General features: G+C 40.3%; 11 protein-coding genes across 20 annotated transcripts in view; 6 read left to right on the forward strand and 5 right to left on the reverse strand.

Annotated features, from left to right (window-relative positions):
* The window catches only part of nrd1a (nardilysin a (N-arginine dibasic convertase)), a 16,779-nt gene extending 5,538 nt beyond the window's left edge, over window positions 1-11,241 (forward strand). For all 5 annotated transcript variants that reach the window (XM_053233574.1, XM_053233575.1, XM_026936992.3 and 2 more), the window contains exons 7-31: window positions 1-50; window positions 1,002-1,124; window positions 1,502-1,559; window positions 1,929-2,002; window positions 2,124-2,193; window positions 2,470-2,547; window positions 2,629-2,749; window positions 3,478-3,536; window positions 3,660-3,714; window positions 4,040-4,144; window positions 4,315-4,438; window positions 4,996-5,082; window positions 5,171-5,290; window positions 5,763-5,814; window positions 5,922-6,072; window positions 6,515-6,642; window positions 6,790-6,952; window positions 7,896-7,927; window positions 8,020-8,158; window positions 8,342-8,389; window positions 8,608-8,660; window positions 8,739-8,822; window positions 9,063-9,270; window positions 9,363-9,452; window positions 10,301-11,241. The exon at window positions 1-50 is cut by the window's left edge and continues 46 nt beyond it. In XM_053233574.1, the coding sequence (XP_053089549.1) occupies window positions 1-50; window positions 1,002-1,124; window positions 1,502-1,559; window positions 1,929-2,002; window positions 2,124-2,193; window positions 2,470-2,547; window positions 2,629-2,749; window positions 3,478-3,536; window positions 3,660-3,714; window positions 4,040-4,144; window positions 4,315-4,438; window positions 4,996-5,082; window positions 5,171-5,290; window positions 5,763-5,814; window positions 5,922-6,072; window positions 6,515-6,642; window positions 6,790-6,952; window positions 7,896-7,927; window positions 8,020-8,158; window positions 8,342-8,389; window positions 8,608-8,660; window positions 8,739-8,822; window positions 9,063-9,270; window positions 9,363-9,452; window positions 10,301-10,492 (2,464 nt within the window). In that variant the 3' untranslated portion in view covers window positions 10,493-11,241. The remainder of the gene's footprint in view (window positions 51-1,001; window positions 1,125-1,501; window positions 1,560-1,928; window positions 2,003-2,123; window positions 2,194-2,469; window positions 2,548-2,628; window positions 2,750-3,477; window positions 3,537-3,659; window positions 3,715-4,039; window positions 4,145-4,314; window positions 4,439-4,995; window positions 5,083-5,170; window positions 5,291-5,762; window positions 5,815-5,921; window positions 6,073-6,514; window positions 6,643-6,789; window positions 6,953-7,895; window positions 7,928-8,019; window positions 8,159-8,341; window positions 8,390-8,607; window positions 8,661-8,738; window positions 8,823-9,062; window positions 9,271-9,362; window positions 9,453-10,300) is intronic.
* A 2,181-nt stretch (window positions 11,242-13,422) lies between these two features.
* Window positions 13,423-13,991, forward strand: fam163aa (family with sequence similarity 163 member Aa). Its single transcript, XM_026936198.3, has 2 exons — window positions 13,423-13,515; window positions 13,647-13,991. Exons 1-2 carry the CDS (start codon window positions 13,423-13,425, stop codon window positions 13,956-13,958), a joined length of 405 nt encoding a protein of 134 aa, XP_026791999.2. The 3' UTR covers window positions 13,959-13,991.
* A 726-nt stretch (window positions 13,992-14,717) lies between these two features.
* Window positions 14,718-39,973, forward strand: ifi44c2 (interferon induced protein 44c2). Its single transcript, XM_053233041.1, has 8 exons — window positions 14,718-14,768; window positions 31,767-32,256; window positions 32,342-32,393; window positions 34,308-34,503; window positions 35,083-35,229; window positions 38,008-38,179; window positions 38,918-39,018; window positions 39,174-39,973. Exons 2-8 carry the CDS (start codon window positions 31,776-31,778, stop codon window positions 39,348-39,350), a joined length of 1,326 nt encoding a protein of 441 aa, XP_053089016.1. The 5' UTR covers window positions 14,718-14,768; window positions 31,767-31,775; the 3' UTR covers window positions 39,351-39,973.
* A 2,427-nt stretch (window positions 39,974-42,400) lies between these two features.
* On the forward strand, window positions 42,401-45,628 carry apoda.1 (apolipoprotein Da, duplicate 1). Of its 2 annotated transcripts, none has more exons than XM_026937111.3 (5): window positions 42,401-42,509; window positions 43,214-43,362; window positions 43,464-43,585; window positions 43,727-43,812; window positions 44,230-45,628. In XM_026937111.3, the coding sequence occupies exons 2-5, from the start codon at window positions 43,240-43,242 to the stop codon at window positions 44,463-44,465; spliced, it is 567 nt and encodes a 188-aa protein (XP_026792912.1). In that variant the 5' UTR covers window positions 42,401-42,509; window positions 43,214-43,239; the 3' UTR covers window positions 44,466-45,628. The 2 variants fall into 2 exon arrangements, with proteins under 2 accessions (XP_026792912.1, XP_034159576.1); XM_034303685.2 differs by having other exon boundaries at window positions 42,405-42,509; window positions 43,224-43,362.
* Window positions 45,629-45,965: 337 nt separating this feature from the next.
* On the reverse strand, window positions 45,966-62,022 carry copa (COPI coat complex subunit alpha). The gene is made up of 29 exons (XM_034303683.2): window positions 61,808-62,022; window positions 60,375-60,488; window positions 60,227-60,300; window positions 60,018-60,098; window positions 59,232-59,308; window positions 59,014-59,123; window positions 55,836-55,945; window positions 55,193-55,292; window positions 54,739-54,957; window positions 54,396-54,546; window positions 53,726-53,792; window positions 53,560-53,635; window positions 53,363-53,445; window positions 52,929-53,154; window positions 52,622-52,760; window positions 51,870-52,032; window positions 51,591-51,737; window positions 51,307-51,496; window positions 51,091-51,186; window positions 50,804-50,892; window positions 50,028-50,151; window positions 49,840-49,929; window positions 49,589-49,695; window positions 49,278-49,427; window positions 48,829-49,173; window positions 48,365-48,475; window positions 48,003-48,164; window positions 47,651-47,845; window positions 45,966-46,265 (listed from the first exon to the last, which is right to left on the reverse strand). Exons 1-29 carry the CDS (start codon window positions 61,845-61,847, stop codon window positions 46,206-46,208), a joined length of 3,696 nt encoding a protein of 1,231 aa, XP_034159574.1. The 5' UTR covers window positions 61,848-62,022; the 3' UTR covers window positions 45,966-46,205.
* A 996-nt stretch (window positions 62,023-63,018) lies between these two features.
* On the reverse strand, window positions 63,019-66,881 carry pex19 (peroxisomal biogenesis factor 19). The gene is made up of 8 exons (XM_026935911.3): window positions 66,734-66,881; window positions 65,915-65,988; window positions 65,404-65,566; window positions 65,214-65,299; window positions 64,776-64,949; window positions 64,234-64,392; window positions 64,079-64,123; window positions 63,019-63,741 (listed from the first exon to the last, which is right to left on the reverse strand). The coding sequence occupies exons 1-8, from the start codon at window positions 66,792-66,794 to the stop codon at window positions 63,664-63,666; spliced, it is 840 nt and encodes a 279-aa protein (XP_026791712.1). The 5' UTR covers window positions 66,795-66,881; the 3' UTR covers window positions 63,019-63,663.
* A 1,098-nt stretch (window positions 66,882-67,979) lies between these two features.
* On the reverse strand, window positions 67,980-81,328 carry map1sb (microtubule-associated protein 1Sb). 2 transcript variants are annotated; one of them, XM_034304027.2, is made up of 7 exons: window positions 81,185-81,328; window positions 79,145-79,246; window positions 76,553-76,635; window positions 75,136-75,276; window positions 71,851-74,998; window positions 71,350-71,555; window positions 67,980-70,501 (listed from the first exon to the last, which is right to left on the reverse strand). In XM_034304027.2, the coding sequence occupies exons 1-7, from the start codon at window positions 81,306-81,308 to the stop codon at window positions 70,346-70,348; spliced, it is 3,960 nt and encodes a 1,319-aa protein (XP_034159918.2). In that variant the 5' UTR covers window positions 81,309-81,328; the 3' UTR covers window positions 67,980-70,345. The 2 variants fall into 2 exon arrangements, with proteins under 2 accessions (XP_034159918.2, XP_026792713.3); XM_026936912.3 differs by having other exon boundaries at window positions 71,350-71,558.
* A 2,809-nt stretch (window positions 81,329-84,137) lies between these two features.
* LOC113540659 (cocaine- and amphetamine-regulated transcript protein-like) lies at window positions 84,138-86,211 on the reverse strand. Its single transcript, XM_026937255.3, has 3 exons — window positions 86,031-86,211; window positions 85,387-85,470; window positions 84,138-84,734 (listed from the first exon to the last, which is right to left on the reverse strand). The coding sequence occupies exons 1-3, from the start codon at window positions 86,160-86,162 to the stop codon at window positions 84,627-84,629; spliced, it is 324 nt and encodes a 107-aa protein (XP_026793056.1). The 5' UTR covers window positions 86,163-86,211; the 3' UTR covers window positions 84,138-84,626.
* A 5,198-nt stretch (window positions 86,212-91,409) lies between these two features.
* gadd45bb (growth arrest and DNA-damage-inducible, beta b) lies at window positions 91,410-94,186 on the forward strand. The gene is made up of 4 exons (XM_026937081.3): window positions 91,410-91,516; window positions 92,259-92,360; window positions 92,594-92,819; window positions 93,483-94,186. Exons 1-4 carry the CDS (start codon window positions 91,473-91,475, stop codon window positions 93,585-93,587), a joined length of 477 nt encoding a protein of 158 aa, XP_026792882.2. The 5' UTR covers window positions 91,410-91,472; the 3' UTR covers window positions 93,588-94,186.
* A 4,742-nt stretch (window positions 94,187-98,928) lies between these two features.
* Window positions 98,929-106,824, forward strand: sec62 (SEC62 homolog, preprotein translocation factor). Its single transcript, XM_026936552.3, has 8 exons — window positions 98,929-99,077; window positions 100,459-100,567; window positions 100,676-100,781; window positions 101,340-101,535; window positions 101,657-101,752; window positions 101,887-101,947; window positions 103,586-103,705; window positions 103,792-106,824. The coding sequence occupies exons 1-8, from the start codon at window positions 99,042-99,044 to the stop codon at window positions 104,280-104,282; spliced, it is 1,215 nt and encodes a 404-aa protein (XP_026792353.2). The 5' UTR covers window positions 98,929-99,041; the 3' UTR covers window positions 104,283-106,824.
* A 4,134-nt stretch (window positions 106,825-110,958) lies between these two features.
* On the reverse strand, window positions 110,959-120,341 carry samd7 (sterile alpha motif domain containing 7). Of its 4 annotated transcripts, none has more exons than XM_053233027.1 (9): window positions 120,069-120,341; window positions 117,870-117,981; window positions 117,649-117,757; window positions 117,348-117,457; window positions 116,980-117,061; window positions 114,894-115,528; window positions 114,143-114,264; window positions 113,931-114,041; window positions 110,959-113,641 (listed from the first exon to the last, which is right to left on the reverse strand). In XM_053233027.1, exons 2-9 carry the CDS (start codon window positions 117,961-117,963, stop codon window positions 113,423-113,425), a joined length of 1,482 nt encoding a protein of 493 aa, XP_053089002.1. In that variant the 5' UTR covers window positions 117,964-117,981; window positions 120,069-120,341; the 3' UTR covers window positions 110,959-113,422. The 4 variants fall into 4 exon arrangements, with proteins under 4 accessions (XP_053089002.1, XP_053089003.1, XP_053089001.1 ...); XM_053233028.1 differs by lacking the exon at window positions 120,069-120,341 and adding an exon at window positions 119,097-119,258; XM_053233026.1 differs by lacking the exon at window positions 120,069-120,341 and adding an exon at window positions 118,401-118,508.
* Window positions 120,342-120,624: the final 283 nt, after the last annotated feature.

The raw sequence follows: 120,624 nt of genomic DNA on the forward strand, positions 1-120,624 counted from the left end.
GTTTGGCAGTCTGGCTAAACCTCATCACCCCATGGCCAAGTTCTGCTGGGGTAACTCTCCACACCTTACACAGCTGTTAACACGAGGAATATCAAGAACTTAACATATGCTACAGACTAATTCGTTATGTAAATTACATCATGTAGTTTAACTAAGCCACTAAGGGATTTATGCTAACAGTAATGTGTATGCTAACTGCTTTGATCTGTATGCTAGTTTCTCTTTCTTTCTTTCTTTCTTTGTTTTATTTATCAGGTCAGAAAAAAATTCATTCATTTACACACCAAAATTAGCAGTGCCATATTCATAACGAGATTTTAGTGTTATTGCAGTAAATACACTACGATTAAAAATAATTTTTTTTTAAATTTCTGCAACTGTTTGGTGTTTTGGTAAACAAACAAGGCTGACAAAAATGTCAATTTTGGGTTGAACAGGCAGCGTCACAAAACCAACACCAAGCCTTTGTCAAATAAAAAAGAGACAAAAAATCTTATTACTTCATTATTGTTAGGTTTTTTTGTGCAAAATATGTAAATTACCAGAAGAGGCAGATGCTGTAAGACTGTTGATTAATGTTTTCTTGTCAATGAGGTTAATGAGCATGCTAACATGCTAGCAGGTAGCCATTAAATCTTTGATAAATGACTGTGGAAACGAGGCAGAATCATCCGGAGCATCAAAATTTACCTCAGACATGCTTAATAAATTATTTTTTAAAAGCCTAAAGTGACACTGTAACTCCACTTAGCATCAAGTGCTAACTACAACTCCTGTGGGTTCTGCCATTTTGAGAAGCGTTACCATTGTGTCAAGGCTCATAAAAGTTTTTGCTGCTTGTTTTCTTTTTTCTTCGTTCCTTTTTTCCTTTATTAAATTTCTTTCTTTCTTTCTTTCTTTGCTAATCTGCACTTCATACATGCTAACAGACCTGTTCTGGGCTGTGTCCCAAATATTCTCTCAAACATTGTACCCTAACGAGGTGTACTTTATTGTATAAGGGAATGCACAGACTCTGAAGATGGAGCCGAAGAAAAACAAGATAAACGTGTACAAGCGTCTGAGAAAGTTCTGGAAGAGACACTACTCCGCTCACTACATGACGCTAGCCGTGCAGTCCAGAGGTAAGTATGTTAACACTACATCTTATTTCTGTTTTATACACTTCCCGTTGTTCACTTCCCCTTGGTTAAAGGTCTGTTCTGTTACACTATCAGCTCGAGTGAAGTGTCAAATTATATGCTTTATTAGCTAGCTATTTAGAATGCTAGCTAGTTAGCAAACCAGCTAGTTAGCATGCTATCTAATTGATAAACCAGGTAACTTGCATTCTGTCTACTTGGTTAGCTAACTATTTAGCAAATCAGTTATCACTCTTGCTAGCTAGTTAATGAGTTAGTGAGCCATTACAAGTGTGTGACGTAAGTGCACACTTTGTCCTAGGGTGCATGCAAAACTCTAACGGAATGCTGCTGTGTGTTTCTTGTCGTTTGTCCCTCAGAGACGCTGGACACTCTGGAGCAGTGGGTCAGAGAGATCTTCAGCAACATCCCTAACAAGTGAGTAGCAGAAGTGCACTGAGGGCTGTTAGGACATGATCGTGAGTGTAGTGCGTATAAAAAAAAACAAACTGATTACTGAATTAGGACGGAACCCAGCAAGTTTTCCCAGTGAAACACACTGACAGAATTCCAGACAATGATGTTTTTTTTTGTTCATTTCTTCCTTTCTTTTCCTTCTTTCTGCTTTTGCCATTTACTTCTTTCGGTCTCTTACTTTTTTTTACTTTCAACATGTTTATTTCATCTTTCTTTTTTTTTCTTTCTTTCCTTTCTGTTTGTTTGGTTGGTTCTCTCTTTCTCTCCTTTTTGTTCTTTCTTTCTTTAATAATAATAATTGTATTAATAATGAAGTGTTTGATGTTCCAGTGGTCTGCCCAGACCTGACTTCTCTCACCTGCTGGAGCCGTTTAACACTCCAGCCTTCAACAAACTGTACCGAGGTAAAGGAGTGTGGGCGTGTCCCAATCCACACACCCAAATCACAACCATTCACGCTGTCTTTTCACCACTTTTCATAAAAGCACCCATTTAAGAAATATTATTTTTGTGTGTGTGTTGCAGTTATACCTGTGAGAAAAGAACACTCCCTCACCATCACATGGGCATTGCCTCCTCAGGAGAAACACTACAGGTGAGTTCACTTGAGTAAAAGTTTTACCTGGGCTAACTATGCTAAGGTATATTATCTGGGATCATTAACTTGAGTTAACTTACCTGAACTCGTTTACATGCTTACCTGGCCTGCTTACCTGGCCTGCTGTTTCACAGTTTGGCCCAGGTTAATGACTTAGACTAATTCACCTGGGCTAAAATACTTGGGATAATGAAGATCAGCTGATGTACCTGGGCTGATGTATGTGTTCACACTACCTGTGTGTGCGTGTGTGTGTGTGTGTGTGTGTTGTAGGGTGAAGCCGTTACATTATCTCGCCTGGCTCATCGGTCATGAGGGAGTCGGCAGCATCCTGTCTCTTCTCCGGAAGAAGTATGTCTTTCTCACTCATACACTCTTTCATTCTTTACACCTTTGTTGTGTACATTAATGGATGTGTGTGTGGGTGTGTAGGTGCTGGGCGTTGGCTCTGTATGGTGGTAACAGTGAGACTGGGTTTGATCAGAACTCCACCTACTCCATCTTCAGCATCAGCATCACACTCACTGACCAAGGCTTCCAGAACTTCTACCAGGTCTGCACTACATAGGGTACACTGCATAGGGATATTACATAGGGTACAGTACATAGGTACATTACATGGGGTAGACTGCATTGGGACAGTACATAGGATACAGTACATAATTACAGCCTACACAAGGTGTAATTAAAGATGTATTTGGGGTAATTAAAGGTGTGTTTGGTGTAATTAAAGGCATAATTGGTGTAATTAAAAGTGTAATTGGTGTAATTAAAAGTGTAATTGGTGTAATTAGAGGTGTAATTAAAGGTGTGTTTGGTGTAATTAACAGTGTAGTTAAAGGTGTAATTGGTGTACAGGTGGCTGATCTGTAAAGGTGTAATTAGAAGTGTAATTAAAGGTGTAATTGGTGTAATTAAAAGTGTAATTGGTGTAATTAGAAGTGTAATTAAAGGTGTAATTGGTGTAATTAAAAGTGTAATTGGTGTAATTAGAAGTGTAATTAAAGGTGTGTTTGGTGTAATTAACAGTGTAATTAAAGGTGTAATTGGTGTACAGGTGGCTGATCTGTAAAGGTGTAATTAAAGGTGTAATTGGTGTAATTAGAAGTGTAATTAAAAGTGTGTTTGGTGTAATTAACAGTGTAATTAAAGGTGTAATTGGTGTACAGGTGGCTGATCTGTAAAGGTGTAATTAAAGGTGTAATTGGTGTAATTAGAAGTGTAATTAAAGGTGTGTTTGGTGTAATTAACAGTGTAATTAAAGGTGTAATTGGTGTACAGGTGGCTGATCTGGTGTTTCAGTATGTCAAGATGCTGCAGCGTCTCGGCCCTCAGCGCAGGTAAGAAACATCCTTTTATCACGTGTTCTTTTGTAGTCACGTGACAGACACGTACACGTACGTAATCAGTAACATCAAAATTCTGTTCTGTAATTCTTTAACACTAATCAAAATTTTATGCAGAATTTATGAGGAAATCCAGAAGATTGAAGCTAACGAGTTCCACTACCAGGAACAGGTATGCTAATGTATATATTAGCGTTAGTGTAATGATTTTGTTATTAACATTAGCAGTAACAATAACAGTGTGTGAATAATGTAAAATAGCGATTATTTTTTTGTATTAGCATTAAGGTGCTAATGAAATGTGAAAATTTCTTTTATTAATGCTAGCATTTATGTTAGCATTATCAGTGTGTAAAAAATGACAGATCTTTTTTCATTAGTGTTAACTTCAGCACTGTGTGTGGTGTTAGCTGGAAATGTTAGCTTTTAATATCATTATTACAAGCATCATCAGTGTAAATGATGTAATCGAGCATGTGCGTTGCGTGTGTGTATAGACGGATCCGATCGAGTATGTGGAGGACGTGTGTGAGAACATGCAGCTGTTTGCTAAAGAGGATTTCCTGACAGGAGATCAGCTGCTGTTCGAGTTTAATCCTGAGGTAAACACACACCGTTTAGCAAATTAGCAATCTAATGCTAACATAACAGTTTGTTAAAGCTGGGTAGCCTTCATTAGCTTGTTAATAACCAAGATGTATAGCTAAAAGTGCTAATAAATATCGCTAATTACCTAACGCTACACTGCATTTTGTTTCTCTTTGTGTATCAGGTGATCGGCTCTGTCCTAAATCTCCTCACTCCAGATAAAGTGAACTTGCTGCTGCTGTCTCCGGAACATGAGGGTCTCTGTCTTCTGCAGGAGAAGTGGTTCGGCACTCAGTACAGTGTTGAGGGTGGGTGTGTGTGTGTGTGTGTGTATAAAAGTTACTGTGGGGATTAACAGACTGCAGTAAAAGATAACATAGTGCTGCACTAATTTGTCACACTGTCTAATGCACTAGTGAACGGCTAGAAAGGAACCACAATATATTCGCTGAATGAGTGAACAGAAGATTCACTGACTCAGTTGATTCACCGAATGAGAAAGTAATGCACCTTGGTTGTGTTTAGAAAGTTTCACTGACTCATTCGTTTCACTGAACGTGAGGCAAGTGAATCCCAGGCATGATAAAAAGGTTTGTTGACTCAATTGATTCACTGAAAGAGAGAGGGGTTAATCTTGGCCAGGACCAAATGATTCACTGACACGTTTGATTCACTGAATGGGGAGCAATGAGTCTTGGTTGTGATCAGGAAGATTCACTGAGTCGATCGATTCAGAGAACCAGGGTGTGTTTAAGCGCGGGGTGTGTTTAAGCGCAGGGTGTGCTTAAGCGCAGGATGTGTTAGCATAGAGTGTGTTTTAGCGCAGGATGTGTTAGAATGGTGACATAGTGCTGTTGTGCTGCAGATATCCAGCAGCAGTGGAGAGATCGCTGGGCCTCAGACTTTGAACTAAACTCAGACTTCCACCTTCCTGCTGAAAACCAGTTCATTGGTGAGGTATACACACACACACACACACACACACACACACAGACACACAGCCTTTATGCTCACAATGCTGTGTGTTTTGTTCTCCTCAGCAACGGACTTTACGCTAAAACCCTCGGACAGTGAGGACACAGAGTTTCCTGTTAAAGTCGCCGACACTGACCGAGGGTGTGTGTGGTACAAGAAGGACAACAAATTTAAAATCCCTAAAGGTGTGTGTGTGGCTTTTAGAGAATCAAATGTGCCTTAAATACCCTTAAAACCATAGTAATTTGTAATAATTCTCTAAAAAAAAAAGAATAAACAGTCTGAACCAATCATGATCTGATATGCTATAATACGTTAATTACAGTAGAATAAAGATGTACTGACTGGAAATGTTTAGCTTCAGAACCTGCATGCTAAGATGTCTTGCTAGCTAGCTAGCTTAGCTAATGTTAGTGCTGAACAGACGGTGGTTGTCATGGTAGTTTAAGGTTGTATTCTAACAGGTTTAAATAAATCGGTGAGAAAATGAGAAGTTAAATCGAAACTCTGAGAATGTGAGCTAGTGTACTAGCAGCTAGCTAACCACTACACTAGCTAAGTTAGCTAATGTTCTAGAAAAGTACAGAACCCAGAGTCAATCTCTCTCTCTCTCTCTCTCTCTCTCTCTCTGTGTGTGTGTGTGTGTGTGTGTTTTAGCCTACGTGTGGTTCCATCTCATCTCCCCGCTGATTCAGAAGTCCCCTAAGAAGTAAGCATGGAGGTTTTCACAGCTTAAATGTTTTCATAATGAACATATGTTCAGGTCTTCACTGTCTCTCTCTCTCACTCCGTCTTGTCTTGCTCTCTGTTCTTCAGTCTGGTTCTGTTTGACGTGTTTGTGAACGTGCTGCTGTATAACGTGTCGGAGCCAGCGTACGAGGCTGACGTGGCTCAGCTCGAGTACAAACTCACAGCGGGGGAACACGGACTCGTCATCAAGGTCAAAGGGTTCAACCATAAACTACGGGTGAGACACACACACACACACACACACACACACACACACACACGGTCAGCTATTCTAGAACCTTCCAGTCGAATTCTACATCATTAAAGTGGAACAGTTCTAAATTGTAATCTCTTCTGTCTCCTCCTTCTTTCTCTTTTCCTTTTCACATTGATGATCATTTCCTTTCTGTTCTTCTTCATTTGTCTGTTCATCTTCTTCCTTATCGTCTTCCTCTGTATGTTATTCTTCTTTCTTTCTTCTGCACCTTTTTTTTCTTCCTCATAGTTGTCTTTAATCATCTTCAGGCTCATCATCTTCACGCTCTTCCCATTCATCTGCATTTTCTCTTTTCCTTTTGTTTCTCTACTTCTTCCACCTCCTATTGTTTTTCTTCGCATTGTAAACATTAATAAAGGAACTTGACTTTGACCTTGATTTGTATGTGATGTTTGCTGTGCAGCTGCTGTTTAACCTGATCGTGGATCATCTGGCTGATTTCTCAGCACCGCCGGATGTCTTCAGCATGTTCACAGAGCAGCTGAAGAAATCTTACTTTAACATCCTGATAAAGCCAGAGAAACTTGCCAAGTGAGTGTGTGTGTTCACTCTCTAACACACACACACACACACACACAAACTACAAGTCATGATTACAAGTCATGATGAGATCTGTAATGATCCGTGTGTGATGATGGTGCTGTGTGTGTGTGTGTATGTGTGTGTGTCTGTGTCCAGAGACGTGCGCTTGTTGATCCTGGAGGCCGAGCGGTGGTCAGTGATGCAGAAACACCAGGCCGTGGTGGAGGGGATCAGTGTGGACGAGCTTATGGAGTTTGTGCACAGCTTTAAGGAGGAGCTTTATGCTGAGGGACTGTTGCAGGGGAACCTCACTCGCACGGTATACACACCTATCACGATGCGTTCTGATTGGCTGAGAGTAGTAGGGGATGGCAAATAGGGTGTGGCCTAATAACAGGTTCCATATCATTGATGTTTTAGTCATTAAGAACTGATTATACATAATATACAGGTTAGACTTCACTGTTAGATAAGCAAAGACAGGGCAACTGATCCATCCCATAATATACACATATACATCAAGTGGTTATGAAGGCCGTCCTCCAAAATTCAGAGACAATTACTAAGAGAAACAACTGAGGTAAAAAGTAACTCTGTGATGCGTAACACTCTTCTCAGCATTGAGTAGGTTTGTCATTGTGTCGCTGTTCCAAATACCACATGAGTTGCACCATAACTAAGTGAGTGGAGCTAGAAACAGTGCAGGCTACTAATTGGATAGCAGAATTGTTCTGACTAGAGGACAGTATGGCAAAGTGATCTTCAGTAGGATAATAACTGATTATCTCTCTTTAAGCCTATTTTAAGGAGGATAAAAAAAATTAATTTTATCAGGAAGGTTAACTAATGTGTTTATTTACACTCACTGATGTTTTCTCGTTGCTTGGTTTTACATTTCTTATACCTGACCCATGTAAAAACCTGTAAAAATTTCAAATAGATTTTAGTTAAAATATACTATACTGTATACTGTACTATACATGTCTACTACATACTCTGGACCCTATCTAGTGCACTACACACATACTTAAATGCAGTTATTAGCATGCCAACACAATGTTTTTGTTATTTGCACTAAAACGTCTCTGCAGTTTGCCTGAACATGAAACTATTGGCACCCTCCACTAAATGTTTCTCCGTAGTTTTATCTTCATGATGTATACAGTTACAGTGTTGTGTGTATGTGAAGCTGATATTTTCTTTATAAAGTTCAGGTGTGTGTGTGTGTGTGTAAAAACCATGTGTGTTCATCTTATCTGCAGGAGGCCGTGGACTTTCTGAACTACCTCACACAGTGAGTAACATCTGTACATATTATATGTTTGTTATTAAAGTTAGACTGCTATGTTCAGTGTGTTCAGGTGGCAACGTGTGTTTGTGTTTCAGTAAACTACAGTACAGGAAGTTGTCAGCAGAAGTTCCTGTTCAGTTCAGGGTGGTGGAGCTGCCACAGACACACAGTGTGTGTAAAGTGAAATCACTCAATAAAGGAGACGCGAATTCAGAAGTCACTATTTATTACCAGGTACAAACTCTGTGTTATTATTATTATTATTATTATTATTATTATTATAAAATATTATTATTATTATATTAATATTATTAATATTATTATATAATTTACAAAAATTAAATGTGAAATGGTTATGTAGTTACAGTCATGCTGAAATTCAGTTTTTTTAATCTTTATTGTTATTGTGTTTTTCAGTCTGGAGCAAAGAACCTGCGAGAACACACACTGATGGAGCTGCTGGTGGTGAGTGTGTGTGTGTGTGTGTGTTTTTGTGATGATGTCATAATGCACGTTACAGCAGCCTCACACTTAGTGGTCTCTTTGCCTCAATAAGGGAGGTGTGGCCTATGTGACTCAGTCCTAGTCCAGAAGGAGGAGCCTTTGTGAGTCAGTGTTAATGAAGGTTGGGCCACTGTAATTCTCAGTATTAATCTGTGTGTGTGTGTTTGTGTGTGTTACAGATGCACATGGAGGAGCCATGCTTCGACTTCCTCAGGACAAAAGAGACTCTGGGGTGAGTCACAGGTCAGATCTTTCCCTCCTCCCTCATGTTCTCTTGTTCTTTTACACGTGCGTCTCGTTTGTCCTGCAGGTATCACGTCTACCCCACCTGTAGAAACACTTCCGGCATCCTCGGCTTCTCCATCACCGTGGAGACGCAGGCGACCAAGTTCAGGTGAGTCTCCTGTGTTGCTGGGTCAGCAAGGGCAGGGCTTAATCAGCCAATCAGCTATTCACAAACATTATCATGTGACATCGCCGTACTGATTAACAGAAGGTAATAACAGTATTAACTGATGTAGCATTTAGTGGCTTGCTGGTATCATTTTGTTGCCATGATCATGCCATGTATTTTGTTAAAATCACTGAAATGAGATTGTGTGTGTGTGTGTGTGTGTGTGTGTGTGTATTACAGTACGGAGCATGTGGAGATCAAGATGGAGGAGTTCCTGCAGAGCTTTGGTGAGACGCTGGCGGCGCTGACTGATGATGCATTCAGGAGTCATGTGACCGCGCTGGTGAAGCTGAAGCAGTGTGAGGACACACACTTAGGGGAGGAAGTGGAGCGACACTGGAACGAGGTCATCACCCAACAGTATGTCTACGACCGACTCCACCAGGAGGTCAGTGTCTCTCTCATACACACACACACACAAAATCCTGTATTACCTTACAGTTTGTATGTGTGTGATAACTGTGTGTTTGTGTGTGTCAGATCGAGGCTCTGAAGCTGATCAGTAAAGCTGAGCTGATCGACTGGTTTCTGCAGCACAGATCTCAGATTAGCAGAAGACTCAGTGTGCATGTAAGTGATGTTATAACACAGTTATAAATAAGTTATTCCCTAAAGTTGATTATTTTCCTGTAAAAGCATGTTTCCAACTTTTTATTCCTTTTACATAGCAATTAACCAATAATTACAAATTTTATTAACTAAAGAACATGTCATACTTTCTTTATCCATTTACAGTTACATTTAATGTTTGTGAAACAAGTTATAGCGGCTATAAACAGTCGTTCCCTCACCATCCTCTCTTTTTTCTTACTCTTGAAGTTAATAAGGCAAAAAAAAACACAGCTTGTCCGAGAAACCACACAGCGTAAACTCCTCTGTAAACTCCAGCGTAAACTCCTCTGTAAACTCCAGCGTAAACTCCTCTGTAAACTCCAGCGTAAACTCCTCTGTAAACTCTGTAATGTCAGAAAACGTGGTTACAGCTTTACTTCTGATTGTTACTAAGTACTGACACTGGAGACTCCTTCCATAAATGTCTCCAAACATGTTTTTAAATCTGTATATTATTAGTGGAGCATCTTGTACAAGTCCCTGTGAATGAGCTGTTATCATAGAAACGATAATGCAAGCTCCGCCCCCAACCAGTAGCAGATCTGGGAAGAGGCGGGTAACGTGACCCATTCATTAGACGGGGGTCCGTTTAAAGGAGTTCTGGAATAACGTCTGCTGTATTTCACTCAAAGAAGCATGTGCAATTTTATTGTAGATGTAAAAAATAAACACTGAGTCATTCAGGAGTGTAAACTGTAAATGGAAATGATCCTGAATGGACATGCCAATTACCTCTAGGTTCTGATGTGTATAACATGTTAATGAGATTTGATATGTTTTGATTGAATTTGCGATTGATTTGACAGGTGGTGGGATTTGGGTCACAGGAGAACGACCCCCCAGCTGAGGAGGAACTGGAGACGTCTCAGTACGGTGAAGTGTCCAAACTGGTGTTCCTCTCTCCGTCACATACACTCCCCTCCGACATCATCATCACCGACATCAGAGCTTTCACACACACACTCACACTGTATCCATACCACAAAGTCCTCCAGTAAACACTCGCAGTGTACATACATGAACCTCAGCTCTGAATGCACACACTTGGCTGTGAGGATGCTTGTCCTGACAAGGAAAAGTGCTACTTTACAACAAAGATTTTTACTTTAAACCATCTTTCTCTCTCTCTCTCTCTCTCTCTCTCCCTCCCAGTATATTTGCTTTGTGTTGCTGAGTGATGTGGTACATGCTGTCCACATGTGTTTATTCACATCATAATAGAAAGTTTTTAAAATGATTAGAAAATGTTAAGTAAAATCATGAACATGGTAAATTTAATCCTCATTGCTACATCTCATCTGATATGTGTAGATTGTGTAGTGTGTAATGAAGTCCAGGATTTTTTTGGTCTGACTTTTATTGGGTTTAATTTTAAACACAGATTAACAAATCACAAGTTAACACCTTGAGCTGGGATTTGTTCTGATTGTCCATGACGGATTTCTCTCTCTGATCAACTGAACAGCAGCCAGGTTGCTCTTGGGGTCAAACATTTTTCATAAAAAACACGGATAAAGTTTATAACGGTTGCTTTGCCTCCTGTCACTGAACCACTTATGTGAAATATTAGAGATGTTTGAGCTCCAGAGGAGACATGGCGCTGACGCTTGACGGAAATGAAGTCACTGGATTCCAGCTGAGAGACTCAGGAGTTAGAGAGAAGATCAGATGTCCTGATTTAATCTGAATAAGTGAATGATGCTTCTCCTGCTTTGCTGCTGTGTTCATTAAACTTTTACTAACACTACGCTACATGACTCTGATTTCTATCATCGACATGAAGATCTTCCTGTACTGGTTACTGTTCTCTCTGACCTGCCATGCCCATGCTCCTGTTCATCAGCTAGTTAGTTAAATGAGACACTTCAAGATTGAGAAACAAGAATGAGGTTGGTGATGTCAGGGAGTTTCCTGATAATCTGATGCTCTTTAACGCTCAGAAATGTAATTTTCTTCCTAATATTTTAGTCTTGGCCAGTTTCCACCCTCCCCCAGTCAACGCTCTCGTGTCATACGACAGGGTGAAGGCTAATGTGTGCTTCCACCCGAGACACGTGAAGGCAAACGAATCTATTCGCTATTCGCCCTCTTCCACATGAACTCACAGACACCCATGATTGGGAGGGAGTGTATGATAACACATTACTGTGGCCTTGTCTGTAAAAGTCCACTGTAAAATGTCTAAATTTTATGTCACAGAATGGATATGAATTATTTTAGGTGTTACACTGCATTGTCTCAGAGAACTAAGCTTATGTAGCATGACTAAACTTCAATAAATAAGAAAATAAAATAAATAAAGTGAAAAAAAAACTTCATTTGTGAAATTACTTTTTGAGTCACTTCAGAAAGATTTGTTCAAAAGGATTCGTCCACACCTCTGCTCCTCTCTCTCTCTCTCTCTCTCTCTCTCTCTCTCTCTCTCTCTCTCTCTCTCTCTCTCTCTCTCTCTCTCTCTCTCTCTCTCTCTCTCTCTCTCTCTCTCTCTCTCTCTCTCTCTCTGTGTGTGTGTGGGTGTGTGTGTGTCAGAGTGTGAGATTGTCCGTGTTCTTGCTACTGGTTCCTCTGAAACATCTTTCATCACAGTGGAGTAAGAGCAGCAGCTGGATTTAACACAACACATGATGATGATGATAATGATGATGATGGTGGTGTGATGGAGTTCCCTCCTGAGAAGACAAAAGCTGTTAGACAGGAGAGGATTTGGATTTACTGACACTAATAATCAGGTAAAATCAAAGGAAATGTTAATTTATGTAAATTAATTCATATAAATATAAGTTCATTTTATTTTGTTTTACGGTTTGATGATATTTACATTTAGTTTAATTCTAATGAACACATCTGCACACGCTAAATTTAATAACATACATTGTGGAAATGTTGGGGTGGCTGGGATCAGGAGTGTGTGTGTGTGTGTGTGTTAAATGCCTTTGCTGCAGAATGAATGTTGTATTTGTATGAAGTGTGTTTTCTTACACAGGAATTCCATATTAGAGTGAACATTTCCACCACACACACACACACACACACACACATAAACATGACAGGTGAGATGACGAGTTTTGAGTTTTTATGCAAGTTACTCCAGAAGTGAATATGTGAAATGTGCAGAAAAAAAAACATTTGGAAGTAAATCTGTGTAAATTTGTGTCACAAAAACATGGTCGTGTGTGTGTTTTCATGCTCACACACATCTTCCCCTGAGAACATATGTTAATGAGCTGATGATGTCACACAGGTGTGTAACACAATTGACTAAAAACAGAGGATAGATTATTTTTTTCTAAAACAGATCAGCAGGTCATTCTGCTCCTCCATCACACACATGCTGTGTGTGTGTGTGTGCTCACTGGTTACCTGCAGCTCTGTGATGGAAAAGTAATGTATTTTGGAATAGTGTGTGAATAATTGAGTGTCTCAGGCGGTGGTGTGTATAAATATTCATCTCGCAGCTTCAACATTCATTCACAATTCATTACAAAGTCTTTCTTGCTTGTCATACGCACACACACCTCAGAGGGCATTGGCCTCACATCACACACACTTCTCTTAAAAAACATATCAGTCACTCAGTAAACTATTTTGTAAAAAAAAAAAAAAAAAATCTAATTAAAACAAATATTAATATCAATGTTAGTGATCCACCCTGCCCTGAACATGCAGCATGTGTTTTAAGTTCCAGGAATCACATGAACTGAAGAACAACTGCATCGCTGTGTGTGTGTGTGTGTCATGATAAACATGTTTTGGTGTTCAGATCTCTGAAAGAATCTACATCAGGGTTCGACAGGATTCTAATAATAACAGGAGTGTGGAAAGTGTATCCTGCAAGGGGCTGAAAGTGATAGAGGGATGCATAAATTCTGGACATGTGAACATGTGAAAGCAGACTGTGTGTGTGTGTTCAGGTGTTGATGGAGGTCAGATGAGCGCTGGAACTGTGGTGATATCAGGAGGAATTATAGCTGCTGTGATTCTGCTGTGTATCATCACTGTGCTGTGTTACTGCAGACTGCAGGTACACACAAACGCGTTTCCCTACAGCACTAATTTAGAATAAAATAATCACACATTAAAGAAAATGATAAAAATTTTGTTTGTTATTTATTTTATGTAATGTATTTATTGTGTGTGGTTGTGTTTGTGTAGCGTTTTTGCTGTAAGTGTGATGTCTCAGAGTCAGTCGCTGCTCCGGTGTTGGACGCGCGTCCTCGTATTCGCTGTGACATGTGCAGTGTGGACGGAGTCACTGGGACTCTGCTGCCATTGACCTTTGACCCCAGTGCGACCCACAGTTACTGTCCCACCTGCTCATCATACTATCGCATTGACGACGTGCGTAATGGGAACATGTGGCTCGCAGTCACTCACCGAGAGCCGTGTGAGGGCGTTACTGCACTCGGCACGGCGGCCATGATGAACTTCTACACCAACACACACACCATCAGCACCGATGTCTGACCTCTGACCTTTTTTTAACTTTCACTTTCAAAGAGGGGCAGAGTTTATCGTTAATTCCATCAGCCAATTGCAAACATGATCATGTGACATCACTATAATAGTTTACCTGATATTTAATAGCTTGCTAGCAGACTTTACTAGCCACTTATCATCAGAGCTGACATCTGTGCTAGGTACCTATCAGCACATATTTTGTGTGTGTATATGTGTGTGTTGGTGTTACATATAATAATTTACACAACATATCCATAAACAGCTTTAATAAAACGAATATTGACAATAAATCATGATATTTATGGCACATCTCATCAACTCTCTGTAAGTTTTGTGTAAATTCACATTACACACTATGAGACACTCTCAGATCACACACATCATTCCACCTTCACGGTTAGCTTCAGGCTATCTGAAGTCAGCTAAAAGGAAACTGGTTCTCAGTTAAACTACTCTGCTCTCAGCTAACATAGTTTAACTTAGTTTAGGTTTAGTTTATTATTGATCAGACCCATTCCTTCAGTAATACCTGTATCCTGAATGACAGGTTACACACACACATGCATCAGATTTCAGATTAGTGTGTTAATGTCAGTAAATCACTCTTGTTGTTGTTGTTGTTTTTTTTTAAATTAGTTGATCTTGTTTTAGTTCTTGTTTAACAGGTCTCATGGTGGGTGTGGTCAGCTCACCTAAATATCTCCTCAAAATTTGTTTTGTTCCTCATTTTTGTTCTGTTGAAGTCAAACTGCCTGTTTTTTTTTTTTTTTTTTTTTCTCCATTTGTATATAGTGTGGAACTGCTCTGCTCTCTGAGGTAGGACAATCCTCTGTCACTAGTTCTGTTTAATATCTATCTGTCTACAGTAATTACAGCCTGCTGTTCATTACTGCCAAAGAAAAGAGATAAATCTACTGTTTTTGCAATTTAATAATCTGTTTCTTCATATTGTGAAGTGTTTATACCATAAGGTTTTTATCTAGTAATTATGGAACAATATGTAAGGAATAACATGATGGACCATGCGGTTATATGAAAATAATCCATGTTGGTGTGATACAGCTCCACTCATTGCAGAGTTACTGTTACCACCTTGAAGTGGACTATTTTCCTATAACAGCACATCGCCAAGTATTTTATTCCTTTTCTACTACAGCTTTTTATCCATTAATAGTTACATTTAACATTTAGCAGCTATAAACAGTGAATGAGCTGTTACTATAGAAACGATGATGTATTAGAACGAGTGCATTAATGTAAACCTCTGATTTGTAGCTGCACCATTGTGAGAGCTGCTGTTATAGAAAATAAATTGGCACCTTCTGATTTGAGAATTCATGCAGCAATACAAGCAACTATTACATTCTTAGCATAGGCCTGTTTCTAAAACCTAAATTATCAATGTAATTGGGATGACATTAATAACAGAAACTAATCAGACTTTTTGTGCTACATTTTCATTCTATTGTATGAGCAGTGTTGTGTGTCTGTATCTGTCACGTAATGCGATTTGAGACAGATGCCAATGCAATAAAAGCGTTTTATTAAAGAGAGACAGGCAGAAAAATCCAAAATGTGAATAGAAATTGTGAACAGTAAACAGGCAGTGGTCAGGCAATTTACAAACAACAGTGTAGGGGTAATCCAAAAGTGTAAACCAGGAAACAAAGCAAGATCGAGAGCACAAGAATCAAAACACGGAATAAAGGCTTGGTGTGCACAGGCGACAAAACACTGAACAATACTTTGCGTAGGACAAGGAAACATGGAAGGTTTAGATATACTAACTAATCAAAAGGGCACAGGACATGAAACAAAAACACATGTGGCAATGTAAACAAAGACATGACAACATGGCAGTGCGTGTCTCTCACTGTCTCCCTCTATAGATAGATAGATAGATAGATAGATAGAATCCAGGAAGTAACTGCAGTGTACTTCGGTAATAATGGTAGAGGTGGTAAAAATTTAGTATAATATGCAAAGTTTCCAGTGAAACAGAATGTTTCGGACAAAAGTCCTACATCAGCTGTGTAAGCTGTTTAGATAGATACATAGACAGAGAGATAGATAGACTACATTGCCAAAGGTTTGTGGACACCTGACCATCACACCCATATGTGCTTGCTGAAAATCACATTTCAAAACCATGAGCATTAATATGGAGTTGGTTCATCCTTTGATTCCAATCTTCCAGTTCATCCCAAAAGGTGTTCAGTGGGGTTGAGGTCAGTGCTTTGTGCAGGACACTTGAGTTCTTCCACTCCAACCTTGGCACACCATGTCTTCATGGAGCTTGTGTTGTGCGCAGGGGCATTGTTGTGCTGGAACAGGTTTTTGCGCCTCTTAGTTCCAGCGAATGGGAAGTTGTAATTCTACAGCATACAAAGACATTCTATACAAATGTGTGCTTCCAAATTTGGTGACACTTTGGGAAAGAAACACATATGGGTGTAATGGTCCAAGCAGCAGGAGAAGAAGTTGTGTTCTTTACTCGGTCACACTAAACTCAGTTTGCTGTTCAAGGCCAGTATACACAGCTTCAACAGTAAACAGAACCGGCCCCACTGTTACTGTAGCATATAATGACTCAGGCCATATTTTCGGAGCCTGTAAAGATTATGCTCAGATGGGTCAGAACATCGCAGAGGACAAAGCCTTCAGCAAGCGGAGACTCTGGCAAGTCTAGGGGGGGGGGCGACAGCATCCAAACATCCCTGTTCACAAAACACTCTATATCCATGAACCCTCCCCACTTTTACCTAAGAAAAAACTATTAACAAACAATTAACTAAACAAATATGTTTTCAGCATAGACTTAAACACCCCGAACACTAATTGAAAGGCTGTTCCATAACTGTGGGGCTTTGTAAGAGAAAGCTCTGCCACCTGCTGCAGCCTTCATTATTCAAGGTACCAACAAATAGCCTGCACCTTTTGATTGAAGGAGGCATGGTAGATCATAAAAGACTGAAATTTCAAACTTGTACTGCGGCATGAGACCATTCAGTGCTTTATAGGTTAATAGTAGTATTTTATAATCAATGCAAAATTTGATTGCGAGCCAGTGTAGTGTGGATAAGATAGGAGTGATGTGGTCTTATCTTCTGCTTCTAGTAAGGACTCTGGCTGTTGCATTCTGGACAAACAGGAGCTTGTTTATGCACCTACTGGAACATCCAGACAGCAAGGCATTACAATAATCCAACCTAGAAGTAACAAAAGCATGAACTAGTTTTTCTGCATCATGTAGTGACATTATAGCTCTTATCTTAGCAATATTTCTGAGTTCAAAGATGCCTATTATAGTAATATTATCTGTAAGAACTTCAAATGAAAGACTGGAGTCAATAATCACACCAAGGTCTTTAACTGCTGCACATGATGAAACAGAAAGGCCAGCCAGAGTTACTGTGTAATCAGAAAGCTTACTTCTAGCTGCATGTGGCCCTAGTACAAGTACTTCTGTCTTGTCAGAATTAAGAAGCAGAAAGTTACTAAGCATCCAGTGTCTAATGTCCTTTACAAATTCCACATTATTAAGCTGGTGTCTCTCATCTGGCTTTGCTGAAACATACAACTGTGTGTCATCAGCATAACAGTGAAAGTTAATACCATCTTTACGGATAATTGTACCCAGAGGTGGCGTATATAAAGAAAAAAGCATTGGGCCTAAAACAGAACCTTGGGGAACACAAAACTTTACCTTAGTATTCATAGAGAAGTCACCATTTACATCCACAAACTGGTAACAATCAGTCAAATAAGACCTGAGCCAGGAGAGGGTCATTCCCTTAACTCTTCCCTTACTATGATCAGTTTTGTCCAAAGCTGCACTAAGGTCAAGCAACACAAGCAAAGAGACATAACCCTGCTAAGAGGCCAGTAGTGGGTCATTTATTACTTTAACCAGTGCTGTCTCTGTGCTATGATGAGGCCTACATCCTGACTGATAGATTTCATGAATATTATTCCTATGTAGGTATGAGCATAATTGCTGTGCTACAACCTTTCCTAGGATCCTTAGCCTATAGTTGGACAATTGACTGGGGTTGAGGTCAGATTTTTATAATTGGGGTTTGATTACTGCTAGTTTATCCTCTCTTTTGGAGATATGGAGAAGGTTGTTCATGCCTTTGTGTCATCCCATTTGGATTATTGTAATGTGTTGTATCTGCCTGTGAGTCATGCCTTTCTCTCTCGTTTGCAGCTTGTTCAGAATTCAGCTGCCAGAATTTTAATGGGCACCAAGAAGAGAGAGCATATTACTCCTGTGTTAATGAAACTGCATTGGTTACCCATACGATACAGAATTCATACGATACAGTTTATAAGGCTCTGCATGGTCTTGTGCCAGAGTATGTTACTGATTTAATCAGTCCCTGTAAATCTAGTAGATCTCTGCGCTCAAATGACCAGTTGCTCCTTATGGTTCCACGTTCCCGTTTAAAATGTAAAGGTGATCGTGTATTCTCTGTTGCAGCTCCTAGGCTCTGGAATGACCTTCCGCTGTATGTAAAATCCTCTTCTACATTGGGTGTATTCCAGAGTGTGCTTAAAACTTATTTGTTTTCTTTAGCATTCGATAATGCTTTGTAAGTGGTGTATGTCTTATGTTTGTATTGATTTTATGTTTTTAGTTTGTCTTGTTTTATTTTATTTTGTCTTTTATCTTTTCTGTACAGCACTTTGGTTCCACTTGTGGTGTTGAAAGTGCTTTATAAATAAAGTTGAGTTGAGTTGAGTTTAAAGGATTTAGGTACATAGCCAGGGCTAAGGGAAGAATTGATTATCTTTAGAAGACGTTTGATTGCTGGTAGTATCTGTTGGAAGAAATGTGAAGGTAAGGGGTCTAGTACATAAATTGATTATTTTGATGAGGAAATTAATGAAATTAGTTCAGTCTCTTGAGGGGGAGTAAAATATTCTAATCACTGATCTGATGTGATTATATGATTATCTACATGGTTAGTTATCAAATTGTCCTTAAATTTATAGTCTGAATTTTTTGCCTGATATTTTCAATAAATTCATGAAGTCATCACTATTACATATTGATGGTGTGCATGCTTCTGTGGTGGTCTTATTCCCAGTTAACTTTGCTACAGTATTAAATAAGAACCTAGGATTATTTTTGTTATCTTCCATTATGGTGGAGTGGTATGCTGATCTAGCATACCACTAAGAGATTTTCTATAGCTCAGGAGGCTCTCCTTCCATGCTGTTTGAAATACTAGAAATTTAGTTTGATGCTGTTTACGTTCTAATTTTTGAGTAGTCTGTTTTAAGGTGTGTGTGTTTGTGATTACCAGGGTTATACCAGGGTGCTATTTTTTTTCTCCCTAATTATTTTTCTTTTAAGTGGATCTATGTTATCTAGAATATAGGGGAATGTGGACTCTAAGCATTCAGTCGCCTTGTCAAGTTCTGTGGGATCAGACGGTAATCCAGTCAAAATTGATATCTCTAGGAGATTATTGATAAAACTATGTGCAGTAGCTGACATGAATGCACACATTTTAAATGAGATGAGGTAATGATCTGAGATAGCTTCAGCCTTAATCCGAATGTCATTATTAGATCAAGAGTGTGACCACCATTATGAGCGGCTCAAATTACGTTCGGATTAACCCCTACTGAATCTAGAATCTAGTCCAAACAATTAATGCTTTGTCTAAAGAAACAACCAGATTTGAGATGAAATCCGCAAATTCACAAGGAATTCAGAATATGGCCCCAGGGGTCTGTAAATAATAATTAGTGGAATCAACTGGGTAGACTTAATTTTTTGTGGCTACATATGTTATATTAGTATAAAGAACGTGTTGAATTTATGTCCAGGTTTTTGTGTGATGCCTAGATTTATCATTATAAATAATTACAACACCTCCTCCTCTGCCAGTTAGACGCTGATGTATATAACTGTATCCAGGAGGATTAGCTTCATTTAATGCTACTTACTCATTTGGTTTAATCCATGTTTCTGTTACAGTACATTAAACACCTGATCAGTAATAGTTTCATTAACAATAAGGGATTTAGATGTAAGAGATCTAATATTTAACAGTCCTAGCTTCAGATCAAAGGTGCTGGCTGTGCATTCAGTATGATCTAATTTTATGTTAACTAGGTTACCATAACAAACGTTCTGAGTATTTCTACATTTTTGTTTAGCTCAGGGAACAGACACACTCTCAGTATGGTGGAACCCGAGTGACGGGGTAGCAGGCGGTCGGTTTAGCCTGTTTGTCTGCTCCCTGGCCTTGGCTCTGGATTAACTAGGCCTGTTCTGAGTCTAGATGTTCAGCAGTTTAGCGACCATAACCTGCTGTAAGCCTCTCTGTAAGTTGTGGAGAACCAGGATGTCTGCAGCCTGTAGAATGCAGAAAATACTGGATGCAGTAATGAAAAAAATGTTTACACTTTATTGTTTAAAATTTTATTGTTTAAACTTTATTGTTTAAAACTCATGAAAAGAGAGTCATAAACGTCTCGCCGGACACAAGTCCCCACCAACCAATCAGCATTCACCTGAAGCCTGAGCAGCGCAGATATGCATGCCGCACAGTTAGATTCTTGGACGACTGCATGAAAACTGCACAGAAACCAGCTGGGCTGGAACCAAGGAAGTGATGTCATTAGCTGTGGAGCTCAATTATGGGGAGCTTATGAAAACAACCCAATCACAGTCCTAGCAGTAAAACGTCTTTCATTGACATGTTGATTTATTTTCACTTTGGGTAACAGATTCCTACATTACCCACAATCCCTTACGATTACCTGCTGATAGTGGTGCAGTGGAATTTATGCCTGGTTTGAACATATGTATTTGTGTTGTGATGCAGAAAAGGTAAAACATATGGGTATGTTTTACACACAGAGACATGCTATCTTGCAGTCCTGTGAGCTAACTGCTCATTGTGAGTATCTGCAGTGCATTTCATCAACTGGTCTTGAGGTGAAACATGATTGATTGGCATGGAGGCGTGTCCAGTTGCATACCCAGAAACACTGTAATGAGATGTTATTTCTTATGCTAGTATAATCGTATTCAGAATATTATTTTTCATGGTATCCCTTTTATATAGATGCACTGGTGATCCCAAACCCATTTATAAAAATGTGGTCCATGAAAAATCTTGTACAAAACAGGTTGTGACATAAACAGGTGAAAAACACTTTGTAAAAACCTGTTTGTCTTCAGTCTTGATCTGCTGTGAGTGCATTTCCTGGGATATAATTTAGTCATCTTTAATAATAATAAAAATAAAATCTGAAGCCTCATCAAACCATGATTGGTAGAATTGTGGATTTAAACAGTAATTAAATTGAAATACTTCCAAAATGCTTTCATTGAGAACTGACTAGGTTTATATTTCAGCTAGTTTCTGTAACAGTTATTAACAGTTGTGGTGTAAGTTTCCTCCAAGTTTCCAACAAAATTTCAGTTCCTCCACACTATTTCTGAGGGAATAATACACACCTGGGCATGGAACAGCTGAGCAGCCAATTGTCCAATTATCAATTACTTTTGGTCCTTTTAAAAGAGGAGGGACCAGTGCTGTAATTCCTACACCATTCACCTGATTTGGATGTAAATATCCTCAAATTAATACTGAAAGTCTGCAATACAGCTAAAATAACAGTAACTTTGTTAGTGTTCAAACGTTTATTGCATATGGTTGTGTTCCCTAGCTTGCTATGAAGTAGAGATGTTTCCCCATCACAGTCTCACCAGAGTATTCTAGTACAATGTTCAGTTATGACTAAATTGATTACAGCATCAAGATAGATAACTTTCTTGGCTCCCTGATAATTTTTGAAAATTTAATTCAGCTACCTAAACACAGCGCTATGCTAACATTAGACAGCTAAACACTGAGCTTAGCTAATGTTAACCTTATCTCTTCAGCCGATATTAAGGACATTAATTAACTAGCTGAGTACTTTCACTTTCACTTTCAACGTAATTTCATGCTTTTCTATACACCAATGGTATTGTGATTTATATACACAGAATATTTTAATTCAGTTGAATTCAATTTTATTTGTATAGTATTGTTATCAGCATACATTCACAATGCAGCTTTTCAGAAATCCAGATGTAGATTTAGATCTCCAATAAACAAGCCAGAGGTAACAATGGCGAGGAAAAACTCCCTGAGAAAAAGGGAAGAAACCTCTAGAGGAACCAGACTCAAAAGGGAACCCATCCTCATCTCGGTAACATCAGATAGTGTGATTATAAATTGTTACAGTGTACAGGTGTAGAAGAGTAAAGACATACAGTATTGAGTGTTTTGAAAGTTGTTCAGAAAGATGTTCACTATGAGCAGATTGTGAATAAGAGTCCTGGCATGAGTACAGAACAGTCTATATGACTACAGCAGCAGCTCTTAGCTACAACTTAAGGGAATCCAGGTGACATCAAACACTGAAGAAAGGGTTTTGGGATTTGTAGTTCTATATTTCTGTCAGAGTTTTGGTCCTTTTTTGTGTTTTTGTTGTGTTACGTTTTCCCCACTAGATGTCGCTCAGCCTTAGTTCTTTGTTGTAATCGGATTCATTGCTTTCGCCTGTGTCTTGTTCCCGTTTGGTGTATTTAAGCCGTCCCTTTTGCCTTTGTTCCCCGCTTGGTTATTGTTCTTTCCTAAGCCCCTGTCATCGTTATAGTTGCGTCTCTCGAGTTAAATTTCTTCTGTGTTTTTCCCTAGCACTCTTGCCTTGTTTTTTGTCTTTTTTGCTCCTTTTTTTTCCTCTATTTTAGTTTTGGCTTTTTTTCGGTTTTCCTGCCCGTCTTCGTTTTTTGTTATTCATTGCCTTCTCGTTTTCCCGTTTTTTCCCTTGAGTCATTTCCTTGTTTTTTTTAACTTAATAAATAGATTCTTGTGCACTACTTCAGGATTTGCTTTGCGGGTTCACCGCCTCCCTGTCGCTCAACGGTATAACGTCCGTTTCTCATGCCGGAGACCCGGGTTTGATCCCTGATTGTGACAGAATAACCAAGCCACAATGAACCCAGAAATGCTGAACTCTCAGGAGCTCCGTGCCACTGTGGCCCAGCATGAGTCCTCCGTACAGTGCCCTGGCTCAGCAGGAGACCCTGATGGCCCAACACTCCCAGTTGCTGATGGATCTCTTGGCTGCAATCCGTCAGATCTCTGACTGGCTTGATGCACCATCTACCCCGGCACCTAGGGCAGCCTCTGTGCCCCTTCAGGAGTCTCGAGGCCCCACTCCTCCTTCCCGTCTGATCGGGCCAAGATCGCCTATATGATTACCCTTCTTTCTGGAAAGGCTCTCTCGTGGGCATCGGCCGTCTGGAAGGCGCAAGCCCCGTTCTGTGCAAGCTACTCTACTCTACTCATTGACCAGGCTATCCAGTTGGATAATTGCTGGACAGCGAGAGAGAGACCAGAGCCGTTCCCATGCCCCCACCCAGCTGGCCAGCCCTACTGCAGTTCAGGGGCGCTCTGATCCCCAAAATCCCTCTGAACCGATGCAGTTGGGCAGGGCCCGTCTCTCCCCTGCGGAGCGAAACCGTCGCATGCGGGAACACTGTTGCTTATACTGTGGTCGACCTGGCCATTTCCGTACCTCTTGCCCCGAGCTCTCAGGAAATGCTCAGTCCCGTACAGGCGAGGCAGGACTGTCGCGGGAGTAACTTGCACTGCCACTCCCTCTGACTCCGGGCTGGTCCTTCCCATCTCTCTCACCTGGGGCCACCAGCAACACCCACTCCAGGCCTTAATTGACTCCAGTGTTGCTGAGAACTTTATGGACATTTCCTTAGCCCAGAGACTCCAGATCTCCAAGAACTCTCTTCTTGCCCCCATGACCTCCACAGCATTGGATGGTAGCCCCTGGCGAAATCACCTATCTTACCTCGTCCCTTCGGCTGGCCGTCGGCCAGCACCAGGAGGAAATCTGTTTTTACCTTATCGAGTCTCCTGAGATTCCCATCATCCTTGGGTACCCCTGGCTCCTCCAGCACAACCCGCACGTTGACTGGTCCACGGGGGCAATTTTCAGTTGTGGTGCATCATGCCAGTCTGTGTGCTTGGGCCAGAGAGTCCCTGACCCTGCTCCCGAGTCTCTAGAAACCATAGATCTGTCCCGAATCCCCCCCCCAGTACCACTACCTCAAGACAGTTTTTAGTAAGAAGAAAGCCACCTCATTGCCGCCTCATTGTCCCTATGACTGCGCTATTGACCTCGTCCCTGACTCCAGTCCCCTTAGAGGCCGCATCATCTCATTGTCCCCTCCTGAAAGGGCAGCCATGAATGAGTACATTGAGGAGTCCCTTGCGGCTGGGATTATCTGTCCATCCACTTCCCCGGATGGGGCGGGGTTCTTTTTTGTCGGGAAGAAGGACGGGGCCTTTGGCCTTGTATCAATTACAGGGGGCTCAACAAGATCACTGTGCGCAACCGCTATCCCCTACCTCTCATGGTCACTGCTTTTGAGGTCCTTCAAGAGGCCTCGATTTTCACTAAACTGGACTTGCGTAACGCCTACCACCTTGTGCGTATCCGGCCGGGTGACGAATGGAAGACCGCCTTCAACACGCCTACGGGGCACTATGAGTACCTGGTCATGCCTTTTGGCCTCACTAATGCTCCTGCGGTTTTTAAAACCCTGGTCAACGACGTTCTTAGGGACATGCTTAACAAATTCGTCTTTGTCTATCTGGATGACATGCTCATTTTCTCGAGCTCGCTGCAGGAGCATGTTACCCATGTTAGCAAAGTCCTCAGATGCCTACTGGACAACCACCTGTATGTCAAGCTAGAGAAATGCGAGTTCCACGTGACCCGGGTCCAGTTCTTGGGGTTCATCGTCAAGCCCGGTCTAATCCGTATGGACCCAAAAAAGGTGCGTGCAGTCATGTATTGGCCTACCCCCTCATCAGTAAAAGAGGTCCAACGCTTCCTCGGGTTCGCTAATTTCTACCGCAAGTTTATCCAGAACTTCAGCTCCATTGCTGCCCCGCTATCGGCTCTCACCAAGGGCACCTCCGCCGGCTTTCGCTGGAGCCATGATGCTGAGTCAGCCTTCTGTGAGCTCAAGTCCCGCTTCTCCTCGGCCCCTATTCTGGCTCTCCCGGATCCGGAGATTCCCTTTGTTGTAGAGGTGGATGCCTCTGAAGTAGGAGTCGGAGCGGTGCTGTCTCAAAGGGGTAAGGACGGCAAGCTGCACCCCTGTGCTTTCTTTTCCCACCGTCTTACCCCGACAGAGAGAAATTACCATGTGGGTGATCGAGAACTTCTGGCTGTTAAGTCAGCGCTGGAGGAGTGGAGGCATTGGCTCGAGGGCACGAAACACCCGTTCCAGGTACTCACGGACCACAAAAATCTCTAGTACATCCAACAAGCCAAGCGGCTCAATCCCCTACAGGCGCGTTGGTCACTGTTCTTCAACAGATTTCACTTTTTCCTGTCTTACCGCCCTGGTTCCAAGAACCTCAAGCCTGATTCACTGTCCCGAGTCTACGGTAGCACGTCTCGAGAGGACAAGGTCCTCCCTATCATTCCCAGCTCGAAAATTGTAGCTCCGGTCAGGTGGCAACTTGAGGACACAGTGAGACAAGCCCAAGCCAGAGAACCCGACCCAGGAAGCAGCCCGACCAACCGCCTGTATGTACCCAATGCTGTTCGATCCCCGGTTCTCCAGTGGGGGCACTCCTCCCGTTTCTCTTGTCATCCGGGTCCCTCGCGTACTCTCGAGTTCCTCCAGAGGCGATTTTGGTGGCCTACCATCAAGGAGGATGTCATCACCTATGTCAGGGCCTATCCTGTGTGTAATCAGAGCAAAACCACGCACCAGTCTCCCCAGGGTCTCCTGCAGCCTCTTCCCATCCCTCATAGGCCCTGGTCCCACCTGTCCATGTACTTAATCACCGGGCTTCCACCGTCCCAAGGTAACACCTGCATCATGGTCATTGTTGACCGATTTTCCAAGGCCATCAATTTCATCCCCTTGCCCAAACTACCCACAGCCAAAGAAACGGCGGAGCTTATCATTACTCATGTTTTCCGCACCTTTGGCATACCACAGGACCCCAATTTTCCTCGCATTTCTGGCAGACCTTCTGTGAGTCTCTGGGGGCCTCCGTGAGCCTATCCTCCGGGTTCCATCCCGAGTCCAACGGTCAGACGGAGAGGATCAACCAGGATCTCGAGACCACCCTGAGGTGTATGGCTGCTAACAACCCATCCTCCTGGTCCACTTTCATCATGTGGGCGGAATACGCGCACAACACTCTCCGCTCCTCTGCCACAGGCATGTCCCCGTTCGAGTGCCAGTTTGGGTATGCCGATCAACTGTGTGATACTATGCGACTGGAGGAGGGAATTAATGCTGGATTGGATATCGACTTCACTAAGATTTTAAAGGATCACATTCATGACAGATACCAGGTAGAGCTGATATGATGTACACACACTATACATCTACTGTCTAGAGCAAATGTTTGCATCACCTGTAGATTCTAAATGAAGAAAAGTGAAATTTACCTCTATCTTACAATTTATCTACAAAAATAGAATTACAAGATGTTAGAAATTAATTGTGGGTATATCCTGTAACAAGACAACCATCTAAACTAAAACCAAAGGCAAAATCAACATAAATATATTTTTACTCCAAACTCACCACTAAGTTGGAGGAGCTGGGACTTAGCCTGTCCCAGTGAATCTCCAACTTTCTGACAGGCATACCACAAGAGGTACAAGTCCCTGGGTTCAAAGTGCCGGTTTCAGGGCCCTGGTAATTCAGTCCTGGAGAGCTGGAACTGGAAGTGGAGAAGGGAAAGAGTAGGGACAGAGAGAGTGATAAAAAAGAGAGCCACCTGGACCAGGACCTGCCACCAGCTGATCCTCTATCAGCTGAATGGCTTCATCCAGGAATGTGGGCCAGTGGCATTGGACCCGCCCTGCTGTTCCTGCCGGGATTCAAGGGATGAACGACTCCAGTACCACCAGCTGCTGCTCGTTGCACAAGTTGAGGAGGGCTTGGTGCTGGTTTGGTGGAGGCTGGCAAGGGTCTTAGTGGTTTCGCTGAGTGGGGAGGCCTCCATGGCAGAGAGTCCTCCTCTCAGGTTTCGGCACCATTGTGCAAGCTCTACATCCTTCTCTCAGGCTCACAGCATTCCCTGAAACCACAAAAAGCAAAGTAGGCTGGTGGTAATATGACATAGGTGAGAATAATTGTGTGTTACTTCCCTGTTCAACTCTCCTCTCCAGCCGCAGCTGAGGCTCAACCACGCCCCTTCTGCCACAGTTTGCTTCACCTGTCTCAGAGGAGGCATGTTTTATCCTTCACCCTCCCAAGCTGGTTGCTGTCATACATTGGAGAGATCTGACTGGTGGGTGGAAACTGGCCAAGAATAAATTGGGTTAAAAGTATTAAAAAAAGTGAAATTTTTATTTGTTTTCATTTATTATTTGTTCCTATTTATACTGGTCACACACAGTTAAGATTAGTATGTTTATCTCCGTAAATTACAATTTTTTTTAGTGGATTGATGATATCAATATAGTGGATGTTTATGATGGTCAGAGTTCATTTTGAATGTAATAAAATAGTGGATGTGAATTTCTGTTCTGCTGAAATCAACCCTTTTCTCTTCATCTGTGGATTTATGGTGAAAGTGTGCTTCTGTTCTATCCGAGGTATGACAATCCACTCTATTTCTATCTAATATGTGTTTTATATCTAGATGGATTGCTACATTAAATTTACAGCTGGCTGTTCTTCATTATTGACAAGCAAAAGAGAAAAAACTCTATCATCATTACAAGATGTTTGACATCAGATTTTGAATATGGAATAATATATCACTTTAATATAACTAACTACTCTGTCTTTACTGTGAAAACCCAGTTTAAGTCTAGATTTTAACAACAGAAGCTATATTAGCCTATTTATTAGTATCCTGCGTGCATTGTTCATGGTGTTCCTGTGCGCATTTAAGATGGTTTTGCAGAACTTAGCATGCAGGGTTTGTCCTATTTGTCAAAATTTGTAAGTGAACTGCACACTTCACTGCCACACAGGGCAAATGGCAGTTCACTCACAGCCAGGTTGATGTTTTCTGAGGAATCAATTACAGTAAGCAGAATCACTGGTATGCTCAATTTCATGTGTACCTAACATAAATGTGATTTTTGTTCCCTAAAAGCCTGATCTTATAATTTTATATTAAAATATATAAAATTATATATTTATATATATTTATGTATGGCTTAAGCAGCAGCCCTGTCACACTCCACACTCCTCAGAGATGAAATTTGTTTGTTTGTTGCCAATTCTTGTTCTGCACTTGTTTCCAGCGATTTAATGAGATCATATGTTTTACCCCCTAAACCCCTTTAAAAAATTATAAAATGATTCTTGATGCCAAAAGAAGTCAAAAGTCCATTTGAAGTAAAAAAAAAAACAAGGAAATATTTTGGATTTATTTTGTACAATGTATTTTTCAACAAGGGTGTGTAGGGAGTAAATATGATCAGTTACCAGTAACTTGGCAAAAATCCAATCTGACTTCTACTCAAACATTGTGCTCAATAAGGATGTTTAAATATCTCACTTTTATGATGCTACACGTTATATTCCTGAGGTTACTGTTCACACAATGGCCTCAGTAATAGAGGCAAATTTATGTCCAGTTTTGCAGAGTGAGGTCATTAAACTTCGAAACTTCGCCAATCGAAATTTAGAACTGGTGTATTTAATCATTTCATTCAGGATCCCATCAGATCCTGATGCTTTCCTTGGTTCAATTTTGTCTTTAATTCCTCCTCAGTAATTGAGACCTCTAAAGGGTTTTAATTGTCTTTAATGGCCAATTCCAGTTCCTCAATCTTTCTGTTTATGTGATCTTGCTCTGAATTTGTGTCAAATTCTACATTTCTAAGTTTGGAAATGGGTTGTCCAGATATCCCCATCTTGAATTACCAATATATGTCCAGAAAGGTGTAGGTGTCTAATAATTTCTTGACTGCTGATTGCTTTCTGGAACTCGTTGGTGCTGTTTTGGGCTCATCTGTAGGATTTGTGTATGTTGTACAGCGTACTGGGTTGTGTGTGTACAGTGGGGTTAGTTTCTGTCTTTTTAATGAACACAGTAATTTGGTTGTGATCAGACAGAGGGGTTAGTGGTTTGACAGTGAATGCACTGAGAGAGAAAGGGTCTAAATCTGTTATCATGTAAACTACTGTACTATTCCCAAGAGGTTAGCAGAAAATGTACCTTACTAAAGAGTCCCCTTGTATCTTACTCTTGATAAGGTACAGACCCAGAGTGTGACAGAGCTGCAGGAGGTCTTTTCCATTTTTGTTTACTATGTCATCACAGTTGATCCTATGGGTTGAAAGACAATGATTAGTGAGAATGTTATTGTATTTAAAAAATGGTGTCCTTGTGTTTTTTGTAGTGTCAGTTTCAAGAACAGGAAGTGGAGAGGGATGCAATTGCAGTTAAAGTGTTTATTAAAGAAAGGCAGGAGAAATTTTCAAACGTGAATCAGAATCAAAACAGGCAGAGATCAGGCGATCAGCAAACAATGATGTCAAGGATAATCCAAACACACAAACCAGGAAACAAAAACAAGATCAAGAACTGGAGTAACATGCCACGGAACAAAAACGGCTTGGTAAAGTACAGGCGGCAAAGTACTGAACATTACTTTGCGAAGTACAAGGACCCACGGGGTTTAAATATACTAACTAATCAAGGACAAACTGAACACATGTGAGAATGATCATGACACATACGGGAGACAAACAATGACAAGACAAGGGAGGAGACAGGACATGAATGAAAACAAAAAAGTACGTGGCAAAATAAACAAAGACATGACAGCATGGAAGCACATACCGTGCCACTGTTGGCTCTGTGCTCTGAGCGCTTCTGCAAGCAGTGCTAGGTGCAAGAGGGAAAGTCCTCAGAGATCCCCCCTAAGGGCACTTCTCCCGAAGTGTCTAAAAGTACTTCCACCTGGCAGTCCAGCCCCTCTGGGTAAAAAGTCCAAGCAGAACCCAAAGTCCTAGGGAAGGCATTGTCCAACATGTTGACTCATTGACTTCAGAGGAGTTGAGGAGCAGACATGGGACTGGGACAAACTCACCAGGGTCAGGTGGCGGGGCTTGAACAGGCTCGCCGAGATCAGGTGGCGGGGCTGTGACAGGCTCGCCAGGGTCATGAGGTGGGAACAAGGGTTGGGAGGCCGCACAATTAGCCTCAGGTCTTGGGTGGCCGTGCCGTTGGCCCAGGGCAGGAGCAGAACTTGGGAGGCTGCGCTGTCTACCTCAGTCAGGAGCATGGTGTGGGAGGCTGTGCCGTCTACCTCAGGCTTGAGCAGGACATAGGAGCCCGTGTTGTCAGCCTCAGGCAGGAACAGATCTTTGGAGGCCGTGTCGTCAGCCTCAGGCGTGAAAAGGACTTGGGAGGCCGCGCCGTCGGCCTCTGGAGAGAGCTCTGCAGGGGGAGACCCCCATGTTGGCCTTAGGCTGGAGCTTTGCTATGGATGCTGCCCTGTCAGCCTCTGGTGGGAGCTCAACAGGGGAGGCCGCCCCATCAGCCTCTGGCTGGAGCTCGGCTAGAGAGGCCACCCCATTGGCATCTGGGGTGTATGTATATGGCACTGAAGAATAGATCCTTCTGTGAAGACAGTATAGATATTCTTATTTTTAGCCAAACATGGCATTTTCTGATTTTAACTTGCCTATTACTCTGTGTAGGTGTGATTGTACCAGGTGGTAACACCCCCTGAGTTCAGTTTCTGAGAGGCTAATAGATTTTCTCTATAGTCTTAAGGATAGCGAGTGGCCATGTCAGCCTTGCACCATGTTCTTGCACCAAGTTCTGGCAAACTCCTCGATACTTTGTTCAGGTGCAAGCAGTCATACAGGTGATGGGGTTGTGACAAAGTTTGGGTTTTACTAAATAAACAGTGGGAATTAATTAGAAACGAACCTGTAAGAAGAGTCTTTTTTACTTTTATCAATGTTTTATTACTGTAACACTAGCTCAGCAAATCTCAGGATGTGTAACTTAATCTCAAGATGGGTAGATGTCATTCACACATCCTAATATTAAGATTACCAACAAATATTACATGTCAATATTGCAACTTATGCACTTAGAATATAGCTTCAGAAATACCAAAGGCCTCATATTAAAATCTGATACAATTTTCACAACCAGATGAACTTATGCACAGTAAATCATATTAAGGATTATATGATTAATTACAAAATGAATGAATACATAACCAATTACCCAATAACCAAATATTAGTTAAGTCAGCAAAAGCGTTGGTACTTCATTCAATAGATTTCTCTTTCACAAGATTTGAGTTGCTCATGGAGATGATTTGATTTGCTCATTGACAGGGTTTTCCATAATCCATTAACTAATCACAATTCTGCCATCTAGAGTCTAGTAGTATTCTGAATAAGTAATATAATGAAAATTACACTGAAAGCAATCATAGCATTCCCTCAACTTTAAGATGGAAAACCCACAAAGGACATAATGCAATGAAGCATTAGGATAGCCACATTCTCTAGTAACTTTTAGTGATACTAATAATTATATTCATTAATATAATTACAGACACAAAGTTAGAGTGGCATATCACTATCACATATCTGTCATACCTTTTGAAGCATTCTTTCTGTGTGTCTCTCTCTGTTACTCTCTCACTCTTGCTCTCTGTGTCTGTCTGTTTGTCTCTTTTAATATCTATCTATCTATCTATCTATCTATCTATCTATCTATCTATCCATCTATGTCCATACTGTTTCAGATCTTCACGATGAGTGCCATCACATCTAAATTGACCAGACATCAGGAGCTGAAGTTGTGTTCTTTACTTGGTCATGCTAAACTCAGTCTGCTGTTCAAGGCAAGTAAGCATGGCTTCACTGCTTCTGCCTTCCACCAGAAGTGTGATCGTCAGGGGCCCACTGTTACTGTAGCATATAATAACTCAGGCTACATTTTCGGAGCATACATCAGTAAAGATTACGCTCAGACAGGTCAGAACATAGCAGATGACAAAGCCTTCCTGTTCAGCTTCAATGATCATGAGGCTGATAAATCTCCTCTGCGTGTGGTGAGCACAGATGCCAATTGTTCATTTCAAGATGTGAACACAGGGCCTCATTACGTCTCCTTGGCTTTTCTTTATGATAACACCACCGTGCGCAGCAATCCAGGCACATATAATTTTGACCCAGTGGAGATGCACGGCAATGACCTCAAGCTGATCGAGTTGGAGGTGTACCGAGTGGAGGGTGAGTTTATTTAAGTTAAAAGTATTGAATTAAAGCAGAGATGGTTGTTATGAACACATTAACGTTAGTGTCCATTTCCCTGCAGGTTTTGGATCACTCATGGAGAAACCATGGAGAAACATCGACTGGCATTTGGAGTAAGAAAAATCAAACACACTATAAATGTTCCTTAGAATTAAATTCATTGTAGGTGATTTTTCCATCAGTTAAGTGGAACTGTTCTCTGGTCTTCCACCATGAAATAGTTTGTTCTTTCAAGTAAAATCAGTTTTATTTCACCCCTAACTGCTGGGGGTGGTGTCTAACACGTGGATATCCTCTTTTGATTATGAAGTGACAGTGACATGGTATTTGCTATTAATGCCTTCACACCACTTTACTTCTTCCTTTATCTATACTTGCTTTCTTGCACATGCTGGACTGCTTGTAGATTTTAGACCTATCCTGTCCAGCTTGTTACTATGGTCAGAGCAACCATAGCAACCAAAAAAAAGAAAAAGGAGACTTGAATCCTACACTACAACTGAGAGCTCCAGAAAGTTCCTGATAGTTGTCAACCCCACCCTACACTAATCAAAGCTCCTATTGTGGGATTGATGCTGGGACTGATTGTCTCAGTAAAAGGGACAAAGACCCTCCCCTGCTTGCTACTCAAAGCTTTTCTCATGAAAGGGGTACACCTAGGAGTGGGTCAACATCAGAGACAGACAGTTACCATAGAGGCCAGATGGGGAGCAGTGTGGTGTAACAGAGGCACAAGGGGTGTATGGACCCACAATGTGAGGTCAGAATGCATGATCCTACTAAAATTGAGTGTGGCCTGTCTGACCCTCTGGTTCAGAAATGCTATCACATTCTGATCTGATTAATCACCAAGTGGGCTCATGGAGGGCTAGCTTCACTGACAGGAGCTTGGCAGGTCAGAAGATTGGGACACTGGACAGGATATTGAGGCAGTGCATATCTCTAAGAGAGTGGTGTTTGCACTCATAGGTGGTGCAGCATATCTGGGAAAATTCAGCCAGGTGCAGGTGGACCTCTTTGTTAATTCTGAGTCAACTCATTGTCAAAAACACGCTAGCTCACAACTGGTTTTTCAGCCTACTGTATGTGTTCCCACCTTGCCTGCTGATTCTGCCCACATGATACAGAATTCAAGACCAAGACTGCATGCCTCAGTAATAAGCTTGGCTGGTCGAACCCAAGGTTCCTCTCTAAGGTTGTTTCACCCAAATTTGTGAACCAAGTGGTTAACCTAAGAGTGTCCTATTTTCTTATTATATTACCCCTAACTGAGTTTTTTTAGACTGATTCTTAGACTATGTATTCTTAGACTATGACCTAGTGACCCAGTATCAGGAAGTATTTATTGGTAGAGACTTCAAAGCATTTCTGTAAGTCACTCTGGATAAAGTCAACTCATTGTTAAACACACGCTAGCTCACAACTGGTTTTTCAGCCTACTGTATGTGGATAAAGGTGTCTGCCAAACACCATAATTATAAATCTAAATGTTCTATGAAGATCAATATGCAGCATGTTCCCTACTGGGTCTAGTGTATACCTCACGGTACTATTTGCAGATGTTCATTCACCTGACCACTTTTTCATCTGTCATAATACAAAGAAGTACTGGCAGGAGGTATCCAGGTGTTACACATTGTCCCTGGCAATTAGGAGGGGTGAAACAGAATGCTAGTTATGAATGTAACTGTGGTTCTATCAACTCCACTAAGGAACTGCCACTGAACCAGTAGGCACTCTATGTTCTATGCTAGTATGTTCCAGGAAAGGAATTACATGAAGTGAAGATATTTATAGCAAATACTATGTCACTGTCATTTCATGACTTTGTTGAAGGTCTTGGCATATCCAGGTGTTAGTCAGTGTTCACAGATCCCCAATTACATCAGTAACTAGTGTTATGTTCACCAAAAACCTGCTGGACTAAAGCTAAAGAAGTGATGTCATTATCTGTGGCGTAATTTTGGGGAGGTTATAAGAACAAGCCAAGGACAGGGGTCTTAAGAACAATGTGTACATTTGTGTAGGAAGAGGAAAGCTCTGAAGCATGAAATCTCACGCTGGACTCCGAGTGCAAGCATGGCACAGAAAGCTCGTGTGTTGCTCGTTGGTGCTGTGGGAGCGGGTAAATCCAGCTTCTTCAACTCTGTTAATTCCGTGTTTAAAGGCTATGTGAACTGCCAGGCCAACACGGGCATCGCTGGCACCAGCCTCACCACACAGGTACTTTGCTTAATTTTATGGAAAAAATCATAAAATCAATTGAATATAATTGTATGGAAAGGTGAAGAATCCAGGATTCCCTGGGAACGCTTTCAGAGTGGTCAAACTTAGCATTTAGCCAATCACAGTTGTCTATCACAATGAAGAGACATAGAGTTAAATATGAATCATATTAAGATATATGATCAATCAATAATCAATATTAAGATATGAATCATAATAAGGTAAGCACATCTAAAGTTTTTGTGCTTTACTGAAATAGCTAAATATCTATTAAGTGGCTGTTAGTTGCTGTCTTTTGGCAGCAAGCTAATATTAGCATATAGCACTATGTTCTAACTAGGTAATAAATAGTTACTATGAGCAGATTGTGAATAAGAGTCCTGGGATGATTTTATGACTACAGGACACAGGACCACAGGATTTTATGAGTACAGCAGCAGCTTTTAGACACAAATCCAGCTAAGATTTCACTAAAGAAAGGGTCTGAGCAATCATTTTTTATAATAATTTTTACAATTATGTCTATATATTTTAATTAAATGTCATGATGATGGTTTGTCTGTGTGTTTTGTGTAGTTCCGTGCATATTCCATTAAGGCAGATGGTAAGTTTTTGCCGATCACACTGTGCGACACTATGGGACTGGAGGAGGGAGTTAATGCTGGACTGGACATTGACGATTTCACCAACATTTTAAAGGGTCACATTCAGGACAGATACCAGGTAGAGCTGATGAGATATGATGTACACACACTATACATCTACTGTGTAGGGCAAAAATTTGTATCCTATATGGTTTCTAAATGAAAAAGTGAGATTTAACTCTATTAAATAATTTATTAAAAAAAATTAATTCCATGTAATTCCAATTAATTCCAAAAGAAATTACATGTTGGTACATCCTGTAAAAAGACATCTTAAACAATTAGACCTAAAACAAAATCAATATAAATATATTTTGAAAAAATATTTGGAGAGATGTCTACTGAGAAGATCCAAAATCTGTTCAGCGAGTTATTAAAATAGTGGTGCAATCTTTTAATTAATACAATTTTGGATTTTTTGAATAATTGTGTTAACAATAGAGCATGTTGTTACTTGTAATTAAGGGAAATATCTATGAAACCAAACACAAATTTCCTGTTGGTATAATTTGTCCAAAAGGTGTGTACATGGCTCTATTTTTATGCATAATCATCTGGTTTCACCTTCCTTTATATACTACAACCTTTATTCACAGTCTGAAAGTATTGGAACAGCAAGGCCAGTTCTTTTGTTTTTGCTATATACGGAATTTGGGTTTGAGATCAAAAGATGAATATGAGACGATAGATCAGAATTTCAGCTTTCATTTCCTGATATTTACATCTAGATGTGTAAACCACTTAGACATGGCACCTTTGGTGACAGACCACCCAATTTTTATGTGAGCAAAAGTACTGGAACAGATAGTCTTAAAATAAATTTAAATAAATAACACTTAATATTTGGTTGCATATCCCTTGCTTGCAATAACTGTCTCTTTTGGGGGGTTTCTCCCTTCAGTCTCCTCTTCAGGAGGTGAAATGCTGCTCAGTTGGGTTAAGGTCTGGTGATTTCTTGGTCAGTCTAAAACCTTCCATTTGTTTCCCTTGATGAAGTCCTTTGTTGTGTTGGTAGTGTGTTTTGGGTCATTGTCTTGCTGCATGATGAAGTTCTTCCCAATTAGATCAGATGCATTTCTCTGTAAATTGTCAGACAGAATGTTTCTGTAGACTTCTGAATTCAATCTGCTGCTACCATCACGAGTTACAATAAAGATTAGTGAGCCCATGCCACAAGCAGCCATGCAAGCCCAAGCCATGACACTACCTCCACCGTGCTTGACTGATGAGCTCATATGTTTTGGATCACGAGCAGATCCTTTCTTTCTCCACACTTTGGCCTTTCTATCACTCTGGTAGAAGTTAATCTTGCCACAAAACAACAAAACAACTTTTGTGACTCATCTCTGTATTTCTTTGCGAATTCCAACCTGGCGTTCCAATTCTTACTGCTGATGAGTGGTTTGCATCTTGTGGTATGGCCTCTATATTTCTGCTCTCAAAGTCTTCTTCAAACAGTGGATTGTGATATCTTCACCCCTGCCCTGTAGAGGTTTCAGGACATTCCAGATTGTTCCATTGGCTATTCCTAATGCTTGTAATTGCTTGTGATTGCTCCGATTGATTTTCCCTCTTTTCTTAGCTTCAGAATGGCTTGCTTTTCTCCCATAGACAGGTCTCTGGTCTTCATGTTGGTTTATCCTTTATAATTCAATTTGTTTCGATTCAATATTATTTGTACAGCACTTTTAACAAGCATTTGGACATTGTCACAAAGCAGCTTTACAGAAATATATAAATTCCAGATATGAATTTTAAATGTGTAAATTTAGCCCTAATGAGCAAGCCAGAGTCTCTGAGATGACATGAGGAAAAAACCTTGAGAGGAACCCGTCCTCATCTGGGTGACACCAGTGTGATTATAAATAATTTCTCTTCTATAACTGTATACTATATAATCAAAAAGTACAATTGTATAAACAGGAACTTATGAGCAACTTATAAGTATGAGCATAAGAGCAATTTCTGAATTCATTATAGTTTTAACTTAATTTCTATTGTATCGAATGAAGTTATTAACTGTTCAAAGATGGAGACTTGAAGGAGATGTGCAAATTGTTCTAGCAATTATAGTCCTAAGGCTATCCAAGGAAGAACATTGACAGCCATCTTTATGGTTTCTATGTGGTACCATCCACAGTAATCTCATGGTGAGCTTTAGGCTGCCATTTTGGGGCCATCCTCAGCAGGAGTGAGTGATTTTCGGTTGAGGAGAACTCCAAAAAGAAGGAGTCAGCATCACTGGTATCTCAGGAGTAGCGTGTGTAGCTCGACAGAGAGATAGAGGGGGAAGAGAGAGAGAAACATAGATTATTAGGTATGGTCTTGCCACATAACGGTTTAAGAAAATGTACATTGTGTGCAAGCAGGGAATCTAGCAGGACTATCTATGACAGCATAACTAAAAGGGACAGCCAGAAGGTAAAACAGACATGAGGACACCTTGGGACTTAAAGCGGCCAGCCACTCCACTGCCAAAACAACAAATGCAGTCTTTAAAGGTGAAACCCAGGGCTCAAACCAAGAGTAGACATTCAGAGCTATTAATTGTTTAAACAATCAATCTAACAGGGCACACCTGGGCAACAAGAAACACTTGTCAGTTACATGATCCAATATTTTTGATCACTTGAAAAATGGGTTGGTTCAAACAAAATGTCCTAAGTTGTTTAACAAATCTAGATGTAAATATCAGGAGATAAAAGCTGAAATTCTGATCATGTCATATGCATCTTTTGATCTCAAGCCCAAATGTCTTCAGTGTACAGCAAAAATAAAAGAATTGGCTTTGCTGTTCCAATACTTTTGGAGAGGACTGTAAATTAAACCACATTTTCCTCTTTCACTCTTGCTCCAGTTTAACCCATCAGTTCCTATCCAAGAGGATTCTCCTTATTTCTGTAAAACTCCGAATGTGAAGGAAAAGATCCACACTGTTGTGTATGTGTTGGACACCTGCAAGATCAAACTGATGTCTGAAAAGATGATTGAGAAGCTGGCTGCTTTCCGCAAAAAAGCCAACCACATGGGTAACACACACACACACGCACACGTCTCTTCCTTAACATTCATCCACTGGTACCATATTGGCCAACTGTAGGGTTTTCAGATGGGGGACCATTGATTTTTGACATTTCTCGTCTTATCCCAGTACATCTCCTAGTGGTGGAGCATGTCTTCCTGCCACCTCCTGCAGTTGGCCTTCAGACTATTCCCCAGCTCCTATCCCTTCTCCTGAGCCACAGCCAGAAGCTGACCTTCTCTTTTTTGGCTGAGGTGGTCCACACCACTATGTCTGGCTGGAGTGATGTTGACGACGTCTCATTTGGAGACTTTTTACTTCATTTTGTTTGGAGAATTTTTTAAATAAATAAAATGTAATCATTGCTGTAAGAGGAATAAAACACTTTCGACCATGTTGTTATAGGAAAAGAATCAACTACTGGGTGGTAAAATCTGCTTCATTACAAAATGTGTCAGTCACTGGAGATTGAAGAGACTGAAGAGTAGACTCTGTCAGTCACTGGAGATTTAATCCTTACGTGAAACATACAGTCATGGAACTGTGGATCCCAGTGGCAGATGACACTGGAATGTTCTGAAACACAACAGACTTTATCCAGTATCGAAAAAAAACTATAAAATTAATGCATTTATAATAATACACATAATTGATGCAACATAATCTTTAACCATGAACATAAAAGCTCCATAGTCCAGTGCAATATCACATAGAATCTGTGTGTGTGTGTGTGTGTGTACTCCAGGAATCCCACAGCTGGTTCTGTTGACTAAAGTGGATGAAGCGTGTCGTACCGTGGCAGAAGATCTGAAACACATCTATCAGAGCCATTACATCTACAAGATGGTGAGATTACTTTAATGTAGCAGAGAAAAATGACCAGCTAATGATTCTTAGAGTAACACTGGACGTTAAACAGACTCAGAGTTTAGGAGCCTACCTAAATACCTTGTACGTGTGTGTGTGTGTGTGTGTGTGTGCTTGTGTTTGTGTGTGTTTAGATGCAGGAAGTGAGTGTACGTCTGGGTATTTCTCTCTCCGCCATGGTTCCAGTGAAGAACTACAGCAGAGAGCTTGATCTTGACCCACATACCGACATCCTGCTGCTTAATGCCGTTCTGCAGATCATCAGAACCGCTGAGGCATACTTTGATGACTGCTCCTACCAGGAAGAGTAGAAGAGTAGACTCCAGAACACTAGATATCTTTGCTTTGCTTCAGGCTTGAACCTGCATGTTGCTGCTGTTTAAATCACATTTATGCACAAATTTGTCCTCCTCTGCTGAATATAACTGGCATAAGCAGATTGTGTTTTATTGTGCTTTAAAAGAAATCCCTCTTACCTTCCTGTACATTCACAGTTTTACTGATCTTAGAACACTTTTTGGAATGTAAACTTTTTTTTTTCTGGTCGCAGCAGAGTTTCTGAAAGCTTAAAAAAAAATATTCAGAAAAGAAGAGAGTGACGTCAAGCACCTTTATATCTCCTGAGCAATCAGATAACTGAAAAAAGTGAGGCATGTTAGTGAGTGAATACAAGGTGGTTAAAGATTCTGTATTAATTGAATGGGTTTATTCTAAACTCTGTTTTGGAACAGACTAGAGTCCTCCTTCACTGGGTTCTGCAGTTCTGGTTGTATGGCTGTTTGTACGGTTCTAGAATGATTAGATGTGCATTATATCACATATGTGCATACGGGATTGGAACAAGGGCTTATTTGCATATTGCGCTCATTTGCATATTGCGTTGTATTTCTCATGGTGTTGTTTTGCATTCCTTAATAAACACGGCCTTCGGCAATAGCAGACTCCACCTGCCCCCGCCCTCTCTTTTACAAAGAGCATAACAGCCCACTTACTGTATATCATGATAATGATGGAGTACACACAGAACTACAAAACACAAACCATCATCATCTTGACATTTTTTATAATATATAGACACAGTTTAATATATAGTTTATATACTTTATACATGACTGTGTATAAAATATAAAAGTGAAAATACTCAGGGTTAGTGGGCTAAACTTGGTAAAACGCTGTTTGTATTCAATTAGTTGATAATTTGTTGATTGTACTGTTGTGTTAAAGTGGGACACAGTTCATATCAGGTAATAAAATGGAGGGAGCAGTCAGGGAATTTAGTTCTTATACCAGAAAAAAGATACCAAATGAAAATAATGCAAATGTTGAATGTTAACAAAGAAAAAAGCCACAATTACTGATCAGAAGGTCGGGAGTTCAAGCCCCAGCACTGTTGAGCACAGGAAGAAGGGCCTTAACCACATCTGCTCCAGGGCTGCCGTGTCATGGCTGACACTGTGCCCTGACCCCAGCTTCCTACCAAGCTGGGATAAGCGAAAACTGCATTTCATTGGATCTGTTCTCGTACTCTGCACGATGACAATAAAGTTGAATCTAATCTAACTGACCCCTCCCACAGGAGGCAAGAGTGTGTACTCACTGTAGGCTTTACTGGGGTCATATTCCATATCAGGGGTCAGTACACATGTACATAACAGTAATAAAACATTCAAATGATCAGACCTGCATGACTTCACAAAGAGAAATGGAAACAACAAAGCATGAATAACCAAACTAATTAAGACCTGAACACAGAACAGGTGCACACAATAGGGGAACAAACCAGTGATAAGAGAGGGATGGAGACAGGACTGAAACAAAACAAATGCACATGGCCATAACATAAACAAAAATCGAGCAGCGCTCACTGTGCTGGGAACCATGACTTGCACTGAGTGGAGGAATTCATAACAGAACCCCCGTAAGTGATGGCTCCTGAAGTGCTTCATTTTGCCTTCGACTACAACATTGTGGTGAAATTGAGGAAACAATAAATATTAAAAACACAAAACTAAAAGACCTTTCTTGTCAAACTGATGTTTAATTCTTGCACTGCACTTCCACGTTAAACAATACCAACCAGCAAATTAAATTAAAATTATTAAAATGCTTTGTAACAATGTCCACTGTTAAAAGTGCAAATTGAATTGAATTGAAATTGAAATTATCACCATGTGACCATGTGCAAACCTGGAAATGGGGAGTCTCGGATCTCAGCTTTGGAGTGTGATAGGATGAAACTCAATGTGCTCCTGTTTATGCCTCTCTAACAGGGTGTGAATTTGGTGAAAATCAGAGAAAGTTGATTTTTTTTGCCTGAAAAACACATAAGCTAACCCCTTAGATTTTTTTTGTAAAAAATTCAACTTTCTCAGATTTTTACGAAATTCACATGGTGTGTTAAGGAGGACGAGACACAAACAGGAGTGCACTTAGCTTCATTTTAATCAACCAGTAAATGTTTCCAGCTTATTTAACTGACCGTAATAAATTTCCTCCTCTGATCAGAGTCTCAGATCTCAGCTTTGGAGTGTGATAGGATGAAAGGAAGTGCGCTCTTGTTTATGTCTCAACCTCCCAACACACAGTGTGAATTTGCTGAAAATGTGAGATAGTCTAATTTTTTTTTTTAAATTTGCCTTTGTTTTTTTTTTGGGGGGGCAAAAAATTAATCTTTCTTACTGTTTGTTAGGGAGGTTGAGTCATAAAGAGGAGTGCATTTAGTTTCATTCTATCACACTCCAAAGCTGAAATCTGAAACTCCCATTTTCAGGTTTTGTACAGTCACATGGTGACAATTTGCTGGTTAATATTGTTTAAGGCCGACGTGCAGTACAAGAAATAAACATCAGTTTGTCAAGAAAGACTTTTATCTTTGTGTTTTTCACTATTTATCGTGTATTGGTGAGTTAGCTAGCTTGCTCTGATCTCACCACAATATTGTTGTATTAAAGCTAAAATAAACCCTCAGACATACAGGGAAAAGGGTTGGAGCATGTTGGTTTGGGGGCGTCTTTAAATTACATATTCATAAAATCTTTTTAATTTTAAAAAGTTGTAAATGTAAACATGTTCATGTGTCTTTTTCTGATGACTGGTCATATTTTTGTAGAAACATTGCTTCAAACAACTTATTATTTAGTAAATAATATTCTTGAATTTTAAGAAAAGTTTTATTAAATGAATTATTAAAACTGGATATATTATCAAAAAGCTCTCAAAAAAAGCACAAAAATAAAAGTTTCATATTTTAGTTTTGAAATTGTGTTCATGTGTGTCGTAACCTCCTGACTTTAATTTGTGTAATTTTCTGCACAGTGTTGTTAATAAAGCACACACAGCCTCTCATTCATCACGAGTTTGTATTGAGCAGCGTGACTGAGGGACGGAAAGTTTCATCTCACAGTCCTGAAAAGAGAGAGAGAGAGAGAGAGAAAGAGAAAGAGAGAGAGTCTCCTACAGAGCAGCTGCAGGTAATCAACAACATTCCAACATTTTTATTAAAATGTTCGTTATAAACTGCTTTCTAATGAAATAGTGATTTCTAATGAAGTGTAAAAATGTACTGAAGTGAATGAGTCCTAAAGTACAGATATATAAATGTATTATGCTTACATTTATCTTTTATTCAAAGTGACATACTTCAGAGTTAGTACAAGTGAATTATGTTTAAACGTGGATTTTTCTTCTGCCTAAATCCACTCTGATATTATTATTATTATTATTATTATTATTATTAATAATAATAATAATAATAATAATAATAATAATAATGTAAACTGAGGCAGAATCTGAACACAGGGCTGAGCAGCTGGATTAAGTGCTTTAATAATAATAATAATAATAATAATAATAATAATAATACACTGTAAAAAAATATCTTAGTAAGTGAAAACATCTTAAATATGCCCAAATATATCTAATATTTTTTATTATGAATTTTTTCAAATTTCAAATCAAATGTAATATTATTTAGATAAATTTGACTATATTCAACTAAATTTCTGACTAAAATAAGACATTTTCACTTGGTAAGACTTCATCTTTTGCAGTAAAGTAATAACAATGGACATCATCACAAAGAAGCTTTACAGAAATCAGGATAAAATTTTAAATTGATAAATTTGTCCCTTTGAACTTTAACCCTGCGGGTACAGTGTGTTATATCTGATGGCAGGTGTGTGTAGTTGTGTTACAGGTGTGATGGACGTCATGGTGTGTTTTGCGCTCTTATTGGTCACTTTGCTGGCCGTTGTCGATGCTCAGGTGCCTCACTGGGGGGCGTGTCCCGAACCGAGCACTCAGCCTGCCTTCAACCTCAAACGGGTACCGAGTTCACTTTCACACCTTCACTACCACTGACCCCCACCCGCTCTAACACACCTCACTGTCTCTCTCTCTGTGTGTGTGTGTGTGCGTGTGTGTAGTTTATGGGACGCTGGTTCGAGGTGGCTAAGCTCCCAGCACAATTTGAGAGGGGGAGATGTATTGAGACGAACTTCACGCTGACGTCTGAAGGGTCGGCTCTCGTACAGAGCTCTGAGATCCTGTAAGTGTGTGTGTGTGTGTGTGTGTGTGTGTGTGTGTGTGTATATATTTCCTCTTTATATGTAATAAAAGTGTACTTGTGTAATTAATGAATTCTTTAACCAGACACTGAAATTCATTAATTCATATTTTACTGATGTAGAAAAGGTGAAGTGAGAAGCATTGAAGGAACAGCTGTTGTTGAAGACCAGAAGAACCCGGCTAAACTGGGCATCAGCTTTTCATACGGTATCTCTCTTTCTCTCTCTCTCTCTCTCTCACACACACACACACACACACACACACACACACACACACACACACACACAAATACTGAAGTCTTCCCATCTCAATCAGGCAGAGTTACATTCTAGAACAGACCAAAGATGCCACAATTAATGTACTTGAATCTTCACAATAAAGATGCTAGACGCTAGAACCTTTGCAGTGGATATGAGAGCCATGTCAGAGAACACAGAACCTTTGTAGTGATGACTCTACAACCACACTGAAGATCTGAGAATGTCTTCTGCACAAATGTTAACTAGCGGTAAGAAAGACAGACAGAGACAGACAGAGACAGACAGAGAGACAGAGACAGACAGAGAGACAGAGACAGGTTGCCAGATCCTCAGTAACTGTATGTGTGTGTATGTGGTGCTGCAGTTCTTCCCTACACTCCGTACTGGATTCTCTCCACGGATTACGTCAGCTCGGCTGTGGTGTACTCATGCACGGATGTTCTCAGGATCTTCCATGTGGACTTTGCGTGGATATTGGGACGCAGCCGCACTCTGCCTGAGTCCACCATCCAGCGCGCTAAAGAGATCTTCATGGAGAACCGCATCGACGTGAGCCGCATGATCACAAGCTCACAGGAGGACTGCAACAGAGCTGTGTAGAACCAGGCTGTGTTTCAATCCTTTGTGTAGTGCTCCCTCACACCCTCGCTCAAGTTGCCTTGGCCCTAATCATTAGAGCTGTTCTGTTTATTATGTATCTGTATCTGTAATGATGATTCTAGAACCACACTGATGATTTGATCATTACGTCTGAACAAATTCAACTAGTAGAGGAACCACACACACACACACACACACACACACACACACATACACACACACACACACACAAAATACTGGCACCTTCTCATCTCAATCATACATTTGTCAAGCAGAGGTTGGATTCTAGAACTTCCATGTTCTATTATCTATATTTCCAGCACTGTGCTATCTGAGGATGCTAGAACCTTTTGCAAAGAAAATTTTAGAATTCCCTGGAATTCACAATAAAGATTCTAGATCTTCCTTTACACTGCAAATTCTAGAATCCCCTAACTGCAATCTGAATTCTACAACTTTTGCTCTGAGAACTGTCAAATTGTAGAACTGAGGACGCTGGAATCAGATTCTCGAGGAGACTTTAGAATTCTGTAACTGCAAACTGAAGTGTAGAACTTTTGCACTGAGGACTGCAGAATTCTAAAACCGTGCTATCTGAGGATGCTAGAGCCAGACTCTCAGTAAGGATTTTAGAACCTCTTGCACTGAAAACTCTAGTTGTCGAGGGTCTAATTGTAATCTGAATTCTGGAAGTGTCGCTATGAGAATACTAGAATTCTAGAACTTTGCTCTCTGACGAAGCTAGAACCAGTAAAATATTACATAAGATACTTTACACTGAAGACTCCAGAGTTCTGTAATCGCCACCTGAATTCTAGTACCATTCTATCTCAGGACATTAGAGCCAGACTCGCAATAATGATTCTAGAACCTGTTCTAGAATTTGCACTGAGGTTCTAGAACTCTAGAACCAACATGCACAGGCCAGACACCATGCTGAGGAATTATACAACCTGCGCAGTGATGAATCTAGAACTACAATCGTGATACTAGAACCTACACAGTGAGAGTCAAATCTTCATCTATACTACAAGCTTTTAGAGGACATGCAGTGTGTGTATGCGTGTGTGTGTATGTTTATAGTTAATGGAATCACGTGATGCATGCAGTTTCTAACTCACTGATCATGTACGAAATGAAAAGCACAAAAATAAATTCCTCTAAACCACCACCATGTTCTGTATGTGTTTCTCCTCCTGTACTCCGCCCCGTGTGGCCTCTCAGAGAACTGCAGCTGATCAGAATCCAGAGATCCGAGTCTTTCAGCACCCAAACGGCTCATTCCTCTAAACCTTGAAAAGTTTGCAATATTATGACTCTTGTTCTTATTATTGTGCAGTTGTGGCTGAAATTCACATATTAGTGAAATCTCTACTTTCTAAATGAACAGCATAGTGTTACTTTCAGCTGTATTTTATAAAAAGTAATTTTAATCATAGTTAAATGCGGCTCTAATGTGAATCACTCAAAGGATCACAGACAGGAAAAAAGAACAGCACACAGCTTGGAGGATGTTTATTTCAGTTTTTCAGGGGTTAAACACAGAAGTGGTGTGTGTGTGAGTGAGAGAGAGAGATACATTAAGCAAGCAGAAACACAATACACACACGACAGTGAGAAGATCACAGCCTTTAAGTTACACTATATATTGTACGTTTTTATTATCTATATAGAGTTAGTTTTAATTCTTTATCTATAGATGTGTGTGTGTGTGTGTGTGTGTGTGTGTTGGGTGCTCCTTTAGCGGAACTGCAGAGGACTCACACGCAGCCCGATCACGTCCTTACCGATCTCAGTCACCTGAGTAAAGAGACAGAACACAGGAAGTGACATCACTGCAGACACTGATAAAATAACTAATCAGAACAAACCCACCTTCTTTAATAACTTTACATCAGACTCAAGAAAGAAAGAAAAAAAGAAAAGAAAGGAAAAACTAATCTAAAGAAGTAAGGAAAGAAAGAAACTGAAAAAAAGGAAAAGACGAACAGAAAAGGGATAGTGAAAATAATAAAATTGAGAAAAAAAGCTGGAAAAAGTAGCTTTAAAAAGGAAGGGAAAAAGAAAGAAAAAAGGAAGGAAAGAATGAAATAACGTAAGAAAGAAAAGAAAAAAAGAAAAAACAACAACAAAGGAAAGGAAAATTAACTGTGGCGGGGTGGCACGGTCGAGCGTCAGCTGTTGACGGACAGGCGGTGGGTTGAACTGGCAGGTAACACGTGATGATTCTCACCTGTATTTTATTACCGCCAGTCTACTTATTTGTGCCTCTCTGTGCTTCCAGTGACTCCCATAAATAGAGAGTTTGCACAATTGTACTTTTTGTCCATGTAGTACACAGTTATAGAAGGGAGTTATTTATAATCGCACTATCCGGTGTCACCCAGATGATGATGATGGAGTCTGGTTCCTCTCAAGGTTTTTTCTTCATATCGTCTCACAGAGTTTTTTCTTGCCACCGTCACCTCTGGCTTTCTCATTAGGGATAAACTCATACACTTAAAAATGATATCATGAGTTTCTATTTGTCTGTAAAGCTGCTTTGGAACAATGTCTATTGTTAAAAGTGCTATACAAATAAAACCTAACTGAATTGAAGAGTGATATAACTGGCAGAGCTCGCGAAACACGCGCACACACGCCAAGGAGCATGAACTTGAACTTGACGGAGTGAAAGCTACGAGTCTGTGACAGACCCCCTTTCTGTTGAGTTGTGCTGTTCTGTTGAGTTTTTGAAAGTGCCCTGAAAAGCGTGGACTGAATAAACACAAGCCTGGAGCTCGGCTAAAATTCTGCCTGCCTCCCGAGCCTTCCTCCACACCCTCACAGACCGGGGTTCTACAGTAACAAACTGAATAAGAAATAAAAAAAGATAACAAGAAAACAGCAGGGATAGATAAAATAAAACAATGAAATTAAGAACAAAAACATACAGAAAAGAAAACAAAGAAAAATAGAAAAAAAAATAAAAAAGGACAAAAAGAGGAAAAGAAAACCTAACAAAAGAAAGAAACAACCAGTGAAGGAACAGAAACTAAGATTTTGATTAAAAAAAGAAATAAAAATGAAAAAAGTGTGTCCAACAGTGTGTCAGTGTGTTTCAGTGAGACACTTTCACACTTTTACTTTATCACCGTCCATCTCGAGTTTGTGTGTTTGTGTATGTGGGTGTGTTAGTCACTGACCTGTGTGACCCTGCACACTTGCCCTTTGTAGGTGGGGCAGTAGCAGGCCCCGGAGAGAGGGCACTTCTCCACGGGGCGTCCTCGGTACAGCGGGGTGAAGGAGGCGGCGCACAGGTCGAAGGGGTTGTGGGGGTCGTAGTTGAGCTGGTGGGCATCAGTCAGGTTCTTCTCGCATGCTGCCAGGATCTTGCGCGTCTGAAAGAGAACCGGGTCACATGAGGCTGCGTCCCAAGTCGCACAAATCAGCAGTAGAGCGAGCTTCACAATGAACACACACTCTCTCTCTATCTACTTGTGGTGTTAAAGTGGGTGTAGGATGCAGTGGGTGATTGTCATGGCAACCAGAACTCACCTGCTGTGCCACCTCAGGTTTGGGTCCGAGCTCGAGCAGGCGGCGTGCGAACCCTGCGGCCGTCTTAAAGTTTTTCAGTTTGAAGAAGAGATTGAGCGCCGTGCGCAACACCAGCACCATGTGGACCGGCTGCAGGTTACAGTGTGTGAAGTATGCCGCCATCTACACACGCACACGCACACACGCACGCACACACACACACACACACACACACACACACACCAGTGCACCATCACTATATTTATTCTTCTGACATATTCATGACTTTTATAAAGCACACACTGAGATGCTCAGCTACAATGAGGAAAAAGGGGAGGAATGGGCAGGGCTTATTCATCCAATGGTTATGACATCATCAGTACCTCACACTGCCTCTTCTGTTGCTCCAGGGTCTCTTTAGGAAGCTTCTTCCTCTCCGTCTCCATGGTGAGACCCACAATGTACTCTTTACAGATAGTGATCAACTGCTGGGCCTGACACACACACACACACACACACACACACACACACACAGTGAGATAGGACTGTACACAGGAGTGTAAGGGTATAAGATAGAGGTTAGGGATTAAGTAGGAAATAAAGGGATATGGGTTTAGGGAGTAGGGATGTAGAAGTGTAACGGTTATGTATTCAGGGGGTAGAGGTCCAAGGGCATTAACCGGTGGAGTACGTGAATGTGTGTAGTGTTTATGGATTTTTAGGGTGTTAGAGGTGTAGAGTGCAGAGATTAAGCATATATGATTAAAAGGGTAAAGGTTAAGGGTGTAGGCTGCAGGAATGAAAAGTATATGGTTAAGGGGGGAGTGTGTAGGGGTTGGGGTGTTACCTCAGCGATCTCCTGTTTGTTATCGAGCACCAGCAGAGGGACGGACAGCAAGATGCTCCTGAACTTGTCGACGGCCTCGTCAAAGCGCCCTGCGGTGGTCATCTGGTAGCACTGCTGCAGGCGGGCGATGAGGTCACGCAGGTGCAGCCCCACTGCCGGGACGCCGCCCTTTTGCCCGTCTCGCTGTCTCCTGCCCTCGGTCGTGCCCCCATCCCTCAGAGGATGGGAGAAGAGACAGGGCAGAGATGGAAGCCCCACGTAGGACACGCGCCCCCGCGAGAACGCCTGCATGAAGAGGGGCTTCAATGGCTCGAAGCATACCACGCCCACCTGATCGTGCAGCAGCTGCAGGGGGGCGAGGTCAGAGAGGGAGAGAGAGAGTTCTCATTGGTGGTTTGGAAAAGGTGTGATAATAAGTAAGAAATATTTGCATTAAATAAAGCCTTTACCCTCATGGCTGTCTCGAAGGATCCGGCGAGGATGTGGTCAACCGGTAACTGTGAGTTGTTACACCACATCTGGGCAGGGCTAATACCTTTGGTGGGTGGGACAAAGAAGCCTTCTCCTTCAGCACCGCCTCCAGCACCAGATGGCACATCCTATTGGTCCAAATAGAAGCACAAAAAGATGTATCAATCAAATAAATTTGCAAATGATCAGTTAGATAAAAAAAAACACTACAAATTAATGGCTGATGAGTGTGAAGCAGTGTGTGTGTGTGTGTGTGTGTGTGTGTGTGTGAGAAGCAGAGTGTATTAACCAGTTCAGGTGGAAGGTCCAGATCCTCCTCGACCTCCCATCCTCCTCCTTCCTCCTTCCCCAGCGCTCCTTCCTCACCCAGACCCTCCTGAGCGTCCATAAACCCATCTGCAGCATGACGAGGACAAATCAACAAGAAAACTACACAACACCACAACATAACACTCGCTAAGAACAAAAAATGTGTGTGTATGTGTTTGTGTTTGTGTGTGTGTATGTGAGAGAGAGAGAAAGAGAGAGAAAGAGACTGACCTTCATCCAGGTGGAGCTCTGCATCTTCACCCCAACCTTCTCCTCCAGGAGCATCCATGTCCAGATCGGCCACCATCTGACCTGCTCTTCCTGCAACAGGAGCAATTACAGGAACGTACGCCAGCATTAGCATGTTGCTAACGGGACCCTGGGAAACTAGAACCACAGAAGAAGTGACCTGAGCTGACCTTTAGCAGCGATGGCTCCCTCGAAGAAGCCCTTAGAGACAGTGAGCAAGGGCCAGTTTGTGTCCAGAGGGTTGATGGGAGGAGGAGGCTGCAACAACTCAGCGTTTGGGTCTACCTCGGGGATCTACACACACACACACACACACACACACACACACACACACACAGCGTTAGGTAGCATTACCAAGTGTGCTTTCACACCTATTATCCTATTTACTGAGTCAAGAGTGAAACTGATTCTTTTGATTCGCTTGCTATTTGATTTGGTTGACTTTCACACTGCACATAATTAAACATCTGCGGTGTGTGTAGAGCTGAAAAAGTCGTTATAACACTCTTTCGTTCATCAGTCAGAAAACGGAAAAAAGTTAAACAAACCCTCACCAAGTGTATGTACAAATCACAAAAAATCACCAGGAGCCAACACTAAATAAATCACCCAATAATTATGTAAATAGCTTGTTTAAAATATTTTACGAGAATACACACCATTTTCTGCAGCGCTACAGCTCCATGCAGCACAGTTTAACATAAACAAAAACGCCACAACCCAGAAAAAACACACGACATGTTTGATTCACTGAGTCGATTCAGAGTCGATTCACTTTTTCAGGGTTCACTAGGGAGTGGATTGAGATCACCTCGCTCAGATGTTCTCAGACCAGAGTGTGTTCTCACGTGTCTAAAGAACCGCACTGAGGTGGAGAACACAGAGTTCTGTTCAACACTAAACACTGTGTGTGTGTGTGTGTGAGAGAGAGAAAAATAATGTTTACCATCTCCTTCTCCAGGTCGAAGGTCTCTTTGAGCGCCTCAGCCTCCTCATCCATGCCATGTGTCGCTGCAGTCAGGTACGCCAGAGACTCTACACACACGCGCACAAACACACACACACACACACAGTTACACCAGGATAGCATGAAATACAAAACCGCACCTGAGTAAATGAGTGTGTAAAGCATGTGCTGTATTGGAGTGTGTTAGCTTGTGTGTGTTAGCTTGTGTGTGTTAGCTTGTGCGTGTGTGTGTGTGTGTGTGTGTGTGTGTGTGTATGTGTACTTACTCTGTCCACAGTTCTTGAGGATGCGCACTCTCTCACTGACGTCTCCCAGATACAGAGCACCCTGATAATGTCCACTCATGTCCTTCCTGATCTCAGCTACACACACACACACACACACACACACACACACACACACACACACACACAGTGTTACAGATACGACGCACACTGCTGACGTCCATTCAGATCCTTCCCAGGCTTCCTAGACACACTCACCGATCTTCATCATCTTGCGGAGCTTGGCCAGGTTCCCTGTGATCAGGTAAAGGAAGGTAAGCTTATCAAAGTTCTTAGTTCTCTGGTAGCACATCTCCACGACCTGGTGATGACCCTGCAGCAGAGCCGCCTCGCCCAGACGTTCCCAGCAGCTCCGCTCGTCCAGAGCCTTCGCCGCCTCCAGCGCCACCTGCAGCACGAGGAAGGAACCGTCAGTGAGTGTGTTCACAGTGAGCTCACACGGCTTACAGAACGGTGACGTGACACGGCCACGCATTCCTCACCTCGATGTTTCCGCACTCCAGCGCCAGACTGAAGCGGGTTTTCTCATCCTTGACGAAGTGTAGCGCCACCTCCGGGTAGCCCTTCTTCTGCAGGTACGCAATGATGGACTGACCCACCAGCTTAGCGTTACGCACCATGTGCAGCACCTGAGGAATTATGGGTAACAGTTTATCTACAATCAGCACAGATAAAGATTTATCATTCATAAACTCCTCACTATAATTAGTACACCGTGAGCATGTCCCAAACCACATGCCCTATTCGCTATATAGACTTACCTCGTCATATTTGCGGTTAACAAGTGCAAGTTTGAAGCGGTACTCGGTCGGGTCAATGTTGAGGACACGGGGTCTGCACTCCCGATCCAGACAGTACACACTGTTCCCCCTCACACGGGTCACGTAAATGGGCAGGTCCAGGGTGCGAATTATACCATGATCACTTTGGAGTGGGGGGTGGGGATACACACATTACATTCAAATACACGGAGATTCCTTATTTTTAAACATAATTCTGATTGTTAATAGTATTAGTAGAGTTGCAGTACCCTGTGTGACCAGTTATTTATTCAACATTACATTATCATTAGTATTATATACACTCGTCATCCACTTTAATAGGAACACCTGGACACGTGCCCATTCATACAGCCAATCATGTAGGGGCAGCACAATGCATAAAATCATGCAGATACAGGTCAAGAGCTCAGGTAATGTTCACGTCAAACATCAGAATGGGGAAAAAGTGTGAACTCTCATCAACAAGGTGTTTCCACCCACAGAACTGTCACTTACTCAATATTTTTTGCTTTTTGCACCATTCTGTGTAAACTCTAGAAAGTACTGTGTGTGAAAATTCCCAGGAGATCAGGAGTTTCTGAAATACTCAGACCAGCCCAACAACAACAACTGCATGAATGTGCAGGTCTACAGGTGTTCCTATTAAAGTGGACATTAAGTGCAGTTGTTCTGTAAAGGTGAAGGTTTGTGTTAACATCAGGTGAGGTGAGAGAGTTAGGTGTGGGTGTTACCCTGAGGTGAGGGCGTATTTGATATGGTTGGAGGTGGTGTAAATAAACACGCCGCTCTCATCCCATGCGCCGCTCTTCACACGGATGTTCTCATGGATGTTACACAGACTCTCTAACTTCCTGTTGCAGATCATAATGGCTGTAGAGACAGGTGAGTGTTTTATTATTATTAATATATGATGTAAATGATATAAATATACAGATATACACAGTAAGAGCAGGAAGCACTAATCAGCTAACCAGCAGGGGTCATGAGTTATATTTTATATATGATCATAATCCCGACGTTATTATATTCGTGCAGTACCGTGTTTGGCCAGCAGGGCGACGTGGCTGGTGTCTGCGCTCCACACCACGTATTTGACTTTGGCAATTTTGACGGTAGCGAGTGAGCGTTTCTGCTGCACGTCGAACAGCGTGACTCCGTCTGCGTCCCTCAGCAGCAGAGAACCCGTCCCTGCGTAGAAGATCTCCTCACAGCTCGGCACCTGAACCTTCTTCACAATCTCATTCTTCAGGTTCTTTATCAGCAGCTGTGGACAGATTAAACACACACGTGAACAGGAAGCGCGTGACGCAGAGAGTGCGTAAACAGGAAGCGTGTAACGCTCGGAGGGCGTGAACAGGAAGCACGTGACGCAGAGAGGGCGTGAACAGGACGCGCGTGATGCCGAGAGGGCGTGAACAGGAAGCGTGTGATGCCGAGAGGGCGTGAACAGGAAGCGCGTGATGTGATCTCACCGAGTGCATGCGGTCCAACACAGCGAAGCGATTCCGGGCCACCCACACTGCCGTGAGTCCTGATGAGCGCTTTCCCTCTGGAGCTACACACACACACACACACACACACACACACACACACACACACACACACCTTAGAACCTGAATGTAATTGCAGTCAGTTAATAATGGAGTGTGTGTGTGTGATCAGCGCTCACCATCAGGGTTCTGCGAGTCGCTCTCTCGAGGGATGGAATACAGATCATACGTGCTGTTCTCCAGATTAGTGGCTCTCTGAAAACCACATGAGAGTGTGTGAGAGTGTGTGAGACATGAGAATGTTCAGAATGATAAAATAACCACTTCCTGTCTAAAGACTCTTACCGTACACAGCAGCACTGCGTTCTCCGCTGGATTGTACGACATGCTGAAGACAGGGAACTTAGAGCCGCTGCAAACAGAACCCAAACAAAAAAAAATTAAATGATTAAACTCTTTTTGGATGGAGATTTGGACGAAATTTGTTCCAGAGACTTTCTTAGTATTGATTTGAGGGCGGAGCTTCACATAAATCAGGCTTTATTCTGTCACTAAATCAATCGCATCTCAGAATGACGACGTGATACACAGAAAGTCTTAGAAAGCTACAAAACTGCATAATCAGCTAGCTACCTAATGTAGCTAATGTCCATGATGAACAATGGTTGTCATGGTAACAGTGAAATATATTGTGAAGTTAAATAAAGGAGTAAGAGAATAACACTGATAGCTAGTTTACTAGCAGCTAGCTGACCGCTAAGCTAGCTAAGTTTGTAAATAATTGTGACAATAGTGTAACAGCGATATCAGGCCAATGTGAGGGCATTCCCAAATTTGCATACTCATGAATATTTATAGATAGTGGTATTTTTAATGAGGGTGAAGGTGTAGAGATGTTAATCCTTTCTTCTACATCAAAAAGGAATTCTTGAAGGGCTACATTTCTGTTCATCTCTCTCTCTTTCATACACACACACACACACACACACACACACACACACACACACACACACACCTGCGTAGCTGCATGACAGCCGTGTCTTTGCTGCTGTTGAAGTCGAGCTGACGCAGGAAGCGGTCCTTGACGTAGTACAGCATGTTCCCGTACACAGCGTAGGCAGGACGCTCACGCTCCAACTTAAACACCAACATCCCGCTGTCATGACCTGAACACACACACACACACACACACACTTACTTTAATGCATCACAAGTACAAGAAATCCATTTTTAATTTACATAGTTAAGTTTCTGATAACATTCACGCTACACTAATGAACCAATCAGAGCGGGATGTGTGTAACATTTATAACAACACTGTGTGTGTGTGTGTGTGTGTGTGTGTGTGAGAGACACACCAGCAGCAAACAGGTTGAGATTGGGATGAGCTCCGAGCACCCAGAAGCGGTCGTGGTCCCTGCGGAAGGTCTGGACACCGGTCCTCTTGGACATGTCCCACACTCGGATGCTCTTATCCTCGGAGTTGGACAGGATGAGCTCCTGGCGTGGGTGGAAGACAGCGCAGGACACATTGTTGTAGTGCCCCCTACAGGTGTCCAGCTCCCACGCCTTCGACTCTAAACAACAAGAGCAGTGACACTCAGATACACACCACCACATTCAACACAAATATCAAATCATCCGGCTGTGCTCCAATCAGGAGGAGGCTGCCTACATAGGCCACATTTCTGCATGTGTATAGAGTCTCAAGGCTTCGTCCCAAACCCTAAAGATCACTACATTCATACAAATAAAGTTCTGTATGTACGTAACATAAACTGTAGGCATGGAATTCCACGCACATACACTTACCGTTCATCCTCCAGATCTTCACCTGACGGTCATCAGCTCCGCTCACAATCAGAGGCATGCTGGGATGGAACGCTGCCCAGTTCACCCCTCGATCATGACCCTGAGGGCAAAGGTCAAAATTCATCATGATGTCATCAGTGGGCAGGGCCTGACCATTCATTCATCTGTATAATTTACACATGCCACTGGTGTTTAAAAAGTATGTTAATGTAAAAAAGGTATTATTTACAGGAGATAATTTGTCACTTGCTGCACAAGAAGCCTTGTGTCATGTGGGAAAAAAATTTCACCACCCCTAACCCTCCCCCTCCTCCTACTCTTCCCACTTTCACAGGTACAGGCGAAAAGGTCATGAAGGACATTACTGGAGAGAGAGTCTCTGTCAAACTGGACCAATACATTACTGATCAGAATGGGGGTCCATTTATTTCATCAGATCTACTTAATATAATGCAGGAATAAACCATTACTTATCAGAGTGGGGGCCCGTTTATTTAAGGATCCAGGACCAAACCATTATTGACCGGAGGTAAGGGGGGTATTTACTCAAATGTACTCAGGAACTCTATGGTATGGATAGTTCTAGTTTCAACCCAACACCAACAGTTGATGCAATCGTTCATGATGGTGCAATCGTTCTGACCTCCAGCACGTGTTTAACCACAGCATCTGATGCTCCAAACAGATCCACCCCTGTGATGCCACGCACTTCTGTTTCCACAGCGCCCGGAGACAGGTTCTTCTTCCTCAAACCTGGAACCAACATTTACAGTCCGACGCACACGTGGAACCCGTTTACATGGTACACACACGGTAAAGAGGAGGAGAGAAAGGAACAATGTTATAACTGATATACAACTATATACACACATACACATACACACCATGTTTGTTGGGCTGCCACACACACACACAGAGGTACTGACATACACAAAGCACACAATCTGATTCTCAACCCATTTCTGACATCAGCACATTCTACAACATCTCAGAATGTAAACTAATAAAAATAATAAAATAATTACTACTACTAATAAAATTATTATTTTTAAAAAATCATTTTTACTTCCTCACTCTTAATTTCCTGTCTCTCGAGTTTTGATTTCTGTCATTAATAAACGAGGATGCTGCGTCAAACATGTTTCTCCAGATTTACTACGGATATGTATGTCATATGTAAATGAGGAGAAGACTCGGGATGTTGTGATTGGATAAGAGGAGCTCACACTCACATGATTGGCTAATGAGGAGAAAATCAACACTGGGAAAAAAATCTAAAAAACTTCAAATCAATCTCAAAATCACCAGCGAGAGAGAGAGAGAGAGAAAGAGAGAGAGGCCGTGTCCCAAACGCAGGCTTCATCACTACTTAGTGCACTTATTACAACTGACCTTGAACCTCTGGGGTTTGGGACAGAGCCCTAAAAAATCCTCATTTTCTAGTAAGAACCCTAACCAGTCATAAATTCAAGTGCAGTGCAGTTCTAATAGTACTAGTACTAGTGATAAACTCTGGCGTTTGGAACAGAACCATAAAATGGATGATGTCGTAGTAAAAACTTAATCTAGTGATTAATTTGAGCGTTTAGGACGGAGCCTTAAAGTAGATGGCATTCTTAAAACAGGGACGAAACCTTAGTCAGCGATGTTGTAATAAGAACACTAACTAGTGATCAGCTTTGGCATTTGGGACAGAGCCTTACAATACCTGATGTTCTACTACACTAAGTAGTGATGAAATGTGTGGATTGGGACAAAGCCTTACAACAGCCAACGCTGCAATAAGAACACTAACTAGTGATGAGCTTTGGTGTTTGGAGTGTTCAGGATGTTCTAGTACACTTAGTAGTGATAAAATGCGTGGATTGAAATGGAGCAATAAAGTGGCTGATGTTCTAGTACATTAAGTAGTGATAAAGCGCATGGATTGGTGACGAACTACTGATTTGTGTGGATTGAGACGGAGCTGATGTGTGTGGATTTAGACGGAGCTGATTTGTGTGGATTGAGACGGAGCTGATGTGTGTGGATTGAGACGGAGCTGATGTGTGTGGATTGAGACGGAGCTGATGTGTGTGGATTGAGACGGAGCTGATGTGTGTGGATTGAGACGGAGCTGATGTGCGGTGTGTTGCTCAGCACTCAGAAAGCTGCAGTGTGTGTGTGTGTGTGTGTGTGTGTGTGTGTGTGTGTGTGTGTGTGTGTGTGTGTGTGTGTAAAAGCCCAACAAAGTAGATGAGTGTGGAGCTGCAGTAGGAACCGTTGTGCAGGGGTGGATGTCTCCGTCAGGGGAGTGGGACAGCACTGAGATGGGGGAGGGGATGGGGTGGATGGATTTGGGTGGGGTGATGGGGAGGGGGTGTAGGGGGGAGAAATGTAAACTGTGCTCTGGTGGGGCAGTACAGATGTACAGAGTGAGCATTAGCGTGCACATGCAGTAAAGGACGTGTGAGTAAGCGTGGCCATGCGTTTAGTGCGATTAGCGTCAACATGAGATTTAATTTACTATCATTATTAATATTAATAATAAATGTTCTTACACATTAGACGCTAAATACCGTGTGACAGCGCTGATGCGTGATGTGTAGGTGATGTTTCACCTCTCAGTGCAACGCCACTTTATTTAACCTCCTATTTTATTTATTACATTTATAGAGCAGTAGCTAGTTGTTTAGTAATTAGTTAGTAATTAATAATTATTTATCCAAAATCACTGAACTGTACACATGCACATGAGCACTAAAGTCAAGTCCACTTCCTGTGTCTGCTCTCACATACATACATTTATAACATTACTGCTAACTGTTTGTATTTTAAACAGCGCTCACAATGCTAAAGCGCCATAGTGGAAAGGGACATGCTGTGTGTGTGTGTGTGTGTGTGTGTGTGTGTGTGTGTGTGTGTGTGTGTGTGTGTGTGTGTGGCAGCCAGTTAGACCAGGTTAAAAATCCAGGATTAATAATGAACAGATGAATATTATGAGTGAGGATTAGGTTATAAACATGCATAGAGACAGAAACACCTCTCACACACACACACACACACACACACACACACACACAGAGAGTTGAATGTCGGTGTTATTAATCCAGACCACACTGGTGTTATGATGCTGAATTCATGTCTCCACTTGATCAGATTAAATATACTCTACATGATATTGGATCAAACCATTACTGACTGGGGGCTGAGTATCTGAACCAAATCATTCATTATCAAAGGGGTGTGACCTGACTCTATATAACCTGCTCCATATGATGCAGGATCAAACCATTTCTGAACAGAAGTGGGTATCTGTCTATCATTATCTAATCTGTATCAGTTCATCTGTCAATGTGGAACAGACCATTCCTGAAGGGGGGGGGATTTGATACACCACTTCTGAACCTACACTGGTGTCTCCGAGATCGTTACACACCAGTACACACTTTAGAATAGAAAATGTTATGTGACAAGCTGATGACATCTCACACACACACACACACACACACACACCCCTGAAGGGGTCTAGAGTTTCAGTAGAGTTAATGGAGAACCTCAGAGAAGTGAAGGAACAAATTCAACATCGTAACACAGGACTGAGTTAATAATACTGGACCTTCACCGATACGTCAGCACCATGTACTGCGTGTGTGTGTGTGTGTGTGTGTGTGTGTGTGTGTGTAAGAGAGAGAGGTGTTTCAGAACAGAGCCCACAGAGATCTCACTTTTACATTCATCTACTCCCTTTCTCCTCCTCTCCATCCTTCCCTCCCTCTATCCCTCCCTCAACCCCACCCCCTCCACCCCCCCTTCTCAGTAGCGTTCACACTCCTCCTCACCGGAGATATCCCACACCCGCACGGTCTGATCCAGGCTGGCCGACACCACCAGGTCCTCCGAAGGGTGGAACTGAGCACACATCACGTAGTGGTTATGACCTGTCAGAACACTGAGGGGGGGAGAGAGAGAGAGAGAGAGAGAGAGAGAGAGAGAGACTATATTAACCTGTGGAACTGTTAATAAACATATAAACACACACATCCACAATCACACCCACCAGACACAGGTCCTGGACTGCCAGTTCCACAGACGGATGGTCTGATCATCTGAAGCGCTCAGGATCCATGGGTACTCCTGACCACACACAGAGAGAGAGAGAGAGAGCGAGAGAGAGCGAGAGAGAGAGAGAGAGAGAGAGAGAGAGAGAGAGAGGTTAGTCCATTCTCCATTACACCATCAATACAAAATCCTAAATCCAAAATCTGTTTGTCTGCAGTTTCTGTGTGAATAAATTATCTATCTGTCTATCTGCTGATCCGTTCACCCATCTGTCTGTCTGACTAGCACCCCGCCTGGTCTTTCTTTCCACCCATCTGTCTGTCTGTCCATCTGGTTATTCATCTATCTGACCATCCATCTGTCTGTCTGCCAACCGTCTAGCTGTCCACCTATCTGGTGAGCTATCAGTCTGTCTATCAATCCTTCTATCCGTCCATCCAGTCAACTGTTTATTTGGCCATCTCTCTGTCTGTCCACCAATCTCACCAATCTGTCCTTTTGGTCATCCATCTATCTTTCTAGCGGGCCATCTGGTCACCTGTCTGCCAATCTGTCTGTCTGTGTGTCTGTCTGTCTGGCCATCTGTCTGTCTGTGTGTCTATCTGTCTGGCCATCTGTCTGTCTGTGTATCAATGTATCTGTGGGTCAATGCCCATCCATCCACCTACCTGTCTATACCTCTATATACACCTACATCTCCATCTGTCTGTCTCTCTGCATCCGTGTGTGTTTGTGTGTGTGAGAGTGTGTGTGTGAGTGTGTGTGTGTGTGTGTGAGGACTCACATGGTGGAAGAAGGTGGTGCGGATGTAGTCCAGGTGTCCAAGCAGGGTGAAGAGACAGCGACGGAGCTTGTAGTTCCATACCTACACACACACACACACACACACACACACACACACACACACACACACACACACAGGTTTACTCTCTCTTGCTCTCTGATAAAGCCTGGCAGTTACACTGCATTAGAATCAGGACACTGATGTTCGACCTTGATTTTGTAATCGTCTCCACCCGAGACAAACAGAGGCTGCTGCTTGTGGAAGTCGATCCCTCTCACCGGACCTGTTCAACATACACACATTAGACTATAAACACACACACAGAGCATTGAGGAAAAAATGTTGGACGCGTCTAACCGTCATGCTCGTCGAACTTATCGATGAGGGTGCACATGCGATAATCCCACAGCTGGATGACGCCGTTGTGAAGACTGGCCAGGATCCACGGCCGCTTCGGGTGGAAACTCAGCCCTGATGACACACACACACACACACACACAGAGCTCTGGATTTATCTGGGCTGATCATTCATTCTCAAAGATTTTTTTTTTGACAAAATGGCTGCCACTTACATTTCACCGAATCTCATATTTCCATAAAATGTGTCATTATATAAGCTCCCTGTTAGCCTTAATAACAATACAATATTAATAACACGCTAAATTTAATCACAATACACTATCTGAGATAATGTGATATCCATTTATTAATTTAAAAAATACATTTTTAAACCATTATATACAGACAGTGTGATGGACTGTGACAATTTTTTTAAGATTATAAAATGTTCTTACAGATTTGTCTTTTTTCACCTCATTCTCAGCACTAATTTTTTTTATTAATTGATATATTCAAATTAATTCATTTGTGTGTCACAGAAATATCTTCAGGAATCGTGATTACGGTGAAATCTCTCACACTAGTGTCTGTCAGAAAAGGTAAAATATTGACAAAGTTTATTTTTGTGACATTTAATCTAAAGAGAAAATCAACTTTTTTAATCTCTGAAAGGGAAATTAAAGTGTAACAGCACCAGAGTTAATAAATAAATATTAAAAAGAAATCTTTCTTTGTCTTTATTTATTTGAGTTATGATGGAAGCCTGGCACTTCTCTTGCGCATGCTCAGTCGCATTTTTCCCTCAGACAGCTGCAGAAGTTCTTAAATGTAAACTCTTGATACAGATGTTTATGAAGTTTAAGTTTTCAGTACATAAAGGTCACATAATAAACCTTTTCCCGCACACAACACACTCTCAGTTACACACACAGACCCAGTGAATATGCATCAGTTGCTTTTTTCTTGTTGTTTTACAGCATTAATGTGATATTTATAATGCAGAAATGAGCAGGACTTTTATAAAGGACTGAGGAGGAGGAGGATGAAAATTTAATAATAATTAATTACATTTTTACTTATAATTACTTACAGCATTAATCTTAATATTAACTAATAACACAGTATACATAGTGCGTCCTTAATTTTTAATTCATTTTTAAACCTAAATGATCGCATTTAATTCAACAGCACACACATTAGCCGAGTTACTGCCGTTAAATCCTAATGACAGCTAGTTAGCCAGTTAGCTACATCTAACCAAACAGGCCACACTTTTTATTTTATAAATATTAAAGTGTGCTATTTTCAGCTTTTCAGATTCCTAATACACATCTATAAAACAAATCTAACATACAAAATAAAATAATATAAAATGAAATGAAAGAACACAATCTAAATGAGCTGCGGCTAGCATGCTAACTGCGGCTAGCTGTGTTTGCTAGCTGTGTTACCTTTCACTCGAGCTGATTTGGTCTCGAATTTGGTTAACATCTCCGCGTTTCTGCGTGTCTAATCCAACAATCCAATCTAAAGATAGCTGGTGTGCAGAAGTGATTTCTATAATTAATAATTCTTCTCTTTTCTCTCTCTCTCTCTCGCGGCTTCTGCACTTCCTCAGCTGACACGTCTACCGAAATAAAGTGTTTCCTGCGCGGAGTCAAATAAAGTTTTTTTTTTGTGTCCAAAACGTGACGGAGAAATCTCCACGTCGCTGTGAAGGAAGTGGTGCGCATGCGCAGAGACAAGAACCGTTCTGCTAGGAAAGATCCACATCCATAAAAGTGAATTTAGTGACTGCTTTATTTGTCTTTTTTTTCGTTTGGAACAACAGTAAAATTTTATAATAATACTCCTGACTCTTATTTTTATTAAAAATCTTTGTCTAAATGTTTTTAGATACATTTTAGAACGAGGTACTTTATGTTTTTCTGTAACTGTACACATATACACTCTTTATTTTTGTGTATTGTTGTGATTCACGATAAAGTAAGCTCATAAAATCATTCGTATGCTTTTCATTTTACAGAATTATTAGGCATATGGCCCACTGCAGAATTAGAAGCACCCTTTGAGAGAGTGACTATAAAACAAACATTCATTATGCACAAACACACATACACACCCATACAGTGTTTACTGTGTTTTTAGTGTTGTAGTTATTTCAGTACAAATATTATTATTATTTTCTTTTCTTCAATGATAAATGTGGCAGAAGTACTGACAACCTTTCTTCTGCAGGTGGAACTACCTCGATGGTCAGAGCAGTTCGAGCTGACAGGAAGGCCACTATAAAGTAAATAACCACTCTTATTCTCTTTCTTTGAGCAGAAAGGCATCTCAGAACACACAGCTTTGTGTTGCACCTTGAAGTGCACTGGCTACAACAGCAGAAGACCACATGCGGTTTCAGTCCTGTCAGCCAAGAACAGCAATCTGAGGCAACATCTCACTCACACACACTCATCCAATCCGGATGACTGGAGAAAGACCAGGTAACTTTTTTAAGTGTTAATGAGCTGAACATGAACTCAAACTGAACACAGTGTCAATCATACATGATGGAGCAGGTCAGGAGGATAAATAAACATACAGTGTGGTGTGTGAGCAGCTGGAGACAAGATGAGGAGCTTCGGGATCACAAACACACGACACAGGAGCGGGATTAAACACACACACCACTTTTAATCATTCTAAACATCAGGAGGAATAAACCACATTTTATTAACATTTAAAGGAATAGAATTTCTCTCTCTCTCACACACACACACACACACACACACACCTGCACTTAAAGGCTTCACCGTTAGTGTTGTAAAATCACACATTTTTCTGAAGAATGATGTATATAAAACCGTTAGATGGAATAACGATCAGATTTTTCTATCTATTATAGTACATTACTGACAGGTGTACCTGCATCAGCATGGGCGGAGCTTATAGTAAATTCCATCAGCCAATCAAATCACTTGGTCATGTGACATCACCACAAGGTGTTTATTCAGCTCCGTGTACTGATTAGCATAAAATAGCGAATTTTACCTGGATAAAATACTTGCATTTAATTACACAACAGTAGTTTACCTAAAGTTAGCAAACATGTTAGCAAACATCTAGTAACAGTAACCTTAGCTAAAATAAGTAACCGATTTTATTGTGTAAACTGACTAATGTGAGGTGAATTATTATTCTGTCTAATTAAAGGCAGTATTTCATGTTAATTAGTCTGTACACACACACACACACACACACACACACACTATCAACATTGTATCATCTTTATACTGCTAACATCTCCGCCTCACTGGGGTCACATGATCGAGCACTGCTCCGCCCCTGCTACTCCAGGAAGATGAAGAGACTCCGGGTCAAAGTTCAGACCAGGGGGCTGATGGGAAACACAGAGCATAAAGACATGAGCTGCATCTCAAAGTGTGTGTGTGTGTGTGTGTGTGTGTGTGTGTGTGTGTGTGTGTGAGAGTGTGAGAGTGTGTGAGTGTGTGTGTGTGTGTGTGTGTGTGTGTGTGTGTGTGTGTGAGAGTGTGAGTGTGAGTGTGAGAGTGAGGGAGAGTGAGAGAGAGAGAGAGAGAGAGAGAGAGAGAGAGAGAGGGAGATCAGAGAGATGTTCATTTTTTCTAGAATATAATGTTTAATTTCTAGAACTGTTCTAGAACAGCCAAGCAACAGATAGATAAAGAGAGAGACAGATATTTAAAGACACTCACCGCTTCTCCAGCCAATTCCTTCGGGGGGTGACCCAAATCCTGCAGCTGGGTGAAAACACACACATGGTTTATACACAGACACACACACACACACACACAGAGCGTTAACAGAGTCCTCTCTCAGCAGGACTGGGACACGGGGAACATCTCTGTACCTTCTGCATGAGCTCCAGAATGTTCTCAAAGCTGCTCTGTGCATCTCCGTCGCTCTCAAACTGGCTGCAGATTTCTCCCATGATCCTGTGCTGCTGCTCGTACCTCTGGACGTCCTCAGCCGAGAGCGACTGTCTGTTACTGTGCAACCACTCAGGGTACTGCCGGACACCGGAGACACCGGGGACAGAGATACAGTCAGACATTTTACAACAAATAAAGAATACAGAGGAAGAGAATAAACGGAGGAGGCATGTGCTGAGACTATCATCACCACATTTTAGCAAAGTTTAGAGATTAAGAAAGGGACAGAAAGGTTAGACTTTTGATGGAGATGGAGCCTGATGGGGCCTATGAGGCACGAGGAGAGAGAGGAGGAGCTTGAGACAATGTGGACAGAAATTCTCAGAATTTCTCTCTTCATAAGAAGCCAACTAGCCAAATTCTAATGCTGTTTCAGACTTTTCCATGATATACGATCACAATGATGCATCGCTCCACCCCTGACCCTGACTCCCTGATCTTGACCCAATGTGAAACTCACCTTCTCTGTGATCTCCTTGAGTGATGGATACAGCACGTCTTTGGACAGAAGGTTCTGCATGATGGACTGCATGATGGGGAGGATATTTCCATCTTCTCCACCCCCTTCACTATTCTCCTCCAATCCCAGCCCTTCTAATGTTTTAGCCAGATCCTCTCCGGCCAATCCGGTGGCCTGGTAGCACATACACACGCATGCACACACACACACAGATACGCACACAGTCAGGCATGCGTGTGCACACGTGCAAACGCGCGCACACACACACGCAAACACACACAAACACACACAGAGGGGAAATTTTTATTTTAAGCAGTGAGAAATAAGTGTTCTTAAAGCATAATGAATATAATGAGTTTTCAAAATTGAAGTCATTATTATTAATAATGAATTAATTACAGGGGAAATCATGGCTGTAGGAACTCTGTGTTTTATTACCTGCAGATTATCTGCGTTTTTGGCCAAACCGCTCAGCGTGTCTTTGAGGCAGGAAGCGAATTCTTGCTGAGAAGCTGCATCAGTACCTGCATGTCATCACGTTCATAACATTAAATCAAACGTGTGTGTGATAAAATATCTTCTAAACTATGATGAACCGTACTCATTCTTGTATGTTATGGTGACGTACCCACTTTCCCGGCAGCCTCGGACAGTTTGTGGAACTGCTCGATCAGCTCGGGTTCTTCCTGTGCAAGCTCAGCCATCGCTCTCTCCCACTCCTCCTTCGCCTGGTGAGCCATCTCTCCTTCAAACAGAGACTCGAAGAACTGACTGTCCTCCAGCAGAGGTGGCTACACACCCACCCACCCACACACACACACAGAGGAATATTAAGACACGAAGGTGCTGATCACAGTTTATGATTATTTGATCTGATTGTGATTTAGTGATCTCAGTTATTTGAAATAATCTCAATATTTTAACTGATGGGAATAGAGCTGCTTGATTATTTATGCTGACTGCTTTTTTTTTTGAGCTGAACCTGACTGTTTGCACTGATTGTGACAGAACTGATCACTGACACTTCAGCTGATCGCGATTATTTGAGCTGGTCATGACTGTTAATCACATTTATTTGTGCATGAACTAATCGTCAGCTATAAAAATGGTGAGAGGCTGAGAATCAGGCTGATGTTCACCTTCTGCCCCGTCTTCGCTTCTGCACTGGGGGCTTCAAGAGGAGCATTCGTCTTCTCAAAGTCATCCAGTGCACCTGAGAGAGACAGAGAGAGAGAGGGAAAGGGAGAGGGAGAGAGAGGAAGAGAGACAGACAGATAGGGAAAGGGAGAGGGGGAGAGAGAGAGAGAAAATACAGATCATGAAATGATGACAGAACCTAATGACAAATATCCAACTGAGAGGAAATGATAAAGGTTTTAAACACAACCTTATAGATTTCAAGAAACAATTCTATCAGTTGTTCCCTTCTCTTTATAAAGTAACATCTCAACAATACTGACACTGGTTAATAAACTTATAGGCAGCAGATAAATACAGTAGAAAAACTGACATGGGTTCTAATCGTTTTTTTCTTTTTGTTATTTGAAGATTCAGCTGCAATAAAATAAAGTCTGACTTCTAAGAAAAAGACAGAGAAGAGCTGCCTTTATCTGACATTTGTAAATGTATAATGAATTTAAGAAAAGTGGTGATTAAATGCTAACATCAAGGAATCGAAACAAAGCACAGTTATCTAGAATATTGTTAAGTACACTATGTTGAGCACAGTTTAGAGAAGTGTAAACTATCCTGTAAAAGGAGAACACTTCTTAATTCGCGATTGTAATGAAAATTTTGCAGTGATCAGTCTAAACCACTCTACACAAGTTCTACCCTCTCTCTACAGTTACTGTTGTGTTGTTGTGGGTTGATGTGGCTGTTTAGTTGTGGAAGTGTCAGCTGGCCGGGTTTATTTACTCTGAGCAGTAAAACACTTCAGGTGTAATCGCAAACCTTACTGTCCAATAATTCATCCAGTTCTGCGTCTGCTGCAGCCGTGTTTTCAGATTGCGACGCCATCTCGCACTGCAATGACAAGCTGCGGTGTCGCGGAGAGATGACGTAGGGGTCATGTGACTCGAGTCGACCCGTTGATCGTCTTGATCCGGGTATTTTTTTGCTAGCTGGTTGAGTAGCCAAAGACGGAGTGAAATATCAGCGTCTGTTTTTATTGTCGCCTCTTGTTCATAATATAATACAGAAATAAATCTAACATCTAAACGTGTCTGTGTAAAAGCAGGGAAAAACGAGCTTGATTAGCTATAATTATGCTCACGCGATTCTTTTTAGAGTCGTGAATCATTTAGTTCGATACATTAAAGTGATTCGAACCTTTTACTCTCGTGTTGTTGTGGCTGCTTCCGCTAGGGGTCGCCGCAGCGCATCACCTGCCACTGGCCGCCATCTTTTCCTCTCTCATTGTAGTAATTACAGAAAATTAATGATGTGGCTGATTTTCTTGTAATTAATTGATTGATTGATTGATTGATTCCAATGTGATGTTTTATTGCTTATAAAATACAGGTAAAATTAGGAAAATAAAGATAATATGAATATTCTTGAATGAAGTATTTACCGTTTCCACAGTTTAAAAATATACATTTAAAATTATTTTGTACACTTAATTGTAAAAATGTATATATTTACCATCTTTTTGTGGCCTTACTTTCATTAATGCCTTACAAGCACAAGAGATTTCTGACACTTTTCTGGGATTTAAACATAAACAGATATATGTTTATTTTTGGACACTGGATATATCACAGAAAAAACCATGCTGTAATAATTTTTAAAAAATATCCTTTTACCACACCACCATCATGTACTAATAAAAAAATAAATAAAAGAAAAGGAATACAAACAATAATAAAACAAAAAAGAAAGAAGAATAAAGAGAACTGCACGTTCGTATAACTCTGAGATAAAACTGAAAAGCAAACTAAGAGCCAATATTTTTATTAGCCACTAAATCTGTAGTAAATCTTTCAAATAATGTTGCTAACAGATTACTGTTCCTGATTAATTCTACATTCAGATGGATTTTTGACTTTCTGAGAAAAATGCAATTTTATTTTTAAAAAAAATCTAGCCAACAGCAATATTATTTAAAACAAACAAACAAAACATCTAGCGGACAGACATTTTTCATTTCCTCTAATAACTTAGACACATGAGGTGAGAACAGGAATTGACACCACACACAAGACCATTTTATATTTGTATTTTAATAACAAATCCATATCATACACTTTTCTGTTTTATATTACACACATTCTTCTAGTCTTGTGCCCATGTGGAGTTTCTTTCCGAATAAAATCATCAGGAGAAAGTTACAGCACATTAAACACACAGCAGCATTACGTCACAAACTCTCAGGACCCGAACACGCTCTGGAATTATACATCATTTATTCCTTTAAATATTTCAATATTTCTAAGTGCTTCATAAGTCCTGCTCTAACACACTGTTAAATGTTATTTATCCATGTATGACGTGTTATTTAGCTACACACTAAACATGGTTTCATAATTTTATCATGATACTGGTAATTTTAGTGTTAAAATGTCTCAATTTTGACCTTAAGTTAAAAGAACTAGCCGGCTAACCAGATCTAGCTAGCTAACAAACTGACTAGCAAGTTGCCAAATGTCCAAAATGTACCTCAGCTCAGATAGATGTTTCTATAATGTTACTATGGGTGTGGTCATAGGGCCGGGGTGTTGTTATGGAAACCAGGTAAACAATATGGGACTGTACTGTACATTTCTTTAGGGAGGTGAACAATCAGATCATCTGGTTAATGTTGAATACACATAGATAACATTAGCTCGCTCCATCTGACTAGCATGCTAACTAGTAATCTGGTGTTTTCTTTCAAATAATTCAAGATAACAACAAAACATGATGGGTTTAATCATATCGTATTGCATCATATGGTTTGAAGTTTAGAAGTAAAATTTAAAAGTCTTAGATAATTGTTCCTATTGTCTGATTGGCTAGACATAATGTGGCACACAGACTCATTTGCATAAGTTTTGCTCAGCTGAATATGAACATTGGGGACATAGTGTAAGTGTGAGTTAGCTAAATGTAATGTAATTAATATTAATGTTAGCTACAAAATGGTCAGCTAACTCCCAAAAAACAACCAGAATGACAATATTGCGTATTTTGCTATAAATTTTGTGATTTATTAAAGGTGGCCGAGTGTAAGAAAGTGTGTTAGAGCAGGAAATCTCTCTAAACTATGCAGAATGCTCACATAGAATGAGATGCAAAGGAAACATCAGGAGCAAGTAAAAAAGAAAAGGAAAGATTTTTGATGATGAACACAAATCTATTTAGAGGAATTAATTTTCCCATGGGGAAGTAATGAACTTTAACTCTGCACATCACACAGGTAATGGATCATTTATAAAGTCAGTTATCATTTGTTTCAGCACTCATGTATTAAAGGTCAGTTCTTTATAAAGCCTAATCGGGAAGTTTCTAAAATAAAGCAAATAAAGACAACCAGCTTCACTAATGTGTGCTTTATGCATTTTTGAAAAATCAGAGATGTAATTAGCTGTTTTTTATTATCTAAAAGGAGAAATGAAAACTTGTTATGTTCTTCCTGATTGGAGCTTTTTTTCAATGTGCATCCAAAAGATTTATTCATTATTTACTATATAATAATATGAATAATATTCTTCATCAGAATGTACCTATTTCTATATTTATATTGACACATTCTCACACATGCGTGTACTTCCAGCTATTTCTACACTTTGGCTTCTTAAACTGAATTATACTCGTGCGTTTTGGAAAGATTTATTTCACACCTGCTGTATTTTTTTCATCTCAAATAAACAAACCAGAACCACATGCAGGAAACACAGTGTGCACACACAGTTACACACACTGAAGGTGTTTATTACATCAGTTAAAGGGTTAAAATGTTGATTAAATGTGTAAATGTGAAACACACAGCAATGTGTAATAATGAAATGTCAAAAACCTCTTGTATTATCTCCTGTTTCCTGCTTCCTGTTTTCTACCTCCTGGTTCTATGTCAGGAATTAACTCTAAAATTAACTCTAAAATTCCTGATTCTATAATGTCCACATCCATGTTTTAAGGCTCCATCCCAAATCCTAGAACTCATCTCTAGTTAGTGTACTTAGTAAAACAACAGCTCTGTCCAAAATCCTAGAACTCATCATTATGTACTATACTTAATAAAACAACAGCTATTTTAAGGCTCTGTCCCAAACCCTAGAACTCATCCCTACTTAGCGTACTCACTAGAATGTCAGCTAAACCTAGAACCACCTAGAACCCACAGAATAAATTATAATAAGACTGGATAGTGGTTAGTGTGATAGTGTACATTAGTGTTTGTTAGAACCTGATCAGCTCATTAACACACCCTTAACGAGGTGTGTTATTATATGTGTTATTAAGTTTGTTAGTGTGTGTGTGTGTGTTAGTGTGTGTTATAGCATCAAACACTACACTATGATGAATATTTTCTGTTTTTTTAAGTTGTGTTTAGCCCCACCCACTCTCCCTGTTATTTCATCACCGTGTCAGAACTCCACTTTACAGGCGGGGAACGTCTCCTCCTGCATGGCCACTGTGCTGTTGCTACCCAGAACCGTGATGCCCAGCTGCTGCTGCTTCTCCTGGGTCTGATGGTACCACTCGTGCATCATCATCGACTCAAATGTGGGGATTAATGTCACCTGCAGACAGGTTGTCTCTCTTACTGGCTGGCTCTCTAACTGGTTTTCTCTCTTACTGGTTCTCTCTCCTATTGTTTGTCTCTCTTACTGGCTGGCTCTCTCACTGGTTGTCTCTCTTACTGGCTGGCTCTCTAACTGGTTGTCTTTCTTTTACTGGCTGGCTCTCTCACTGGTTGTCTTTCTTCCTGGTTGTCTCTCTTAGTGTCTGGATCTCTTATTGACTGTCCTTCTTATTGTCTGACTCTCCTTAAGGTAAGGAACCATAATCGTTGCTTAAATGCACTAAGTGTGAACTTACCAGCACATCTTCAGCCTGAACAGAGTTTCTGCTGTTTCTTTTACTGTTTGTCTTTCTTACTTCTTGTCCTTCTTACTGGCTGTCTCTCTTACTGGGTGTCCTTCTTATTGGCTGGTTCTCTTACTGGCCGTCTCTCTTAATGGTTGTCTCGCTTACTGGCTGGCTCTCTAAGTGGTTGTCTCTCTCACTGGCTGGCTCTCTAATTGGTTGTCTCTTACTGGTTATCTCTCTTACTGGCTGGCTCTATTACTGGTTATCTCTCTTACTGGCTGGCTCTCTAATTGGTTGTCTCTTACTGGCTGGCTCTCTTACTGGTTGTCTCTCTTACTGGCTGGCTCTCTTACTGGTTGTCTCTCTTACTGGCTGGCTCTCTTACTGGTTGCCTCTCTTACTGGCTGGCTCTCTAACTAGTTGTATCTCTTACTGGCTGGCTCTCTTAATGGTTGTCTCTCTTACTTGTTGTCTCTCTTATTGATTGTCCTTCTTATTGCCTGGCTCTCCTTAGGGTAAAGAACCATAATCAATGCTTAAATGCAAAGTCTGAACTTACCGGCACATCTTCAGGCCAAACAGACTTTCCATCTAGTAAAGCATCCAGAATGGGTCTCATCATGACTTCTTTCAGAGCGTCATCTCCACTTATAATGTAACAGGACGATCGCAAACGGCAGAAGAATTCGACATCAATAGTGGATGCTGCATTTCCAGACGGGAGGTACGCCAAGTCCAAATACACAGAGGTGATGCTCTTGATACCTGCTGGTGATTAAGGAGAAAACCGGTTAGACAAGATAATAAGCTTAAGAGCTAATTGATCCTTTTGTATTTGGATTTTACAGGAAACAGTGACTGACTGCAAACATTCTGTGGCAAGAATTAAATGTTACAATCTGACTTACTTCCACTGAGGGAACTACAGGATATTATCAAGATAATAGACGATATGAATTACTGCCATAATTCAGGCTTCCAGAAACATTCAAGTAATGTCTTGCGACAATTATCAATTAAAACTGCAGTCTTGGTATTTTGTTTATAAATCTTTTCCTACCTGTGGTGGTTAGTCTTTTTGCACCAGAATGGGAAGAACGTGATACTGGAGTGTCTACAGTAGAATTTGACCTCAGACTCCCAACCGATCCACTCTGACTTCCTGTTCTGGTCTTGCTAGCTTGCGTCGAAATGCTAGATGTACTTAGCCTCTGCGTAACCACATTTGTCTTCCTGTTCTTTACACCCATTTTCCCGAGTTTCCCAGGATCAGGCATGCAGGCCCCAGGCTGGGCAGGAAGAGGAGGGAAGTCTTTGAGAGGAACAGGAAGAGGATCCTGAAGTGGTGAATTATTCAGGTTCAAGTTCTCAGAGGAGCAGTGCGCACCCGTTTCCTCATCAGAATCTAACGCACCATCTGCAGTGATAGAAGGGCATTCCTCCAGACCGGGTTGGGGGTCAGAATCTGAAGCAGTGGGGAAGTAGTCGCTGGCAGAGGTGAGAGGAGTTTCCTGGGCTGGGTGAGTGGCCTTGTTGCTTAAAAATGGCTGGTACAAGGGCTTCACCACTTCCTGGGAGCGATCACTGTCATCTGAGAAGTCATGAGGGCTAGTAGCCATAAGTCCCGGTGAAAGGGTGTGCTGATCTTTCTCTAGAGGTTTAAAATGTTTAAATTCGCAGGGAGAAACCAAACAAAGGTCGACATCATGAGGAGCATCAAACATCAGACTCTGTGGTCCAGAGGGACGTCCATCTGAGGGATCGTTCATCACCCTCTTTGTATGTGCCATCTTTAAAGACAAGGACATGCCCACTTTGAAGTCAGGATCTGCGTAATGTCCGTTGGAGTAGGACATCTCATCCTCATTAGTGGATTCACTGACCGTAGGAAGCACCTGCTCAAAGGACATCGATAAAGATTCGTCAACCTCAGTGGACTGTGGTGAGCTAACTTCGGCAGGCATTGAGTGAGTGGTGGTGGTCACCGTGGGTGATATATCAGGCATAATGTCCTTGAAAGAGCTCAGTGATAGGAAACTGGAGTGTTTCTCTTTAGAAGAGCTGGAGTTGCTCTCTTGAGTACTTTTGGGACATCCAGACTCTGAAGTCTTACAAGATCCTCCTTGCTGGCTGTCTGATCCCAAGCACATCTTAGCTGCTAAGCTGCTGCGGTCTCTGGAGGCCCAAGTTTCCTCAGGGGAAAGGTGATATGGTGTGTGACCAGCACTGTTTGGACCAGATCTTGGCGAACTCAACTCCAAGGTCTTCTCATCAGGGCTAATGCACACTTCATCCTGGCCACTTTTAGGTGGATTGTCCTTAAAAGCTCCATCAAGCCAGCTAAACTCAGTGGGCGTAAGGTCTAGATTTACACTGCGCTCACTCTTTGGAGTCTTGACAATCCCAGAAGCCTCAGTGGATTTGACTGGATTCAGTATGTCATCTATAGACTTTTCTGGACTTGCATGGTTGTTTTCTGGATCTTCTTCACTTCCTGATTGTTTCCTCGACAGGATGTCAGGGATTTTAGTTTTAGCAGACAATTCATGTGACTGCTCTTGCTCCATTTCCAGAAACTCTGTTGTCATATCCTCGGGTGAAGATATCGCCAACTGTTTTGGATCCCCCACATCACCCGAGAGCTTCTGGTTTTGCTGTTCCTTGTTGGATTTATTAATTTTTACTCTGTCCTCTGTCCCTTTGTTTACTTTCATTTCATTTTTCTTTGTACTTGCAGATTTATTTGGGTCTGCAGGAGGAGATGCAGACCTTGGAGCCATTTTCTTGGCCTCTTTCCCCATCAAATAATTTTTACTCTCTTCAGTCTTTTCATCATTCTTCTGTTTGTTTAAAGGGGAATCTTTTTTACCTGACATTTTCCTCTGTCCAATGTCTGTTTTTTTTGACACTGACACACTACTTCTGTCATCTTTTTTGTTGGCTTTAAAAGACTCCTTCCTTGCAATGGTTTTGTTCAGTTTAGGCTTGACACCATTTTCAACAGATTTTGGTTTTTCTTGATCATTCATAGCCTTGACCTTGACCTGGTCTTTTGGGTCTGGATACCCACGGACTGATTTCTCCTTTGCTGTGGCACTGCTTGTTCTGGATTCTTTGGTGCCAGACTTGAGGCTGTCTTGGCTCTCAGCTCGCTTTGGGTTCTTTTCTGACTTTGTTTCGATATCTTTGGAGCACACTACAGGACATTTGAGAAACTCTAGGTGCTTCAGCTTTTCTAGACCTTCCAGTATCTTTGCTTGTGGCGTTGACCCAGGGAAAAGGACTCGTATGATCTTTTCATGTGGGCTGGCAGGATGCCACACGAGCAAAGTGCAAATAGACACCAGAGAACTTAGGGAAACTTCGGAACCTTTGGGATTGGTGCTGTTTTCAGGCCAGCGGTTCATGAAGTCCTCGAACTCTTTGCTGCCTTTAACCGGGTTAATGACATACAGCTCAAGACAACCAACTCCCATCTTCTGAAAGAGAATCACTGGTTCTATGGGACCACTTGAATTGCGAAGTAGTGGTTCTGCTGAGATCTTGAGTTTTTCCAAATGACGTAAAGTAAGACCTGCTTGATCACTACTTCGCAGCACATTAGGATCACCTTGAATTTTTTTCAGCCTTTTTGGTGCGTTAAAGAAAACAACACCCAACTCTGGAGAGATCAGATTTTTCAGCCACTGTTCTTTCTTCTCTGAGTCACAGGACTCATCTTCCTTGAGCTCAGCAACCTTCCTCGCAAAAAGACTATTAATCCCTGGAAGATTATCAGTCCCAGCATGAGTGAGAAGAACAGAATCCACACGGTCCAGATGCCTGACTAACTTCCAGAAGCAAGAGCGTGGATCCGATCCACCGTTGACCAGGACGTTGAATCCATTGACGGCAAAAAAGGCACAGTCCCCTCTCCCACCTGGAAATATATAGCAGCAAGGACGACAGAGTTTAAGGAACCCAACTGTGCTTGGGGGTTCTAGGAGATCAAATGGTGATGGTGCCTCAGTGTTCTCACAGAGATGATTGGTGAACTCATGGAGGCCATCCATTTTGGGCAGAACCATTAAAGGGTTCACCTTAATGTCTATTACATCTTGTAAATTGTGTTTCCCGAGTATGGAGTTCTTCCACGTTCCAGTCTTTGGGCAGCTAAGGGTCAGGTTTGCTTTTCCTGTTGCACTTGCAGAGTTCAGTTTGTGTTGAATCTGTTGTGTGCAAAAAATAATTACACAGTCAGTGTAGATGCATAATCTTTTGTCAGTTTGACTCATTTTTGTTAGTTTGCTGTTTCTTGCTAAAGGACAGAAAATCAGTAGTTAAAAACATTAAATTTTCCACAGACCTCCTCGTCTGTAAAGATCTGAATGAAGTGGTTTGGAGTGAAGTGTCCAGTGTGTAAGACAAGGTCCCCACTGTCCTCCAGGGAGCGTCCAGTCAGCACGAGCAACTTGTGCTGAGATGTGTCCGTTATCAGGCCGTGTATCTGCACATATTAGGACACTAATCGTGGACAAAGTCATAGTAATTACTATTTTCTAAACAAATGTGTAAATGTGTACTTTCCTACAAACAAAAATGAAGCTATTTATTAATGTACAAAATGTTTTTTTGGTGAATTGCTAAATGGTTTATTTAGTTATTGATATATTTGCAGATTTGTCATTTAAAAACATAATTTATCATTAAAAATGGTGATTTACGTGTGGAATCTGCTTCTTTAGTTACCCTTATATACAAAATTTGAAACAGCTGTTTTCTGATTGGTTAAAATTTGTCACATGACCATACTGTAAATACAGCTAAATACAGGAGGTTAATGCTGAAATTCATTTTACTTGGAACTCTGAGTGTTGATCTTCCCAATCTAAACTCATTCCTGCTTCTGCTGGGAAAAAACGTGGATGCACAGAGCAAGGTCATATTTGGATAAACATAAAGGAGATCTAAATAAATGATTTCTGTACAATTAACAAAGAGAAATGACATAATGAATTGTGTTGTTTGTCTTTGCTCATAAAAAGATCTGTGTTAATAAAACTGAGCTGCAATCAACAAAATTGAATTGCAAATATAAAGTTACAAAAAAATATAAACTGTTTTAACAAACAGTTGTTCAAATTTTCACAACACAAAAGTTAAAAATCAAGTTTTATCAAGTAGAGCATAGGGCAAAAGTAATTCTGTTTACTGTTAATTTTTGGGTGGGTTTATGTCAGAGAACTTGGGCAACTTTGATGATCCCAGAGTTCCTCACTTGGAATTCCGAGTTGAATGACTGTTCCTTCGCAATTTTCTGTGTTGTAGGTCTGGTTTTTACTCAGAGTTTGGAGTACAATAGATTGCAGCATAACCCTGAAATTGATAAGAAACCCTGCATCTGCACATTTTAAGTTGTAATAACAAAAACACATTAATGATGTGATTCCTGACACTTGCTACAGAAAATGACTGTTTTGCCCTTTATTCATGATCATATGACACAATTTAACCAATCAGAACACAGAAAGCTCAAATTAGAATTGAATAACCATTTTAAAAACATTTTTTTTAAAACAACAGATTTGTTCTGAGCCTGACAAGCTCTGGTTCGTCAGAACAGTCACTTAACACTTAACAGACACTAAATCTGCATCTCAATTTTAAAAAGGCACATGATGATGCAAACAGTAAACAGGGAAAATAGAAATTAAATCTGAATTTAATTCACATCTGAATCTGGAGTAAAATTCGGCTTGTTTAAAATCAGCGCCTGAACAAACCTGAGAGTAGAGAGTTTCCTCTGAGGGATTGAACACAACTCTGCAGCTGAACACACTCGTACTGAACTCCAGTATCCGCTGACCTACACACACACACACACACACACACACACACAGATCAGAAGACAGACAAGCAGGATTTCTTAATCAAACACTAATCTCATCTGATTTTAGAGACAGATTGGACACTGAAACAGAAAAAAATCAATAATGCAGGTCCACTTTATTACACGGTTTACAAGCCCAAGTGTGTTAAAGGTGCAATTGTCCATTTTTTTTTATTTCTTACATGTACAAATAACCTGGAAAAATAGGTAGAACATGATAAAAAAAATAATGGTTTAACCCATGACTTCAGCACAAGTGTATTCTGTGGCTGAGAAAACCTGTTTGAAAACTGAGTTACGGGCCTGAATGCTTGTTTGTATGAAATCAGTAAACCCCCAGCACAGCCAGATAATTTTCTTGAAAGCAAAAAGCATGGTGTGCTTTGAAAATTTAACAAGAAACGCAGAATAAACACTAGCACCCCTTTCCCAGACGGAGTGATTTATAACTGGTGAACTGGAGATGACGATAGATGCACAATTAGTGACGTTGCTCCTGCACACATATGTAAACACAATCTGTATAAAGCTTTGAACTGTCTGAATGATGGCTTTACATAACAAATTGAGTAGATACTTTTTTTCATTACAAAGAAAAACAGGACAGCAACTGCACATCAGAATTTTGCATGTTTATAGTGTTATAACTCTGTTTTCATGTAGCTGAATGTCCTATCTTTTACCTAACAGTGCTAACATGCTAATACCATAGCTGTAGAGCGCACAAGACCTCATAAGGACAGTGACTGCACTTGTGAAAATCCTCATAAATCATGATGAGCTGAATTTTGTGTGTTTGTAGTTTTATAGCTGTATGTCTAAGTGCACCTAAAAATTATGTCATGACAGTCCTTGCTAATGCTAACTCTTGTTAGCATGCTCACTGAAATCTGATTCCGCTCCACGTACTGTTAGAGACCTAATGTTTACAAATTTTTACAAATCTTACCTACTGCACCTTTACAGCTGCCTTACACTGTGAGATAATATGTTTACTGTGTGTCACTTTGTGTGAGATGATTCCAATAAAATCTAGCTCAAGATCTGCATCGGACTGTGTGATCAGATCAGATTATACGGTTGACATGATTTCACCAACAGCTTCAAAGAGACAAGGTGAGAGATGAAGAGGCATGAGATTTGAGATTTTGTTCAGTTTTCTTAAGCAGGAGGAGAGAAATGAAGTAATTATACACATATAGCTGGAGGAAACTGCACTCCTCAGATTAAGGCTGAATAATTCTTTGTAAAAAAAAAAAAAAAAAACATTTTAAAGAACAAAAAGTCTGAGTGAGTGTGAACTTCCTGAGATAACGCACACATAAAAAGAGTGTGCCAGGTTTTTTTTTTTTTTTTTTTTTTAGCATATTCTGGTTCTCAAACACACATTCTTCTGTCCTTTGTCCTGCAGCTCTCTGTACAATTTCTATTTCCTTTTTCACACCCACACTTCCTGTTAAACCTGGATCCACAGTCACGGGGTCAAAGGACAAAAATCAAGCATATGTGACAGGAGGTTTTTTTTGTTTTTGTTTTTGTTTTTTTTTTAGAGAAAATTCTCAGATTTTTGAGGAAAATAAATAACATGGACGCAGTGAAGAAAGTTCATGATCTGACGCTGAACAATCGGTCGTTAGCACTTCCTTCCTAAACTTCCACTCATTATAACACACACACAAAACCTTGCACACACACCCACACACACACACACACACACACTCACATCTCACAGTCAGATCTGTTCAGTTAACAACAGTGTCATTGTTATATGAATGTGAAACATTCCTGAACCCAACACACACACACACACACACACACAAAGCAGCTCTGTTGTTAGAAATCTAGCTTTTGTGGAGTAATAAACCACACAACCATCTTTCATGTCCTTATTTGTGTGATTAAATATAAAATGATTATAGTTATTTAATCACTTGTTTATTCTGTGATCATTCTCCATTATAGTGTTTATATTTCATTATTTATTTGCATGCTTTTTTATTTTATGTTGTTCTATATTTATATTTGTATATTTCCTCTTTTTATGCCATATTGTTATTTTTGTACCAATAAATTGCTCACAAATGTTTATACAGATTCTGTGTAGGATTACATAAAATATGACCATGACAACTTTGTTTTTTGTTTTTTAACACTGTCATTGTCATTACTTGATTTGGGATTTATTATTTATCCTTTAGTGGAAATCTACATCAGAATACGTGAGAACATATTTCAAGAATTTCATTGTACGAGCCTGTGCATATGACAGTAAAGTTCCTGAATTGTGATTTATGCAGCAGAGTTTTGATTAATGAAAAGTACATTTTTCATCTTTTTTTTTATGTGGGCGGAGCTTTCTCTTGGCTGCACACATGATGTCATTGCTGAAGTCACTGATCTGAAGCACAGGTAAACGGCAGAGACAAGGTGTGTGTGTGTGTGTGTATGTGTGTGTGTGTGTGTGTGTATATATGTGTGTGCTCACCTTTAACATCACTGCAGCTCTGAGAGGAGTGACGACTCACAAACACTTTGAGCTCTTCATCCAAATTACACACCGTCAGATCCACATCCCACACCCGCAAACCTGCACACACCCAAATACACACACACGAACACACACACACACACACACTCACTACTGAGTACATACACCACAACCACACTTAGTACATTATTTGATCATCATATTTACAGTTTAGAATCCTCAAAGAAAATAAATTCACCATAGCAATTCACCAGCGATCACAATTTTTGCTTTCTTAAAGAATGACACGTCATACTTTTTTAATCCATTTACAGTTATATTTAATTTTGGCAAGAAAGCTTAGTTCCTGTTGTCACTTATGTTACAGCAGCTATAAACAGTCGTTCCCTCACCAGTCTCTCTTTTTTCTCTCTCTCTTGAAGTTAATAAGACCAAAAACTCGGCTTGTCATGTTACCGCGAAACCAAAAAAGCGTAAACTCCTCTGTCCTGATGATATCGGAAAACTAAAATTACAGCTTTTACAAACCACTGACGCTGGAGAGTCCTTCTATAAATGTTAAATAAAAATCTCCTTACAGGAAACGTAACCATATCAACGATTCTGTAAAATCCGTTTACGTGGAGCATCTGCTGTCTGCTGACAAGTCCCTGTGAGCCGTTAGTACAGAAACGATACCATATTAGAAAGAGTGCATTAATATAAACCTGTGATTTGCAGCTGCACTACTGTCAGAGCTACTGCTATAGAAAATGAATCAACACCTTCTGATTGGACAATTAAAAACACGTTGTGGTGTCATAAGCAAAATTCATTCATCTAATGAATGTTTAAAATAAATGAATGATAAAAATAAAAAATTATTGTCCTTAAAAAAGACTCTCGGTCAAAATTCATAACTCAACCTTTTTGGACATAGACATCATTATCAAGTTTAGTGGAAAATGAGGCGTGAATACAAGGAACAGGGTCAGTGAAGCTTTGCAGTGAAGCCGTTTTGACAGATTGACATCATAACTCTGCTAAATAATAATTCTACTAAATATCAGGAGATTTTCACCCATAAACCCTGATTGCTTTTGCCAGGAGGTTACGATGTGGCCACAGACAGAGATTTTAACAAGAATGTCAGGTCAGATACATCACCTAATCAACCCTGAATAGAACCCTGATGAAAAGCAGTGGTGTGAGAGGTCTGAGAACTAGGAAATTAAAATATTGGGCATAAAGGAGGGTGCTAGAACCACAATTAGTGTCTTTAACCTTGTTGGATATTACAAACATCCTGTTATTCTATCTAAGGGAAAGGTAAAAAGTATTCATTTGTTAGGGGGTGCCAATAATTTTGAAACCTGCATTTCATTGGCCAGTTGCACTAGGCTATTTCAAGACAAAATATTCCCAAAAATGTTCACGTGATATTGCACTTATTCATTATTTTTGGTCACCCTTTGATGGGGTGCCAATACTTATGGGGTGGTTATTACGTCATAACGCCGTTTATTTATGTCGCTAACGCGTTTTTCTGATCAACACTGCAGGATTTTTGCACAAGCAGCTGATGTGTGTGGATCTAACGCCCGAGGGTGTGTGTTCATGCGGACAGGCTCTGGATTTACACAAAAGCATCACACACACACACGCACACACACAATATCGGAACATTTTTCACATTTACATTTATAGACCTTAATACGCGCGTGCACGCATATAAATATACAGAGTAAATGAAGCAGGAAGTGTAAATAAGGATGTGATGAGAAATAAACAGAGATGAAGACAATATTTCCAGGCACTGTGCGCGCGACGCACTGGCCGCAGAAATGCACCGATTAAGTGTAAATGTCAGTGTAAATGTAATGTGAATGTAAATGTGTAAATAAACCCGGGGTGGGTGTCTCCGCGCGCGCAGGGAGCAGGGAGCAGGGAGACGCGCTATTCCTCTCCTCCCGGTGTGACCGCATCCTCACATTCAAGCGCCATCAAAATATATCACTAAAACAGGAGTCCATTATTCCATGAAATATTATTATTTACCTCTGTGGATCTCTGAGGCGATAAAGTCCCGGATGTTCCGCTCCGGAGCCGCGCTGATGATGAGGAGCGCCGAGTAGCGCGCGGGGATAAAGCCGGGGTGCGACACGCGCTCCTCCTCCGCCATGATGGGAGGTTCTGCTGAGGATGATGGCATCACACACACACACACACAGAAAACAAAAACAGCAGCCTTATACAATCCAAGTTAGCTCACTGATTAACGACCGCCATAAGGGGGCGTCATTAAATAATAATAATAATAATAATAATAATACATGGTCAAAAAGTGCAATTGTGTGACCACGGAAGTTCTTTATAGTTTACGCAAAGTCTATTTTGTTGAAGTTATCAGCTGTTTACTGATGGAGACTTGAGTGCAAAACTGTTTGTGGGAATTGCAGTCCTAAAGCTATCATAGCAGTTGTAGTCCTAAACCATTGTAGCAAAACTGTTTATATGAATTGAGGTCCAAAGCCATCTTCATGGTTTTTAAGTGGTACCATCCTCAGTAATCTCAATGATTTTCTGGCTGTCCATGTGGGGCCATCCTCATCAGCAGCGAGTGATTTCCAAATGATGAGAAATCGAACAAGAAGAAAGGCATCAGGATGGATCAGGCAGGTCAGGAGAGCAGAAGGGGTCAGGATCACTGGAGTGGCAGGGAGTATCTCAGTCTATCTCAGGAGTAGCATGTGTAGCTCAACAGAGAGAGAGAGAGAGAGGGAGGGAGGGAGAGAGAGATGGTTAGGTATGCTAATTGTCACGTAATGGTTAAAGAATATGTATATTGTGTGCAGAGTGCAAGCAAGGACTCCAGCAAGACTAGCTGTGACAGCATAACTAAAAGGGAGAGCCAGAAGGTAACACAGACATGAGGGCACCCTGGAACATAAAGTGGCCAGCCACTCCACCGTCGACAAACCTGAGTGAATGCGTGAGAGTGGGGGGGCGACAGCATCCAAACATCCCAGTTCACCACAACTCTCTAAGCCCGTGAACCCCCCAGATCTGCTCTTTTTTCACAAAAGCCTTGACTAAACAAATATGTTTTCAGCCTAGACTTAAACACTGAGACTGTGTCTGAGCCCTGAACACTAATTGGTATGCTGCTCCATAACTGTGGGGCTTTGTAAGAGAAAGCTCTTCCCCTTGCTGTAGCCTTCACTATTCGAGGTACCAACAAATATCCTGCATCTTTTGATTGAAGTAGGTGTGGCAGATCATGAAAGACCAAAAGTTCACTCAGGTACTGTGACATAAGATCATTCAGTGCTTTATAGGTCAAGAGAAGTATTTTATAATCAATACAAAATTTGATTGGGCGCCAATGTAGTGTGGATAAGATAAGGGTGATGTGGTCATATCTTCTGGTTCTAGTAAGGATGCTTGCAGCTGCATTCTGCACTAACTTGTTTATGCATCTACTGGAACATCCAGATAGCAAGGCCTTACAATAATCCAACCTAGAGGTAACAAAAGCATGAACTAGTTTTTCTGCATTATGTAGTAACATTATATTTCTTATCTTAGCAATGTTTCTGAAATGAAAGAAGGATATCCTAGTTATATTATGTACATGAGTTTCAAATAAAAGACTGGAGTCAGTAATCACACCAAGGTCTTTTACTGCTGCACATCATGAAACAGAAATGCCATCCAGGGTTACTAATCAGAAAGCTTACTTCTAGCTGTATGTGGTCCTAATACAAGTACTTCTGTCTTGTCAGAATTAAGTAGAAGGAAGATAATTAAGCTGGTGTCTGTAATTTATTAAGCTGGTGTCTGTCATCTGGCTTTGCTGAAACTTGCAACTGTGTGTCATCAGCATAACAGTGGAAGAATAACATACTATGTTTATGAATAATTTTACCCAGAGATAGCATATATAAAGAAAAAAAGCAGTGGGCCTAAAACAGAACCTTGCGGAACACCAAACTTTACCTTAGTATGTGTAGAGAAATCACCATTTACATCTACAAACTGATAACCATCAGTCAAATAAGACCTGAGCCAGGAGAGGGCCGTTCTCTTAACGCCAACAACATTTTCTCGTCTATCAAGGAGAATAGTATAATCAATGGTATCAAAAGCTGCACTAAGGTCAAGCAACACAAGAAAAGAGACACAGAAGCCAGTAGTAGGTCATTTACCACTTTAACCAGTGCTGTCTCTGTGCTATGATGAGGCCTAAATCCTGACTGATACATTTCATGAATGTTATTCCTATGTAGGTATGAGCATAACTGTTGTGCTACAACCTTTTCTAGGATCTTGGAGATAAAGGGGAGGTTTGATATTGGCCTATATTTGGACAACTGACAGAGACTGAGGTCAGGTTTTTTTAATCAGGGGTTTGATAACTGCTAGTTTAAAAGATTTAGGTACATAATCAGGGCTAAGGGAAGAACTGATTATTTTTAGAAGAGGTTCTGGAATTATCTGTTTGAAGTCTCTCAAATGGAAGTAAAATATTCTAATAGCTGATACGGTTATATTATTATCTACAGAGTTAGTTATCAAATTTTTGGTTTTAAATTTATAGTCTAAATTTTTTGCCTGGTATTTTCAATTTTGTCATTAAAAACATTCATGGTCATGCTGCTGCATATTGATGGTGTGTATATTTCTGTGGTAGTCTTATTCCTAGTTAATAATGGCAGGTTTTAACTCCCTAAACTATACATCATATGTGAATCAGCTGTGAATAGTGCACTTCTCATTCCTTAAGCACACTTTACAGGATTTAATACTGAAATCACACACATCAGTACTCAGACCTCAAATGTAACTACTGACTTAAGAGCTATTCAGAGGTATATGCACACAGAGGCATCTCTCTCTCTCTCTCTCTCTCTCTCTCTAAGACACAGAAGTGAGTGTAGTGAGACAGTTTGTAGTAAACAGCAGCTTTCATTTATTGTTGATCATGAAGTGTACACTTTAAGGGGAAAATAGTACAGTAGTGTACACTTCACCTTCAAGGAAATAGTGCAGTAGAGTACAGGACACAGCAGGAGTGTACACTTCACTTTAAGGGAAACACAGCAGGATTGTACACTTCACTTTAAGGGAAACACAGCCAGAGTGTACACTTCACTTGCAGGGAAACAGTACAGAAGTGTACAATTTAAAGGAAACATAGCAGGTGTGTACACTTCACTGTAAGGGAAACACAGCAGGATTGTACACTTCACTTTAAGGGAAACACAGCAGGATTGTACACTTCACTTTAAGGGAAACACAGCAGGATTGTACACTTCACTATAAGGGAAACACAGCAGGAGTGTACACTTCACTTGCAGGGAAACAGTACAGAAGTGTACAATTTAAAGGAAACATAGCAGGTGTGTACACTTCACTGTAAGGGAAACACAGCAGGAGTGTACACTTCACATTAAGGGAAACTGTACAGAAGTACACTTGATGTGTAAGGCTTTCATCCTCAGAGGCACTTCATGATGAAGAAATCGCAGGTGGTCCCGAGGGGGCAGCCACACAGTTTGCCCACCCTTGCCCCCTTACGTGCTGCACACTGCTCACCCGCATCACACTGCAGGAAACAGGAAGAAAAAAACAGCCAGGAAGTGACAGAGTAAGATGATGCAGTGCATTCAGAGCTCTGCACCCTAATGAAGAACCCAATTATTAACAACAGAGATCAATCCACTGTTTAGGGACCAAGGGAACTAGGGAGAATGGAAACTAGGCAACAAGGAAACTAAGTAACAAGTACACTAGAGACACTGGAAACAACAAGGGAACTAGGGAGAATGGAAACTAGGCAACAAGGAAACTAAGTAACAAGTACACTAGAGACACTAGAAACAACAAGGGAACTAGGGAATACAAGGAAACTATGGATTATCTGAAAGCTAGTGGGCAAGAAAAGTATTTAAGACAACACACAACACAGTGTACAAAGGAACTAGGGAACATCCAAAAACAAGGGAAGAAGGACATTGTAAACCTGTAAACTATAGAGGAAGGGAACTATAAAACAAGGACACTTTGTTTTGATCAGGAGTGTCTTTTAAAAATCCAGCATTTATATGTGTGAGGTCATCGTCTGAAACATAATCACAACACAGTGTACTGCTCTCAGCCAATCAGGACACATTGTGCTGCTCTCAGCCAATCAGAGTACTCCGTACTGCAACACACTAAACACACTGTATCAGAAGACAGTATTTCTGTTCTCTTACAGAGGGAAGTTGGCCGAACTTCTTTGCGGTGTTTGGTAGTTGTTTGTTCTTTAATTTCTCAAGAACTGCCTGAAGAGCCTCGATCTGAAAAACACACAGAGAACCACAGAAACATTTAGTTTTTTTTTTTTTTTTATGTATTTATTTATACACATATTCATAGAAAATGTATTTATTTCAAATAAATTAATTTCTTTGTTTTACTTGTATATATATATATATATATATATATATATATATATATATATATATATATATATATATATATATAATTCTATTAAAATATGAATTCAAATCAATCAACCAACTAATTAACTGGTTTATTTTACAGTACTTTTTTTTAACTGATCTAGCTTTTTAAATATATTTTTATTCAGCTTGATTAATCATTCAATTAATTAATCATTGAATTATTTACATTGTTGTCTACATGTATATGTATATGGTATCCTCCTTTTGTTGATATTTACCTTATTATAAACAAACAAACAAACAAACAAACAAATAAAATTAAGAACAATTTCCAAATCCCAGAAAACAAAGCTCATGAATCAGATTTGTACAATCGTGTGAGTAAAGTGTGTGAGTGTAATGTTAGATTGTTCTCAGTGAATGTGAGTGTGTGTGTGCGTGTGTGTTCTCACCAGGTCTTTCTCCTGTTGGGTTTTGATGATGGCCGTGTGTACAGAGCGGCGCTCGAGCGACTCGTCACAGCATGAGAGAACAGCTGATAGACAGAAGGTGGCGCTGATGAGGACGAGGCAGACGCTGGTCATGGTGATGAAGATCACCTTAATGCTTCGTGTGTGTGTGTGTGTGTGTGTGTGTCTGTGTGGTGAAACTGCTGCTCAAACTGCAGCGCTGCGACTCTTTATACCAGCCCTGACTCCAGATTATAAAATATTCATTCTGACACTCATCAATGACGAACTGACCCATCACCTGTCATTCAGAAATTCCACTCAGGCCATGACCCAATTACAGTTTAGGGGTTAGGAGAGTGGGCGAAGAAAAATCACTAGAAATGAGAATGCTCTAGCCAGTTAGTGAATAATACATACTGCAGCACTGTGAATGAGCTGTTACTCTGATAATGTATTAGAATGAGCTCATTAATATAAACCTTTGATTTGAGCAATACATAGAAATATATAGAAAATCAATCAACACCTTCTGACCAATCAGAATCCAAAATTCAGCAGTGCTGTGGAATAAACTAAATTATGACCATATAATGACATCAACATCATCATCGGTTATCTCAGTACAGATGCGTAGACAGGAATTAATTTCAACCATCAAACAATCTCACAATATTAATAAAATATCTGTCAGATCCATTGAACATCATTCACATACTAAACCCTGATTGGTTGATCCTGTTTCTCAGCATAGCAGCTGGTAGGCAGTAAAATATTAATAAAACAAACTAAAGGATCTACTTTAGACTTTAGTTAAATTTAATACTAGAGGAATCATAATGATGACTTTGTTAACCCTTTATAAACATCATTACAGCACCAAACATGTTATTAGACGTATTGTATAGAATCATCTGTGCTGTATGTGTGTTAAGTATACACACCTATACTTCTGTCTGATTAACACCACATGTATATAGCAGTTTCAGAAAAATAGCAGATTATGTTTGTATTAATTAAATTACAAATCACAGAACATGATCTACAGTTTAAAAAAAAGGGACATGAGGTAGATTTGACATTTAGCCAAACTGCACAGTATTTCTTACAGGAAGTGAATATTTCTTAAAGAACATGCAGTAATTATAGTGTATATCACAGTGACATCAGAGCATAAAGCTTTCTTTAGCTTAAAGTGTAATGTTTTAAAGAGAGACAGGAGGCATTAACCTGAGCATGACACTTTTCCTGTTCAATATTGACAGTGGTGTGATTGGGGACAGGGGCAGATGATGAAGGTTAGAGGTGTTCGGTGATGCTTTGGTGACTCAGACTTCAGGATGTGGACACGTCTGGAGGTGAAAATGGGGGGTTCTATGGCCCTATAAACACACACCGTTTCCTAATTTTCAGTGATGCGTTACATCTGATCTCACAGCAGTATGCTCCAGGAACCTCTGCATTTTCATATATATTGATTATATTAATAACATTATATTAATATTTTATATTACTTAATTCAGTTCAATTTTATTTATTTATGTACACTGTCACAGAGCAACTTTACAGAAATCCAGATTTAGAATTAGTTGAGGAAAAACCTCCTGATACAATATGAGGAAGAAACTTTGAGAGGAACCAAACTCAAAAGTGGCCATATCTTCATCATCCTCACCTCACACTGAATAGTGCGATTATAAATCTTTTCAATCACTGTACTGTATAATCAAATACTGATAATTGTGCTATAGCATGATTAGAGTTTTAACTTTAAGTTTATTGTATCAAACTGAAGTTATCAACTGTTCACTGATTGAGACTTGAGTGTAAACTGTTCTTAACAATTGCACTCTTTAGGCTATCTAAGAAAGAAGCACTGAAAAATGATTGTAAGCTGTTTTTGATGAGTATTTGATGAGTGCAATCTTTAGGGTATCCATGTGGCATGATCCACAGCAGCAGCAGCAGCAGCGAGTGATCCTCAAATGATTCTTAAGTCAATTTTTAACAAATTGGTGCCATGACCCGGATGGCACCCTAACACCTCTCTGAAGAGTTATGCCGTTATTGCTACGTCATTATTTACAAACCAAGAGAAAAGTTGGCTGTGTTCTTTTCCTTATAAGATAGAAGAGGCTCTAGAGTACCAGAGGGACAGTGATGTTGGACTGTTATGGCCTTAAGAAGCACAAAAATGTAATACACAATGATGAAAAAGCAACAAAAAGTTAAATACAATACAACACTATGAAACTTTATAATAATAAATTCATCTCTAACACAATTATAATGTGTGTGCATAACCAGTGATGCAATATATCACATTACATCGATTTTGTAATCAGAAGAGATGTGGAGGAAACACACTTAAAGGCAGATCAGCAGCTGCTTTTGTGATTTCTAATTCTGTAATTAATTCTGTAATTCTTGACTCTATTCATATCATGTTTCCTTCAAATATCAGAACAACATAAAAGTTGTAACCCTTTAACCAAAAAACCTATTAAACCTGCAATTCTCTTGTCTGCCCTTTTCTGTAACTTGTACTTTTCTCCCCAAGGAGAAAAGTTATTTAGCTGTATAAAATAAAGTATGAAATAAAATATAATAGTGTATAACATACACTGAGATGCTTTACAGGACATTACTGTCTATATCTGTATAAAAAATTTACAGCTATGATAATTAGCAGGCTAGCTTGCAAGCTAGCAGGCACTGAGGTACATATATTAGTGGCAGGAAATCAAAATACCAAAAATTAGCATCATTACCATTAATAATTTCACACATATTTTAACAAACTACTCTACTTAATCACTTGACAATATTAGCTACCTAGTAAGAGTAATGCTAATCCTGTTTCCATCTTGCTAACATTAGCTAGCACTCTAGCAGCCCTGTGGTTTAGATAAACAAAAGAAGAGACAGTTAACTGAGCTTTAGAAATAATCCTTGTCTATAATTTTATTTTTTAGATCATTTTTATATTTGTATTTGTTCTGGTGAAAGTTTAAAAGAAAGTCGTCGAAACTGACTGTTAGTTCAGAGCTTTGTTTATCAGATTAACATCAGAGCAGTGAGGTGAGAACAATTCATCACTAATTCAACTTAATCCTGTAATTAATGATCAATACAGCATTGTTCTGCTCAAAGCTTCATCTGGAGAAAAATAACTGCTTTCAGATAAAATATTTTATATAAAAAAAAGACAGGTTGAAATTAAAATGAAAATAAACTCACTGTTTCTTTACAAAGCATCAAAAGTCAGTTTATTTTCAGTGATATGTTACGTCTGATCTCACTGTTGCATTTTTTATCAGTAACTGATAAGATTTTTATCAGCAACTGTGTTAAAATCTCACTAGATAATTTAGAATTTCTTAAACTATAAATAAATCCATCCATCCATCCATCCATCCATACATACATAAAAGTGCTCATGAGGGGGTTCACAGTGATTTTTTTTATTTACGCAGGCTACATATCATACATATTATACCCCTGCTGTAATGATGATGATGATGATGTAAGCAGGCTGTAATGAATAATAAACATTAATTACTACATTAATATAAAAGATTATATAAAATATACAAGAAAAGATGAAGAGCATGGAGATGATGATGATGATGATGATGATGAAGAGGATGGAGATGATGATGATGAAGAGAATGGAGATGATGATGATGGTGAAGAGGATGGACATGATGATGAAGAGGATGGAGATTATGATGAAGAGGATGGAGATTATGATGAAGAGGATGGGGAGGATGATGATGATGATGAAGAGGATGGAGATGATGATGATGAACAGAATGGAGATGATAATGAAGAGCATGAAGATGATGATAAAGAGGATGGAAATGATGATAAAGTGGATGGAGATGATGATGAAGAGCATGGACATGATGATAAATTGGATGGAGATGATGATGATGAAGAGGATGGAGATGATGATGAAGAGAATAGAGATGCTGATGAAGAGGATGGAGATGATGATGATGAAGAGGATGGAGATGATGATGAAGAGAATAGAGATGCTGATGAAGAGGATGGAGATGATGATGATGATGAAGAGGATGGAGATGCTGATGAAGAGAATGGAGAAGATGATGATGAAGAGGATGTTTGAACTAAGAGAATGTGAGTCAGTAAAGATTTATGCAAAAACTTTGAGAATTAAAATGCAGAGATGCAACACTTATTCATGCAGCTCAAAGTAACAAATATTTACTAATATTTATTGTTCATTATTGTGTAGTTCATAAACCACACAAAAAAAGTATGAAATAATTTTCAACTTTTTTAATCTGTAATATTGAACATTCGTTTGAAAGCAAAATGGAGGACTATGACACTGTGTACAGCATGAAAATCCAAAATCCCATGAAAAACTGTGTGTAGGCAGAATTTTTTCTCTAAGTGTGTCAGAGTAACACAAATCATTTTCACTCCTGTGGCCACCCATACATTTTTTTCAGTGTAAGCATGTTACATCTCACACACACACACACACACCCACACACACACACACACACCTAACTCTGTCACACTGATTAGCTTATTACTCACATCTTTATCAGATGATTAGCACTCATTTACATTTTACATGATTACACTCATTTAGCACTAACAGATTTAACACATAAATATTCTCATTAAAGGCTTGGATTTATGTGTTAAGAATATTTAAGCTTTAAATGTATACTACAATAATAAAATAATACGAACATACATATTAATTACTCAAGATTCAAGAACTTTATTATGAACAACTTTATTATGAACAAACTCCAAGTGTGTGGATTCTTCCCACAGATCCTGCAGTAGAAATATAAAGGATACATAATAACAAAAGAAAAATTATAATGATATAAGTATTAAATTAAAATATATGAATTATAAGAATATTAATATATAATTTAAAAATAATAATTCTTCTTTTTTTATCACACATTTCAGCCCAAGCTACTTTGCAAGACTGAACTATTTCTTTAAAAAAACATGTCATGTTTGGGATTATGGACACTCTGTCATTATGTTTTTAAAGTTAATATTAGCATCTTTTTCCATCTAGTGTAATATTTACTGATTTTAGCGATCATATCATATTGTTTAATAATTACTATTATTTTATTATTTCAGTTCACTCTAAATATCTTTAATATTTAATGAGATCTTTAACCCTGAGCTGATTAATGTCTGATCATAAAGACACTTTTAATATGAAATCTGCATGTATGATTTAATTTAATCATGATTAAGTGGAAACACACACACACACATACATTAAGGTGAAGTTGGTTTCGGTGGTAGTTTCGCCCCGCCCACTGCTGCAGGTATAAGAGAGCGACAGACAGCTGTGAGAGACAGACAGCTGTGAGAAGAACACACTTTGGATTTATTAATTCTGTAAACTCGACTGGATTTTATTTGTTTATTATTATGACTCTCGGGGAGATTTGGAGCTGCAGCTGCTCTGACAAACAGTAAGTTGATATTTATACAATTACATTTCTATAATAATACTCTATATTATAACAACTTCAACCCTAATCACTATATATATATATATATATATATATATATATATATATATATATATATATATATATATATATATATATATATATATATATATATATGGGTTTTTCAAAATTTATCAACATAATTTATTTGCATGTAAATATCTAATTTTCAATTAATCTCATTATTTTTTTAATATAGTTACAATAACTATATTAACTAAATTATTATTTTTAAATGGAATACTGTATGTGAAAAAAAGTATGTTATTTATAGATAATTTTTTTAAAGATTATTTATTTTTAAATTCAGAATATTTTTTTTCACAAAAATTTAAAGGATTTATTAAACTGATAAATCAATGATAAAAATTAAAATTATAAATAGTCAAATATAGTTATAATAATGAGTCACTTTAACTATAATAACTTTGAACTTTGAATTTAGCAGTTTGTGTTTATGCCTCTGTGTATTTTCACTGTAGGGTAAAAGTTTTTGTAAACACATATGCCATAGTTTTCTAAAAATTTGTAAATTAACACTTAATGTCAGTTATATTTTTGACATTATTATTATTATTATTATTATTATTATTATTATTGAGTAAAATTCATTTCTAAATATTTCAGTTTTACGGTAAGAGTGAAAAATATGTGTTAGTGTTAAAACTCAACCTTGTGTGTGTGTGTGTGTGTGTGTGTGTAGGACAGAAGGTGTGGCTGATGCTCTGTTGGAGTTGCTCTCAGCGGCGAGGCGTCAGGAATGTGTCACACTCGGAGTTTACGAAGCTGCACAACTGCTGAATGTGTGAGTTTCATCACCGCAACAACCACTTACACACAGTAGTACACACATTTAAACACACTCTAACACACACTAACACACACACTAATACACACGTTAACATACACACTAACACACACTAAAACACACCCATCATGACACACTAACATTAACATACATCACACACAACATACACTATCACTAATATACACCCAACACTAATATCGTGAGTGTGTGTGTGTATGTGTGTTCTGCAGGGATCCAGACAGTGTGGTTCTGTGTGTTCTAGCAGCTGATGAGGAACACGAGCATGACGTCGCTCTGCAGATCCACTTCACGCTCCTGCAAGCGTTCTGTCGCGAGATCCACATCGACGTACTGCGTGTCAGCGGAATGAGACGTCTGGCCGAGACGCTGGGAGAACCACCCACCTCTGAAGGCCATGCCCATGAGCCCAAAGACTTACACTGCGTCCTGGTTACGGTGAGCTAATGCTAATGCTAATGTGGACATCACACTGATGTGTGGTTCAAATGTGCTGCAAAATGCAGCTACAAGGTCTTGTATCAGTAATGGACGTTTATGAGTGCGAATTAGCATCAAGCTAACTTCAAACATATAAGACTTGTTATATTCATTAACCACTTAGCTCCAATGCTAAGACTATAAAAAGTCTCAGATGATGAATTATTTGTGGTAAACATTCTTAGCACTTTTAGCTAGCTAATGCTAAGGCTTTCACTAGCAGTCAGTATTGTCAGCTAGCTAACTTAGCTAAGTCGCTGAGACAATCATAACTGGGAGACGCCCACTTCCAACTCTGTTCTGAACTGCGCAGTTGTGAAATGGGCGTGGTTGAGGTGAAGCTAGAGGATTTAATGGTTTCTCCAGCATTGTAAATGTAATTAAATTAAAATCAACCCAGAGTTGTGTCCATTGGGATATTTTAATCTACGCTAATCTATAGCCTGGTTACTAGCATTTTAGCTAATGCTGCAATGTGAAACTATTGATTGAGACGAATACCAGTAAAATGTTTAATTTCACTGAGAAACCAAGAGCTGAAGTAAAAATCAGTGTGTGAAAGCTAACTTGCCCTTTAATCGCTAACTCTTGATAGCTAATCTGTGGTGTGTATTTGTCCAGAACCCGCAGGTTGAACACAGGAAATTGAGTGAAGTGGGTCGGTTTTGCCGAGAGAACCTCTGCAGGAACCAGTGGCTTCCTCACCTCAGCCTTCACGAGCGCTGAGGAGCGACTGAACACCGAACACGAGGAATTAACGCCACGCTGAAGACGTCAGATCTGGAGAGTGTGTAAGGACGGAACAATCTGCACACGAGCACTGTGGACGACGGAAAAACATTTGTGTGATATTATTTTGCCCTCTAGGAGGCGCTGCGACTGCTACAGAAAAACAGTGCGTACTTTACCATTTTGTATAAAAAAAGCACGGGTTTGTTCGGGTGTTTACGGTGGTCATGCTACTCCTCTATTTACCGTAATGCCACGTGCTAACCGAAATTAGCATTATAGCTTATAAGTAGCAAACAGAGAAAAAAATCAACGACTGCTTATAAATTAAATGATGAGGTTTGTACACTAAAGTACGGCAACACTTCTGGGACAAAGACTAAACTCTAAACTACTGCAACAGACGTGCCGGAGAATTAAGTTTCAGCTACGTTAACATCTATATCAATGCTGCGTTACAGAATCAACTTTTTTCTCATCGCAGAGATTTTATTTTCGGTCATATTGACCATCACACTGTAAAATATTTTTCTTATTTATAAACATGCTAACGATTATGCTGAATGTTAAATAAATGTTTAAAGGTATGAAACAAACACTGTGTGTGTTTATTCTTTTAACAATATTATAGAACATAACTCCAAACAGGAGGGACTTTTTGTAAAAATGGGAGGAGCATAACTCCAAACAGGAGGGACTTTTTAAAAATGGGAGGAGCATAACTCCAAACAGGAGGGACTTTTTTCTTATTGATCTAATTCAAATAGTGACAGATGTGACTCTTAATGATACTTTAAGTCATGCTGTTGGATGTGAATGATGTATGCGTGTTTTTTTTATTTTATAAAGAATTCATAAACATTGATTTTTTCCACTGTGCATTTAAATATTAGTGTTCTCTTTCTAGACATAAAGTAGAATTGTTAAAAGAGAAATTCAAGCACACTTTAGAATAAATTTAATAATAAAATAAATAAATATTATATACACAAAATGAAATTGTCCAGATCGACGCCTCAGTACATGTTTCCATCCTCTGATTTGTGTACTTACATATCTACGTTAACAAAATGAGCAAAATTAATGTTGCTTTCAACAAGAAACAAAAAATTTAAATTGGTCGCTCAGCTTTTAAAACCCAGAAGGGATTCTATATTTGCTTCTTTCTTTTTACTAGTGTTAATTTTTTGGTCGTACAGTAGACCAGTGACCGTATATATATGACTGGAAATTCACTCCTATTGTGTGTTTTAGAAGCCTTTTTTTTTTGGTGGAAATGGGAGTCGCCATCTTGTGAAAACTGGAGCCAGAGCATGCACAGTAGATACGGCTGGTTGGACAGTGAGTCCGCCTCTTGCCCCGCCCACACTCTGGCTGCGTCCCAAATCGCGTACTGTGACAGTACATACTGCATTGGATTCAGTACCTACTGCTCGGCCGTTGATACAGTACGTATTGATCAGTATATGTGTTTAGTATGAATACATTCCAATACATGTGACCTACGATGTCATAGAAACCGCAAAAACTTAAAGAGTCCACCAGATTAGAGCAACTGTTTAATACCTATAGCACTTACACTTGAAAAGAACCAATGCATGCCTTCCACCATTTGTGATTCTGATAGTTCTTCCATGCCAGTCCTGTTGCCTTATGGGATAGCGCAGTGTCCATTGCTTCCATACTGCTGAATCTCGGCAGATCAGCAGGTCATCTGGGTATTTCTCACCTTCTGTTTTATGAATACTGAGAATTCAGACATACTGTACTACTCCTTTGGTGTACTGCTTTCGCCTACAGTATAGTAGGGTAGTAGGGACACAGCCTATGCTTATTCATCCTGGGACTCCATGAGACTCAACTGTCATGTCCAAAACTGTCAATCACCTCATCACCCACACCCTTTTATTTATCATCAAATAACTCCTATAAAAAACATATTTATCATTAGAAAAATATTGGGGGAGATTATGAGGTCAACTGAACATGTGAAAATGACAGAACACTGTTTCCGAAAATCATTTGCGGGGATGTAACTTAAAATGGCAGTTTGGGTCTTTTCCCATTCACTAACATGGGAATGGGCGTGGCTAAAATCTGTACTGCAGCCAGCCACTGGAGGGCTGCAGAGATGTTTTCGCTTCATTTAAACCCCAGTTAAGACTTCTACTAAATAAGTCAATTTGTGAACTACACAACTTTGTTTCTAAAAGATGAAAGGCAAATTTCCACAGCGCTAGCTTCAATTAGTCAATTCTCGAAAGCATCAGGTGTTACACTGACCATTAATAAATGAGAAATTCTTGCTTTGCATAATCAACAAGCTCGCTTAATTGATAACATAAAGGTTAAACCTGAAGTCAAATATCTGGGCATTACGGTTACCCGAAACAAACAAATAAGTGAAAAAGAGAACATTCAGAGAAGTATTGATAAATGTAAAATAATATTCAATTCGTGGCTATAAAGGGATATAACAATTTTCAGCAGAGTTTTACTATCCAAGATGGAGAGTATATCAAGAGCTATTTACCTGGCCTTTTCATTAAAAATTTCAGACAACATGATCAAATTTCAACTTTATCTGGAAGGATAAATGCCATTCCATCAGGAAAGCTGACATGATTAAGAGTACTGAGCAGGGTGGCATGAATGTCAAGGATTTGTCTGTGATGAATGGTGTACTAAAATTGAAGTAGCTGAACTCCTTTATTCATCATAAAGACTCCTTTTGGTTTAGCATCCCTAATGCAATTGTTCAAAAAATGGGTGGAATTGATTTTCTATTGTGTTGAGACTATGATTTATACAAACTACCTGTAAAATTATACAACTTTCATCAGCAGGTTCTTCTGTACTGGAACTTCATATTTAAACATTAATTTACACCACATAATACACTCCTGTGGCCCTGTGGAACAACAGGTATATTCTCAGTAATCAAAAATCTTTGTTTTAAGGGACCTGGATGGAAAAAGGAATATGGGCAATAACACATTTGATGGATAACTTCGGTAATTTATTGTATTCAGAGACTTTTGTGATACATTTAATCTTCAGTGCCCAATTAGAGAATACAACAGAGTGATAAAGGCCATCCCAGCACCCCTCAAAACGATGATTCAGCAGTTTGTAGTGTACTCTAACACTCGATCAGCAATGACACCACTCCGTACGGAAGGTATAAATTTAAGTAGCAAACAGTTCACAAATAAGTTTATCAGAAATGTGTTATCCAAGCATTATTACCCTGGTCAACTGAAAAGAAAATATGTTCTTCAAGATTTCAGTGAAGAAGAGGCAAAAATATATATATATAAGGAAACCATATTCATCCTACCCGATCCTTCCTAAAGCCAAAGAAGTGACATGTAAAATCTAAATTTTCTTGACTTTGCTTCTTTAAACAATACATTTAAGATAAATCGGTTGAGGTTCTTGAATGATTCTGAATCCATATGGAACATTATTCCCAATTTTGTTTTTTCTAAAGTTGGCAGTCTCCCTTTTCTGATGGTATGCAACTATAATATCTCTAAATTGCCCATCAAATTATCACCATACGCAGGTGCTTTTGGCCTGGCACTTAATTTACAAACACAGTTTTAGTCCCCACAGGTATTACATTTGGAATAACCAAGATATTCGATACAAAAATAAATCTTTTTTTTCCAGATTGGTTTAACAATAATATTCTTTTGGTTTCTCAGCTCATAAACTCAAATGGTTATTTGTTTTCTTATTCTGAATTCCTAACTAATTACTGTATTCCTGTCACCCCAGGAGACTTTGCCATAGTGATGGACGCTATCCCCAGCTGATTCTTTACCCTTTTTTATTTCATGTACACATCCCTGTGAAACCGCAATAGGGAAGACTTGCTTTTTATCCAGTCCCTCTCTCAGGAATAGGAAGATTAGGCAACTCTTTCAGAAAGATATAATTACTGTCCCTTCTCTGATATCCTATTGGAATAATTTATTTGAAGATATCCCTTGGAAGAAAGTGTGGTCTTTACCCAACAAATATTTAATCACTAATAAGGCTAAAGAGGTGTCTTTTAAGATGCTACACCGATTTTACCCTGTCAATCTTTATGTTAAAAAAATCTTACCTGAGATCGATCCTCTCTGCTCCTTTTGTGGAGTGGAAGATCAATCTGTCCCTCACCTTTTTTTTGAGATTGTGTACATGTAGCTCTTTTTTGTCTGTTTGTTCATGCTTCTCTCTTGGACAATTTTTCTTTGGTGTTTAAAGATGTCTTATTTGGAATCCATATCTATAATAAGAATCTAAAAGATCAATATTTTCTAATAAATCTATATATATTTCTAGCTAGGTTTTTTTATACATAAGTGCAAATTTTTGTCTATTAATCTTCTATTTAGTATATTTTGCAAAGACTTGAAATGTTATTTGGATACCATCTCTACTTCCAGCAATGTCAAAGCTTTAAAATCTTCTATGTTGTGTACTAAGTATAATATTTATGCTCTTTTATATTGTTTTTTTTCCCCTAAATTTTATTTCATTTATTATAATTTTTTATTATTCCTTTTTTATCTCCAAGTTAATTTATTTTAAATTTTATATTACCCCTGGCTGAATGTTTTTTTTTTTTTTGTACATTCAATTAAAAAAATAAATTAAAATCTTGAATGACATTTATCCATCCAGTTATTTTTTTTCATGAAAGATTTAACTGGGAGAACAACTCATGTGGATTTTGTGAGAAAGAAATAGAAACTGTAGAACATATTTTCTTCCAGTGTGAATTTGTACATGAATTTTGGCTTCCATTTCAAAGTTGGTTACAATCTAAAGATACATCGCTACAACCTTTGAATGTGATCTCAACTAAGTTAGAGTATTTAATGAATGATAAGAACCTAAATTTTTTTGTAAACAACCTGATTCTTTTAGGTAAACACTTTATTCTTAGATGTAAATATTTAAAGGTTAAGCCACATTTCAACAGATGGAAAAATAACCTGAAGCTATTTGCAAAATCTCTCCAATGCATGACAGATAGAAATGCTCTGAAACTTCTCTCTGCTTTAGACTTGTTTTTGCTACTAGAATAAGACCCTAACTCTCCTTTTATTTTTATTTTTATTTATTTATTTATTTATTCATTTATTTATTTATTGTTTCCCTAAATGCTGTGTCAACACTAAAAGCATATGTATGATTGTTGAGTTATGCCATAAATGTTTGCACTTGAATTTTGTTCAATTAAAAAAAAAAAAAGTTAAGACGTCCACTCGTACATACAGTACAGTCGCTGTGTAATGCACGCTGTGGTGCAGTGGGTGGCAGTAGAGAGCGCAGTAACATGGACCACACCAACGAGGAAGAAATCATCGCGACACGTGGGCCAAGCTTACTGACGCGGTATTATCGCCTGGTCACGTGATCACGTTGGTCGAGGGGGAAAAAAAATTTAGCATCATGGCGGAGCGCAGGAGACACAAGAAGCGAATTCAGGTGAACTGTTTCACTTTTTTTTTTTTAAAGCGCTTTTTTATACCGTCACACCGCTGAATTCGTCGCGAGGGAATTTATTTCTGCGTTCGTTGTCGTGTGGATTCAGAGCGCGCGCGCTGTTTTTAGCCGGCTATGCTAACTGAGAGGAAAGTTGGCCATTTTGGAGACGAGTTTGTGTGTGTGAGAAAGTGAGAAGGCTCCGGTTTGGGTTCTTTACTGTGAGATAAACTCGGGGTTTATCAGGAGATAAAGAGGATTGTGTGTGTGTGTGTGTGTGTGTGTGTGTGTGTGTGTGTAAAATGAATAAAATGGGAGGAGTGTGATGAGGAAAGTTGAGCAGCTGTGACGATTATGCCAGGTGCCATGTTGGCAGGTGGGATAACGGCCTCAACACACACACACACACACACACACACACACACCACGGTTTCTTCTCATCCAGATTCAACATTTAGTGTCTTTGCATCACCGCGGTGTGGGTAAAACAACGTCCTGACAGGTGGATAAACAGAGAGTGTGTTTTTACATCAATCACATTTCATTCTCACCTTCTGAAATAAAAATATATATACTAAAGTGGCCTTGAAATGAAAATAAGTGTTTCAGAAATTCTTGCATCTATTCTTTAGTGTTATAAACACCAATACGACAATATATCTACAACAAAATACAAAAAATGGTTTTGGAGATTTAATCTTTATAATACTTTGCCTCATAAACACGGTTCGTCTGTGTGGTTTTGGCCGTGTGTCTTTACACACACTGTTCCCTTTTCCACCTGTGAATAAATGTTTGGAGTTTATTCTTGTGGAACTGGGTGGAGTTTGTGTAGGTTAGCGATCATGTGACGTTTGGGCGGAGTGTTTTACTGACTTGGAGCTGTTTGAGGCTGGAACGCTGCTCCCTCAGACCGATGGAGAATTCCGTCTTTATACCCCATCTCCATCAGTGGGAGTCAGTATTATCATTTTATCTCCCACTCAGACGCATCAGATATCTCCCGGTGACGACCCTGCGGCTCTCCTCGCCTCAGACACGTACGCCATACCTCCAAACACACACGGCGTCTCGTCGTCTAGGATTAAAGTCATCTTGGACAGGTGTGGGTGAGAAATTCTCCACAGCTTAAAAAAACTTCTCGCCTTATACTGTTCTGTGTATTCAGCTAGCTCTCTCAGGTGTGTTAAGATCAGGGGTGGGGGTGTGGCTTGGTGTATCTCGATTCGAACTCTACTGGCAGTTGTGTAAATCAGTTCCACTCTTCAACATGCTGTTTCATGGAGATCCTGCTGATTGAAGATCCTAGTTTTAAGGTTTCTCCACAATCGTCACGGTTGAAACATTTGTGGTGGATTTTTAAATTGTCTTGCTTTGATTGCAGGAGGTGAGTGAACCAACCAAGGAGGAGAAGGCAGTGGCCAAATACCTGCGCTTTAACTGCCCTACCAAGTCCACTAACATGATGGGCCATCGAGTCGACTACTTCATAGGTCAGTGTTGTGTTTCTGCTTTTCTTTTTTGTTAAAATAAAGCTGTGATGCTGTTGCTGTAATGTTATATTTATTGTGTGTGTGTGCGCGTGCATCTACGCATCACAGCATCTAAAGCGGTGGACTGTCTGCTCGACTCTAAATGGGCCAAATCAAAGAAACCTGAGGAAGCTTTATTCACCACCAGGGAGTCTGTGGTGGATTACTGCAACAGGTGAGTTAGGTGGGCTTGGTTCCGAGGTGTTTATTAGACTGGATCTGTTAGATGAGTTAGGTGCTCGTTAGCTGAGATCTGTTGTGAGGCACTCCTCAGATGGGTTCAGTTCAGAGGCGTTTGTTAGATAGGATTATGTGGAGGTGCTCGTTAGATGGGTACTGTCACTGACTCCTTGTTTTGATGGGATCGTGTGGAGGCACTGAGTAGATGGGATCGGTCCCTTGGTGCTCGTTAGAACGGCTCACTCTGAAGGCACTCTTTAGTAGGAATCAGTTTGGAGGTCCCAATTAGATGGGATCGTTTCTGAGGCACTTGTAAATTGGGGTCTGTTCTGAGGTGTTAATTAGATGGGATCGGTTTGAAGGCTTGTCAAGAGTTTGCAGATGCTTGTCAAATATTTTAAACTGCTCATTTTTTTGAATGTTCGGACGACTAAATCAGAATAGATACCAGTATAGTGTGCTAACTAGCTGCTTGTTGTGTGGCTGCTTTGCGATTATAACTCCATTAGCAGTTATTAATAGTGGGACTGATTGAGACTGATATTTCTCACAGGCTCCTGAAGAAGCAATTCTTCCACCGAGCTTTGAAGGTGATGAAGAAGAAACCGGAGAAAGACCCAAAGAAGGAGAAGGTGAAAGGTGACGGAGGCAAAGAGGAAGAGAAGAAGAGCAAGAAGGAGAAAGAGAAAGAGAAGGAGAAGGAGAAGAAAAAAGACACTGAGGCCACAGACACCAAGAAGGAAAAGAGCGTAAGTATTCATTCTGAAATCTGGAGTGGTTGTGTTTCCATCAGACGGTGTTCTGAAACCTCTGTGTGTGTGTGTGTGTGTGTGTGTGTGTGTGTGTGTGTGTGTGTGTGTGTGTGTGTAGGATGAAAGTCCAGGATCCCCGAAGAAGAAGAAAGAGGTTAAGAAGAAGTTTAAACTGGAGCCTCATGAGGATCAGCTGTTTCTGGATGGGAACGAGGTTCTCTTTTAGTGTACACACACACACACACACACACACACAAACACACAAACACAAACACACAAACACACTAGGCTTACAGTCTAAACACTAAACTGTGTGATCTCTCTCTCTCTCTCTCCCTCTGTGTGCAGGTGTATGTGTGGATTTATGACCCGGTCCATTTTAAAACTTTTGCTATGGGACTGGTGTTGGGTACGTAACCGTAACCGTACAGCCAGAGAGGGTCACGTTTCATTTACAACACACTGTTAGTCACCTTCTTCTCTTCCCTACTCCCTATTCACTACTTCTTTCTCCATATTCACTACCTGTCTTACTCTGTTATTGACATCTTATTGATGTACAGTATTTATTCTCGTAGTGACGGGTTTACCATGTGCCATTTCAGCGCTTTTTTAAGATTATTACTCGTCAGACTGTGAGATAGCGTGTGTTCTCTCCATGCCGGATTAAACGATGAAGATCCTCTAAAGATAGACCCACGATTAAAGAACATTACATCATCTGCACATATTCGCTCGTGCAGAAATGCGATCGCATAAACACGAAAAAGTTATGGGTAGGGTGGTGCAATATGATGAATATATCATATCACGTATCTCACGATATGAACCACGATATATATATCAGTTTGCAAACGTTTTCCGAGCAATGAAGTAGTGTTCAGTCAATGATATAGTGTTTCCAAAAAATAGTGATTATTTTTTATTTTCAGTGACTTTTTTGTTTATTTTCATTTTTAAAAAAAACTAACGCCAAAAAGGAGTCTGTGAATTTAAAAAAAAAAAAAAAAAATCTTACCATTTCAAACATTTAGTGTGAAATTGTAACATCAAATCAGCTGATTCTAATCGGTTTAGAATTTATCATTTATTTTATAATATTTAATAAAGATATGTCCATATCCACTCTGTTTCATAAATCTGTATTGTCAGATAATTGATCGTGTTTAGCATGTTTCGTTTTACATTTCTCTATCGCAGCTACTGTATCTGTAGCTGTGCCGTGACTTTGCCAACCTCCTATTGGTGGATTTCAGATGAGCCTCGTAGCAGCAGCCCTTTAATCAGGAATTTCTCACACTGACACAACTTTGTCTTTGACTGTCAATGGCACTAAATCATGTCACATTATGCGTCCTAAGACATTCTGATCTCATCCCACGACCCGAGAATTGTTTTACGACGTGCGACAGCAAAATAGTCGTAAAGCACTATAAATCCAGCTAAATCCAGTTATCGCTTGCTCTTGCTCACATCTTTATGTCCTTTCTTACTAATTTATTCCATTTCTTTTTCTTTCCCTCACTCATGTGCCTTTCATTTTTCACCTTTTTGTCTTTTCTTTTTTAGTTTCTTCCTCATTTGTTTTTGTTCATCTCATCTCATCCCATCTTATTGTTATTTACTGTCCTGTTCTTTAATTTTTTAAAATTTTTTATTTAAATACACACATTCTCGTTAGAACTTATAAATTATGATAAATTGTCACAATATGCTTTTCTAAATTATTGTGTATGAAAAATTTGTAATATTGTGTAATTTAAATGAAATTTTTGGATTTTTAAATTAAAATTTGTTTGAATTTAATGAATAAAAATGGGAATGTAAAAAAATAATGTATAGTTTATTTCTGTAAACATTAAATTAAGTAAAATTGAACAGGTTTTTTAAACACTACTTGCTGGAAAGATTATAATTTCTATGAGGTTTTTTTTGTCTAGCGCTTCTGCGCTGTTCCCTTACCTGTGCAGTGTGATGTGATTTGGGACGCTCTCCATGGGTACTGCTGTTAACACAAGGGGTGTGTGTGTGTGTGTTTGTGTGTTAGTGATTGCAGTGATAGCTGCGACACTGTTCCCCCTGTGGCCAGCGGAGATGAGGGTGGGTGTGTATTACCTGAGTGTGTGTGCAGGCTGTTTCGTCGCCAGCATCCTTCTCCTTGCTGTTGGTGAGACTGTAACTCCAGTATTATAACATGTTTATAAAGCATTCCTCCTCTCTCTGACTGGGTTGCCATATCCTCTCTCTCTACAGCTCGCTGTATTCTATTCCTGATCATCTGGTTGGTCACTGGGGGGCGCCATCACTTCTGGTTCCTCCCCAATCTGACTGCAGATGTGGGCTTTGTCGACTCATTCCGTCCCATTTACACGCACGAGTACAAGGGCCCTAGGACGAGCGGCAAGAAGGGCGCAGGGGAGAAGTCCGAGGGCAAGGGTGCCAAGACGCAGAAATCAGACAGCGAGGACAAATCGGATGGTGAGAAGAAGGAGGAAGAGGAAGAGGAAGTGGAGGAGGAAGAGGAAGAGGAGGCAGGGAAGGAGGTGGAGGCAGAGCGGCGCTCAGATTCAGACAGTGAGCGCAGAGAGGACGACGGCTCGCAGCACAGCAACGGAAACGACTTCGAGATGATCACGCGCGATGAGCTTGAGCAGCACACCGATGAGGAGGAAGAGGAAGAAGAGGAGGAGGAGGAGGAGGAGCAAGAGGGAAAAGAGGCGGAGCCCAAACCACACCAGACGTAAACTGTGTAAACATTCATGAGATTCGCCCATCACATCGCACATTGCGATCTTCCACTACAGATGCACATGGGGTCAAAGGTCAACTACGTCAAAAGCTGGAACATGCCTTCTGGCGGCCATTTTGGATTTATTTTATTTCCTAGTTAAAAGAAAGAAACAAACACACGTACACACACACTCAAATACTCATACAAATACACACACTGTGTATGTGTTTACTGGTTGTGTAATTAGCATAGACTCTCCTCGTGTGTGTGTGTGTGTGTGTGTGTGTGTTTCAGATGATCTAACACACACACCATACGATCATCATAGGCTGCTGTTCAGTTTGGACCAATGTTTCTTATTCTACCGTGTGTCTGTGTGTGTGTGTTGTAAGTGTCTGTCTCACACATGCATCTCCAGCAGGTGCTTTGGGGTGATAACATGACTAAAGTAAACGTAATCATCTTCCAAGTCCCGCCCATATTTTTATTCCACACAGCCGTTACTTAACCACTAGGATTCCTGCTTGCATGCTATTGGTCGATGTTGGCGCAGCGCGAGAGCTCTGCGGATGTGGAAAGGGTCCTTCATTAGTGCCAAATCTACCATTTTGGACATCATCTCTACACATCACTACAAAGTAAATTTTAAAAAAAAGTTCGTACCTGGAACAAAAAGTCCAAACAGTCCCTCACATCCCCAATAACAGTTTAGACTGTACCGGTTGCCATGGCAACTGATCTGCTGACTTCGTGTGGCTGTGTTCCAAACCACACTTGATAATGTTTGAGTGTTCGACACGTTACCACACCTCGCTGAGTGCAACGAGTTATTTTAATTTATTTAGCTATCGTGATAGTTTCACTGATTTTTATCACAGTTCCTGATGATATAATGTTGCTCTCTACGTTAAAAGTGGTTTATCCATCACTCTTATTTCCCACACACATCACTAAAGTAACGTTAGCACGGTAACACACATTTGGCTATCATTTCAACATAACGACAGCTTTTGGGAAGTTTTACACAGTTTATTTTCACCTATTGATAATCTTTACTACCTCACCAGCTAATCTCAGCTCACTATGCTAACTACCTAACATTAACCACTAGCTAGCATTTTTTTAAGCAATTTTTTAAAATTCTGATGAGAAACAGTAGTGGCTTTATATCACTTCTAAAGCTCACTAGTAAAAGACAAATTAAATAATGAATTAATCAGTGTGTGATTTATGTTGCATGCTCAGCTTCATACTAGCTTCAGTCTCAGATTAGATTAGCAATGTGAGCTACCTGTACTAGCTACCTACACTCACCATCGATCTCTGCTGTTTCTTTCCAAGCTTTATTTTTCTAATTGCAGGTAGGAACTAAAGAGATGTGGGACCACACGCTCCATAGGATTTCCTTGGAGGAATCATTTGAGACAGTCATTTGGATTTGTTGCTTCTTTGCAGCGTCACACCCAATTTACATAGAGTTGAGTAATCTCATGTCTAATTTTGCTTTCAGTGAAATCACTGCTCCGTGAATTTTATACAAATTAAATGATATCCTGTCACTTTGTCATTCGCTAGCGTCAGATCAAATGTGAGTTAACTTAATTTGAGACAAGTAGCTAGCTAACATTAACACAAACGCCAACTTGTAGGTAACATCCCTGGTTTTAATGAAACATCTGTAATTAAGCTCAACAACAAAGCTTTTAGTGAAAGCATATGACAGCAACATGGTGTTGAGTCATGTGACCTGGTGGACGGTGGATTGGGACACAGCCAAGACTGGGCTTCAGTTCCGTGTTTATTTTATACACATCAATATTTAAAGATAAAAGTACAACTTAGTTTTTATGTATGTAAATGTGTTTATCTGAAAATACCACATCATGTAGATACTCTAGTGAAAGATTCTGAATCTCGCACACACACTCGCACACACTTGATGGAGTGTGGTATGTGATTTAAGTGTATGTGACTCAGTGGCATAGGTAAATTAATGATCGAGTCCATGAGCTGTTTCAGCACTTCATACTATTTTTGTTTGTCTCATTTGCATATTCATTTGTATATTCATGTGTTCCGTTCTCTCTGTGACATGATGCCCACGTGCCAGCAGGTGTTTTTTTTTTTTTTTTTAAATCAATATTTCCAGATAGATATAAACCTGAGTGTCCGCCTGTTGCGTGTTAATAATTATAATAATGTATTAATACATGCAGCATTGCCTCATATTTCTAAATGTGTAAAAATAAAATTTAAAAAAAGTACGAAAATGTGGAGTGTGTGTGAGGAGTGTCTGACATGGTCCCTGTATCACTGTCTCATCTCTCACTGCAATAACTGTATAAAATAATAAAACATATTTACAATAGCAGAAGGACTAAACTCCATGAATCATTATGGCATCTAATGAAATGTGTGCACACAGAATACAGCAGCACATCTTTCTCATCATTTCCAACAATGTGATTCCAAATGGAGGGATTTACAAATGTGTGTAACAGAGCTGGGATAACAATATAAAATAAAGTTTATCAGTGATTATCCTCTTTTTTTTACATGATGTGGGAGTGTGAAAGTTATTTATGGAAAATATCCAAAAACCTAAAAAAGCATCGATTGTAAGCAGAATCACTGTTTGTGCCTGTGGGGCGTTTAGAAAGCCGTGTTTTACTCTAAACATTTATGACCACTGTTGCCAGCTACTTTCAGTGGAAAAGTAGCTAAAGCCTGCTCAAAAAGTGGCTAAATGTTGCTAAATGTGCTGATTAGCATATTTATGATGTCATCGTGACATATTTGCATTCTGCTTAGTGACAGCCCTTTACATCTGTTTGCTTCTCTTCTACTCTCTGTGCTCACATACTGTATTTTAATACAGCCAAATTCCCAATAAAGCTGTTGTCATTTACATATTTTTCGGTTTCTCTTGTCAGATAAAGGAAAGAGTATGAAATAGTGACTGAAACGCAGCTCATTAAGACTACATGTTAACCAACTGTCACTCCCAAGCCAATTCCAAGCTGCTGCTCTGCACTGCTAAAATCCTGATTTTATAACCGCAACTTCATCTGACAAAATCACCATACATGTAAGTTAAAGACAAAGGCTGTGCTGTGACTTCGGCTATATTTACATGTAAAATGATCACTCAAGCTACGTTCACAAGTGCAGGGATTTTATCGCTGCAAGTCGCCAGGCACTGTACTATGAAGTCGCCAGTAGGTGTTCCTACTACTGGTTGCCATAGTCAGTGAGTGGCACAACTAGCATTCCATGTTTGACAACAAATCAGTTTTCTTGCCACTAAAATGAAACATTCTGGAGGGAGAGCATTTGTGAGCAACACTGGATTGCCTGAAACAATTTGGACTCGCAGGCACCATGGCTCACGAGCATGGATCACCTGCGCTCTACTGTGCTCACTCCTATTGGTAGTCGCTGCACCAAGTCGCTCCAAATTTGCATAAACTTTTCTCAACTTTGTCATGTTGCTGGACACGCCCACTTCTAGTCACCAAAGGTCGCTGTCGCTCATGTCGCTGGAATTCGCCCGCTCTCATTAAAAATGAATGGTCTCCTGTTGCTTTGTCGCCGCAAGTCGCTGTATGTGTAAAGATACCTTCAGAGACAAAGTTAGAAGCGACAGAATGTCTCTTGCCTCTGCCACTCACTGACCAGAGTAGACACAGGGAGAGGTGTGCCTGTGGTCGGAAGGCAAGACCTTGTGCTCTCGGGGCAGTACTGACGACTCTCTTCTATGGAAAGTAGCTAAAGTTTGACCAAAAAGTCGCTAGATTTGTTGCTAAAATCCGCAAAATTGAAAAAAATTGAAAAAAGTCACTATATCTAGCAACAAAGTCACTAAGTTGGCAACAACGTTTATGATGAATGCTGGCGCACAGTTATGACATGTTTTGACCAGTGACTGTATATGTGAGTAGACATTTAACTGGGGTTTAAAAGTAAGTGAAAAATGTCTGAGGTCCTCTAGTGGTGGCTGCAGTACAGATGCATTGGGAATGTCCATTCCCAAGTTAGTGAATGGGAAAAGACCCAAACAGCCATTTTAAGTTACATCCCCACAAATTATTTTCGGAAACAGTGTTCTGTCATTTTTACATGTTCAGTTGACCTCATAATCTCCCCCAATATTTTTCCTTATGATAAATATGTTTTTTATAGGAGTTGTTTGATGATAAATATAAGGGCATGGTTGATGAGGTGACTGACGGTTTTGGTTGTGCTAGAAATGACAGTCGAGCTTACAGATCAGCATTTAACCTCTTTTAAATGTTGCTGATTTACAATATTGGCAGCTTTGACAGTTCTGTATCAAAGCCTTGTTGTGTTCTGCGGTAAACAGACCCTCAGTGGGGAATTCTCTGCAGATTTTCCAGTATGTTGCTCATTTTTATTTCTAAGCTCTAGCTTGCTATACTGATTATTAAAACTAGCAAACCAATAGGAATTAACAAAATAATGGCATAAACCAAGGCAGCCAACACTAGCTCCATTTCATAATAATTTATTCACTGTAAGACCTTAGCTAATACTCGAAGTGGATTGTTAAGGTTAGCCAGTCTCTCCTTTTTAAAGAACTCCACTGACAGAACAAGCAGAGAAGAAAAGAGCACTCAACTCAGATGGATAACTTACTGCAGGTGTCAGAGCTAGATGACCATCATGGAGAGCAGCAATTTTTTTCCCTCAATAAAGTAAGTTGTGTTGAGTGTAAATATTGACTGCTGTTTTATCAGTCTATTTTCAGTTGGTGCATTACTTTAGCTACTTATACCTAGCTAGCAAATAGTAGCTCATTCAGTCATGACTGAGCCCTAAAATCTTTTCCTGACAATAGTAAAATCAATAAACCTGCAAAAATTATACGACTACAGTTTAGCATTTATATATTAATAACCCTGTACTTAACTGTACTTAACTGTACTTAACTGGGAGTTAGCCAACTCGCCATCTTGCATGCGCACTCCCAACATGAGCAAGTATAGATTCCATCATCAGCGTGGGTGAGGCAAGAGGCATCTACTGCGCATGGTCTGGCATTTTGTCCACTCATATATATGGTCACTGTTTATCACATCACATCACATACATTAAACAATACTTATATAAAATTTATTATACAAGCTATTAAAAGTTGTATGTTATATGTAATTATTAATAACAAACTTTTTAAAATAAAAAACACTATCGTGAAACAGAATATCTGAAACATTTTTTATTTGAATGTAAAACAAAAAAATGCATTAACAATGACAGTAAAAACAAATTTTAAAATAAAATTGAACTAAATCATTACTCATGTACAAAGTATAAAAACACAGAACTTCAGCTAATTATATTTCTTTGGCCTAAATTAATGAAACATAATGAGAACACAACCCTAATCAAGCTATTATTGTTTAAATTCTTCTTCTTCTTCTTTTTCTTCTTCTTCTTCTTATTATCTCACCCTAATCCTTCCTCAGCAGTCAAAACAAAAGTCTAGTGTCTGTTCTGCTCGGGATTTAAGCATTTAAACTATTTCACTGTCATAATGATCCAAGAGAGAAAGACATCTATCCATCCACTTATCCTGGACAGGGTCGCAGGGGAGCCTGGAGCCTAACCCAGGGGACTCGGGGGACACCCTGGACAGGGTGCCAGCCCATCGCAGGGCACAACTGCACACACACTCACACACCACAGGCAATTTGGAAATGGCTACAACGCATGTCTGGGGGAGGAAACCGGAGTACTCAGAGAAAACCCTCAAAGCACAGGGAGAACATGCAAACTCTGGGCACACAGGGCAGAGACGAGATTCGAACCACCAACCCCGGAAATGTGAGGCAAAAGTGCTAACCACTAAGCCATAAAACATTAAACAATGTTTTAAACTACGTATAAAACTATATTAATATATGAAAGCTCTAGAATGGACAGCGCCAGTTCAGCACCCTCACCACTCAGGAACCCCAGTGCCTCCTACCCAAGCTCACCCACGAAGATGATGTCGAAGCCTACCAGATTACATTCGAGCGAGTGGCTCTGCGGGAAAATTGGCCCAAGGAGGACTGGGCCTCCGCCCTTGCATGAGGGAGGCCTGGCTGGCTTACCACATGCTTTCCTCCGACAAGGCCGCCTAGTATGAACTCATGAAAAAGGAGATCCTCCTGCACTCCGGCCTCTCTTCTACCAGCGCGGCAGCCGAATTCCACCATTGGACTTACAACCCTAAAGCCACCCCTCGTGGCCAGATGGACATGCTCCTGCACAACACCAGGAGGTGGCTGCAGCCGGAGGCACTCTCTGCAGCTGAGGTTGTCGAGATGGTGGCCATGGACTGATTTCTGAGAGCCCTGCCGCCCGAAGAAAGGAAAGCCTTGGGCATGAGAGGAGCCCGGAACCCTCGAAAGATGGTGGAAATGATGGAGCGAGCAGTGCCAACTCTGGAGATGGCAGGGGCAAAAGCCAAGAATTTCCCCGACCTCCGCTACTAAGTATGACCAGTGACAATGACCATTATTCTCCTGGGGGGGACCCAGCCAACACCGTTCTGCCTCTGGAACTGGGCCAAATCCATGCCGACAGCTCTGGACCCCCTCGATCAGTGGACAAACCCTGCCAGATTTGTTCTTCACAAAGACACCCCTCCCAGCCTCCCCACTATCCCAGTCGAGGTAAACGGAAGGCCCGTCTCAGCAATCCTGGATTCGGGGATTGACCTTAGCCCGGCCTTCCTTATTGGCCTCCCCCAAAGCCACTGACTGTCACCTGCGTCCACGGGGATGTCCAGGAGATACCAGCAGCCTGAATCAAAGTGTGGCATGCAGCTAGGATCGACGACCTGGTGGGCCCGCTTCATTTCCAGCTTAGACCTGACCAAGGGGTACTGGAAAGTGGCTCTGAGCCCCGATGCAAAGCCCAAGACAGCATTCTCCACCTCCGACAGCCACTGGCAGTACCGGGTCCTCCCCTTTGGCCTACATGGTGCTCCAGCAAGGTTCCAGCGGCTGATTTATATCGTCCTCCGGTCCCATCGCCAATCCGCTGCTGCTTACATCAATGACGTTGTAATACACTCCACCACCTGGTCCGACCACTTCCACCATCTCAGGGTGGTCCTGGGTGAGCTCCGGAAGTCTGGGCTAACTGCCAACCCCAAAAAATGCCATCTGGGACTTACAGAGGCACAGTACCTGGGGTACCTCATCAGCCGGGGACTCCTTTTCGGCCTCAGGAGAAGAAGGTGGAGGCAGTCCAAAGTTACCCTTGCCCAACCACGAAAAAGCAGATACATGCCTTCCTGGGGTTGGCGGGATCGTCATTTTGTGCCCAACTTTTCCTCGATTGCCTCTCTCCTCTCAGACCTAACTAGGAAAGGCCAACCGGACACTGGAGTCAGGAGACCGAGAAAGCCTTTGAGAGACTCATATAGGTGCTGACATGCTCTCCCGTACTTAGGAACCCCGACTTTCACCTCCCCTTCAGAGTTCACACAGACGCATCAGAGACAGGGCTGGGGGCTGTCCTGTCTCAGACATTCGAAGGGGAGAAGCACCTGGTCCTCTACGTAAGCCGAAGGCTGACCCCCGCCGAACAGAAGTATGCTGCTTTGGAGGGGGAGGCCCTGGCCATCAAGTGGGCTGTTGAGGAGCTGCGGTACTATCTCGCCGTTCGACCCATCACCCTTGTCACCGACTACGCACCCCTGCAATGGATGGCCAAGGCCCAAGATACCAATGCCCAGGTAACTAGGTGGTTTCTCTCCCTGCAGGACTTCAACTTCACTGTCCAGCACCGAGCAGGGGCTCAGTACGGCAATGAAGATGGGCTTTCTCACCACTCTCTCACTATGTCTTCTACAGACACCGATGTAAGCGAGGGAGATGAGCTGTAAACTCTGCACCGCGAGCCCAGCCTCACCTGAGCGCTACCACTACGCCTCCCGCGTCCCACCGCCAAGTCGCTACCTCCAGCACTCTGCATTCAGTCCCTGTCACTTCGCCAGCCACTTTCACTTTCACTCTCCCTTGATGACTTAACTACCACCTAAATACAAGCAGAAGTTCACCTGTTCCTGCCTCCCTGTGTCTGTACTCTGCCCAGTCGTGGTCCTGCGTTGTCACACCTGCCATCTTTGACACATTCACTTTTGAAAATGACTAAACTTTATCTTAAACCCAAAAATTATTTCTTTCTTGATGCAGTAACAGCCACTTATCACTAGCTAGTGTAAAATAGTGGTAGTAAAACATGAATAAAAATAAATAGTGACAGCTCTGTGTGTGTGTGTGTGTGTGTGTATGTAGGGGTGTAGCATAGAATCCATGGCCCTATGCAAAGACAGTGTGTGGGGGCCCCTTTCCCATCATCCCATGATCCATGCTATTTATCGCTTTTTTTTTTTTCAAATAACAGTATACAACTATACAAATAGCACTCGCTGGTAGAGTAATTGATGATGAATTACTGATGTAATATTTAAATCAACGGTATTAAAAAATATGTATACCATGTAAACTATGACTCTCAATGACTCTTTCTGGCACAGAGTTTCATCATTTTTCATTTGTATAATGTTTTCCAGTTTATCATCATGCCATCTTAATGTTATGACCAAGGTTGCTCATATTAGTATTTTGATGAAAGATCCACGCAATCCGTCTGTATTTATAAACTACAAACATTGTTTACTTATTGTTTTCCATATTTGCTAACATTTTACCTCTAAAGATTTGTCTCAAGCTCGAACACTTTTCGTGGTACTTTCGATGTTTAGAGTGATATAAGAAAGTTTAACACCAGCTTGGAAACAAGTTACTTTTCATACGTAGGGAAATGTAGATTACCCCACAGTAAGCATCTTGCACATCACAACATCGGTATATTAGGTCACCGTTGCCTCGATCAATTTTGTTCTCACCTGCTCTCTTTGGAAAGAAATTTGTGAGTTGTTTCACCACACGCAGAGGACTGCTTGTCTCCGCTGAGTCCGTTCGCACTCACAGCCATTCAGCTTTTGGAATCACTCCTAGACAACCAATCAAACCATGCAAATTGTGCATATATTGTTCTCGTGGGAAGCGTGTACACAAATGTGTGTGTGCGTGTGATAGTGTGTGTGTGTGTACGCGCTGAACAGCACCCCCTTCAGGCTGAGTCACTCCTGGCGGTGGGCGTGTGCCCGGCAGGGGGTCTGAGCGTCTCGCACTCGCCCACACTGGGACTCTGTGTTAATTCTGAGCTGCAGGTCAAGGGGGAAATGACGTCACGTGATCTCTCAACATGTTTCTCCAGCGTTGGCTGAAGGGGTGGAGCAGCAAGGGGTGGGGCAGCCATGCAGAGTGCTCCGCCTATCCGTCTTAATACCTACACACACACACACAGTCGTCAGAGCTAGACAATTTATCACCACAGCCTTATTTCATATTTAATTATCACTCTACACTCTACACTACACTGTGGTGTTGAGATGCAGCAACAGGAAGTTGTCGGTTAGTTTCCATGGTAAACATGGTGCCTGCTTATTCCTTAGCTAGAGAGCTAACACTGATTGCCATAGGTAGTGCTCTATTCTGACACACTATTTAGTACACTAGTATGTTATTCAGTTTGAAATATAAGCAAGGAATGTGTGTGTGTGTGTGTGTTTGTGTACCTGAGAGCGTATTTTGAGAGCAGGCCCAAGCTTTAGTCCCAATGTGTCCAGTAGATGATCCTCTGTGAGCAGCGGTAAAGTTTCTCCATCTATCATGTGATCTTTAAATGTCTGAGTTGAACACACACACACACAGGTTCAGGGTCAGAAGGTAAAACCATGTGGTTGTGTGTGTGTGTGTGTGTGTGTGTATGTGTGTGTGTTTGTGTTACCTGAGCTTGTTCAGAGCAGCTCGGGATGTTACTGATAAAGTTATAAACATCATCCACCGTCCACTTGCGGAGATCCTCCACTGCAGAGATCTCATCTGTGTTCAGGAACATGTTAGCGTGTGCTGAAAGACACACACACACAAACACACACACAAGAGGTGCACACTGTGAGCTACTTGAGAGTCAGGAAGTGTGAACTGGTGTATGTGTAAATATGCTACAATACGTAATGATACAGTAAAGATGATAAGTGATGTATCAACACCCCCGCCTTAGGAATGGTTCAGCCCACAGACAGCTAAACAGCCAATCAGACAATTAGACAGACAGACAGAGAGAGACATACACACAAAATCTGTTCTGTTTCTGGAGTAGTTTGTACCATGTACACAGACAGGCAGGTGTATTAGATCCCCCTAGTGATCTCTTCCAGGTTATCATATACATAGCTAGACAGACAGACAGAAAGATACGTATCAGATCCCCCTCTGTTCTGGAGTGATTTGTTCTGGATTAACATATATAAAGAAGGACAGACAGACAGACAGACAGACTGACAGATAGATAGATAGATAGATAGATAGATAGATAGATCCCTCTTTGTTCTAGAGTGGTTTGTTCCAAGTTAAATTATACATAGCCACAGACAGACAGGCAGATAAACAGACAGACAGGTTGAAAGAGAGACAGACAGGCTGACAGAGAGACAAATAGACAGACAGGTGAGTTCATGAGTACACAGTGTGCTCACCAGGGGGCAGTAGTGTGTTTCCTCCCAGGGGGAACATGTAGGAGAACGCTGAGAGTGATGTGGTAGGCGGGAACAGGAACTTTCCCATGTCCTTTTCGCCATTAGCGGCGTCTGTGTTTGTGCAGCCCGTCTGTGCACTAACACACACTTTACTCTGTTCTCCATTTCTGTAACTTTTCCTACCTGTTAACTCCACTTTAGCCTGCTGAGATTTAACATTAGCATTAGCATTAACGTCACTGCTAGTCTCCACTCTTCCCTCTGGTTCTGGTTCCTTCTCTTCTCCTGAAGCTCCTCCAGGACTCTCGTCCACGTTCTTCTCCTCCGTCTGGTTCCTCTCTGACTGAAACACAGCACTGCTGTCTGAAAACTTCTGACTGGCTGCTCTCCTGCTGGGGCGCCGCCCCCTCTCCCTCTGCAGAGTGCTGATTGGTGGGTAAGGGCTGGACATCAGGAAGCTGTTGGCGTGGAGGTCGAAGACGTCGTGGCCGTCATGAAGGCGATGACGTCCTCTGAAGACGGCAGGACTGGGATGTGAGATGTGCTGGTACACAAGCGGGTTCTCCATGTTGGTCAGTAACGTCTTCTGTTGGTTCTCTAGTTCCTTCTGCTGCAGGATGGCGTTCATTTCTATCCTGGACACGGCACATTCATGGAGGATGAACAGTGTTTAATGATATTTAATAAAATCATCAACTGTACATAACACTTATTTTCAGCATATTGTATTTACTTGGAGGATGAAAAGGGGTGTGGCTCAACAGCTCTGTTCTGGCTGGCAGAGCTTATTTTTTGGGGCAGTAAAACCCCAAACCCTACTGCAAGGCAACACATAAATCAGTTTTTATAAATTATCTTTGAAACTATATGCTGATTAAAGATTTTTTTTACACACTGCGCCTTTAATTGCATAATAAACTTTTACACAATGCACTTTTCATTGTATAATAAACTTTTACACACTGCACCTTTAACTGTATAATAACCTTTTACACACTGCACCTTTAACTGTATAATAACCTATTACACACTGCACCTTTAATTGCATAAAAATGTTACACACTACACCTTTATTTGTATAATAACCTTTTACACACTGCACCTTTATTTATGCAATAACCTTTTACATAATGCACCTTTAATTGTGTAATAAACTTTTACACACTGCACCTTTAATTATGTAATAAACTTTTACACACTGCACCTTTAATTGTGTAATAAACTTTTACACACTGCACCTTTAATTATGTAATAAACTTTTACACACTGCACCTTTAATTGTGTAATAAACTTTTACACAATGGACCTTTAATTATGTAATAAACTTTTACACACTGCACCTTTATTTGCATAAAAATGTTACACACTATACTTTTATTTGTATAATAACCTTTTACACACTGCACCTTTAATTATGTAATAAACTTTTACACATTGCACCTTTAATTGTATAATAAAATATGCTAGCTTTCTGGCACACTTGGTGAAACATTTGATTTCTTAACAAAATTGTTTGCCTAACGTTAGCTAGCTTGCAGGTGAACCTGGGTAGCTAGTTTAGGTCACCTACATTGCTCACATTGCTAGTTCAGCAAATGTTCCTAAAATATCATATTGTATAATTAAAACCAGTATTTGATGCTACATGTTATGTTACACACATCTAATCACATCTTACAGTAGCTAATACAGTGGAAACATTTCATGGCTGCCTCCTGAAGACCAGCTAGCGTATGTATGTTGCTAACAAGCTTAGCATGTTCACTAAGTGTTTTTTATGTTTACATCAATAAGTGTTTCTTTATCAATTTAATTCTGCAAGGTTGTGATACAAGCTTAAACACTGATTTAGTGGGACACCAGATGGCGGCCATTTTGTTTCCTTCTGACCAATGAAAAAAGCCACATTATGACATTCTGGTCTCTGATTGGCCAGGCAGGTAAGATCGGCCCACTAGAGGGAAATGTCAGTAAATGTCCTTTGTAAATGTCTAGACAAGGAAATGTCAGTAACTTTGTGAATAATCAGAGCCAATCAGAGACCAGAATTTCATAATGTGAATTTCATTAATGTTCAGAACCTTACCTGGCTATGTTCTGTTTGTGGATGATCTCTTGTCGCCTAGCGACCGTTTCCATGGATTCTGGTGGAAGGAAGCCGTAACCTCCTGAAATAGGAATGAAGATTAAAGTAAGAATAAACTGTTTGATTTTTAAGGTTAATTACAGAAAGCCAAAAAAAATGCAGCTTGTCATGTTACAGAGAAACCACAAAGGGTAAACTCTTCTGTCCTGAAGATGTAATATAATCCTGTGATTTGCAGCTGCACTACTGTCAGAGCTGCTGTTATAGAAATTAATCAACACCTTCTGACCAATCACAATCCAGAATCCAGCAGCAGTGTGATGTAAGATGTAATAATAATAATAATAATAATAATAATAATATCTGACCTGCTGAACTGAAGGCTCTTCCTGTGAGCACAGCGGATTGGGGGGGCAGCGGTGGGGCCAGGGGACGAGACTCCGAGGATGAGACAATGTCAGTGGGAGGGACCAGCTCCCTACACACACACACACACACACACACACACACACACACACACGTTTAAGGTAGGTTTTTGTGCTTTTTTTCACCAGGTAATGTGTTATCACAGAGTAAATTAGCCTTGCTCCTGTGTGTGTTTGTGGTGCATTTAGCATTTTGAATACTTCACTTAACACTCTAATCACACACACACACACACACACACACCTGTCGATGAAGCGTGGCTCGAGCTGCAGTCTCTGCTGTGTCTGAGCGAGAACCTGTGGGTTCAACGCCATCGGGTTCCTCATCATCAGCTCCTGCCTCTGTCTCAGTTCTGTGCGCGCACACACACACACACACACACACACGCACACACTCTGTAATGTCCTGTACCACATCATATCGTTATCGTATCGTTATCATATGGTTATTGTATCGCGTCTTACCTCCGACAGACATGCTGTTAACAAGTCTGTACCAATGTTTATCATCCTGCTCTCCTAACGCTGTCATCTTCCTCAGCTGATCCCTTGGGGTCATTACACAAATACACACACCCTGCACACACACACACACACAACATGAAACACACTGTGCAAATAAATGAAACTGTGATAAAATGCTGTATCTTTTATAATTAGCTTGTAAACTTGATGTTATATAAAGAGATAGCAGTAAGCAGTGTGTAATCCCCGTGTGTGTTTGTGTGTGTGTGTGTGTTCGTGCAGCATCTGTCGACCTGCACGTCCTTTAACTCCACGCTAATCATCCGATTAGCTAATTCCTGAGTGTACAGCACTTCAGAGGGATGTGTTAGCTTTAATCCCACGCTTTAGCGTTTTACCCTCAGCAAACCTTCCTGTAATCACCGCCATGATCAGTGCATGCTAAATGCTAAGCTCATTAGCCTCCATTAGCATCAGGGATGTCCTGAACACACCTCTGCTTCTCTCTCTCACACACACAACTACACTTACGTTTAATTTCATTTTTATTTTTGTGGGGAAAAAAGAAGGAAAAGGAAGTTTAAAAAAAAAACGTCTTCCATGTGAATAAGGAAAGAAGAAACAAGGGATGTGACTGAAAGAGGCTAAAGGCAGGGGCGGAGCTTCATCTGCATAAATCTGCATATATATATATATACACGTATACATACACGCAGTATATAAATATTATTTTACATATTCCTAGCTGTTTTTAAAAGGTGTGATTTCTTGGTGAAAAGTTTTAGACAGTTTTCCAAAAGTGTGATTAAAAAGTATAAGTTATGAATTATTCATCAATAATAAATTACTAATGATGAATTATTAATGAGCATTTCTTTATATTATGAAGGTTATTACTTCAGCTAAATGAACTCCACTGCAGTGTTTTATTACTGGACTCTGTGTGTGTGTGTGTGTGTGTGTGTGCTTATCCGAGTGCAGGATTTGCTAACTGCTAATCTCATTAAAGGAGAGGATTAAAGGGGAAACTGCTGACGATTTACACTGAGCCCTCATCATCATCATCATCATCATCATCCTTATGTTCCACATTTCATTTATAAACACTTATAACACCCTGAACAGAACAGGAAGTGTTAATAACCTCTCATATGTAGATGATTAGCTAGTGATATTGTTAGCATTAGCATTAGCTACACCAGTACAGATTAAAATCAGTGCACTTACAGAAACATTCTGTTGCTCACTACGAGTTTAGCTTTCCCGGTTGCCATGACGACCGAGCCGTCAGTATTATGGTATGGTCTGATGATTAATCTGCAGTGTAATAGATAATTACGTCACGCTGTTATGATGAATATTTATAGACCTATTTGCATAAATATTATGTTTTAATAAATAATTATTTGGTCATTCGGAATCTTACTGCTCTAACATCAATCAGTTAAAAGAGCTTATAAAAGTCACAGCAGTTCAATATTTGTGTGACATAATCAAAGAATGTATTTATTTATTATTTATTATGAATGTATTTATTTATTGTTTGTTTATTCTATCATTTGTTTTCTCTCTATTTTTCTTTTTTGCTTTTATACATTTTTCATTGTTTTTGTTGTTTCATTTGATAGTATTTTATTTATTTATTAAGTTATTAAAATATTATTTTTATTTATCTTTCCTGGTTTGTTTGTTTGATCATTTAGTAGTTTATAAAAAATAAATCAATAATTAATCAATCTGTTCATTCATTCATTGCTTAGTTAGGAATTAATTATATTAGTTACCTATATATTTATGTATTTATTATTTAATATATTTAATCCTTGTTTTGTTTGCTCGATTAGCAGTTTAATTATTTATTAAGTAATCATTCAATCTATCAATCTATCTATCTTTCTATCTATCTGTTTTTATTTATATTTAAAGTTTTCTTTAAACACATGCACTGATGCTGAATTCTTAAAATGTTTAATAGAAAGTCACTGTTATTGTAATTATTATTATTATTATTATTATTATTATCGTTGTTGTTGTTGTTGTTGTTATTACTATTAGTAGTAGTATTAGTATAGTATAAATCCCAATGTGACGTGTATCTCTGTATGTATAGATACAACTCTAGGAGAAAGTGTTTTATAAATAAAGACATCATTATAAACATTATAGACATGAATGTATGAGATGAAGTCACACACTGACCTGTGTTCCTTGTGCAGAGTGTTTCAGCCAGATGAGTCACAAATCAAATAAATAAAGTGAATAAAGTGTGGAAGCTGGTGCAGAGACGGAGTCGGGTCTGAGTCAGGTCTGCACCACGTTCCACTCAGTGATAGAGATGTGACGCTCAGTGTGGGTGTGTGTAAAATAAAACAGATATTTAAACAGAGATTTAACCGTGCATTAGCCTGTCCTGCTCTAATCCACACGTCTCTGCTATGCTCTGAGGGTAATGAAGTGTGCAGTATAAGCGAGCTCGTTAAACTCCCATAATCCCCCTGTAACGCCTTAACACTCACAAAGCTTCCCCTAACACACACACACACTCACACACACACAATACCGCCATGTGTGGTTCATATTCCTCTCATCACCTTCTGCACTAATAACAGGAAGATTGTGGGTTCGAATCCCTGCTGTGAATAAACACACCCCATCATATAATATATATCTTATAACACAGACAATACAGCATATACAGTACACTCTAAGTAAGAACAACTCTTTGTTTCCTGAAAAACTCTCAGTTATCCAGTTC

This window comes from Pangasianodon hypophthalmus, chromosome 4, assembly GCF_027358585.1.
Source record: "Pangasianodon hypophthalmus isolate fPanHyp1 chromosome 4, fPanHyp1.pri, whole genome shotgun sequence".
In the NCBI taxonomy this organism is placed as follows: Eukaryota; Metazoa; Chordata; class Actinopteri; order Siluriformes; family Pangasiidae; genus Pangasianodon; species Pangasianodon hypophthalmus.

Bases quoted from the DNA above. Each gene is read 5' to 3' on its own strand.
- fam163aa (XM_026936198.3), top strand. From the start codon at position 13,423: ATGAGCGCTGGAACTGTGGTGATATCAGGAGGAATTATAGCTGCTGTG. The intron at 13,516-13,646 runs GTACACACAAAC...GTGTTTGTGTAG, and splicing joins TGTGTTACTGCAGACTGCAG to CGTTTTTGCTGTAAGTGTGA.
- ifi44c2 (XM_053233041.1), top strand. From the start codon at position 31,776: ATGAGTGCCATCACATCTAAATTGACCAGACATCAGGAGCTGAAGTTG. The intron at 32,257-32,341 runs GTGAGTTTATTT...ATTTCCCTGCAG, and splicing joins GGAGGTGTACCGAGTGGAGG to GTTTTGGATCACTCATGGAG. The intron at 34,504-35,082 runs GTACTTTGCTTA...TGTTTTGTGTAG, and splicing joins GCACCAGCCTCACCACACAG to TTCCGTGCATATTCCATTAA.
- apoda.1 (XM_026937111.3), top strand. From the start codon at position 43,240: ATGGACGTCATGGTGTGTTTTGCGCTCTTATTGGTCACTTTGCTGGCC. The intron at 43,363-43,463 runs GTACCGAGTTCA...GCGTGTGTGTAG, and splicing joins CTGCCTTCAACCTCAAACGG to TTTATGGGACGCTGGTTCGA. The intron at 43,813-44,229 runs GTATCTCTCTTT...GTGGTGCTGCAG, and splicing joins GGGCATCAGCTTTTCATACG to TTCTTCCCTACACTCCGTAC.
- copa (XM_034303683.2), bottom strand. From the start codon at position 61,847: ATGTTAACCAAATTCGAGACCAAATCAGCTCGAGTGAAAG. The intron at 54,958-55,192 runs GTAAGTGTATGT...CTTGTTGTTTAG, and splicing joins GAAGATCTGGAGGATGAACG to AGTCGAAGGCGTGGGAGCTG. The intron at 50,893-51,090 runs GTAAGTACACAT...GCGTGTGTGTAG, and splicing joins CCTCAAGAACTGTGGACAGA to AGTCTCTGGCGTACCTGACT.
- pex19 (XM_026935911.3), bottom strand. From the start codon at position 66,794: ATGGCGTCGCAATCTGAAAACACGGCTGCAGCAGACGCAGAACTGGAT. The intron at 65,989-66,733 runs GTAAGGTTTGCG...TGTCTCTCTCAG, and splicing joins ACTGGATGAATTATTGGACA to GTGCACTGGATGACTTTGAG. The intron at 65,300-65,403 runs GTACGTCACCAT...GATGACATGCAG, and splicing joins CGAGGCTGCCGGGAAAGTGG to GTACTGATGCAGCTTCTCAG.
- map1sb (XM_026936912.3), bottom strand. From the start codon at position 81,308: ATGGCGGAGGAGGAGCGCGTGTCGCACCCCGGCTTTATCCCCGCGCGC. The intron at 76,636-79,144 runs GTGAGCACACAC...GTGTGTGTGTAG, and splicing joins GAGCTGCAGTGATGTTAAAG to GTCAGCGGATACTGGAGTTC. The intron at 74,999-75,135 runs GTCTGTGGAAAA...TGCACACAACAG, and splicing joins AGATCTTTACAGACGAGGAG to ATTCAACACAAACTGAACTC.
- LOC113540659 (XM_026937255.3), bottom strand. From the start codon at position 86,162: ATGACCAGCGTCTGCCTCGTCCTCATCAGCGCCACCTTCTGTCTATCA. The intron at 85,471-86,030 runs GTGAGAACACAC...TGTGTTTTTCAG, and splicing joins CCCAACAGGAGAAAGACCTG to ATCGAGGCTCTTCAGGCAGT. The intron at 84,735-85,386 runs GTAAGAGAACAG...TGTTTCCTGCAG, and splicing joins AGTTCGGCCAACTTCCCTCT to TGTGATGCGGGTGAGCAGTG.
- gadd45bb (XM_026937081.3), top strand. From the start codon at position 91,473: ATGACTCTCGGGGAGATTTGGAGCTGCAGCTGCTCTGACAAACA. The intron at 91,517-92,258 runs GTAAGTTGATAT...GTGTGTGTGTAG, and splicing joins TGCAGCTGCTCTGACAAACA to GACAGAAGGTGTGGCTGATG. The intron at 92,820-93,482 runs GTGAGCTAATGC...GTATTTGTCCAG, and splicing joins TACACTGCGTCCTGGTTACG to AACCCGCAGGTTGAACACAG.
- sec62 (XM_026936552.3), top strand. From the start codon at position 99,042: ATGGCGGAGCGCAGGAGACACAAGAAGCGAATTCAG. The intron at 100,568-100,675 runs GTCAGTGTTGTG...TACGCATCACAG, and splicing joins TCGAGTCGACTACTTCATAG to CATCTAAAGCGGTGGACTGT. The intron at 101,753-101,886 runs GTTCTCTTTTAG...CTCTGTGTGCAG, and splicing joins TGTTTCTGGATGGGAACGAG to GTGTATGTGTGGATTTATGA.
- samd7 (XM_026936549.3), bottom strand. From the start codon at position 118,192: ATGATTAGCGTGGAGTTAAAGGACGTGCAG. The intron at 117,982-118,162 runs GTCGACAGATGC...GTGTGTGTGCAG, and splicing joins TGGAGTTAAAGGACGTGCAG to GGTGTGTGTATTTGTGTAAT. The intron at 113,642-113,930 runs GTACACAAACAC...GTGTGTGTGTAG, and splicing joins CTCTCAAAATACGCTCTCAG to GTATTAAGACGGATAGGCGG.